Below are 143,321 nucleotides of genomic sequence, written 5' to 3' on the forward strand. Positions count from 1 at the left end.
TTTATTTTTTTCTGGACAAATTTATGTTAAGTGGCCACAGCCAATTTCTCAAGTTTACATTAATTTGTCATGTGAATGGAGTGTGATATTGCTGACTGCATCAGGAATCTTCAAGCACTGTTAGTCAAATAACCATATGCTGCTCCCTGCATTAACTTTCGGGGGATGAAGGGTAAAAACGTGACCTGGAAGGCTAAAATATCAATTTAGTGAACCTATTAAGAGGATGGAGAGTCATTTGTGGCAGGGAAGGGGGGGAGGGGCAGGGTTCATCGGTCACCTGTAATAGAGGAACGATTAAGGAATTGTAATATCTCTACATATGAATACTTTAAGATTTGAAAAAAACAAAACAATCGCTTCCTTCGGTGCATAAAACTTAACTCTTATCTTCTGTTCGGTTGAAAATAAATAGCATTCCGAGCTGCTTAGTAAAACACTGCAGTGGCTATATGGAGAAATGCATTTTAATATTTTTTTTGCACATAGACTGTATGCACCGGTATTTCTGCATCACTCTGAAATTAGAGAGGATGAATTTGTTTTTACTCTCTTTTACCTTCTTGTACCGAGTGTAACTCAAGATTTCAAGCTTGTTCTGCTTTTTCTATCGCTGTAAGCAATCCTGGATAAGAGAATCGGGTAAATAACACCCAAGTAAGCACTGAATTCTCATTCCTGCCACAGAATCCTGGGCGGACCGCTCCCCTCTCCACGACGCCGCCTGTCAGGGCCGCCTCCTGGCCCTCAGGACCCTCATTTTACAGGTGAAGCGAACACAAACCCCCTGCAGGGTAATGTGCATCACCTCATCTGCACACAAGAAGGAGTCCGTTGTAACAATCTCTTGTGCCATTAAATGTGGTTCAGTACCTTTGTGGATTTCCAGTCAGATAAAGAGATGGAGGTGTGGATAAGACTCGGGGTGTTCCTGGGAAGTTATCTGGATTATTATTTTTTATTTTTTTGCGGGAGCACGCACCTGCAGAGTATTTATGACCAGATTTATAAAAAAAAAACAAATTAAAATTACTTTGCGGGTCGAAGCAACAATACAGCATACATGCTTGATGTCGTGTAGCAAGAATATCTTTCACCATGAATCACACAGTATACCCCTGGCACATTAATTATTTATCACATTGTGGATGCTTGATGTTGCACATTGTACTGAAGTGTTCAGCTACTTTTTGGCCATCGTAAATTGCTTAATGGTTGTGATCCAACTGGCAAAACACTGTTTCACAGTGTCTTGTATTTATACGTATAAATATAAATATATAAATTGACAAATTCATGATTATTCTCCTGCCTGGTGTCTTAAGATTTACATAGACCTACACTGCGACTTCAAACAGACAAGAGGGCTGGCAACATTTTTAAAACATAAAATGTAAATACTCAACCTCTGATCATTTTCCAGTGAAGGAAAATGCCATTTTTGTGTCTTCCAGCACCCACACACACGTTTTTTTCTTATGTAAATTCATGTTTTTTGATGCCACATAGCACACAACTAAAACCCACTATATGAAGTACCACATGGCCAGTATGTGCAGTATGTGAACGGTCTCTGAAGAGCTGCTGATGGCATCTACTAAGAAATGATTTTTCCAAAGTGAAACCGACAGCGAACACATTAAAAGTGAAATCTCCACCTGCTTCTTCAGCTGCTCATAGACTACAACAGAAAACTGCCATTAAAGCCACGAAGCCTACAAACGCCGCACTCAAGTCAGGCAGACTCAAAGCAAAGCAGTGGGATAATTACAGGATTTCACATGCTGGTTTATTAGCGTCTTTACCAGCCTTCAGCTGGAGCTGCACTTTAATTAGCAGCCTTAATAATCTGTATTGCTGAAATGCGACTTTACAGTTGCAGTTTGTCAATTACTGACATCCATAACTGAAGAGCAATGGGTGTGTTTTAAAAGAGGAGATAAGCTTTAATGATGCTCTTGCAATTCCTGATGTTCGCCAACAGAGGATGACAAAGGTCACGGTTTGCTTGATGCCCCGTTAAAAAGCAGGCGTCCACTAACTATCTGCGTCTGTTTGATTGTCTTTCCAGGGTCACAATGTGAATGTTTCGACTATAGACCATGTCACACCCCTTCACGAAGCCTGTATCGGGCACCATGTCGCTTGCGCCAGAGCTCTCATCGACGCAGGAGCAAATGTGAGTCATATACTGGCCCGCTGACTTTTCTAATGTTGCCATGCTGCACGGGGTCAAATATAATTTCCATGGCTGGGAAAATCCGGATGGGAATAACAAATGAGCAATGCGCTGCTCACCGTCTACAAATCACTGTAGAGCTATTAAGTTGTTATTCCCCTTCAACTGTCCCCTTCCCCCCTGCCCCCCGCCCCAAGGCTTTCGCTATTAGTCAACTGGCATGCTTAAACAAGGGCCTAAAAATAACAATAAAGAGAAAATGTGTTTACAGGTCAATGCTTCTACAATTGATGGAGTCACCCCTCTGTTCAATGCCTGTACAGTGGGCAGTGTGGCATGCACTGAGATTCTGCTGGAAAATGGAGCAAAGCCCCAGAGTCTCGTGTACCATCCTTCGCCGATACACGAAGCGACCAGCAAAGGTAGATCGCGGCAAAACACTCTGCGTGTACGACAAAATGCTTCGACTAAAAAAAGCTTTCAACTGATTTTTTTTTTTTTTTTTTTTTTTTTTAAGACATGTCTCACAACTGTACAGTGTTGTGTTAGTTTTGCTTGTGTGTCATTGAAACACACACACACACACAAACACACACACAAAATGGACTTCTGGCCAATGGTAGTGGGTCAGAAATAGTCATTAGAAAGTCAGAGGTCCATCTTAAAACAATTCACTTCTGGGGTTCAGCCAGAAGACAGGTTCAGTCAATAATATTCACTATTTTGACAATATTACAACTCAATATCTTATTTAAAGTGGAGCAATATCATCCTAACTTTCCTAATTAGAGGTTATGCCTGATCTTGTGTTTCAACCTGTATTTGTGTCCTTTCCTGTGCTACTCTGTGTGAGAACAAAAAAACCAAAAAAAACAACAAAAAAAACCAGCCTCAAAAATAAATCCCTACATGACCCGAGTAGACAGCTTGGAGACCTGTCTGGTATTGTCACTTACTGATTACTCTCTGCACGCTTCATTACTTCCAGGTCATCACGGTTGTGTGGAGGCTCTGGTGAGTTGGGGGGCTGATGTGGACATGGACATTCCTCACCTGGGCACAGCGCTCTATACGGCCTGCATCTGCCGGGAGCTCGAGTGTGCCAGGAAACTCCTGAGGGAAGGTCAGCTCGCAGCGCTGTGTCGATCTTTACGTCTCCACACAGACAAGCACAAGTCCCGCATGAAACGCACGACCACACAGACACACACGTATTATAAGCTCAAAAAGGGTATAAATACAACGTGCGTAAAGTGTTAGGCATGCTGACAGGATTTTAAAAGCATCTGGAAGAAGAAGAAAAAAAAATGTAGATCTTGATGTTATAAAGAGTATTAAAAAAAAAGTCATAAAATGTTCTTTTTCTAGAGATGTGTAACATATCGTGAGAAATCCATCACAAAAGAAACAGATAACTCAAACATGTGTTCTTCTGGTATTAATTAGGCTCCGACCAATTAATAAATTAGCAAAAGGAGCAGCACAATCCTCTGTACTCCGCTGACTGTTCACATTTTCAAACCATTTGTATTTCCAGGTATGCTTGCTACCTTTGATTCAAGGTAATAAGTTCATATTTGTTTTGGGTTTTTGTTGCTCCTTTTTATTTTTGTTTGAAAGTCATTTCTGGAAAATTGTAAGAAAGTTGTGAGGCAGACAAGCACAACTGAGGGATGGCAGGCATATAAATTCAAAAAATAACAGTTAAAACTATCTGACTGGACTGTGTCTGACATAAATGATCAAATTGTGTTCTTTATAGGTGCGAATGTACAGAAAGGTAAATCCCTGGATTCACCCTTACACGCAGCGGCAGAAAAAGACTGCACAGCTGTAGTGAACCTGCTGCTGGACTTCGGTGCCGACATCAATGCCAGGAACACCGAGTTTCAGAGGCCAGTAGACGTGGCTCCACCCAGCAGTCTAACAGAAGGCTTCCTGCTGCTCTACGAAGGTATAAGTTGACCCGGAGCTTGGTTTCGTGTGCTCTTTTTCTGACATTTGTTTGATGAACTGTGTTTTCATTGTCTTTCACAGCCACACCGCGGCTGCTGAGCCAGTTGTGTCGCCAGTGCGTCAGAAACTGCGTCGGCCGCGACAGACTCCACCTTCTCGCTCACCTTCCTCTGCCCAACAGGGTCAAGAGCTACCTGCAGCACCAATGACAGGCAGACCGAACCGAACCGTCTGCCCGAACACGACTTCCATAACCAGGCCTTTGACACCAACAGCAAACTCAAACTCCATGAACTCCACCTAATTTTTTTAAATTGTATTTTATTTTCTGTTCTGCGGTGTTTAGAAGATTCCTTAATAGTTGCAACAACTGGCAGAGAGTGAAGCACTTTAAAAACTTTACATAAGATGAGAATGTCAATGCACATTATATATATATATATATAAAAATGAGTATTTATGGTTTTGCATTTCACACCAAAAGCATTGCACTCTACTAGTTCATTAAAATTTGTTTTGAAACGTGGTGCATTCAAACGTTTGTTTTTGTAATGTAACATGGTGGCTGTGTTACTCATGTTTGCCATAGATGTGGTAGAATTAAATATTTGAAAATCTGAAAACAAAAACAGTTATTCTGAGAACTGTGGACGCTAATGGAAGTCTCACATGGATAATACGAGGAGGTGGAGGACTTAATGTTTATTTCTATTGCTGAGACAATAGATTATATAAGGCTCCTAAACCATTATGGATTGGATTAAAACCTCATTAAAGAATAAAAATAAGTCCCAGTTTGAAATATTATTACATAATATTGTGCAGAGTTAAAATATTCATATGAAATAATTTCAGTTTCATGGTTATATAACAAGTCTGTATTGATCAAATTGCATATTTGTTTTGAGCTTAATTATTTACCAACACTTTAATTTCCCTTTTTTTCCCCCCCCCCATTTATAAGCAATATACAAGCCTTTAATAGTTTATATAATTTTAATATAGTTGTGAGTGGCTATAGGAACATATGAAAAGTTGTTATGAAAAGCAATCACAACTTCTGCTATGAAAACATATCCCATGTTATTACAACTGCATATTCTAACACTGACCTTCTTGATATGGTTGCGGGTGCCTTATATAAACACCTAATAGGGGGGATTAAAAGTGTCACAAATTAATTTACTGTATTTGGTCACTTAACATTTTCTATTGTTGTTGCATCCTCTAGAGGGCAGCAAAGCGCTGTGGCTGTGCGCGTGCTGCCACAGGACCAGGACGAGGAAGTGTTGTCGTTGTCATGGAAATATCAACAAAAAAAACGGCCCAGCGCGTCTCGTTGAAGTTGCCTTGGAGGAAATTGAAGGAGTTACTAATATATATATATGTATATATATATATATTTATATACATATATATGTATATATATATATATATATGTTGGCCTGATTTCGTGAACTGACTCGTTATACGACATCGGTACAAACATGTATTACGCACCGTGTCCCAAAAGGACAGGACTGCCGAGAGAAGTCGTGAAGTGGCTGCAAACCCTCGACCTGTCGTTTTATCCGAGGAACGTGCGCAGGTGAATTTAAACTTTTGTCGACGAGCTAAGATACGTTCAAAACGTTCAAATGTTTTTGCAATTCAACGTGCGGAAACCAGAAAAAAAAAAAAAAAAAAGGTGTGTTATTTTTGAAAGCGTTTCCTTCAGCGTTATCGTTGGACCCGAGTACGAAGCCGGCTCGGTCGTTTAATGGTCTCACTTGTTGAAGCAGATGGATGTTGAAAATTCAATGTTATTTCAAACCAAATTCAACAAAACACACGACTTGATCATTTCCTCGCCCGCCTGTGGACGGACACGTTTAGTCTCGTCAAATGCCTCAAGTGAGATGAAGACCCTCAATTACAGAGAGGACATCACACACAATACATACAGCCAGGATGTAAATGTAGGAAGAGAATAATCCAGATTACACACACACACACACACAAAATAAATAAATAAATAACCACAACAATAAATATGCTTTGACAAGGATACAAGTGCTTTCCAGTGCCGCCCTGTTTAAATTCAACTCCACCGGTAGAGTACTCATCCCTAATTTTTTTCATTTCCAGAGATTTTTCTAACGGTTACCTCGTGGCGGAGGTATTGTCTCATTATTACCCCGAAGACTTTTCATCACACTCGTATGACAAAGGAACATCGCTTTCTACCAAGCAGAGGAACTGGAGCCAGATAGAGCGGGTGAGAGATGGGACAACATCCCCCCCCCCCCCCACTCATAAAATGAGTCTTTTATTCAGTTGGCGTGAGGGCGGTGTTTTTGATACCGTTTAATATTCTCGAGCTTGTTCTTTGAATGAGAAATACCAGAAATGATCCTACCTTTACCGCCAGGTGTTTGGTTTTTTTTTTTGTTCCAGTCTTTGCAAAAACAGAACCTGCACTTGATGAAGGAGGTCATCGATGGAGTGGTCCATTGTAAACCAGGAGCAGCTGAGCTGTTGGTGCAGGAGGTTTACGCTATTTTAACTAACCGAGGGTGAGGTTAAATACGTTTATATTCACATTTAAGTTGACAACATACGCGTTATGTTACTGTCGCACCGCCGAAGGTTGTTGCATATTCAAATTTCACTCTAGAAACTGACGATGCTGAAAAGATCAGGGACAAAATGGAAATTGACCACGACATAAAAGACTCCTGTAGGTCTACTCATTTTTTATTCTGTCTCTCCCCTCGCAGCATCGGTGATGCTGAGGGCCCAGAGGCAGACTTCACAGACCAAGAGTACCAGGCGCAGCTGCCCGCATTGGCTCGCTCCACAGCCACGAGGGCCATCAAGAACAATCTGACAATAACAGAGATCATGGCCAAGCCCGACATAAACACGAACCAGAGTAAGGCGGAAGTCATCCTCCGCAGACACCTGGAGCGCAAAGCTGCCGAGAGGGTCCTCAGCCTGGGTGGGTCATCCAACGGGTGACCGAGACTTCATCTGCAATGTACTATGCACTTTGCTTTTTTTATTTTTTTTATTATTGTTATTATTATTATTATTATCTGTTTTTAATGACAGAATAGTTTTAAACATGAGCCACGTGGACTGACAGATTACTGGCATGTTAAAAAGAACTGCACAGTCTGCAGCAAGGCCACTTCATAGTTTAAAAAAAAAAAAAGTAATTTCTGTTGTGACAGAATTTGGCCAATTTTGACAATTTCCTTTTGGTTTGGACGCAGGACGTTTTAAAGTGAAGCCGAAACGGAATCAGCTGGCGGCCAAAAATCGCGTGCCACCCGTCCAGGGTGACGGGTGCTTTGTCAGCCCTTCATCAGGAGGCACCGCGTCAAGTAAGAACCCAACTCTCGTATTTTCCTCCCAAACAGTCACCAGCAGAGAATACTGATTCTGTAAATGAGCTCCAGCGTGTCATTTGCATGCAGCAGATTTTTGGGATAAATAGTTGACGGCGAACATGATGAAACTGCGAGAAGTACATTTTTGGTGAACTGCTGTTTTATTCTCTGAGGGATCAACTATTCAGATCCAGAGGCAGAAAAAGCTCAGTTGTGAAACTTGCCAGCGTAGCAGGTGCCTCTTAAAAACATGCAAATTTGTAAACACCGATTCACCACAAATTGCCGACACGGATTCATATTGCAAGTTATTTAAAAAAAATTGTGGTTACTTTTTTTTTTTTTTTTTTTACCTTTCATACTGGAGAACTTATGTGATTTAAAGCTGCATTTAACCCATCTGTTTTCCAATTTCTGCTCTACCAGAGTTGTGCTCCTTGTCAGGATGGAGCGAAGCTTTCATTCCCTTGAAGGAGATAAAGGTGCATCAGCCCACCAGATGTTTGCTGGTTAACTATTAAAGGACCTGAACGGTGCTCTGGGACTGCGCTACTACCCGTGTGTTACCTGGTGTATTGATATTACATTTACAAATTTCATTTAGCTGACGCTTTTATCCAAAAGCGACTTACAATAAGTGCATTTCAACCCGTGAGGGTACAAAACCCAGAACAACAGGAACGCTGATGTGTTTTTTTTTTCCACAGTTACTCAAACCGCACTGTTACATATCGACAAGATGATAATTAGTTTTGAAAAACAGATGATGTCACTTGTTTGTTCTGGCTTATGTAATGGTACAAGAAACCCTCCGCCTTCACGTTTGGGGGGTGGGGTGGGGGGGGGGGGGCGCCCGTGTGCGTTTGTACCAGCAGGTGGCAGCATTGTGTCGTAGCTCCACTCAAAGCTCGCAGGTGACAAAAAGGGCAACTAAATCAGCAGTACGCGGCTTGTTCATCTGTCGGTGTTGTGCTCAAACGATGGACAGATTTCCTACGCGAGTTAAACAGCTGAACGGTCGTGATTGAGGGTAGAAAGAAACCCGACACCTGATATAATGAGTGCGGAGCCGCGGACCAGAGTTCACCGGCTGTGGAGGCATTTTAAGAAACGCCGTTCTCACCCTAATGTCTGCGCGTCCCAAGCGTCCATTGACCACACGCCTGTTTTCACCACTAGTTTTAATATAGACGTGTTAACCAGGAAAGCTACGGTTGCGCTCATGACTGCAGATATTTCCGTCCTGACGTTTTCAATCTTTTTCGTTACAGCAGAGTGAATCTGCTGGCTGCAACAACAGGTTCTTCATGGAGGCAGAGATCCATTATGTTAATGCGGTGGACATTACTACTTTATCAATATTGACTTTAAAATTAAATATTTTCACACCAACAAACCAGCCTTCGACTGGACAGACTTCCCTTTATGTTATTGAGCTTTCACCCGTAAGCAACGACACACGAATCTCGCCCCCCCACCCCAAAAAAAAAATAACGTCCTTTTCCATTTTTGTGTTTATTTTTTTTGCATACTTCTCGGAAGACATTATCTAAGGTTTATCTGTTGCCAAACTGCATTCAGATTCGCTCAGATCGAGACCACTCAGTTGGCCCCAACTCTCACGGCCGCTCAGGGTACGGCGCGATGGAGCTTGTGAAGCTCGTGCAAAAAAAAAAACGGATGACAGGACGATAAGTGTTTCTTGGCTGACTGCCTCAGCTTCTCATGTGGTCTGAGAGCCCGGGCTTTCAGCGTAGAGAGCTGGGACAATGCTGCAACGATAAGATCTCAATAGACTATTAGCCGCAGATGACTGTGAGATTTATTTGCTGCCGCAGCAATTTAAATGAAAGTGTCGAGCAGCTCGGGTCAACTGCACAAAAAAAAAAAAAAAAAATCAAACACAACGGCTGATGATAAACTGTGAAGAAAAATGTTGAAACGTTACACGTGACTATAAAAGAAATCTATCAACTGCTTAGTGAGGATAAATGTCAAATTCTGACATTTGAACAAATCGGCATGCGGCCTTGTAATAAATCTGGTGGTCTCTGTGATAGCAGCCCGCCCGGTTTCCATAGCAGTCAATGTTTGCTGAAGCCTCTTTTTCCCTCCACTCCCTCGGTGGAGCTGAAAACCTGACCTCCTTAATCTTTCAGTGTCTTTTGATTCCCCCTCAGCTTGACCGGGCGTGAACACACATCAGCACTAAAAAAAAAAAACCGAGCCGACCGTCGCCTGTTGATTCCCGCAGACGGCTCGGTGGCCGGCGTCGAAATTTGGATTTCTTTTTTTTTTTTTTCTTGGTGTCGTGCTTCGCATTCAGATGCATTTCTACAGAAACTGGTGACAATAGCATCAGCGGCAAATGACATCCTATAAATGCCTCTTGCGATTGGGTCTTTATCGTTTTTATAATACAAAATAAATCACATTGTAAACGCTAATAAATAAGAAGGGAAATAAGCTGCTTAACTAAAAAAAAGCACGGGCCGGGTTTTACAGGGGTGATATATGATGCATATTCATTGTGCATCAACACGCCTCTCCTACGGAACAATATCTAAGTCCCGGTTGCCATGGCAACTAGCAAGCCCATACTGGAGAGCGTCCAGGACACATTAATAAGCTTACCGTGAGGTTCTCTGGCTCCTTCTGTCGGTCATATAAGCACAGACAGTGACTGCGGGATTTCAAGCTGCATTAAAAAAAACCATCCGATCACGTTACGTAAGTCGATCAACGCGCACCTTTTCGTATTGACGCACGTCAACACCTTTGGTGAAAATGGAAGATGCCGGACAAATGATGTCAGAGACCAACAGTGTCTGAAATGCCCTAAGAAAGTGTCCCGCCATCTGCTGATTTATTTCCTATCAGCCAGTGTGAAGGAATCTGTAGCGGTGGAGGGATGCTGCGGGAGGAGAAGGAGGTTGGAGGTTGGAGGGGAGTGGGGGGGGGGGGGGGTTGACGCCTTGTTGGAAGCACAGACAGGAGCATGACTAGCCAGGGGGATATTGTGAAGCTTTCTAAGCTAAGGATTCCCTGAGAAAAAAAACAAATAATAAAAAAAAGCCCCCCCCCACCCTCCCCATTTCACCCACAGCAAATCTCTCACCCCTATTAACAAAGCTACGGTAAGCTAGTGTGTGGTCATGTTATCCAGGCCAAGGGTGCGGCACTTTGTGTGTGTGTGTGTGTGTGTGTGTGTGTGTGTGTGTGTGTGTGTGTGAAGAGTCACGCGCATGTCAGATTCTACTATTTACTGTATTTGCATGTATTCATTATCAGCAAATAAAACTGTTTCTATTTATTATTATTTATTAAGCTGCTGGCTCGAGTTGTTCATTTTCACAACCTCAGGAGACAAAAAAAGCTCATTAAGTGCAAATTTGTATTTAAAAAAAAACAAAAAAAAAACGTATAGCAATATATGCAAACAATAGCTTTTAAATATTAAAACGTTATTCGTGCGGTTGGAACGCAATTCAGCCTTCGTTTTTTTTTTTTTTTTTTTATCCTGTTTGGTAATAGATGGTGATTGTCAAGTGAAAAATAAACAAACGATCTGCAACCTGACTTCGCCAAGCCACTAAGAGGATAACGGCGGGGCTTAAAGGCTGCACGGTGAAAGCAACCAGACTCATTACAGAAAGGAAAATAGCAGCAGGAAAACACGTCAGAGCGACAATACGACGCGCGAAAGGGAATACGTGCTTCGGGTCAAACGAACCGCTCGGCGTCTGCTCGTTTCTGCGTCGACAGCTCGACAGTAAACCCGCAGCACGGTGGAGTAACTAACACTTGGCAACGTTTGAACGCTCGCGCGCATTTGGAGTTTTATTAAATGGTCGTAAATTGTCTTTAAAAAAAAAAAAAAAAAAAAAAAAACGTGTCAGATCTTCATGTTATTTAAATTAGGACCAAATACAATCTATTTGAACAAATAACACACGAGTCGGAAAACTTCGGCCGTTGTCGACGACAACGGCCGAGCGGAGTCAGGAGTGAGCGAAGCTGGGACTGTAGTTCAGAAATGATCTCATCCTGAGTCTTAAAGTTTCAAACTAAAAGTTTCCCCCCCTGAAGATCTACAAACAAACCCAAGACGTGCTTTTTTTTTTTATTTATTTTTTTTTTATTTATAAAGACCTGAGATAACTCCTGAGCTCGGAGAAAGCGCGTTCGACGCCGTTGCTACGCGCGACGTCGTGTTTGACGAATTAAACTACGACGTCTGCGGCGATTGGTCGGCAGGTGGGACGCAGTCGAAGTTCTTGAGTCCCCTCGTGTCTTTTAAATTTACTCGACAAACTCTGCTCCGGTCGTTTGTCGTCGTTGGTTGTTCGCAGCTCGGTGACTCCCAGCGCCACGGCGTCGCGTCGCACGGCGGGTCGATGCCGGTTGGTTTAACGCCGGTGTGATAGTTTCGGTTTTTCAGTTCGGACCAAGGCGGTGGACCGTCCCCGCTGACATCACCGTCCGGCGAGCCGTCCCGCTGGAACGGCTAAATGAAACTACGGAGAGGTGCTCGGTGGACACGGGAGAGGCTGGACCGTTTAAGGTAGGACGATGAGCAACAGCAGGCTAATTGAATTATTAATTGAATATGTTCAATTAAGTAATTAAAGATGAATAAAAAAAAAAAAAAAGACATTTTGAAACAACACTATTTTCAATCGAAGTCCGTTTGTTTACTTCCTCAGCACTCTTCACTTGCCTCCTTCTCCGCTCCTTATAGACGCCACGTTCCATATTGTGAATTAGCCGTCTGTTGTTTTGCAAGTTCTTTTTAAAAAAAACAAACAAAAAAACAAACCTTGGAGACACGTGAGGAAAAGATAGAACTTTATGTGCCTAAGATTGCTCAAAAGTACTTCATGTAATAATTGGAGATGGTAGACATATTTGTCTATTCAGACATTCAGTTTACCGACGGACGACAGAACGTGTCCCGAAATGTAATTTGTGGGACAAGTTGGAAAACATCAACTCATCAGGTAATCCTTCAATTTTGAATCTTAAGACTCACCAGAGGTGGAAAACAACTCGCCTCTCGCCGTGTCTGTCTCCACACGCTGCTGTGTGCGCTTACATTAAAAAAAAAAAAAAAAAGGAATCCAATGACACCTTCTTGGTGATTGTAATTGAATCTGTATGACTAATACGATTAGGAGAATCCCATTTCGAAAATCAGATGCCCCCCCCCCCCTAAACCCCCCCCCCCCCCCCCCAGTCCTCCTCCCTCCCTTATTCGAGGAGGTTGAGTTAATGCAGTGGAGCCCGGAGGTGGGGGGGTGGGGGGGGGGTGGGTGGGGGAGGATATAACGGGCTTAAACCATTCCGTCTGAGAGCCAGAGGGGTGTTCGGGGTGGGCGCGGCCGGGAACGGTGACCCACAGTCGGCAGCGCGGCTGTCGACGCGACACCCTGAAGAGGTCCAGACTCCGGCTCGGCCTGCTTTCAAGTGCTTTTTAATTCCACATTTTACACACACACACACACACACACACACACACACACACACACACACACACACACCTGCCTTCTTCAACTGCATACACCCCCACACTCCCCTCCGCCTCCCTCCTCCTCCCTCCCCCCTCCTCTTTATCACACATGCGCTTTCCTGCCTACCGTAGAGACCACCCTCGGCTCCATCCAGCACCACCACCACCCCCCCCCCCCCACTCTCTCTCTCTCTCCTCCCCACCACCACCACCACCACCCCTTCCCCTCCTCCTTCTCCAGCAGGGACCGAGGAGGTTTTCAGCACTTTGCCACGGCAGCTCGCAATGGACAGTACCACAAAGAGTCAGTGATCCTTCGCACAGCACAAGACACTTGACAGAAACCACAGCTGACAGGCAATCTGAGCGCTCAGCATCCAGAGAGAGTGGAGAAAGTGAGGCGAGAGAGGGAGAAAGAAAGAAAGAAAGAAAGAAAGAAAGAGGAAGGTCCTTTGCGGATTACTCCTAAAATACTTTTTTTTTTTTTTTTTTTTTAACCTGCAACCAGAACAGGCCCTTTTTTTGTTTTGTTTTGTTTCATATCGCTAGTTGCTCTAAAATAAACAACAACAACAACAACATTGTTAGCAGAATGGAAGAAGACATGGATGAGGGGCAGACCCAGAAAGGTAAGGAAAGTATTTGTCAGCATGTTTGGGGTTTTTTTTTTTTTTTTTTTTGGCTGGATGTGTTCAAAGTAAATTTGACATGTGCTTTTTGTCTCAGCGGCGTCTGAGGCAGGAAAAAAAAAAAAAAAAAAAAAAAACAATCGCACAAAATGTTGGCCATTCCCTGCCTGAATAAGAGAGCAGCTGTTTTGGGGGTAATTCCTTTGTCCATTGAGTATCAGCACTCCGCTGAAAAGTGCACGTCCGTGTATGTGTGTGTGTGTGTGTGTGTGGAGCTGTTTTGGGTTTGTCGGAGGGGTGTGAACCCCCGCTCCGGCGAAAAGGGGGCAGGACCGCCGCCTTTGTTTGCTGAGGAGAAGGCTTTCAATGCTTGTCGTGACGGCTGAGCGAGACAGAAAACGCGAAGCGTGGAGATCCGAAACCGAGATCCGATCCGACACTCGATTGATCCGTCAGCGCTCAGGTTCTGCTCCTTTGTGTCCCGGACGGCCAGACGTTGTGTTTTGCAGCAGCAGCAGCAGCAGCAGCAGCAGGGGCTTTGCGACATTTCATTGTGGATTTGATGCAGGAGCAGGTTTTGTTTTGCCCCCCCCCCCCCCCCCCCCCCCCCCCCCAAAAAAAAACAAAAAAAAAAACTCCCGTTCATTTAAGAGGGGTCAGTGTTTGCTTTGTGCAAAAAGTAGAATTGCAATTCATACCCCCCCCCCCCACCACTTTATTTATTTATGTATTTATTTATTTTGGTTCATCTCTGCATGAGCGATTCGGTAGATGGTTTGGGACCCTCTGAAAGCAAAGGGGTGTATTTTTTTGTTTTGTTTTGTTTTTGTTTCTAAATGGACTGCAGCATTATTCATAAAGAAACCCTGCACGTGAACAAAAGGTGGTCAAGGATGCTGTTAGGGAGCAGGAGACACCTTTTGTTTCTCCCTCCTTCCCTCCCTCCTTCCCTCCCTCCCTCTCGGTCGCACTTCGTGTGACTGACATGGCTTCACACATGTTTGTGTTTTCCTCCCCTGCTGCGTCTCCTCCCTTTACGAACCACCTCTACCCCACAAGGCGCACGCACGCACGCACGCACACACGCACACGCACACACGCGAGCTGAAACGGTTGCCATGGCACTGGCCAACTGTAGTCATTACCCACTCTCCCTTTTCTCACCCACTCCTGTTTGATGACATTTCACCAACACGGGAATAGTTTACTGTGAGAGAGAGAGAGAGAGAGAGACAAAACCTCTTGGTGGCCACGACCACGCATGTACACGGGCGCCTCCGGTTAGAAAGCAAATCTCGTCAGCCGCGGGCCTCGTGCACGTGCACGTGCACGTTGCGCGCCCCTCGCGAGTCCACATTTGGATAATTGGTTCGCTATTTTTATGAACGTCTAAAAAAAAAAAAATCAAATCACAGAAAAGCCAGAGCTGCGGGTTCATTTTGTTTTATAATGCAGTCGCAGTTGGTCATCACAAGCGGTTTCAAAGATACAGGAGATTTTTGTTTTGTTTTGTTTGTTTTGTTTGTTTGTTTGTTTGTTTGTTTTGCAGATGACGTAATTGTTTTTCCGCGTCTCCTGTTTAAAACTTTGACGGTTTGAATGTAGAGCTAGGAGCTCCTAACTCAAGCAGGTGAAAATCGAGTCGGGATAAAATATTCCCAGCTTTAGATGCACACTGTAAATATACACAAACACTATTTATATATATATATTTATGTGTATATATGGGTTATGTGTGTCGGGCATCCTATGTGCTTTTTTTGTTTTCGAATATGGACATAATAACGACGAGATGCGGATGTATACGGAGAGGTGTTTGTCGGGATGGTTTATCATTGTGGGATGTGCTAAAAAAAAACAAAAAAAAACTTAACCGGCGAGCGAAGATGGAATCGGTTCAAAGTTTTTGACCCGGGTCACCCTAAAAGTTGAGATACTAGTCAGACTCGAAAGGTTAAACTGGCAAAATCATATTGTTATTTAACCACAAAAACAACAACAACAACAATACGACCCACCGCTCCAACAAAATGCTGTTAGGTTTGGAGGGTTGAGTATTTTGTGACATCAGTAGATTGAAAAAAAAAACAACAGCTTCCCAGTTTTTTTGGGGAGATTCACTGCTTTGATCAAGTGTGACACAATCTAATTAATATAGATATACGAGCAAGGCCTGGTGCATCTTCTTTTTTTATTATTTTTATTAAATAAACTCTGACAGCTCCTCTACTGGAGATGATTGGAAGGACTGCTCCGATGAGGCACGGCGGACGTTACAGTCCACCCCCCCCCCCGTCGGGTTTTGTTCCGTCTCACTTCGATTTCGCGCCTATCTTTCTGTAAAATCCTGTAATCGGGTGTAAGAATCACCGCTCATTTTCAGGCTAAAGGTTAGGTTAGGTTAGGTTAGGTAGTTACTTTATTACTTTATTAATCCCCGAGGGGAAATTTTTTTTTGCTACAGCAGCATACAGGAACCAATAGATAATAATAGAATAATAGAAAGCAATAAAATAGCAGTAAAACAGCAGTAAAAATATAAAATATAAAATGCACAGTATATACAGTACAGTATATATATATCTATATATATATATATAGATATATATATAAAGCTGCAACCGCCGAGCCGCTGCCCCACCTCTACAGTCCCACCTGATAATAAACAGGGTGACGATCAATACAGAAGAATTGAAATCCACAAATTGTAAATAAAAAAAATTTAAAAAAAAAAAGAAGTTCCACGACGCGACTGTTTTTAAGTCGATAACTCCGTTTGGAGATTTCCGGTTCTCCCCATCGTCTACCGGCCGTATGAAATTTACGCCGCCGTTCAATTTCGAGGGGGTCGCTTTGCGGATCGCCGACGTCGTCCACGCGCACGGACACGTCGCAAGTAAAGACGCGCTTCGGGCGTCGCCGAGTGCGCTCGCAAGCACGCCAACGCCCCCCCCCCCCCCCCTTCTGTCTTCAAATCGCCGGATCATGAGTCGGATGCACCGGGTTGGGCCCCCCCGCCACCCCCCCTCCGCTCACTTCAGCGCTGCGGGCCCAAATGCAGGAGCGCACTCAGCGTACCGCGGCCGGCCCGTCGGCCACGGGGAGCCCGACGGTCCAACGAGCGGGGTTTTCCGCTCGCGCGAACGCGGAGATGAAATGCGGTTTAAGTCTCGAGATAGCTGGCGCTCGGGTGTTGTTAACCGTCGCCCCCCCAACGGGGGAAAAAAAAAAAAAAAAAAAACGGTAGAAAGGCACACCTGTTAGCGCTTCTCCGAGCCAAGAATCCTCTCTGCGAGGAACCCCGCTCGTCCTTCTGTTTGATGGGTTCGATCGGGCGACCGGCTTGGCATGTGGATCACACGTTGAGCATCTCCATTGATTTTTTTTGTTGTTGTTTTGCAAACGCAAAAAGACATGTTTGAGTCGTCATTCGATGTCCGAGAGCACCCGGCGGCGTTGGCTATTTGACCCTTAAAGAGCCGCAAACCCCGAGGGGGTTGAATTAGCGAGGTCTGAAATCGAGTTTGCGTGCAGCGGCGGCCCGGGCGCCGCTCCGGTGACCATCGTCGCCTCAACTCCGAGCACAGCGTCGGTGCTCTGGTCCCGCTCCGGTCGTGCTACAGCATCTAACCTTTCTGTTTCTACGCCTCCCCTCCCTTCATCCTCATTGTTCTGCATCCTAACCTGCCCCCCGGCCCGGAAGAAGTCGAGGGAGTTCCACCAATTGTTCCTCTGACATTCGTTCAGGCTATTAGTGGAGAACATCTGAAGGTTGTTGTTTTTTTGTTTTTTTTTTATGATTGTTCTCAGAGGAACGAGTCCTCAGTATAGCTTTTTAGATATGGGTTAACAGGTGATCAAAATATAATGACAATAAAGACTTTTTAGAATCGTAACACGATGCTGTCGTTCGACATGGAAGCGGGTTTGGTTATTTTTCTAACACGTAGACCATCATTTTCATACCTATTAATATGTTGAAAGTGTTTTACAATGGCGAAGCCTCTGGAGAGTTTCGTAATTGTTCAGCCTCATTTCAAAGCGAGAGAGAATGAACTATATTTAACTATGTTTCAAGTAAGTTATTAAGTCAAATTCAATATTTTGTTGTTGTTTTTTTTCCCAGTGTATTCAAAGTGTATTTGGAAACTGTAATCAATTAAAAAAAATTAAAGGGCAACTGCCCCGGTGGCTGTCACGTGCAATTGCATAAGACAGGCTACGGTTACGATCTATTGTTTGGGAACTGTGACTCCAATCGTTCATTCTTTGGTGTTCGGCTGCCGCTGGCTGGTGTTGGCGATCAAAACATGTCAGCTCACATCACCCTGGAAGAAGGAATTACCTACACGGTTCAATTCCAGAAATGGAAAGCAAAACATCCCCCCCCCCCCCCCCCCCGTCGTCGTTTCTGCCGAGTTTCCGTGCACTTGCACCCTCAGTTCCTGGAGTGATAGTGGCAGAGACAAAAGACAAGTCCGTCCTCTGCAGTCACTTTCTCTGCGATAAAAGGAAAAGAGAGGAAATCAGCGGATGAGCTTTCGGACCTGGCCCTGTAACGTCCTTTTTTTGGTTTTTGGTTTTTTGGCCCGGAGGCGCTCTGTGTGTGTGTGTGTGTGTGTGTGTGTGCGCGTGTGTGTGTGTGTGTGTGTGTGTATAATGTCTCTCATTCACTATTGTCCCACTGAATTTGTTGACGTACAGTAAGTGGGTCACGGCTTCGAAGTACCCCCGGTCTATTCTCAGATTTTTTTGCGCTGCGTTTTTTGCGCTGCGGTTGACATGGCAACCATACTGGTTGATTAAACATGCGCAGAGGAGACGTGTGGAGGGGAGGGGGTTGAGTGGAGTTGGGAGGGGGGGGGGGGGGTTTGCATGCATGCAGGAGCTGAAAAAAACCTGCTCTCTACAGGGGAAGGCAAAGGAGGATGGGGGGGTTGCATTAAAAGGAACAAGGAAAGAAGACACATATGAGCCCTTTACCCTCAGACTGACACAGACTCACCATCCCCCCCACTGAGATCCCCCCCCCCCCCTCTCTCCCCTCCCTCCCTCCCTCCCCCTCTCTCTCTCTCTGGCCGGGCTCACTGCCACCCCCACCCTCATTGCAAAACCTCCTCCGCTAACAAGGAACTAATAACTGTTAGCTGTGTGCACTAAAATGACGGTCTTATTGGATATCTCGCTGTGCGAGCGAAGTCAACGCGCGCCCAGACATAAAATTAGATTATCCTCCTCTTTTTCCGTCTTCTTTAATGAATTTTGTTTAATTTTTCCTCCTCCAATACCGCATCGCATTTATTTTCTCCGAGGCTAAAGCCGCAGCAGAAGCAAAGCCTCATGTTCATTATATGACTTCAAAAAGAATTGATCCATTTTAATTGGGGATGCACCAACAAAGACAATCATCACGAGCCAGAATCATCTCGAAAAAGAAAGTGTTTGAAATGTGGCCAATATTATTTTCACGACTTATTCGGCTGACGCTGGGGCTTCTGTATTTTGAATAGGAGGAGGATAAAATGTCTTTAATATCAGAAAGTCATCTATATTTAAAGATGAAGAATTGGAAGGACAAGAAGGGAAGTATCAGGTAGCTCTATTGGCTTTTGACGTCAGTGTGTTCCTAACTTTAAAGGGACGATTTTTTTTTCTTTCTTTTTGGACATAAACTCCAATCTGTCGAAAATAGATAAAGCAGATTATTGTTCTCCTGGGAAGGCAGGTGTTTACAGCCCATATGATACAAGTGTAAATATTGCCTTCCTGTTTCATTTTGTTCCGACGTATTTACCCAAATGATTGTGGAAAAAAGGATTAAGGTGATTTTGCTCATTTGTCTTTTGTCACAAATACGTAATTAAGCGCTCAGTTAAGGCTTCAACAAATACTGTGAGGCGACGAAGTTTTTCCTTCAACGTGGCTTTCTACATTTAGCAGCGTAATTAGCGATGCTGACAGTTACAATCGCATTTGAATTGAGGTGCACTGAAGAATTAACATTGGAAAAATGATGCTTACAGTTTAATAAACGTGTCAGTAAGTGAAATACAATTGTAATTAATTCAAGCAAATCTTAAGTTGGTGATCTTTTTTCACTTTTAAATATGTCCGAGTCAATTTCATATCGTGTTGATCTAAAAATCTGGCGAACAAATTGAGAAGGATTGGACCTATTGCAGTCTAGGTGGGGAAAAAAACAGATGAAATCTTTGCATTAGGCAACTGAGGAATTTCATCATATTGAAAATAGTTGATTCACAATCTAATACTGTAATTTTTAAATGTAAATAATCACGATGTAACTAATTAGCGCAGTAAATAGGAGATCTAATCAATCATAAACTGACCCCATCTGTCCCCGAGAACCATGTTGTCTTTGAAGGACGTCATTTAGCTCTGAGCATTATTTAAAGATAAACTCATCCCTCATGTGAACAGTTGACTCGCTCTCTGAGAATCAAAGTGTGTGTGTGTGTGTGTGTGTGTGTGTGTGTGCGTGTGCGTGTGCGTGTGCGTGTGTGTCCGTCCATGTGTGTCCCTTTTGCCTGTCGGATATGACACTGACAGATGGAGGAGAAGTGGGGAGGTGGGAGGGGGCCGTGAGGAGGGGGGTCAATCTTTCTCTTTGTATTAGGGGAGACGCCTTCTGTTGATTGGACCGCGGTGTTTGGGGTCACGTAGGCTTCACTATTTTTTTTTTTTTTTTAAGACATGCTTTGTTGTGTGCAGGATAAAATATTTAAAACCCCAATCTTCTGAAATCCCATGTCTCTTTGTTCAAAATTGAATCAAATTAATCCTTGCGTTGCCAGATTTTCAATTTTGGTGAGTGAAGTTTATTGAATTAACGATCAGCGGGAAGAAAATCCCTTCATGTTTTCCTCCCTGTCGGGGCGACATACTGTGCACCGTCATTAACATGTAAGTGTGCGTTATTTAATTATTTTTTTTTTGAAAGAAAGATTTTTAAGCTCCAAAAACCCACCAATGCTTCGGGATGGCTTCCAGATTGTGATAAAGTAAAGAAATATCAATTTAAGTGGACAAATTCTGCCCAAAAAAACGACAACTCACAACATCCAAATACCAAAGCAGCTCCAAAGCACCTCCTGTTTGACCTATATGAACATAGAAATCCTTTGTCACTGCTGCTACCGGGTCCATTTAAAAACAGCTCGGTTCGGAATACATCCCCGACTTGACTGTCAGTTAGCACTTCAAACGACGAGTGGCACGACACCACGCAAGATCAATTCATACATACCTGCAAGCCTTTCATCAAGCGCAGGATCTTTTATTTTCATCGCAGGTAACGTCGGCCTAAGCAGAAAGCATGAATCATGAATGCGAGCGGCTCGTGCGCCGCTGCAACGTGCCACTTCTAAATTATGGATCAAGTATCCGGAAGCTCTCAGAGGCAGCGCAACGCCGCCAACCAACCACCAACCAACCACCACTCGCCATCTTTCACCGGCTCAATCTTGAAGTCAGTTAAGATCAATGAAGAGTTGCAGAGAGGGAACGAGAGCGTGTGCAGGCATCAGAGGACGTTTGGCTGAATGCAGCGATATCATATCAGGAATACGGAAAGAAATCGGAGCTAATCAGTTGCTGTTGCTGAAGAAACGCCGGGTGACGGACAGGAACGGCCAAATGAAGAGAAGATGTTACTGTAAGCTCTCAATGGTGCTCTGATAAAAATCCTACTGTAAATTAGTCATCTGCATCTGACGTGTTCACTTAATCTGTCCCTTCAACACGCCACTCATTACTGGGAGATTCCCTTCCGCAAAATGAAGAGCAGACAATCAAATAAAACATCACTCTTGTTACAGACACTCACTAATACTCTCATCCGACCCGGTAACTTCATCTCCAGCGGTTTCCATGGAAACAACACTTCCTTTCAGTCAAGTCACGTAGACGTAGTTTTTTTTTTTTTATTTTTTTTTTTTTTTTGTAGCTCACGTACGGTAATAATGCAAACAAGTGGACAGCTCTGTTATCTGAAGTAGATACGACACCTTAAATGTTGATTCGATCGGCGCCGTTGCATGACGGGTAAAATGTAAAACGACGAGCGGCGAGAGTTCGACTGCGGCTGGTTTTTAATCTGTGTGCAGAAATGTAAATAATGCAACGGTAATAAACCTTGATTGAGGCCACGGCATGAATCATTTATACCGGCGCTCGTCTCGCTGCGTGTTAAGCGGCGGCTCCACGCAGCTACGGCACCAAAACGCACCAGCGCGTCTCAGCGGGGGGGGTGGGGGGGGGGGGTAAAAGAAAAGACGGCAGGAATTCGCTCAAACAAGATATTCAAAAAAAAGATAACAGCTTTAACCTCGGGTGGCTTCCGGAAGTTCTTGGTTAAGCGTACAAGGATGAATTGTGTTTTTTTTTTTCGTTTTTTTTTTTCTGAAGTGTGAAAGTGCTCTAAATGTTTGTCTTTTTTCGGTGTGTACTTTCGACGACTGGCTTAAACAGGCACACTGACCCAGAGCACGGAGGATAAACGTGACCGGCCTCTCTCGCTCGCTCTCTCTCTCTCTCTCTCTCTCTCTCTCTCTCTCACTTTTATCTCCTCAGCAAACACCACCGCATCAATAAATCCTGTCACTGCCTGCGTCCTGAGACGATAAGGCAACTCGAGATAATGAGTCTGAGGGAATAGACTGTGACAGAATCACTTTCTGTCTTGGAGGGCATTCAAAACAAAAACAAAAGGAGAGCTGAATTTTGGTGGCGGTGGAGTTGAGTAGGTGAATAATACCATCTAAGAAGTCCTGTTTAAGCAACAATTCCATGACATCAAAACACAAAGACAATGGTTTATGATCTTCTAAAAAAAAAAAAAAAAAATGATCTCGTAGCATTTATTATACCTTTTTTTTTTTTTTTTTTTTTTTCTTCGCGGAAAGGTGAACAGTAAAAACAGGAAGTTCATATTGCAAAGTAACCAGAAAATAGTGCTCGCATGGAGTTTATTGGCCAATGCAGCACCTTGTCTGGTGTCGCCTCGCAGTCCAGCAAAACTTGCGCCTGCTTCTTTCTTCTTTGTTTTTGCTGACTAAGCTGCAGTTTTATGTCAGAGCCCTGCCCTTTCACTGGAAAAACGTCCATGCATAAGTGGCAAAAAAACAACAACACATCCTGTGGTAAAAACAACAGTCGATTCTAATATCCAAAACATCATAGCTTCAACAGGTGAAAATACTTTGTATCTGCAGCAGATATTGCATTATGAGGAAAGGCAGTTATTTATGCGCCTAAGCCATGATCTTAATTGCATGCAATGTATATAAATCGACCTTTGATTAAAAGCACTCAATTCACATCCTTTCCATGGGAGCCCTAACAGAAAAATGGAGGGGGAAAAAAAAAAACTTGGCAGAGGACTCAAGTTGAGGGTAAGTGGAGACATCACAATTGATGATAAGAGAACATCGCAATGCCTTGTCTGACATAAATCTTCTTAATAGGGAGATTGTTCTTTCCGTTTTAACTTGTGACGGAAAAAAACTGCACAATCCATTTAAAAAAAAAAAAAAAAAAAAAAAATAGTAGAATTTCAGTTGTTTTACCTCTTATGTCAGAGGCAGCGTCAGTTTTAGTGGCAGATACGGAGTCCAAGCCATTTAAACCGACGGCAGGTTGTCAAGATTCACATGGACTGAGGTGTGAATTGGCGTGAAAACCACCTGGGAGAGGTTGTCAGGTGGCACCGCGAGTACCTGATCGCCTAAAAGGCACCAAAGGTGAGGTGTTTCCTGAATTCGATGTTTCCTCTCAGGTGCGCCCGTGGGGGGTGTTCGGGGGGGGGGGGGGGGAAATACCAAGGAAGTGGTGTTGAAGGAACGTTGCAGACAGACGACCTCAAAGTCCCACCGCTCGATTTCAATGGAGGGGGGAATCTCTCGAGTTTGACAGTGAAGAGTGAAATCCTGCGTAATCTGGAATCCGTTCAGTTCAGTCACGTACCACCTCTTTAAATCATAGACTGGAGAGCAAACAGAGGCTAAAATCAGGCGACAGCAGCACATCGACAAGCATGAAAAGCCAAGCTCTTATCTATTTCAACTGAGTCATCGATTTTTTTCTTTTTTTTTTTTCTTCTTTTTCATAACTGTAGCCGACACGGGTCGATCGAAGTGCCAAAAGCCGCACAGGTTATTGGGAAACAGTGTACATTCTCACTTTTTTTTTTTTTTTTTTTTTTTACTGTACAATAGAGGTTAGAAAATAAAACAGCACTGGATTACATCAGCGAGGATGCAGATAATCTAGGCAAGCCTGGGCGAGGGTCGGAGCTGCACCAAGCGTCTGAGAGCTCGGCGCAGCCCAGCAGGCGGACCAGCTACTTGGTATTCAGCTCAGGTCTGGATCAGAGTCAGAAGCAGGGAGTTGAGGAGCAGAGGGGGGGGGGGGAGGAAGAGGAAGAGGAGGAGGAGGAGGGACGTTGCTCTGAGTCCTGCTCTGTAACACGAGCGAAAGCAACGAGATAACCATGAAAGAATGGAGGTGGAAACAACCCGAAATCTTTTTTATCAGCTCTACAACCGACAATGAAAACGAACCGAAGAGTCACGGAGTCTCTTTTCTGAATGAGGACAACAGCGACGGCGCAGATGCATTTAATCATGATTATCTTGTAACTGATCATAAGGAACTTTTTTTTTTTTTTTTTATGAGCGCTGAAATAGAACGCAACTCCATTTTATTACACCTTCAGATGAGGATTCACCAACTGATTAAGAACAGGCTGCTTGCTGTCTTGTGTGGGCTGTATACTGCAGTGATTTGCAAGACTGGATTTGTTCTGCGCTAACAAAGGAAATAAACTCCATTTCTTGTCGTTGTTACTCTGAGAAATTACTAACTCAGTGGTCCAACAAAACACACACACACACACACACACACACACACACACACACACACACACACACACACACACACACACACACAAAAAGATGCAGACTTATAAATCTAAGCAATTCATACAGACACACTCGCATACACTTATATTTACAGACTCAGCTGCTCTGTGGGCAATCTGCGCAACAGGGTATTGCAGTTTGGAAGCCAAGCAGTGATTAGTCACCTTAAGGGCCCCTTGGGACAGGAAGCTGGGCAAAGAGGAATGGGGTTAAAGGTCAGGATCACTATGTAAAGCTCAGGCTGAGTTTTTTTTTTCAGGCTGAACATAAATGTCAGCATCCTCTGTAGGGCTGAACAAACTGACAGAACAAATACAGCGCATGAATCCAAGCTACGGGGAGAATGTGATGCCACATAACTGCATGGAGGAAGTGGAAGTGGAAGTGGACATTAAATATCCCCCTCCCCCCTTTATGAGTTTGGGTACTCTGACACTTAATAAAGAAGTCAGTCGCCCATTTATCAAGGGGAACAGTGCTGCAGTCCAGCATACTCAAGTTGTTGTATTTTGTTCCACCATGCGTGCGAACCTGCCCCCCCCCACCCTCCCTCCCAGCTGTGGTTTGAATGTTGGAGGTTCTCAAAAAAAGTTAATGGAAGTACAGTGTAGAGCATGCATGCAAATGCATTTGCCCAGAGGCAACGTTTAGCTGAATAATTTAAAATTCAGCAAAGTCGAGAGAATCCTGTCTTTCTCTCATGTCATCGCATGCCAAAACAGAAATGTCCGCTCGATTTTACTTTGAGAAGTTTCACCGTCTGTGTTGACTGTTGTATTGATGTCTTTTGTGCCTTCAGGATGCCTTGAGTGCTGCATCAAATGCCTGGGTGGAATTCCATACCCATCCCTCATAGCCACCATCTTGCTGTACGCGGGCGTGGCCCTGTTCTGCGGCTGCGGACACGAAGCCCTGTCCGGCACCGTCACCATCCTCCAGAACTACTTTGAGGTGGTGAGGAGCCCTGTGGATGCACTGGATGTCTTCACCATGTGAGTAGGAAAGGTTCAGACTGGCTTTAAGAGTGGATTAGTTGTTCAAGAAAACACTCGTAAACCTTTTATGAGGGGAAAAAAAAAAAAAACTTAATAGAAGGTGCAATCAAAAGGTTCCGAGAGCGTCTATTAACAACCGAAAACCGTACCTGATGTAAATCTGGCCACCTTTAAATTAGTCTCCTTGTGCAGTGATGTACCGCGCCAAGCAACCCCGCCACGTTTGGAACACCACCTGGAAACCCTGTTTTGTAAGCGTGTCAAACACCATCTGTGACTCCACAGTGTCAAAAACGGCGCCCCTTCAGCTTGAACCTTATTTCGGGGGAACAAAAAGGAAGTTACGGGGAGCCGAATCCGGCAAGTAGGTGAGGAGAAGAGCAAGAATGATGTTGTTGTGGGCGAGAAACTCGAAGAACACAAGTGCCATTGGGCCTCAGTTCAGGTCGTTTTCCCTCCAAATGCCACAGAACGTCACAGAAGAACTCCGCGTTGACGGTCTAGCCTTAAGGGGCGAATTCACGTTACACAACTCCACAAATGTCAAAGAAAACCATTAGCATGCTCTTGGTTGCACTCCTGACCTGATATTTCTCCTTTGGTCTCGGATAGCGATGCTCTGCCCCTCGAAATGCGAATGCCGTCGTTGCCGTAGGCTTTCTGAGGCATTTAAAGAAGTCTCCATTGCCCATTTCCAGACATTGAAACAAAAATTTATGTGCGCTCTCCGTTGAAGTTTCAGGTCCATGGTAAAATTACAAATGCGCAGGTACCAGCGGTCCCAACCGCACATTCAGCAAAGGTGCTGATGTTGATCAAGTGACGTAACTTGGAGCATTTACTTATGGCTTCACTGCCCGTGCTTCATGTGCATCACCGTGCGCAACAGAAACAGTCTTGGAACTTTTTAATTGCACACCACATTAATTATTATCGCTTGCAACGTTAAAGAATAACTTAACTTGACCCACGATAACATATCTTTTTCCTGTGTGGTTATTTTTTTTTTGCATTCCTACCTCACCTTAAAGGCTTGAAAATATTTCAAGAACAAAGTGAAACTTCCTGTTGTTGTGGGTGTTTTTCAGTGGATTTCTATTCATTCTCCAGGATTGACATTATCAAGTATGTGATCTACGGCATTGCTTCGGCTTTCTTCGTCTACGGCATCCTGCTGATGGTGGAGGGATTCTTCACCAGCGGAGCCATTAAAGACCTGTACGGAGATTTCAAGATCACCACCTGCGGACGCTGTGTCAGCGCTTGGGTAGGGGTCACCCCCCCCCCCCCCCCCCCCCCCCCCCCTATTTACTCCATATGAACACTAAATTGCCGCTTAGACTTTGGTTTGGTTATATCGACCTGTCTGGGAGAATTTTCATATCTCCTACCGTCTACCAGCGTCCCCTGCTGCTGCATTTTTCAGGAGTCACTTGGTAATCACAGTCTAAATGTCAGGTCATTTTCCATGGAGTTCCCCTTGAAGGTTGAGTGGGCGAGGGTTTCAGTAGTGGACTTTTGAGCAGGTCTCAGGCTGTATCAAGCTCTACTTTCTTTGTTGGAATTTGAAAGGAAGCAGGGCAAAATACTAGCTCGGTTCCACTTGCCAATCGCTCAGAAGTTTACTTTTTACCGCGATTATAGTCTTGAAACCCTGTTCAGGCGACGGTTGTCTCTCTGAAGACGCACCAGTCAGCCAGCAGTGGGGGTGGCAGTGTAATAGTGTTTAAGGTGTTAGAACTAGATAAAAAAAAAAAAAAAAAAAAGAGACAAACATTGCAAATATTGAGGAATTAAAGCCAGAGCAAGAACAATGCCTAAAATCAAAAAGGAAAAGAAATGTCATTTACCTACGTGGCATTGCTTTCTTGTGAAAATGGGGAAGGGTTAAATTTGTTAAATTGCGTCTGTTTATGTAGATTATCATAAAGAGTAAAATCTTAATGGCAATTTATGTCACAACTGAACTGCTCTGCAAAAAAATGGTCAGTTGAAATAATCCTATCAACAAAAATAAAATAATTAGGAGCTCTCTCATATCGCATAGCCTGCACCAATCCTGACATGATGATCTCTGGGATTTAATTGCTATGAAAATGTGAAAACTCCACAGGGGAAAAAAAAAAAAAGGAAACAAGATATGTTTTGGTATGTGTGGTCAAGGAAAGGTTCAAAAACAAAATAAGAGTAGTTGGCAGGAATGGGGAGGGGGTTGGCGGGGCTATGGAGCACCATGTAACCTGAAGGTTCACAGGTTAACAGGTTCATACCAGTCAGATCGCATTTTTTCAAGACAATTGTGTCCTTCCACAATGCCCTGGAACAAAAAAAAACAAAAAAAAGAACTAGAGCTGCGCCAGGATACAGAAAACATGAATCTAATTTGTAATCCTCAAATTTAATCTTACACACGTTGCTTTAAAACTGTTATCTGACACGCTGCCTAAATGATCTGCTGTCCTCTGTTCTTCTTTCAGTTCATCATGCTGACATACATCTTCATGCTGGCTTGGCTCGGAGTGACCGCTTTTACCTCCCTCCCAGTCTTCATATATTTCAACATCTGGAATATTTGCCAAAATACGACTGTGCTGGAGGGGGCAACACTCTGCCTGGACCCACGCCAGTATGGTGAGGATGGATAGTCTCCATTTCTTCATCCATCTGTTTTGCCTGCTGCTCAGATCTCTGTGGCAGCTGAACAGTCTGCTCACATCTATGCCTAGGCTACCTAAAATGCTTCTTTAAAAAGGTCAAGTGTTGTTTAAACTTAGATTCCCATTTCATGTTTAACTATAAAGCAGGTCTAGGTTCTATATCAAAAACTGTAATATAAGTGTAAAAACGCTCGGTCCACAGAGAAATCCGCAACAGCGTGTACTCAGCAACTGCGCCGTTGGGACTTCTGTAAGTTTGTGACGTCACAACACGAGCCACTGTCCAACCTTTTACGTGGAAGAAAAACACTGAGCGGTCGTTTCATCGCAGAGCTACAAAACCAAAGAAAACCTGCGATTGGTCTCGACGTACGTCACTCAGAAAAGAGACAGCCAATCAGAGGGTCATCGATATCAATGCGCCTTAAAGACACGCACATAAAACAGACAAGCTTTACGAGGAGATGTAACACTACACTGCGGTGGTTTTTGATATTTAAAACTACACAAATGAAAATTCTTATGGATGTGAAGACTGCAAATCAAACACAGAACAAGTGTAAAATATGGAACCTTTAATTTTGTGTTGATCTTTCCACCCGTTTGTTTCGGTAAAAATCTCTTGAATGGATAGTGCAACTCTTTCAGGGTGTGTGTATAAAATTAGATTTTGGCATATAGCCGAGTGCATCTCAAGACTCTGCAGGAATCGAATCACCTCTGATAAATTTCACACTTAATTTACGCGTATGAGGAAATTAATTTGTGAAAACACAAGTTTTAAAATTTACAATACATTCAACCGAGAGGTTCTTTCTCAGATGACTTTAATGATCCAGAATAACAATATGTTAAGCTAGAATTAAGGTCCATCATATCAGCAGCATACATGCCTGGCTCATAATTTTCAATTAGTGCCACCTCTTTCAGTCCATTAGACACCGACAGCCAATAATACTGCCACTGTGTCAACTACCGTTTGTGTCGTCACGGTGACATTATAGACCCGTGTGTCGCCCGTGTGACTACGTGTAGTAAAACTGTATTACAATGATATGTTGCAATTTTTTTCTACTTTTCTTTGTTTTCTGTGCTCTGTCTGTAACAATAATAATAATAATAATAATAATAATAATAATAATAATAATATTGCATATCAGTCCAAACTTGTATTTACACACGTTTTATAAATGTGCTAACTTATTTCAGGTATCGTGCCAATCAATGAGGCCAAAACTGTGTGTGCTGGATCAGAGAAGTTCTACAAGATGTGCGAATCTAATGAGGTATGGTAAAAGTCTTTTTTTTTTTTTTGGGGGGGGGGGGTATCAGACAATGCGAATATTCACTACGGACGACAGATATGTATTATGTTTGCGAGGACTGAAAATGAATTGTTGATGGGTTTCTAACTTCAGCCAAATCCTTAATCAATACACCACACACACACACACACACACACACACACACACACACATACACATACACCCACACATTATTTCAAGAATGAAATCCTTGCCTAGGTGCCCTTGAACAAAGCACATGAATCATCTCTCGAGGTGTAGCTATTCGAATGAACGCAGCAGAAGCCTACAGATGCACCAGATTGCTATAAATGATCCGTTTGCTTGCTTGCCACCTTGCAAGCGTGAATAAACACAGGGCGGTAATTGACATTAACACATGCGTGTAGAGTGGTCTCGTGGACCGGTAATACATGCCGAAGTGAAAAGGCACCTTAAAATATGACTCTGCGTCACGCGGGCAAAATAAACAAGTGGGACCTATAGAAAAAGAACAGATCAAATCTCTCACATTCCTTAACTGTCAGTTTTATTTCTCATATCAGCAGCGGTGCCAATTTGCGACATTTGCAGTATGCGAGGACAGATTCGCACGAGCTCGTTCTTCTGAAAAAAACATATATAGATTCAACATCGTCCAGTGATGAAAGATCTCGGCCTGCTTACTCCCAAACTCTACTACATCCAATGTCAAACTCCGTAAACTTCTCACTATCCTGACAGCCTGGTTGTTTGCTGATGGTGTCCCACATTTTGTCTTTGAGATCATCGTCTTTGTAAAAGGTTTTTTTTTTTTTTTTTCATACGACACCGGATGTCTCGAGACGAAAATAATCAACAGGTTCGCCACCGTCATTGTGACGCGAAGTCCGATGCCTTTGTCCGCTGCGCGAAAGCTCAGAAAAATTGAGCTCCTTTCCAGAAAACTGTACGCTGCTTTTTTTTTTTGGCACGTAATACTCACATTGTGTGAAAGTACTTAAGAAAACAAAAGTTGGGAAAAAAAAGTTTTTATCGACGTGCAAATTAAGTGCAAAGAGAAAAGATTCGCCTTCGGTGCGTCAAGACTTTGCAGCAGTGAAGTTTTATTCCAATTCTTTCTTCTAATATTTGGAAAAGTTTGACAAAGAACCTCCGACTCCAAACCGAGACATCAACAGTATTTTTGAACGTGAATGACAGCAAATAATTGACACTTGTTTCACAGATATTAAATTAACTGCTAATTATAGCTGTTCCTAATCATTTCCATATATATATATATATATATATATATAAAATAGAGTGTACTAAGTGTTTACTCTGTATTTCCGGGTTGTTGTTTTTTGTGATTGTTAAAGATGTGCAGTGATTCCTGCAGACTAATATGTGCTGTGATTTGTTTTGATGCAGCTGGACATGACGTTCCACCTGTTCATCTGCGCCCTCGCTGGAGCAGGAGCTGCCGTCATCGCTATGGTGAGCCCATCACCCGATGGACACCTCAGAGCCTCTTCAAACTAAACATTTTGAAATGTTAAAAAAAAAAAAATAATAATAATAAAAAAATAAATAATAAATAAAATAAATTAATAAATTAAAAAAAATAAAATAATGCAGTGTCCCATTTCCTCCATCAAAAAAAAAAAAGAAAAAAAAAAAAGCTTGTTTGAAAAAAAAAAAAAAAGGAAAGGAAAGAATCTGCAGCAGTAAGATTATTATTATTATTTTTTTTATTATTTTTTTTCGCAAACGAGAATAAATACTGTACGTGTGGGGGAACTAGGTGCATTTGGTTGTGTGAGAGAATAGCCGGAGATAGGAGAGAGGGCTTTTTTTTTTTTTTTTTTTTGGCGCAGTGAAGAAGACAGGGTTTTGTCTCCCTCCCTCTTTCGGAGGCGCCAGGCAATGTCATGCCGTTGTCATGGAAACAGGGAGAAGAAAGGCGAGGAGATTGTTGCAAACATCACTCGGTAATTTGCGAGGAGCCATTTTCTGAGAAAACAGAGAGTGGTGGGTTTGCGAGTCAAGAGATGATGGTGCAAATTGTGCACGTTGTGCATTTTTTTTTTTCTTTCTCAGTTGCCTCCTTGTTCTTTCTGCGTATATATCGCGGCCGAGGAGCAGTGCGGCTATTAAAAATGTCAGCCCTTGTGAAAAGAGACACTGTGCTACAACCTCAGTCATTAAAACACAATACGTTCATTTATAACCTTTGCTGCCATGGCAACGCAAGCCGAAGACCGGCGCTTGGCGTTATGCTGCCACCTGCCGGATCTTCGAAGAAACGTCGTTTGTAATTTTAAAGGCTCGGTCCACACAAACTTCACTGCGTTATAAACAACATCATGGGACTAATAAAACTGACAAATCAATAGCAGCGTGTACATGATAAAAAGCCCATTTCCATGCCGTGGTTTCACGGCCACGTGACTTTCATGGGCTTTTTTTTATATTATCGTCCCACAGATCCACTACTTGATGGTCCTGTCTGCCAACTGGGCCTACGTGAAGGACGCCTGCCGGATGCAGAAGTACGAGGACATCAAGTCGAAGGAGGAGCAGGAGCTCCACGACATCCACTCCACTCGCTCCAAGGAACGTCTCAACGCCTACACATAAAGCCCAGCGGGAGGCCTGGCCCTGCCACTCCGGCCTCTCCGGTCCCCCCCCCGCCCCAAAACCCCAACCCCAACCCCCTCCCTCTCTTCCTAGTTTCTATCTGTCTCTCTCTAACCATCCCCTCCCGAGGGGGGGTGGTGGTGGTGGTGGTGGTGGTGGGGGGTGGGAGTGGCGCCATAGGGTCCTCGCCACTGCTGATGTCACTGGTGCGTCATATGACAATGTGGTCTGGGAGGGGGTGGGGGCGTGGGGGGGGGGGGGCGTGTGTCACACAAACCTCGTCAGTCACAAACAGCATTTCAGATGAAAAAGAAAAATGAAAAAAAAAAAAAAAAAAAAAAAAAAAGCCCCTTTACCTCTCTCATGGATGGTGTTATGATTATCATTATGGCAGTCGTATTATTCTTGAATAAGAGTTGTTTAGTGCTGATTAGTAGTTTTAGTGTAGTTTGTAGAATCAGAAGCAGCAGTAGTATTTTCTGCTTTTTTTTTTTTTTTTTTTACTTCATATAATTTGTGTATAATTGTTTTATTTTTGTTACATTTAATTTGATACTAAGTGTCATTTTGCTCTCATGCATAATTTATTTTGTTTTTGCTGATTCTGAGGGGGTCAACAGGGGCTTCGAAGGGTTTTCAAGCACATTTCTCATGTCGTGTGTCTGGGAAATTTCATGTGTCAAGAACTTATGTACTGTATGTGAGTGGGTGGTTAGTTTTGAAAATATTTTAAATCTCACAACACAAACTATGAAGCATCATGAGCCTTTGCCATACCAGTATTCCCAGGGATTAGAACCACTTTAACGTGAAAGCGATTCAATCTGTTTTTCTATTTGAATATGATGAATACCAAATCAGATTAAAAACCAATATTTAGCTAGATGTGCCAAGCCTGTTAGACAGGAAACACAGACTTTGATAGATTTCAGAGATGGGATTGGACAATTAAAGATAAATTGTGGGTTATTTTATGATAATCTTTCCCTTTAAAAATGTATTTTAGGACTTTGAATTATTCCATTGTCTTTGAATCACAAGCCACTGAAGCACATGCAAACTCATAATCCCTTTTTTAATTTCATAAAAGTTGAACTTTATAAATACTAAACTCCTGGTTTTTTTTGCAGAACTCTGCACTGTATATACCGATATATCAAAGCATACCTATATGTTAAGCACTGACATTTAAGGACAATTCACGCGAGAATAAGAGGAAATCAGTCCCAAACCTGCATCGATCCGTCCTGACCGAAAAGAAGGCCTGACCGAAAAGAAGTCGGTTTTGTGTTGGCATTCCTTGGTGGCATTATCAGATGTGAGAAAAGTGTGTGTCACAGTAATGTTGTTCATATTGCCTACACATTCCCGATGCCATACGACTACAGAGGCAGCCTGTCAGTTCATTGCTTGGCAAATGAATTTTTTTGTTTGTTTTTTTTTGTCAGTATTTCTCAGAGCTAGTTTCATGCACTTATTTGACCATTTCTGTGCTCTCTCTCTCTCTCTCTCTCTCTCTCTCTCTCTCTCTCTCTCTCTCTCTCTCTCTAGATGTAAGCGCATTGGTGTTCAACTCCAAGTTGGATAACTGTACTGTTAGTAAAGACTGTGAATTTAGATGTTTTTCGTGGCATGGACATGCATTAATATAGTCTTATTGACTCAAAAGTTACTTTATTTCACTTCTTTTATTTTTTACACTTTTGACTGTCTTGCTGGATCAACCCTTTGTTTATATGTGCAGTACTGAATCTCCCATGCTTACCGCGTTATGCTACTGATATTAGAGACTGTAGTCTTTGAGTTGTGTCCATTTAGTTTGTGATGAGCTTTCAACCATGTCTTAATGCTAATACTTGTACCAACATTGCTTACTCTGTAATGATCGAAAAAAGAAAAAAAAAAAATGCTCTCAGCTTTCTCCTCGTATTAGTCTTTTGTACTTTCACTACGGATGCTTAGTAGCAGGCTTTAAATCAAATCTGTTTTGTACATTCATGTGCCAACAGCTTAAAGTGGCTTATTTGACCTGTATGATCAAATTTGCTTGCATAAATAAAAATCACTTGTGAACTTGTTAATAAATACCAGAGGTCTCTTTCCTCCATTTCCTTTTTTTTTTTTCTTTTTTTTTTTTTATGTCAAATAATCCTGATGCTGCTTTTATAGGAATTGAAGAAGTTACCATATGATGTGATGAACCAAACTGGTAGGTGAATTCTACTGATTATAGAAAGAAGGACTGCCATTTCTTTTTTTTTTTTAAGTAAGGAAATGTAACTATCAGTAACTACATCATACCACTAGATGTCTCCCTTCCATCTTATAAAAACACCTGTGAGCCAGAAATTGATATAATAAGTGTGTAAACACATCAGGGTACAATATGTTTGCTTTAATCCGTTATAATAACTACATTAATGAGATTATTAAGTACAACAGCCCATTATCAATATTAGGTATAGGTAATATTAGGTACATTATTATAATACACTATTTAACAACTGTTTAGAGAGGAGGTTCCAAATTGGTAATGTATAATAAAAGCATAAGGACCAATACAAGTCCAATTGTAATTCTTATATTAACACTTATCTTGACATAACACTCCCTTATTTTACATTTTTATGTCCACGAGGTAATATTCATTCTAGCTCTGTCCTTCGAACACCAATTTAAGTCAAAAATCAATTCAATAAATTCTATAAAATGTTGTTTACTAATTAAGAATGTCATTGAATAGTTGACTTCGATTATGATGTAAATAAACAAGTTCTAAAAATCAACAAAAAAAAAAGCAAAACAAAAACAAATGAAAATGGATGTCAAATGCCATAGTATTTGCAAAGTTTCAACATTAATTTAAGATAAAATATAAATTATGGCAATGGGGCAGTGGGTTGCGAGCACCTGTCCTCTACTTTCTTTTTTGGTCTACATACATTTAATACCATAATTGCATGTAATTTTAGCAGTTCTTTAACACTGATGTATTAATGCAGTTGTCTTTTTAATTTGAACAACTTCTTAATCGAATTTTTTTACTCGAACATACATACTGTATGTTCTGGTCTTTGTATTGTTCGTAATTGTAAGGTGGAGTGGGACCATGTTATGTTGCGTGGGGATTTTGCACTGTAAATAAATTGATTGATTGACATCAAGATGAAGATTGAGTAAGGTTGAACCGCTTTTACTTTGCATGTACATTTAAGCTTTACCTGTGGACAACTTTTGCTGTAATTGGCAATAGGTATATTAACAAATAACAAGAAAATCCTCATGTATTACGACAGCATACATTGAAATTGAAGTCGGTCTTTCAAACAAAAAAAAAGGTCCAGTAGCAAATACTGTGCAGAATATATGAAAGATTTTACGCTTCTGTGGGCCTGTCATCGGTAGGCAGGTTTAGTTTGGCCCCCTACCCGAAGCCACTGATCCACCGAGTCAGGTAATAAATCATTTCCAAGATTATATTTTGCACCCTGGTGCCAGACAGAGCTCCCTCACACATCTTGAATATGGCCTTGAGCTCAATAATACATTTACATTTCAGGAATTTCTTGGGACTCACAGGGGCTTGCATCAGAATTAGAGAGGGGAAAAAAAATAAAAAATCTGTAGTTGTCCTATTTTGGAAACAGGCTGGATCTAATTGGACAAACTACATCTCCTGGTATATAACTAAAGAGGCCAGGTTGTCCTGGCTATATAAAGTGTGCACTTAAAAAAAAAAAAAAAAAAAAAAAAAAAAAAAAAAATGTGCGAACTGATTGGATTAACGAAGGTGTGGCCTGCTCACGTGAGGGGAAACCTCTCCAGGACCAGCTAAATGGCGAAAAGACTGGTCATGTCCCGCTGGCGAACTTGCGTGTCAGACCCATGAAATCTCTCACTAATCCTGCCCTCCTCCCCCCCCCAACCCCCACCCCTCCCCCACATGGTCAATCTGACAGATCACCTGTTCTGTAATTAGGTCTTCAGCCTGTGTACCGTTGCCTCTTATGGACTTTGAAAGCTCTTTTCTCTCCTTTTCTTGGACATTTTGGAAGAATAATTCTTCTGGCTCTCAATGAATCCGGATGTCTTTTCTCCCGATATCTCCTCCATGTGAGCGTCTTGGCTGCATTCGGTGACATCATGCGTCGACTGCTCTGTGTGCATGTACTCCTGTGCTGCCTCAGTGTGGCTCATCCCTTCTGTCCGTCACAGTGTACCTGTGTCGTGCATGGACGTACCGAAGGAACCGCAGCCAGGTAAATTTGACTTTAATAGTCTGCGCACAAACTGCACTTGGTACACGTTGTGAAACTTTGAAAGTGGATGACAATTTCAGGACATATATTAAGACTCTCGTACGAGTTTTGTCTAATGAGGTCATCTTCTCTGTAGCGTCGCTACGAACACCACCCTACCACATGTTGACCGCAAAGAACTCATAAACTGTGATTGCGAAACAGCTTTTAAAAACAAAAAAAAAGTTCTTCAGACTGACATCAGAGACAATCGTGACCCATTTAACTGAGCACAGGACCGCCTGGTGAGTGATCTCTGTTAAAGAATATGGACTTAGCAAATTCTATTTAAATCTTAAGTTAGGAAAATTTACATATATCTCCATTGGTGTGTATTAAAAAAAAAAAGTGAGAGTGACCTAATTTGGATGATTACTACAACGCAGAGCCACGAGTACCATTAATTTAAAAAAATAAATAAAGAAGAGGCAACAGTAATACCATGGAAATCAAAATAATCAGCTTTCATTTGGCTATTGGACCACTGTGCCATTTTTACATAGTGTACTGACCCGTATTGACATAATGTATGTTCCGTGGCATGGTACCAATCCATTTATATCCGAGATAGAGCTAATTCCTCCTCCATAATTAGTCTTTCTAGCGCTGACCCCTGGTCTACAATGCATCTAAAGACAACATAGGGATGTCTGATGGTGATAGTACATTGTCAAACGGGGGAGGAAATCAAAGTACAGCAGTAGTGACACTACTAAAGTTGACATTAAATAGGTAATCAGATCTGGTACAAGATGTTGGCACTCCAACAGACAAGGCTAAAAAGCTACAAAAAAAAAAATAGCATAGATATTTTAATGCTAGTCGTTAAATAAATGTTTAGAATATACATTCATGACTGTAATTGAGGTCAGTTATTCCATCTCCTGCAGTCCACATGATCACTTGCTATTTATAATGACTGTGATTAGCTCTGACCTTGCTACCCAGGAAGTGTCCTCTAGGTGTACTACAGTACGACAGACTGTCTGAATGAACGTGTGGCTGTACGGATGGCTGAACCAATGAATGGACAGATATGCTGTACATGTTACACCTCAGCAATAATTTCTTAAACTCATGGAAACATCTGCTTCATCGATGGAGAATGGGTTCAAGTTTTAGAGTTAGGATTTGTAAAACAGTTCTGTTAGCTGGCAACGGTATATTTTCACAATAACTTATTTTGTCTTTGACTTTCAGGTCTGTACTCTGCAACGACCCCGACATGTCTGACATCCCTGTCAACGTCCCGGTGGATACGGTTAAACTGCGGATTGAGAGAACTGCAATTCGGCGACTCCCGACAGAATCTTTTTACTACTTGGTGGAGCTACGGTACCTCTGGCTTACTTACAATTCCATAACCTCCGTGGACACCGGAAGTTTTTACAACCTAAAAGTGCTCCACGAGCTGAGGCTGGATGGAAATATGATCTCCATGTTCCCTTGGGAGTCTCTCAAAGAGATGCCCAAGCTGAGGACACTGGATCTTCACAACAACAGGCTCACGAACGTTCCCACCGAGGCGATACCTTACCTCTTCAACATTACCTACTTGGATCTATCCAGCAACAAATTTGCGACCCTGCCGTCTGACCTCATGGATATCTGGCCACCCTTTAATAGAGCACCCGTGTCTACTAATGCCTCCCAGAAATTTGTGTTAGGTAAGGAAAAGTAATGCTTTCCGTCTGGCTTGGTTTTACAGGATGTTTGCACCGGGGCAGGAACTTTGGGGTTTATTTGTAATTACCTTCGGAACGTAATACTACCTCCTTGTAATCTAGCCAGACTTGCTCGGACAGACCAGCAGTAACAGCCAGGACACAGATTATCTTATTCTAAGTAGTGTCAGAGTGAACACTTAATGTACTTTATTGATTTATTCTACAGATTAACCTTAGAATAATCAACACAATACCCCCTTGGTGGTTTAAACCAGCGCTAAGTTCAATAGAAGTTAAATTTGCATTTTGAAACACTCCAACAATCATAGTTCTCTCTAGCAGGAGACAATTACCATGACAACATTCCACATTTTACTCATTAACCTTTTAAAAACCATTGTTATTACAATATCCACAGTATGACTGAGTAAAATGTGCTTATATGGCTTGAGGCTGCAAGATATATAGGAAATATTTCTGCCTCTGAGGAATAGGACTTGCTCTTTAGTTATGAAGCAATGATTTGAGCGTACACAAACAAAAATATATGAGCTAAGGCTTAGTGCATAGTTTACAGTATTGGTCAGCTTATCAGTCAATAATTGCTGAAATTTATTGGGTTAATTAGGGCCAAAATTGCAGTGCATTTACATTTTTAATTCATTAAGTTAACTTCATGTGCCTCCTGTGATGGTTGAAAGGAGCAGATTTCTTTCCTTTTTGTCATTAAATGTAAACAATACAATGAAAATCTGCTGTCAAAAAAAAAAGAAAAAAAATCCAAGAAGTATGTGTTTAAAGGTTTCATCCAAAACAAATGTTGCAGGGCTTCTGTATTTTAGTTGAATTGACTTTTTGGTTTTAATCTTGCGAAGGGATTGGAGGCGTTTGAAAATGGAGCAGTGTTTCCTACATTTGTGCATCTAAAGAAGAAAGGCAGGAAAAATGCCCGGGGATTTTTGAGTTTTTGTTTCAAAGCTGATAGTAGATGGGTTTGAAAACGGGTAGTGCCAAGGGCAAAAAAAATAAAACAAAAACGCACAGAATCATTAACTCCTGTTTCTTATAGTTCTAAGTATGATATTTAATATGAAAGCGGTATAAAGTTGTCAAAGTGGGAATGAAGCCAGAACACTTGCTGTTTCTCTGCCATTAGGAGAACTTCTGTTTTTTTGTTTACAACTTGTGATTTGTCTGGTTCGGAGTCTGGGCTCCCGATTAATTCCACCCCATTGCTGTATTCTCAGAGGCTGTGGTTCAAACTGTGGTTTCGTTGAAACCCTGCGTCCTGTACAAAACACCTTTTTGTGTCAGAGGTTTAACTTGGACCTGCCGCACAGTTTAACTTCACAATAATTACACTATTCAGATTCTTTATGTCGATTTCAAAATTGATTTTCAAAACAAATCACCTGCATGCGCTCCAATACAAACTACAGTCGCGGATAGACATCAGAGACACGTTCTGCATATGTGCACTGGAAATATGACTTCCTTTCAGAATGAAGCTCGCTCGAAGTATGGGCTGATGTCCGCGGACGGGTCAGCGCCGACTCTTGCATACGTGGGCGAATGACGAAACTGACATCACGCAGAAATGGAAACCAACGAACTGGTGTGTCCGCTATGAACGGTGCAATCACAAGTATAGGTGTTACTTCATCCTCAATTAACAAAATGAATGATTAACTATAACGGTTAATGTGATTTATTGGTGGATCTAATGGAACATCGGTAGTGTATTCATCGTACAACATCATACTCTATGTAATGAACCACAAATATTGACCAACTGTACAACAATGAGGAAATATTAGCAACGCTGGAAATATGGTAGAGCGTGAGGTAGTGCACGGCACAGCAACACAGATTAAATGAGGATCACCATAATTCAATTGCACCAGTGCGTTGCTGGTTAGTCATCGGACACACCTACTCCCCCCGCCCTACTTTACCGTGAAACCTGGTTTAGCAACAGTTTAGCCAAAACTGTGCATTCGCAGTAGTTTTAAAGGCCCGCGAGTTCTAGTTTAGTCGGACGTGTTGTACACTGCAATTAGGTCAGATGCCAGTCAAATGCCATGTGACAGAACAACAGTCACATAATGGATATAATTTTAGTCAACGGGCGTCAATATTTCTTGTTAAATTTAGCTTAATCAGTAAGTAAGTCCATTGTCACTGTATCTGTGTAGCATGGACAGTTGGAGGGATATTATTAATAGGCTGTATGAGGGAAAACTATTTTCTCCGTGCCAAAAAAGCTGTCCGTTTGCTCTGATGAATCTGAAAGAGAAACAGTATTAGGTGCTCGGAAAAAACAAAACAACCCAGGCGCAAAGGGATCGACAGTTCCTTCAGCGCATCCTAAAAGCCGTCGAGAAGTCAGTTCAATTTCAAATTCACGGCTAACGTGACAAAATTATGAATGAATTTATAAAAATAGAGAAACAAACGTGAAAATAAGTTTTGCACTCATCAAAAATGTCAACAATTTGCAACAAACCGCACAAATACGCCCTCGTGTTTTAAACTCGACACATATTTTACAAAGTTTTTACACCGTAACTGGTCTATTGATGTTGATGCTCGAAGCAACACCAATGGAAAGAGTATGTTACACAAAGTGGAGTAAGCTCGAGGCAGCTTAGGCACCTGCATTGTTAAGACAAACTAATCTGGTTAATGGGCTTTAGTATGCACTGGGACATGTGCTCACCCATTGTGTGCACCAGGTGTTCACGGCAAGTTGTAAAGGATCTCCATTACTCCCTTGTGATGGTTTCCCCTCAATAGCCATTGAAAACCATTATTATGACTAAAATGATGTGAAATTTCAAAACAAAAGCTCAATGGCTATAATGCCTGTACCATGCAATGAAATGCCAGCCATTGTTTGAGGTGGAAATTAATTTAGAATACATCAATAGATGTGAAAGGGTTTTTGTTGCTTTGGATTTTTGTATGTCTAGTTTGCTGGTTTTCTTTGCTTCCCTTAAGAAACATATTCAGTCTGAATCTTTTTCTCCAATATGATTTTATAGGCTCATAATCATTCAATCATTGCACTTTTTTTTTTCTTTACGGCTAAAATTCCATCTCAGTAACCTCTATTACTACACCTGTTTAACAAAAATGTCTGATAGTAATACAGCTTTTAAGTATGTCTTGTTTGGCAATGCAAAATAGCTATCAATAATTTGAATTCATTTCATCTTTTTGTCTTCAGGCCTTCAAGACAATCCCTGGTTCTGCGACTGTAAGATCTCCAAGCTGATTGAGATTTCCAAAATGACCAACACACCAGTGGTCTTGATGGATTTATTCTTGATCTGCGCTGGGCCAGAGAACCTGGCGGGTGTCCCTTTTCAGCGTGCTGAACTTGACAACTGTGTAAAACCGTCGGTGATGACATCAGCAACCATGATCACGTCTCCTTTGGGCAGTAATGTTATCCTGCGATGTGACGCCACGGGGTTTCCGACGCCAAGTATGTACTGGGCAAAGTCTGATGGTTCGCAAGTCAACAACACAGGTATAATATGAAGGCTTTATAAAGACGTACCATTTTAGAAAGCAAAATCGACGCCGTTTTAAAGTTTACTACGATTTATACTTTTAGTAACCTCCATATTGTTTGAAGATTTCCGTTGCTTGATGATACATTAAGGTGTAGTACTCGTGCTACATAATCCATATTGACTTTTGTGTTCTTGTTTTACTCTACAGTCCAAGAGTCACCGGGGGATGGCACTAGGTGGTCCATCATGAGTCTGCATGGAATAGTGTACAAAGATGCTGGGGACTACAGGTGCAAAGCCAAGAATGTTGCCGGCGACGCAGAAGCCATCATCTCTCTCTCCATTGCCGGTACCGTGAGCACCACCGTCCCCCCGCTAAGGACGTCCGTCGGAACTGAACCAACCATCCGAGGGACAACATTTGTTCCACAAACGGACATTCCCAACTCGCCCTCCACCGCCCCGACAGTCCCCCCGAGGATATCAACAACTCTTCCTGCTGTCCCCAGGAAGCCAAAAACAACCCCGAGCAATGGTTTACAGAAAGGCTCATTTAAGCAAACAAAAAGCCAGCAGGGAGGTAACGGCAGAAAGCTCGCAGCAGACGAAAAGAGCAAGAAAATGGACGCGTCGCAGTCTGTGAAACACCTAAAGATTGTGGAGGAAACAATTGACAGTGCAGTGTTGCTCTGGGCCACAGATGGGGTACCAAACGATGCCCCACTCACAGTCGTGTATTCGCCCTACGGAGAGGACGACACAAAAAGGACATTGGAGACTAATGCCGGCAGTGGAAAAGTGCTCTTGGATGGACTGTCGTCTGGGATGAGATACTCCGTTTGCCTCGTAGCGAAAGGCGGTGCCGCCGGAAAAGATCCTTGCATCGACTTCTACACGCTGGACAACGTAGAGGACGGTGGGCAGAACCAGCTTTTCATGATCATAAGCGGTATCGCCTGCGCCTTGGTGTTGCCTCTTATTGCCGTGCTGCTCTATAAGATTCTTGCTCTGTCCTGCAAGGCACAAAGCCCTGCTTCGGATGAAGAGGAGCTTGAAAAAGATAGCTATGTCAAGTTTGAGACCGTTTCAATGAAACGGAGAGCTTTAAACACTTGCCCGACGGAGCTTTGGGCAAGGAGAGCGACTCACGACTCGGAGCGAATGCTCCTGTGCTCCAGGTCAAGCATCGACTCCCAGATGACGTACAAGAGTGACAGTTCCCGTTGTGAATATCTGTGCTGATGCAAGAACCCACGGCCGATGCCCCAACACCATGCTAGTACCATAGTATATGAAATACTCTATATGCCTTTCATGACACTGATAGAAAGTGATGAACTATGAAATCATCTATAAATCTTAATAAATGTATATTCTTTTTTTTTTTTATGGGATCCGTGGGCTGTCAAGATTTACAGTGCTGTACTGAACGGTGTAAACCCACCGACTTGGCACTTTCCATCAACTTTCCATTTACAAAGATTTATATAATGGTTTAGCAAAGTGTAGTTGACGTGAAAACCTTCCCTGATTCATATTCTTATTAATGTCCTTACGTTTTGGAGCCTTATATTTGATAAAGGAACATAAATGGTTGTCAGTGCAGCACCGTTGTGGGACTTACTCATAAACGGTACCATACAAAGAGCCTGTCAGTTAAGTGTGTATGGTGTTTGACGTTATCCTCATTGCCAAAGTTGCAAAGTGTCAGATCTGAATATATTGTGGTGGTATCAGACAAGACGTATAATACTCCCCATCACAAGAGCATCGTCATTTTGCTTTAAGCATCAAGCCGATCATTGCCTTACTGGAAGAGAAAGTACTGTTGGTGTGTTTGATAGAACTCAGTAAGTGTCCCATCTGATAAATATTGCCACTTTATATATGATGTATATAATTGTCTATAAATGGAGTTGTACACTTGTTTTTAATAAATTGAATAACTGTTGAATTATACGCGTTACGTACCCCAATATTGTTATTCGAGTAAATGCATCATCCCCACGTAAAAATGATCTCCCACATTCAGTTTTCCGAAAACCTTACAAAATGTATTTATGTTTGTTTTAAATGGGCCTTTTTTTTGTGTGTGTGATATTAAATAGAAAGTCACATAAACTCACATACATATACTGCCTCTCTAACTATTTACCGGCAATCTTCTAATAACACCAAATATATAAATTTGGCATTTGTATGACACATTTCAGTACACATTTCGATGCCAAAAGCACAACTAGAAACTTACACCTCCCTCCTTAGCACCAAACAACTTATACATGGACACTTTTATATTATAAGTAGGTGTAATTTTAGATTCTCTCAATCAACAACAGATGAGGTGCTCTTTCTGGGCTTCAACATGTGAAACTAAACCCTAGTTTTAAAATGCACACTGTGCTCTGTGCACTTTTTTTTTGCACGTATTGTACTCTCTCTCTGTCCACACATGCGATGCAGGTGTTTGGACGTTGCATGCTGACACGAAGACCCGTACGTGTACAACCTGCGCTACAAATCAAAATACGGAGGTTCTTCCTGCTATTGGATGATGAATGCCATCCGTGAACGTAAGTGAGTGTAAAAATGAACACAGATGTATCACATGTGCTCGCTCGGTTATCGACAAGAGCGGCGCTGATCCGGAAAAATCAATGGGTCACAGTTGTCACGCTCCCTGAACATCTGGGCAGGTACCGCAGTAAATCTAGATAAGATGATGATGGGTGGACCTGGAAAACTGTTTCCATGGATACCTCTGCGCCACCAGCTATAAGAAGCTGTGCACAGCACTGAGTAACCCCTAAAGCCAGCTGCGGCGTTATCATGGCAACAGCCGGGCTGTTTTAACAAACAAACTGGACGTACCGGCTCGGGTGTTAATGAAAGATAAAGTGTGAACGGACACTCGGATATATTGACAGCTGGGTAGGATAGATAAGCTCTTAGGGGCAAGAGGAGGATGCAGCGTGGAAAACAGACAATACAATACAGAGATCTATCAAAAGATTGATGTAGAAATACACCGTGGACAACATCAATTCTGCTACAGCTGCCACTGCAAAATCCAGACAAGGCAACTGGAAGCCTCACTTCCCCACAGGCTTTAAAAGTTGCGTCACAAATCTCCTGGCAACCGTGACCAGCGCCCATTACAGCGGTCCAGTGGAAAATTGGCCACATGTAAGTAGTGGCAGAATACAGAACAACAAGGCCAGATAAAGAGAACGCCTCACAACTGCTCGTTAACGTCGAGCCGCTTCACAACACATGAAATGAAGTGTCGTGTAATTGGGCGGCTTTGTCTCCAAGTTGAGGTTAATGGGAATCCGTAGCCCTTCGTCCTTTACATCCTTGGGGTCAGTACAGTCAATCTGAAGCGATCCATTAACTTCACACTCACCCAAATTTAAACAACTTTTATGGAGCATCTAATGTATTTGTAAGTTGTTGGTTTTTTTTTTTTTTTTTAAATAAAGCACATTAAATTATAAAATAAATATTTATATCAGTGTTTTTCCAGAATTTAGGAGTCTAAAGTGAATACACTGTTTCACCACACGACAATACTGTATATCGCAATGATACCTTTTTAAGACTACAGATTTTCAGCAGTAGCAGTTAGTATAACCGAGGTTTTTGCTGGGATTAAGTGTCAGCATGACATCATCCAATAGTTTAAGTAGTCCCAAATGCTTTCTGATGGAGCTGATTTAAAGTGACTCACTCAGCTTGAATACAAAACGGGAAGCATTTGTCTTAAAATACCAATGACGTGAGGTGGCATTTAATCCAGCCGCAGCATCCGCACACTCTCTCTCTCCGTATCCTAGATACGCTCTCTACCTGATGATTCAAACCCAATGCGTGAGCGTCGTCCAACACGCTGGTCACCTGAAGGGTAATTGCAGCCGTTAACTTTTCGTTGTCGTCTGCCAGGGGTGAAATCGTGGGGGGGAAAAAAAAAAAAAAAAAAAAAAGGTCAGCGGCCCTTCAGCCAGCTAACATTAGTCTGGAGACAAGGCAACTTTCTCAGCAGTGTAAATCTTCCGCGGCTCCTCTTACGGGGTTACTGGTGACGCTCTTCCTCACAATATCCTAGTCATGGAGGGTATGAATAGAGGTCGTGGTTCCTGGCCTCTGTTGGTTGTTCTCGTGGGTAAAAAAAGAGGACAAACAATTTAGGGATGATCTGCTGCACTCCTCCGTCGTTCTCTATAAATTACTCATTCGACCAATTCCCGGTGGGAGCCAGACGTACTTCCACAGGAGACGCTCTGACACACTGACTTCTCTTTCACACACACCGGACGCAAAACAGAGTGTCTATTGTGTGTGTGTGTGTGTGTGTGTGTGTGTGGCATGTGTAAATTACACTTGTACTGTAAGTATGCCATTTATGAATGGTTTCATAGACTTCCTCAATTTTGTTCCTCAATGAATAAGTAAATATTGCAGGATTTGTATCTTGACTTCCTTCCAGGCGGTGACCATCTCCCTGTCTCTCTCTCTCTCTCCCACAGACACAAAAACTGCCATCTCAGACAGACACATCCATCTACATTCACAAAGGACACAGGTCAGTGGGTGGGGAGGGAGGGTAATATGTTGTTATTATGTGGGACTTTTTTTTTTTTTTTTTTTCAGCCCCGCCTCATTTCTTGCATATTCCACATTCTGCTTGAGAAAGTGACTGCAGCTTGAAGAAGATCTTGCTCTAATGCCGGACTAGCATGTGCAAAATTTACCACGGAGGTGTCAGGAATTTCAATCTTTGCTCCCAAAACAGACTGGCAGCCTCGGGGCCCAAAGTGAGGAGTGAGCAGTATCCCACTTGGAATTTCTTTTTTTTTTTTTTCTTCTTCTTCTTTTTTTTTTTGGACTGAGAGTATTTACTTACTCGAAAAGTCCTCCATCTTCTAGTGGAGTTTGGATCTCCCTTAGCGTGCCATCTCCTGGTGTGTAAAGCTCCACTGTCTCATTAGGTTTAAGCCTCAGACAAGGATGCCAAGAGTCCACGAGCAAACGTTGCTAAATTTTGGGGGAATTCTTGTGTGCCAGCGCCGATACCGGGAATGCCCTGAGGTAAAGTGAACAAGTGCGGCGAGGACGAAGCGCAGGATTATGTTGGCTGCAACGATCACAACAGGACTTATCTACTTCATGGTGCAAAGCGCTGGAGCCTTGGCGCTCAGTGCAGCCTGTTGGGATGAGCGCCTATCACGAGCAGCGAGAAACAGCAGCTGTATGGGTGAGTTTGACATCTCGAGTGCTCCCACTTCAAGGTAGTGACAGAAATTATGCCGAGGGTACTGTCGATCAGATAACTATCTTAAACCACACTCGTAACAATTTATTCCACATCTATCGTCCTTGGCAAAGAAAACGGTTTTCGATTTTAACAGCTAAATGCGACTGAATGGTAGATGATCTCGGTATCATTTGCACTCGTGATGACGTTGTAAATATCGCAGGGCAGGTTGGACAAGGAGCCACAACCACTTTCATAAATGGCACCCACAAATAACAATGATTAATACACGACTAAATAATGACATGCTGTCAGATGGAAATAACTGGGAGACACAGTAATTGGGGTGTCAGACCAGAGAGAGATACAGGATTACTTCCTTGAATCCTTACTATAGATCATTGTATTATTTGATTCGCGTCAAGACAAAAAGAGTCGGAGGAACCCGTGTTTTTCACAATTCAATTTCAATGACAAAAGCTGACCCTCTCAACGATACGATGCTGCTACAATCGCTGTTCTGTTCTGGGTTGATGCTCAGTAATAAAAAAAAAATAATAATAATAATAATCTGCAATCAAGTAAAATCGTACAAAAGATGTCGCTCGCACCAAACGCTCTACACACTGAAGTGTGTACCAAAGGTAGAGGGTGAAACCAGACTGTGCCTGTGTGGGTGTATCCCAGGTTGAGCCCAAGTTCTTTGTGGGCTGCCACAGGGACGTCACTTGATGCTTACAGATGGCGATGTCCAAAAGGTCAGATGCATCTCAACAAGGGCATAACGTCTTTATGATCAACAGAGAAACTTCTACTCGCTGATCTGAGTCAGCGACGGAGATAAAAGGTCAGCGACAGAACAGTTTTCTTACTTGGTTTAGTTTGTTAAGCACACGAAAGTGTCCTGGAACATGAACTATCAGGTGAAAGGCAGTGGCACAGTTATTAAGAATAATTTTTAATAAAAGTTATTCCCTCCGCTCCGTGCAGATTACTGTGCTGCTGTCTGTTCCGGTGCAACAGGAACTGAACTTTCTGATCGCACCACGTATACGACAAAATCTCTCTGAACAAATTTTGCCTCCCGTCATATATCATGATATTGCCCAACCTTTACGATCAATATAAAGTGTCGCGTGTCGCGGGGTTTAACGGTTAATCCACAGTTCTAAATATCCAAGCGGTTAGTTGTTTTGATGGGTCACTGACTTGCCTTGGTCGACCCGGTGAACGGACTTTATCATCTAATACGGCCATTCAAAGTGCCCCAAACATATTCTGTGCCGATGTAAGATGGCAAATCACAGCCCATAATGATCGGCTACCCCTGAATTAAAGATGCGCGTTTTGTGCCACTTCGCTGTCAGAATCATGAATCTCGAATCCCGTTGACCAGCCTGTGAACCTGCCCAATCGATGATTCATCAGCACGTATCCTAGCAACTCGACCATCTTGGGGATCTCATGCCGGACATTTCATTATGTTGTTTGTCTGGTGTTGCTCATTGTTTTCTTCATTCCACAGAGTTAAGAGCGGTGGCTATGGTTGCACATGACAGTGATATTACCGTGACAGACCGGAGGACTTTCCTCTCGTTGACAACTTTGGAGAGCAAAACACACCTCACAGCCCAGTTTGTGACGGGATCTTCGAGCAAACCGCCCGTCTAGTAATGGACATGTCGGGATGGACGAGCACCTATTCCATTCACACGAGTAGAAAATGACCACGTTGTTGCTGCTTTTTAACCGTTTGGCAGAATCTCAAGTCAGGTGCGGTGACCTAAAGCGTAAACCTGTGAGAGAAACGAAACACTAACCTTGCGGCCTTTCAATTCATTCACTGCAGAGTATTGTCGGAGTCAAAGGATGGCACGGGAGCCGTTCGTTGCCAAGTGACGATGTTTCATCCAGAAGCAGCTGTGGCTGCCTTGAACTTCACCCCGTTAGAGCCATGAAAAGGCTTCTTGAGCGTACAATTTGACAAATTAAACGACAACGGCAGAGTGACACAAAAAGAGAGGGGGCAACTGAATCAATTGGCGGCTATTGAGATGTTAACGCTGCTATAGTTCCCTTCCTGTCCCCGGGATTTATTAAGTTAAACTGAGAACGTGCATAAAGGACAACAGCTTTCACATGCATCCAAACCTTGCATCTATTCATTTGTCTGCCTTTGCATTGGCACAGTGTTTAAATACAATTTTTAAATTGACAACGTAGGAGTGAAGCAGTCAGGAAACGATTGGTTAAAATATGTCATAGCACCAACTACATTCCTTCATATTAATATGGAACAATTTTGCACGTAAACTGCAGGACAAATCCTGGTACAACACGACTCAAAGGCAGGTCTGAATAGTTACTGATAGTCAAAAAAATAAATAAATAAATAATTGCACCTTTTTTGGCAATTATTTCTTAAAGTCCTGTAATGTCTGACATTTTTGGACTTTAATCCACTCAATAAGTATAAGTATTGTTGAGCAGTTTGCACGACTGACTAAGAATACTGTGTTTTAGGGCTTTAAAATTCCAAAAAGAAATGTAAAAAAAAAGATACGAGAATGACGTGTGAAATGTTTGATTTCGTAAAGCCCCGCAGCCTTTCCTGATATTCGGCCACGGTAAAGCCATTCATCGGATGGGCCTCGATGGCAGGAACCACAGAAGGCTCGTGGCTGGCGCGGGAAGCTCCATCCTGCTCGACTTTCACTTCAAAGAGGAGCGAGTTTACTGGGCTGACAAACAGTCCGGGGTCATCTACAAAGCATCAGCGAGAGGAGCGCACAGACAGGTGATTATGTAACTTCTCCACAGCTGCAGAGAACCCGGTGGGTTGCAAATGGCCTCCATAAGTCTCTGGTACGAAATGTGTTCACTTTTTTAGTTTTTTTATGCCGCTAACGCATCAGTACAGCGGTTCAATTATCAACAAACAAAAAAAAAAGTATGTTTTTATGTTTACTTTCCTTTTCATTAAAAGATTATTTCATTTAAATGTTTGCTTTACAGAAACTGTACTCATCTGACAGAAATGTCTCGGGCCTCGCGGTGGACTGGATTTGGAACAGCGTATATTGGACGAGCGGAGAAAAGGGGGAAATAAGGAGAATTGATATAAATGGCAAAAACGAGAGGACCGTTTTAAGGCACCTGACCCAGCCAAGCTCTATAACCGTCGACCCCGCCGACAGGTAATCTATTCGCTTTTACAGTTACACGCATATTATGGACGGTGCTTCTTTTCATACGAACAGATTAAAAATGATCAAATTGTGTCGTATGAATATAATTCACAGTTCTTGATTCTCGCTATGCCGTTTGCGTGTTACGACTGTAGAAATGCTTCATCTCCTTCCATCGAGCACGGCTGGCACACAGCTGCAAAATGACAGGCTGACTCCACACATGCCACGAGTTTCTCTGATCAAACACAGGAGTAGTTCTTTTTACCAGACCAACACTTTATTGTAATTTGGTCCAGCGGATAAGAAACGGTGAAAAAAAAATACATTTTAGAATATTTGTCCTTGATTTTTATTTAAATGCTAAGGGCATGTTTTTCCAACTTTAATTATTATCATATACTTCAGGTTGGCTTCAATTGAACTGAGCCACAAGCTTTATTAAACATAACTAAAATATGACCGAGGCAAAAATATTATGAGGCACCTCATTTGTGTGAAAATTTTGGAAAAAGTGACAACTTAAACTGGACAACTCTAAATGTTAAAATACAAATATTTGGGAATACTTTTTATTTTTTTTCTTCAAAAAAACCCTTTCCTCAGTTCAAAACTAATATTTCGCAGGCTTTTGTTTTGGCTTTCCGATGGGACGACCCCGAGTATCCAACGCTCTCATGTGACGGGACAGATGAAGATTACACTAATCAAGATAGCAGAACAACTGACAGCACTGTCGATTGACCGAGAGGACAAAAGACTGTTCTGGGTTCAGTTCGGTCTGCAAGGAGAAAGTGCCATTGCCTCTTGTGATTACAACGGGAATGTCCTGCACATCATGGATCAACCACTTCGGTGAGCATGCGGTTGAGTCACTCATCCTTTTACTTTTTCTTTTTTTTTAACTGAACCTCCCAAAGGCAAATAGGTATAAAACATGATGTAACACTATTTCTGACAATAAGTGCGCTGTCCAAAGCGCTCGGTGCAAGTGCATTTATGACGTGTCAACATCCATTAGTTTAATGGTGGGTAATCTCAGCAAAAAGTAAAAAGCATTGTTCAAACGGGTTGTACTTAGTCTCTTATTTAGTCGGGGGTCTGTTTTGGGTGTAAAATGAACTAAAATATAGTGTACTCTCCCTTTCCCTTTTAAAAGCCAGTTGCCTTTGCGCCTCGTCAGATTGATATTGTAACAGTGGATTCGCTAAGCAGTCGGAAAGAACCGTCCTCTGCAGAGGAATTCGACCGGAGCAGATTGATTTCCAAAATAACAATCTTTCACACTGCAATTTTGATTTTTTTTTTAAATTTTTTTTACATGTTTGTGCTTTGCTGCATCTCCCTATGTGTGAAACAAGTCGAGTGCACGAACATTGTGCGTTAAAATGCTGCACCGTCGACTGAGGATCCAGGTTTCCGTTGGTCAGTTTCAGTTGCCTCCAGATTACAACATGTCAACGGGCGCTCAGATAGACGCAAATACATTTGCTGCTCAAACAAAGTGGACGCTGGATGAGAAAATAACAACTGCATTGGTTTGAGACTAGCAAAGACGCTCGCGTTGCACGTGGTGTCATTTTGTGCCGGGTGTAAGGGAGAGTCTTAAGCACGAAAGATGCCAACACCTTGTCATTTTTTCTATAACTTCTTTTTTTTCCCTCTTTTTATCAGGTCCCAGTCACTTGGAATATCCGTTTTTCTGGAGCGCCTGTACTTCACCGATGCCGCGTCTCGGGTTGTAAAACAAGTAAACAAATACACCGGTGGAGTCCCACAGAGTGTCAACAAAAAACAAATGGCAAAACCTCCCGTGGATATCAAGGTGGTACATCCCCTCAACCAGCCAACGGGAGACCCTCTATCATCATTTCCAGGTCCCAGCTGAACTTTAACATTGAAAATGTCTCTAGAACTTATTTGCGTTCACATTTTAGATACAATTCAGCAACAATGTTTCAGTACAACAATATTCATCCTCGCCCAACAGGTTGTGATGAACAAAGCGGCAACTGTGTGAACGTGTGCTCCAGTCTAGCGGAGCAGGGGGTCTGCCGGTGCAGTGACGGCTTTGCTCTCAGTAAGGAAGGCCCTTATTGCGAAGGTGGGTGTATAATCTATAACGTAAACTCAAGAAATAATTTTTTCTTTTAAATATATTTTTTTCATGCGCAAGACTAGTTCTTTAGTTTACAACTCAGGAACATACAGAAAAGAAAAGGCCTCGTTTGATTGACTACTTGTGACAAAAGTTTGACTTATTTACCTGCTACAAATACGCAATATAGTCATACTGGGGCCAAACGTACAAGAACATATGAAGTATGGCGAAACATTTCAATAAGAGCATCTACTTAAATGAAAACAGTTGAGGGTTTTATCACTGTATTTGTCTGTGTGTGTAATAGACGTGAACGAATGCGCCCATTGGAACCATGGCTGCTCTCTCGGTTGTGAAAACATGCCCGGCTCCTATTTCTGCACATGTCCTAAAGGATATGCGCTCCTACCGGACAGGAAGACGTGCAGAGGTACAGTACAAACACACTCTTATTCTTCTGCTGGTCATTTAACTCATTTATTTTCTAGTCGTGGTTTTATTAGGCACGCAGGACGCAGAAATTCAATTCGGAGATGAAAGTTTTACAGCATTAAAGACAAAGTAGATACTCGTCGCCTTTTGAAGATTGGAAACACACGAGATGATGTTGACGTGAATAAAACTGTCTGAATCCTTTGCAAACAAATTTTCAACAAACTGAAAAATATAATAATAATAATAATAATAAAGTATAATAAAAATTCCAGAGTGTAAACACTCTGGTCCTCGTTGCACAGAATCCTAATTTTGCTCGGCGTGATGAATGTAGCTCCGGTCTCACATTAGAGCGTCTTTGTGGTGCTGTGAAAGGTGGCATTTGTCCACCAGACACTACTTTGACCCTCGGAGAACCTATAAAAAGGCTGGGTCACAGGCGTCCAGACAGACGAGACACATGGGAGCTGCCAATTGTGTGTTAGGTTACTTGGGTCTAAACACAGAGACTTTGTCACACTCCCGAAGGTCTGACAGGACCGAGACCCGGCAGGCTGCGTGCGATTCACGCTGGACGGAAAGCAGGGATACGACATTCAATTCAAAAAGATATTTCGAAGATATTTTAGAAGTAGAACAGACGATTCGTTTGCTGGCCTGCAAACCAGTTTCCTTGCAAATATCGATCAACAGACTTCGACTAAAACACGTAGACTTGTTCTACTTATGCAGGTATTCCATATAGCTTCTCTACTTCTTCTACCTCTTATGTTTGGCCGTTCCTATCGGCCACAGTGCAGTTCTGTTGTCTGCCAGCATAACAATAGATACGTCTTCAGTGAACAGATACCGCAGACAATCGAATTTCATGACATATGCATTTGCACTGCAGTCATGAGGGAATGTATAGAAAGTCTTCGTTTAGTTAAATAAACCAGTAAAACCAATTGATTTTGCGATTTTTGTTTTGGGGAGGGGAGTTTTTGTTTACGATTTACAGCTATTTTTGCGGCCACATGTCTACGCAGTGATTACGCTCATATTAAAACACTCTACAGACACATCCTAATCTCTTCTCTTCTAATCTCACGGCTGTGAGGCGAAGACAACAGGAAAGGTTTGCAGACACAATGAGATTAGATGATGAGGTGACATTTGCGATAGGGAACATATTCGGTCAGCAGCTTTGTCCGCCTAAGCCGGTTAGCAGACAACCTTTGCCAAGGTCCAGTAGGAAACAAACACGCAGCCAAGTAGCAGGCTCGACAATGGAGATGACAACAGAGATGACATGAAGGGAGGGATATAAATGGGCTGCTTTTTCGTTAAAAAAAAACAACAACATTTAAAATAAAAAAATATTTTACAATGCATAAAAAAAAAAAAAAATAGAAACAGCAGTTTTACCAATTTGGGATTAATGTTGAGTTTTCAAATTCAAAGCAGAATATTGTTTTTGCCACATTCATCCGATACAACTTCACATTGTTTAGAGTTTTAACCGTAAAGTATTTTTCAATTGTTGCTCAAAATGCATATATAGTATATAGAGTTGAAAGATTACAAAAAAAAACGCTATCTGAAGAAGTGAACCGTCAGAGGCCGAGCAACTATTTCACATCTGACCGGCCCGCCTCTCTACACCTGGGCCACATTCACAGGTACACGAGATACCAAACTCGTGTGCGCTAACATGACATCATCGTCACTGTGTGGGCTTTGACTGCATGCTCATCACACTTTCAACTATTTTGATGGGATTAAGGCGGACTTCATAAAGGGATTTTAACCAGAGCAGGCCCAGCTAAGAAGCTTGTTGTCCATCTGGCTCGTCTGCTACCTGCAGCGCCCCAAAATAACCTGGAAAAGTCTTGAACGTGAAGCATCACTCTGACTTTGTTAATGAAGGCACTTCGTGAACAATGGTGGAATATGACATTCATTGACTTGCATCACTTTGCCTTGCAGCTCCTTTAAACTTTCACATGTTTAAATGTCTTCAACGACAGTCTTTTAAAGATATATATATATATTTCTACAGAGATCATCCCATGTGAAGGCAATGTGACAAAGTGCGGTCATGGATGCCTGTTGACAGAAAACGGTGCCGTCTGCGTTTGCCCCGAGGGATCTGTACTGCGGGAGGATGGACAAGCTTGCACTGGTATGAACAACATGTTACAGCATTCAGCTCTATTTTCTCAAACTAAAAACTACTTATTAGTCAACATTGTACCGAGTTATTCAGTCGAAAAAGAATGCACCATTCATTTCACATTACCAGTTGAAATGAAAGGTTGTCAGCAGAGGGTGTATCGTGAGTAAAAGGCCAAAACACTTGATGACGCTGAGGTACACAACTCAGGGTGTGTCCCAAATAACTTGTGCCGGTGGTTGGCAAAAGCAACATCATGTCATGTTTGTAGGGCGTTCAAACATATTAGGGTTTATGATATCATATCCTATGTTTTGAAATTATTGTTACAAGTTTTGATTCTAGGGCTGGGAGATATGGAAAAAAGCAACAAAAAAAAAAATCACAGTTTTTGACCAACTACCTCGATATGGATATTGCAACAACAAAACATGAACACAATGAGAACTTTGGTAAATAATCATTAGTAATTTAGATATAATAAATAAGTGGGTAAAGGCTAAAATGGTCTGGTAAAGTAAAAAAAAAAAAAAAAAAAAAAATATTACATCACTTTACTAAACCGCAGCCTTTGAATCCAGGACAAAAAAAAAACACTTATGCCATCTGAAAATATTACGATATTCAAAATATAGGACAACATCTGGTCTCATATCATGATAACAATATAACATTGTCTAGCTCTTTTTGAGACCAGTTAAAAGAGTGTTTTTCTCTTGTGTTTATATGCTGACACTTAATGTAAAGAACATGTACCCCCCCCCCCCCCCAATGAAAGTGGATATCTTTTTTTAATACTGCAAACGTCCAATAAACATGGGATTATTATTGGAACAACACCATTAAGAACATTAAGCTTTACTCTGAATGACAATCTACGACGGACTGACTTCACTGCATCGAAAAGCTGGATAAACTGAGCCACTCGTTATCGGAGCTACTCCGTCATTTCAAGTCAATATTACACGAATATGTTGTGAGAAAAGTCTGGATCGAAGTGGTCAAACTGATGGGATGAAAACCCCGATAGTACAACAGTGTAGTAACCAGGAGGCTTTGCATTACTGGCTACAAGGTGGTGGTCACTTGATACCAGAGCAAAAACAAGAACATTGCTTTTTAAAAAAAAAATATTTTGCCACATTTTAACAAAAGAAACTTCAGTTTTAAGGCCCCCGAAATGAGAATGAAGTGAAATTAGGGGATATGAAACGTCTAAATGTCAGTGTCTATCAGTAATAGAAGACGGGAAAGTTCATGAAATTGCAATAAAAAAATTGAGTTTGTGTCACAATCATGAAATATTATTTCATCAGTGCGTGTCAGTGTCAGGGCAGAGTCACGCTTGAAAGTCGAGTCTGTTTCCAACGACCTGAAGCTCATCTGTGTCAAGACTGTTTTTGGGCGGTTGCAGGCTGCTCGTCTGCAGACGGAGGGGGTTGCAGTCAGCTCTGCACTCCCGTCACTCCTAGCAGGTGGCAGTGTGGCTGTCTGCCGGGCTACCAGCTCCACCAGGACGGCAAACGCTGCATTGCAACTGGTGAGTCATACTATGGCAACGCAGGCAGCGGATCCCACGCAGATAAACACGCTTCCTGTCGGCCTTAATCTCACTGCCCGTTTTAAACTGTTTAAAAATATATATATACACACACACACACTGCACGTACAATCATGAAATACTTTATTTTTCTTCTTCAGGACCTCCACCCTATCTACTGGTTGCTAATATAGTAGACGTGCGAAGAATTAACCCTGACGGCACTGAGGGTCAGACCTTGGTGGAGGAGCCCAGAGGAACAATCTTAGCTTTGGATTATGACCCCGTTCAGAACAAAGTAAGATGAAACACTCGTTCATGTCGTGTTGCCGTTTTCAGTTCTTTCTTTTCTTTTTAACTAGTAGTCGAGTACCAGTACGCGCTGATGTACTTTTCTATTCGAAAATCAAATGAACAGACTTGAGAACAGAAAAGGTTTTTAATGCAGACCTGCAGTGACACCTAGTGGACAGAGTCTGCTATTTCATGGCCTTCCTTTTTTCTTTTTTTTTTCTTAGCAAGTTTCTGGTTTACACAATGAGCTCTATGTTTTACTACCAAATATTTCCTATATTAAAAGTATTTCCTTCCATATATTTTTGTATTCATTTTGAAGGTGTACTTTGCGAGTACGAGCCAGAAGACAATTGAGCGAGTTGATTTAAACGGTGGATCGAGAGACGTGCTCGTCTCCGATGGTTTGGGCTCTCCAGAAGGACTGGCAGTCGACTGGATCCATCGCAAGATGTACTGGACAGATAAAAGGTGGGCGGTGTTTTCACCAAGTAAATATTGAGGACTGCGCCCGGTTCCATTCAGCGCTCCGTGTAGTTTGTAATACTTAAGTGTATTTGAAGCTTTATCAATATCTTCTGTTTTCATTAAACCTGAATCAAATCAGTTCAGACAATTCAACTGACATTTTCAGAGTCTGCTTTTGGAGATGGGTTTTGAAAGTAAAATAAATACACTTTTTTTTTTTTCTTTTTTTTTTTTTACACTTCTGTATACGTATACTTTTGTCCTGCAGCCAGTCAAGTGTTGACTGCAGTACTTTAGCTGGACTGCACAAAGAAACTATCGTGAGCGAAGGGCTGGAAAAACCGAGAGGAATCGCCGTTCATCCTCTGGCAAAGTGAGTGCGATCATTTGCCCGAGTTCTTTTCTCCACAAACAAACTACTGACGGCAAACTGCAACTTTGCACATTTCAAATTCCAGAAGTATCTTAAACTGAAATCTATAAATGGCATAGAGCCCGATTGTAGTTACGAAGCAGTTTGATTAACTTTGATTACAAAAAGCTATCTATGTGACAACATAGGTTTAATCGAGCAGAACAAATCTCAGTGTCTCAGCGTCTCTTGTCTGTGATTTACTCTGAAAAGTATATTTTTATGTATTATATCTTACTGCGCGTTTAACCTTTTGAATATTGCCCCCCTTACGTTTCCATTCGGCAGTTTCAAATAAGTAATATCACCACCGAGATGTTTTAACTAATGCAAACGTTACTGTACGTTTTACTTACCGTACGTTTGCATTTCAGTATCAAATATATTGCATCGAGGGAAAACGTGCTTAAGTACAATTTCAACAAATAAATGTTCAAAATGAATTAAAAAAAAAGAGGTCAAACTGTGTGACACCGGAAGATGTGGCTGATGTATTTGTTTTTCTTGTTTTCCTCTTGGAGGAAGTTATTCTGGACCGACATCGGGGCCCGGCCTGCGGTGGAATGCGCCTCGTTGGAAGGGAGGGACCGCGCTGTGATTGCGAGCACCGACCTGGTGTCGCCGACGGGCCTCGCCGTCGACTTCACGGAGGATCGTCTGTTCTGGTGCGACCAGCGGAGGGGCCGGATAGAGAGCGCTGCCCTGGACGGCTCGGATCGACGGGTCCTGTTAGAGAACCAAGTAGGTGAGGTTTGTGTGAATCATACACGTGCAAACATAGAGAGCTTCCCCGCACAGGAAAAAAAAATAAAAAAAAATAAGACAGTATTGTAATGTTTGATATCTTAAGTTATATTTACATTAAGCTAAAAAAAAAAAAAAAACCTGAAACGTACAGGTGAAATTCAAGACCCGTGTTTAAATGATCTCCTTCCTTCACTGACTTTTCCATTTCACTTTCTTAAAGCCATCATCCGCAGTTAAAAATGTGCTCCAAATCCCTCTTTAACGCGTGTCACCGCCTCCACAGTTGAACACAGGCATCTCTCACCTGATATTGCCGCGCTCTGATTGCTCCAGGTCGACCTTTTGACCTCGCCGTATTTGAAGACGGCCTCTGGGTCTCTGACGGGGAGCGCCAGCAGCTCAGGAGTGTACACAAGCGGACTGGGAAGAAACTGCAGCGCATCCACGGCAACATGGTCCAACCGGCATCCATCGCGGTGGTTCATCCTCTCGCTAAACCAGGTACAGACGGAAAAAAAAGAATTATATTCTGATGTTAGTACACTTAAATAAAACAAATTTAAAAAAAAAAAAAAAAAAAAAAAAGAGGAATGGCAGGCTATAATGATCTCTATGCTGAATACTGAATGTTGTATTCATTCATTCACCCTCCCCCCTCCCCACCCGTCTTCAGGGGCGGACGTCTGCCTCCACCTGAACGGAGGCTGCGTCCAGGTGTGTGAAAGCAAACTGGGATTGGCCCACTGCTCCTGTCCGTCACGCTACATCCTGTCAGCCGACGGAAAAAGCTGCTCGCCTGCCGATGCCGCATACGGCACCACAGGTGACGCGTCCCCCTTCAGGTGCAGACACTTCGACATGCGCTGCGCAGTAAAGGTTACTGACGATAAATGTTAACCTTTGTGTAGAACCTGGAGACAGCGAGTCCACCGATTTAACGTCCTTAAAAAACCAAACCTTTAACGACGGGAGCACACCCGGCCTGTCACCCGACGAAGGGGAGGCGGGCTTCCACTCAGATTCCAGCAGCGAGCCGAACCTCTTCGCAGGTGAGACGCTTTCGGGTAACGACGCACCTTTAAAAAAAAAAAAAAAGCAAACGCTTTATTCGTCTCGGCGTTCGGTATCTTACCCCTAACTAAAAAGTTATGTTTCTATACGCGCCCTTCTCTGTCAGACCAGAATGAGTGCTACTCGCTCCGCTGCGATGTGAACGCCCTGTGCCTGCTGAGCGACGGAAACCCGAACTGTCTATGTCTCGAAGGTTTCACGGGTGATGGACGGTTGTGTGTGGGTGAGTATTCCTTCTACTGTCCTGTGACTGTGCTTTAGAAGGATGAAGTAACATAGCCTGAAGTAAGCTTATGGGATTACCTTTGGTACAGAGGACCTTCTTTTTTTTTATATATATATCTCGCTGCAGCAGGGGTTTAAACCTGGTGTTTTAACAGAGGTGAGAGCACGGGGGAACGGAGCAGAGTTGAGTTTTAGATGTAGAAACAGTTCTCGGAGGCACAGCTGCTCTGAGAGCAAAGGTAATATTTCAGATAAGCATTAATGAGGAAAAGCGAAAGCCCAAATGTTGAAAAAGGAAAGTCACTCATCTAATAGTTGCCATTATCATTTCCCTGCAGACCACTTGAAGTGTTGGCTAAGTTTGCCTGTGGAGTAAGGGGCACTTAAGTGGATGGATGAAAATATAGTTTTGAAAATATATATAAAAAATTAAAAATTAAAAATTAAATGCAGGCCTCGTTAAAGCTAAATAGTTAAATATCTTTGTTCAACAGTAATGCTACTTTATTTAGCCGGTAAATGTTGACACATAAATCTGTGATTCTCTCAGTTCTGTAAAATGTTTGGTCCCCGTTTGACGTCGTCTTCTTCTTCTTTTGTCCTAGACATCGATGAGTGTAAAGTGGGAATGCACAACTGTGACAAAAACGCAGAATGTCAAAACACTGCGGGGAAATATCTCTGCAAGTGCCGGGCTGGTTACAACGGAACTGGGCAGGCGTGTCGAGGTGAGTCTTGATTATTTACGGTAAAGACCATTTTCATCACCACGTTGATCCCTGTTGTTTTTTTTTAATTTGTTTTATCTTAGAGGCCCGAACCCCATCTTTCATAAAAACAGATAGATTACAGTGTTCACGCGATTTTCCAATACTATGATTAAAGATATGCAACAGTAGCAGACTTTAATGTAATTTGTCTAATTAACAAAAATGGGATCCTCTCAAGACTCGGACGCCACATCGCCCTGGGTGACGCCTGGCAGCCCTGTTGATGTTACCACCGAGCGCCACAACAGTAACGCGGTGCAGAGCTGTCCCTCCACCCACGAGACCTACTGTCTGTACCAGGGCGTCTGCTTCTACTTTCCTGAAATGGAGTCGTACGCCTGCAAGTAAATAAACCCTCTCCTCCAGCGTTTCCGTCGGACCCGTCGGCTCCACCTTCGTATTGTGTCCGGACGGTGACGTGGGGGCATCCATGTCACTGTAAAATGGGCAGCAATTCAAATAAAGATGATCATATTTAAAAAATGATCTCCGGGGAAGCATTTCCACTTTTAAACAGTATTAGACCAAAAAAAAAAAAAAAATTTGAATGAAATCTGACATTAACTTCAGCTCCTCATCTCTGGTGTGATTTATCACAGCTGACAGGCAGCAGGTGTCACTATTGTTCCACAGTTAAAGCGTTTACCTCGTGACAAAGCTGCAGAAGAGGAGATTCAGAAATCTGCCCACACACACACACACACACACACACACCAGATGTACATTTCATTATCATCCGATTAGGATCAGTGAATTGTGAATGACATCTTAAATTGTAATAAGCACAGCACTAATGCATGCAGAAAAATTAAGACCCACTTTATAGTTCGAGTACATATTTCGAGTTCACGCGAAATCTTTTTTCCTCCCATGTCCAAAAATCTTCCGTTTGGTATTTAATAGTCCACGTACACACAAGTTCAGACACGCCCAGGCAAATGCCAGATTCTGTTGGCTTTTAAAGTGAAAAGAATTTTTTTTTTTAAATAGCCCTATAAACATTCGAGCTAATTATTGGACGACCCGAAGGGAAGACTTTGATGAACTCCTGAGCCCGACCCACGTGTTTGTGTGTGGAGGGGGTAGAGTTTGAAGACCTCGGGGAAGCATCACACTGGCGGAGGTCATAGAAGGTAGTTTGAAAAGCTGGTGTGGATAAGATTCTCGCCGAGGCGCTAAAGGCTCTGGACATATTTTGGGCTGGCTTGGCCGACCTCTACAACGAGGTGGGCTTTTAAAAAGGTCCGTTGAAAAAGCATTTGTTTCCCTGTTGTTGAAGCTGGCCCCCTTCTCAGTTTCAGCTCCTTTACTGACATGTGTACAAACATATATACATACAAAACATATTTGCATCCAGAATTTGCAGATATTTAGTTAAATCCATCCTTCATTTGATCTCAGAAAAGTTTCCTGCACTGCTTTATCTTTTGAATCCGTCTGCTCTGTTGACTTTTCACTCAAAAATTAGATAACACATTTGCCCATTTTGGTGGCCAAACTTTAACATACAACTTAATGCGCTTTGATGGTCAATGGTTGCCTCTGATTATTAAGTAATCAGCTGTATGTCCTTTCCCGAGTACGTCTCTAGAAAATAAATAGCTGGCGATGAACCAAAAAATATCCTCTTGGACTAAACTTTAGCATCACAGTTAAAGTATATATTTCTTATTTCATTCTGTGTATTAAATAATCTTTAGCCGTTTTTTTTTTGTTGTTTTTTTTTTTTGCCTGACCTGTTGCAGTTGTGTATCAGGCTACATGGGGGAGCGTTGTCAGTTCAGCGACCTGGAGTGGTTGGAGCTTCAGCAGGCCGAGAAGGAGAAGAGGAGGAACGTGGTCATCGCTGCCTGCATGGTGGTCCTCGTTTCCCTGCTCTCCGTCACCGCCTGTGTCACCTACTGCTACGGGTAAGAGGTCAGGAGAAGGAGGAAGGAGCGGTACATGCAAAACATATAAAACTGATAAGGCAACGTGAGGAAAGTAAGAAAAAAAAAATAGACAGGAAATACAAAGGAGATGTTTGAGGAAATAACAGCGAAGGAAGGAAGCAAAAGAGAAACAGGGGAAGAAAAAAATTAGGACGTACAATGTACAAAAACAATCAAATCAAACAATACTATGATGTCCTATTTAGAGTTAGAGGCTCAGGGCAGGTGTTAAGTAAAGGATGAAAATCCCGCTTTTCACTGCCAGCACTGGCTCAGCTTGCCTCTACTCGCTTTTTGTGTTTTTCATATGGGAACATATGCGAGTAGCACCTGGTACCTGGTACTATTTCTGGTATAGAGATTCGAGTTCAACCCACGACATCCTGCACAAACCCACCATTGTCTACTAGCCGGGCTATTACAGTGGCCGAATTGACTACTCGATTAGTAGCAAATCTTTCCCCTGCAAAGATCCATAAAAATCTGGTAAATTGGTCATCCATGCAAACTAGTATCGGCTCAATCAGGAAAAACTTAACATTCTTTGGATATAATGAGACAAAAATGCACCCAAATGAATTCTATTCATATAGATTTTCATTAAAAGGGTAAATGTGACAGTCATGCTTTGGTCTTAAAGGGGTTTCAAAGGGCTTTTCCACCCTGATGGTTTAAAAAAAAAAAAAAAAAAAAAAAAAAAAAACCAGGGGCTAAGTTCGCTCATGTATATTATCCAGACGTATTTGCCTGTGTGTGCTGGTGGATGCGCTGCGGTAATGATGCGTGATGTCTACGCAGTCTTGTGAATACTGGAAGCGTTGAGCAGCCCAGACAGCCAGAAGGAGAACCTCGCTCCGGTAATGAATGAGCTGACGGCATTTAGCGGTGTCTATCAAAGCCGAGGTGGCATGAGCCGTGTAATGCAGGTGTCTCGGCACGACAGCAGGGGGTCGCAAAGCAGATATCATGTGGAACAAACGACAGCATGGTTAGCTGAGTGAAGCGTGTCCCCCACCTGAAAAGTGTCTTAAGTAGCTGATTTGTTTTACGGGTTGTTTCGTCGGCTTCTGGACAAGGCTGCCGGTATTCTTCACTCTTTTGACTCACAAAGCACACCCCTCCCCTCAGCCCGCTACAACCTTACGTTTGCACTCTCGGCTCCCCTGTGGAAGTGGCACGCTTTCAATTACATGGTTGGTTTAGCTTGTTCTACAGCAATTACACATAAAAATAGGTCATTTCTCAGCTACAAAATGGAGCCGCTGAGGTATGACCCCAGTGGAAACGCTACAAGACCGCCAATAGCTCTGCCTCAAATTGCCTTCTGCACTTGAGTGCAAGTGCACTTGTGCAGTTCTGGAGTTTGGTGGTTTAGTTTCCACTGCAGCATACACACCGGGTAAAGAATCATACAGTGCGGTGTTACTGGCAGAAAAAACACAACTCGTTTCTCACGCTCTGTCTGGAAAATATAAGCATATAAAGTAAACGCACACAAGCAATATGCAGCCTCCAGGCCAATGTATCACCAAATCTAGATGTATTATCGTTGTTTAACAAACGGGTTGAAGGGAGTCAAATACGCAGGAAGCTAAAACATTCATTGTATCTGCAATGGTGACACTTCTTTTTTTTTTACAGATTTTTTTTTTGGTCCGTGTGTGTAGACAGTGCCGTGAAAATTCCACTGTGGGCACGTGATTCAAAGCAAACAACCATTTCATAATGTTTGATTAGTGATTCATTTCAATGTATACCCTCTCTTATAATCGTACAAATGCTGTGTGGGTCCTTGAACCGTACGTCATCAATTTCTAAGACTGTAACCCTCCACGTTGTTGCTCTAATTTGTGTTGGTTTATATGAACTCCGCAGAGCCAGAAGACTCTTCCGCAAACAGTCCTCAGAGGACAACGTGAGTGAGACCAGCGTGACGGACGACAGCATGTCCGAGACCATCTCGGCCAGCGTTCCTCGGGGAAGACCGTCATCGCCAGGCTGGGTCATAAATACACAAGAAAGGGATTTATCCAATGAACCAGAGATTGAAGTACGGTCTTAGTTTAGAACGCAGTCTTTCTATAATGCAAAGCCTGCACAACCTGAATTTGTTTAGGCCGTAACCTTTTTCCTAAGAACTTCGACACAACTCAGAAATGGTCAAAGCAGCCTGTAGTATGAAGACTCGAGACTTGGTTGTTTCAAGACACCGTGACAACATTTAACGCAATAAGAGTTATACAAACGTTTAAGACAATTCATACACTTCTAAATGAATTACTGTATAAATTTGCAGTTCTACATGATGGTGGAAAGTGGTGTGGAAGGAAAGGTCCTCCCTGCCACGGGTTGTCCAAGGAGAGCTGTCTGTCCGTCCTGCTCTTCAGAAACAGGTCTCTAAAACTTACTTTATTTCTTCTATCTGTACAACAACAACAACAACAAAAATGCAGTTCTACTAACTACTAAATTATGATATTTTTCAGGCAACAACTCCGTGTCTGAAGAGTCCGAGACGTTGTCTAAACACAACAGAGGGTACGAGTGTTCCATGGTGTCAGCTGTCGCCATAGAGACAACCCAACCCGACATCCATCCCGCCGATCCATCACAGTCATACTCAGAGACTCGAACGTCTTTTAAGCCAACGCCGCTCCCCGAGCCTGCGAGCCCGGAGTCGCTTCCTTCCTAGCTCGAGAGGAAGACCGAAACAGCTGTGCAGTTAGCTGTAACATCTGGCATCGAGCTTTCGTAAACGCAGGTATTTAGTTTAAAAAAAAAAAGGAAAGCATAATCAATATGTGGGCTTAAGTGCATTGTAAAAACATAAACAGCAATTTGTGCTCTTTCCCAAAAAGAAATTTAAATTGCAGCTTACCAATACGCATATGCCACCCCAGCTTGGCACGATGGAGCTAACTACATAAAAGTGCATATTGGATATTGGTTTTTCCTGCCATCTATACCCTATTAAAAATACAGCATGTCGGAGAAAAATTCTTTATACTGATTAATATAAACAGCTCGGTATGAACCTCAATTCTGGAGCAGTGGTTCAGTATGTTTTTGGTACAGAAGAGAAACAAAAGACAAGCATGAAATAACATTTTTGTCAATTATATTCAGAAATTAAAACATTATAGAGTTTACTTGTCAATAATTATGACTGTAAAAATGAAAACCCTCAAATGCTGTATTTAATTAACATGAAAAGACTTCTTTTACTCAGAAGGATAAAATAAAAAAAAAAAAGGAAATATTATCATTAAGACAAGTGCAACATGAATCTATCCATCTACTTGGGCATACTCAAGAATGGAAGACTGACAGCTGACAATAAATTCTTTACACATGTACAGTATGTCTTTCCTACAAACTTCTAGAGTAGATCTATATGATCATATTTTGCATTATTGCAGCTCTTGTATGCACAAACAGACCGACAGAGTACACAAAGTAAAGTAAAAAAAAAAAAAAAACTACTCCTGTTTGCCCAAATACCCAATTTGTGTTTGGACTTAACACTTTAAATTTAGCCTTGATATCTGGCCCTTAATTCACATTTCTTTTCTAGAATTTGCTTATATCATGATGTGGTTACAGACTAAAGAATTCCACAGTTGTTGTTGTTTTTTTATATGAATTTTATTTGTATTTGTTTTTAATGTGTTTATTTCACCTACTACTGAATAATAGAGGCCAGCCACCCTCCCTTAAATATGTCTTTACATTAGCTTACTCTTGCAATATAATTATCAAATACACGAACTTTCTAATTAAAAGTTCAGCAAACAGCTTGCCGTCCATATTTCCAATCAAGTCAAACTAACACAGTAAATACAGTATTAAAGTAAAACACAGAAAAGGCACCATAGCACACAGTATATTACGATGGTTAGATTTAACCAAGCACAACTGCCATTTTCTGACATTATAAAAACAAGAAACGTATTGATTGTTCAATACAATTATAATAATGATTTAAAAAAATAATAATGCCGATTTACAGCCCTAGTCAGCGCGTTCCTAAACAACCCAGAAACTGTGATCAGTTGGCAAAGTTGATGCTTTATTTATTATTTTTTTACAAAAATCTATGTTTACCTTTGCAAGAGTTCTACTGAGATTTATGCTTCGAGAAATAAGATGAGGATAAACTGAACCTGGTTGCTGGCCGATTACTGATGAACTGATTTGGGATCCTCGCTGGTTTGGAAAGGGAAGGTATCTTACAATGGATTTCCATCCAACTTCTTTGCAGTCAGAATGTTTATATGGACAAAATGAGCACAACGGTGGCAACATTTACGTATTTTGACGGCGCAAGCATTTTTATTCACACTCAGATCTGATATTGTTTTATTTTCAGCACCTCTGGGCTATAACTGGAATTACAAATTAGCAAGATGAAGCTTGTTTTTATTTTCATCAATAAAATTATATTTACAAAAAAAAAAAAACAGGTTGTGTTAATAACTTTTTTGTTTTTTTGTTGCATCAACCAGACATAAAAATATCACCGTTACCAAAGTTTTCAGAGTTCTTCTTTCCCGTCCACTTTTCTTAGCAAAACGCACCTTTCTAATGACGTCACTTTTTTTTTATATATAATTGAAAGATTATTTTGGCCATTCATAGACTGTCTCTGTCTTGTTACACCCCATCACACTCTTCTTTGAAGGTCGCCTGTGCTCCACTGAAGATGCTTTTCTATCCTCCACCAAATCTAACGCTCTAGTGATGTTGGTACCAACGCTGCCACCCTCCACCACCACTCCATCTGTCTATTTCTATTTCTACCTCTATCTGCGACTCTCTCTCAAGGTTGACTGGGAATTGTTAATAGAAGGACCCGTGGCCTCTTTGTTTCGAGGCAATGGCGGAAAACAAAGCACTTTAACTCGAAAACCATCAGGGGCCACATCGATATTGATTTTCGTGGCAAGACACACTTATCTATATATTGGGCTCCATTAGGGCTAACAGATAGGTTAGGGCACCTCTCTAAACAGCAGCAGATCAGCAGCTTCAAGTAAAGATGAAATTGGGCCCAGTGTCAATTTATCTTGTATTACTTCTCAATTGGGGCAACAGGGGGCAATAGAGTCACTGACACTGTAAGTAATAAGGGACTCAAGGGGCCTTACTTACTTTTGTATCACTTTCAGAGGTGCCATTGTTTTAAATATTATAAATATTTTGCTTTTGCGTTGTAATTTTTGCCCCCTGTCTAGAATATAAATGTTTTTTTTTTTTTAAGTTGTACATGGGTCACACGAGCGGTTTTGCCTCCCGCTACCAAGAAAAAGAAGACTACAGCATCGGCATTGAGAGGCAATCTCGAACCTACAGGGGCAACTTTCGTAGGCTCCTATGTTTGGGCTGCAACTTGACTGCCTCCTCATGAAAAGAACTACATGTCGGGACTATGGCATCAACAACAATACCACATGGGGACTTCAAGAAGTGTGACTGCTTGTGCTTCGCATTGCATGTTTTTGATGCTAGCGGAGTATGGAGGAGGGGGGGGAGGAACTACTCATAAAAATTACAAAGTAATAAGAGAAAATTGGGACAAAAACAGTACAAAAAACAAACACAAGAAACAACACTATTTTCACTCATTCTCTTTTAGCAAATTTTGTATTTTTCTGACAGATGGGTCTGGCTTTGTCTTATCGCTCACGTCTCCATCCCAGCCCAGAGGACAGCTGATAAGGGCTAAAGAGGGAATTAGCTACCCACTCAAAGGCTTTGCTCTGATCCTTCAGGCCAGTATTTGGATCCCTCCAGCTCTCGAGGAGGACAGAGTAACACTGGTTTGTGAGGATTTGGGTAGACTTAAAACAAAAAGTAGGGGCGGGGGGGGCGGGGCGGGGTGGGGGTAATGTATGTATTGGACATAGACACATGAGCCAGAATCTATGGGGGCACCAGAGGAGGGAAAGGCCGAAACCTCAGGGGCTCCTTTTGGTAGTTTCGTCTCCAGAGAGGCAGTTGATGAGAACACAGAGTACAACGATATAAAGACTGAAATCTGCATTCACAAATACATCATTTTAAAAATGTTGGTTTTGAAAATGTTCCATTAGACTAAAGATGTTATTAAGGTAAATCTGGGTCATAATCTTCACTTCAAATACTGTCTATTTTTTTTGTCATCTAATAATTGTTCTATAGTTTCCATAATCGGGGTAAAAGGTATATTGCTTATTTTGAGTAAATGAACATATAACAACCAAAGAGGAATGAAGGTTGGATTTTTATAGTGCTACCAGAGTGAATGCCATTATACAATAAGAGTAGAAGACCTCATTAGCCCTCGAATACTTAAGAAAAGGCGGATAAATAAAGTTGGTCTTGATGTTTACAGCCAGGGCAAACACGTACAAAGAGAAGTCAAATATTAGGTTATATAAGCAGCTCATGAGAGTGATTGGATTCCTGGATTTCACCAGGAATGCTCAAATAAAATAAAAACTTAAAAGAAAGCCCATGTGTTAATTTGCCATGCCCATTTTGTGGCCTCTTGTACACAAGATGAAAGATCTTCTAATTTTTAGCTCTGAGGTTTGAGGATTCTGTTTGTTCCACCAGATGGCGATAGTGTATTGACTAAAACAAACCCTGTATTTGGTGAACCTTGAAATAAAATGTCATAGGAAAAGGTACATTTCAATAGTAGCATCACAAATGATTAGTGAGTAATTCTTAGGAAAATACCTTTCTTATGGAACAAATTCTTCATATTATCAAATCCTAGCGTACATAATACCGGTGTGCTGCAGTGATCTTTTACACGCAATCAGGTCGCCTCTGACAGGAGGGAACTTGTTGCATTTAGGCTGATGAAACAACGATGGCGGTATTAGATCAATCAATTCACACTTGGATTTAGTCAAGATGAAGAATACGCAGCACAGTAAAGCACCTCTTGGCACTGCTGCACATCAGCACACTAAAGTACGATACAGCCCTTTTATGGGATACCTCAGATAATATGAAGTCAACAAAAATGTGAAAAACGAATTATATGCAACTTAAATTTAGACCACTGTAACAAAAAAATTTAACAAATAATTTCAGGAAATCAGTCTGACGTTCTAATTTTAGTCATTTTTGTTTGTTCAAATGAAGTGTTTCTAAGAGTGTGTTAGTACGAGAAAAAAAATAAGTGGGCAAGATGTAAGTGTCTGTCAACATGTCCCACGCGTCCCTTCATATAAATTATATTACAAAGAGAACGCTATTATTAGTTATTGTACGAACAAGAACAAATTCTCAGTTCTACATCCTTTTTAGAGGAGATTAAAATTATTAAACTGCATCCTGCACTTAATGAGACACTTGTGATGCAAACTGTGCAAAAGCTGCCACAGATCAACATCTGAATTATGTCACCAACAGTTCAAGCGACCCCTTACGAAAATCAATATCTGTCACATGTAATAATTCCCCTTCAGACTGACTAATGTCATTTCACATCACTCCAATTACTCAAATCTGCACACTGAGAACAACCATCTCCAGTTCTCAGGAATGTGAAATTAGCTGTCACATCCATGAAACCCTGAATGACAGTAAATTGCAACGATTATGCCTGTATTTGTAGTTTAGTAAAAGCTACCATCATCTTAAACATACGAGAACAATTTTTAATAAACAATCAAAATTAATTGAAAATTTTAAAATCACCCTTAGTTATTGAACCAAAACACATGGCTCAATTATTGTTATCAGAAATTGTATAAATAACGACATGGACTTACACAGACATATTATTGACTGCCAGAACTTTTCTAGTTCTTACATTTTTCCATAAAAACACAAGAAAGCACATCACACATCCAATTCAAACTAAAGGGCTACCCGTGCATATAGTGTGAACATAAAGTACAGGCACGAGGTTGTAGGCATTTCAGACGTTTAGGTCATTATCCATAACAGAACATAATCAGGAAAGAATTTTATCAATCCCAAATTCATTCTTGCAGCATAACACAACACAACACACCCACATTTACATTTCATGAAGAATTACCTTCATCAATACGAACAGGGAGACCTGCAACAGATGGTCCGGTCTGGTCTGGTCTGGTCTGGTCCGGCTCCTACTGAGGCCTGAGCTCAATATCATCCAAGTCAGTCTGGGATTACATGGAGAGACGCAAGTAACTGAGACAGCCCAACTCCACACACAAACAGTGGACCAATCCTCCAAAATGTTTGGAACAACCATCTGGTACCTTGGAGAATCTGCGCACAAACGCACAGGTACTGTTTGACCAATTTCCTGGTCGTAAAGTTGATGCTAAAATCAGTGGAGTAGAAGATGGAGGCACCTGGTAATTAAGTTACTTAAAACGCAAATTTAACAATGAGAGGCACTACTATCCTGAATCACTTGTAATTATAATTATATGGAGCTCCTCTCCTGTCCCCCCTCCCCCCCCCGTTTAGTTCGTACATTTTGCAGTCACAGGTGGCACGAACGAAAAACTTGCAGCTGTTTGACAACGCTTACCGCAATTGTTCCCTTTTGAGATTCTTCATAGACTCCGATATCAAGTTGGAACAAAAGATCATATTTGCATTAAAGAATATTTTTTTAACTTTCTTCCACAACCGCACTTTCGGTTTTTTTTTTTTTTTTTTGGAGGGGGGGGGGGGGGGGTCAAACTAAGATGGTAGTCGGAAGTGACGACATTTTGTAGTTTAACCACAAAAAGACCAAATCTGATGTCACTTTCGGCTTAAGTGTTTTATTTTTTCACTTTTTTTTTTTTTTTTTTGCTTCAAAAAGGGAAAACTGGACCATTTGTGTATGCTTTCTGCAATATATACTACATTAAAACCATTTTAATATATTTATGTATTTACTATGGGTAATAAACTTAAAGTAGGTGGCAATAGGTAGATGAATCTGGCAAAGATGAAACATGACCATCTCAAGCAATTTACTTCACTGGCTTTTGCTTTTAAATTGTATGTTACCGTTTTCTTAATTTATGAACTCTTCCTTGCAAAGAACAATTCTGCCACATCCACGGGGACAATATGGAGCGGAATTGACTACGTGAATAATATATATATTTTTTTTTTCTATAAAGGAAAACCTTCATTTTGATTTACGGTGTGCTAATGTTTCACTACAACAACGAATCGCACACAATTTTATCAAATGACTAAAGAACCGAAATAATCAACAAATGAAAGCAAAGAACCACATTTTTAAACTGTTTGTACTCAAAGTGAAAGATCTGTCCTTTTAAGAGTTGCACGAATGCAGCCTCAATATTGAAGCTTTATTGTACAATAGCACCACTAGGGGGAGACCAGCACAGTGAATGTGAACACTTTAGAATGCAAGTCCAATAGCACTTTATTTTTTTTCATTTTTTTTTTAGATCACCCCATTATTAAATGTAATTATTCAAATCATGTATGCCGTTTATACCCGATTCCAGGCGATACGCATTGACTTAAGTCACTCCGGTGAAACCAGAAGAGCAACCGCCTGAGGTGCTGGAGGTCGGATATGCAAAATCACTGGTTCAATACTGCAAGACTGAAACCATGTTTTGCATGCCTGCAATCATACTGTCTGCTCATTAAATACAGTTGAAGAAATATATTTGATATGTGGAAGTGATAATCAACCTTCTGGCCCTTTTAGATGCCGTCACTTGTGAAACTGCCAGGTAGCTCTAAAAATGGCTTTCCAGGTTCAGTACCAAAAATAGGATTATGCGTGTGCAATGCCAAGATGCCGCAGCTGACACAAATAAAAATAAAACACCACAAACAAGTCCCATTTTTGCACTCTTTGTTCATACGTTGTTTTTTCATCAACATGTTTTTTTGTTTTTTTTTACATTGATACAGTGCAAATGCACAATAGCACAACAGACACCATTAAGGATACATACTATTTTTTTTCAATACAGCAGATTTCGACAATTTGCATGTTTGATTTTTCTTTTGCTAAACACAAATATGTTTGTCCTCCATTTTAAAGCCTTCAATGTCCAACAGACTGGTTTTTCCTCCCTGGTAGGGACCCATTAACACAGAGAAGTGTTTGGAAATCAATGGCAAGTCATTTTCCAAGTGTGGTCGGCAACTTCTGTGAGGTCGTGACAAGTGGTGAAGCAGGGCACTGTCAGCATCTGTTTCCCATCGTGACCAGGAGCAAGTGTGATCATCTCGGTCCGTCAAATCGACCTCATTCATACTTCTTTTTCAGCTATGCAGCCATTCCGGATGAAATTCAGCCATACTGTAAACTGGTGCAGATGTTAAACATGTCTACGTTGTCTTGATATGCATATTATATTAAGAAAGAGATAACCTAAGACCTGAGAAAAATATCGCATTTTTGCAATGTAAGACACAGACGATACAGTGCCGTTCACCCCCATCAGTTCCCATCCACCACTGACACTTCGGCTTCGCGACCCTCACCAGTGTTTCAAACGTTTCCTTTGACGAATCGGGAAAAAAAAAAAAAAAAAAAAGAAAAAGAAAGAAAAAACACTGATAACAGACAGACACAAACGTACTCAGATGGCTCCCATTAATGCTGACTCCACACATCTTCATATGTACCTTTTTTTTTTTAATTTATTTTTTTTACGTATTAAGTAAACTTATGCTTGTGGCAAATGTATTTGCTTGTTTTTTTTTATCTGAGGATTTGATCCTTTTGTTATCTTTTGGGGTTTTAAAAACATTTGAATGTAAATTCAAACAAAATGGAGGGGGCTTTTAAACCACAGGTGGACAACTCGTGATGGCTTTTTGATCTTGGTGGCGCTGCTATCTCGGCACCCCGCACCGGAGACGTCACCTCCGATGAGGTTTTTTTTTATAAGATCTGCACATTAGTAGTAATGCTCAAGCACAAACACCGACCATTTCAGGACCCTCCCACACCCCCCCGACTAAAGCCCCACTACCCCGACCTCTCATTCCACTTCTCTGTCATCCAAGTCCATTCGTCTCCCTCAAGCCGCTGGTCCCCGCTCTCCGCTCCCTTGTTTTTTCCATTATCTCCCTTCTTCCCAAATTTATGGCAATTTTTTTACATTTTTGTATTTATTCTTTTTTTTTTTTTTTTTTTTTTTTTACTCTCTTTTCTTGGTGACAGCCGCAGCCTTTAATTTGGACTTGCCGATGTAGGCTTCAAAGAAGAACTGGACAAAGAGCACAAAGTAGCTGAGGTACATGAGGGACGACCACACAATGTTCTGCATGTGGGATGGACACTCCTGGCCCTGCTGCATCCACGAGTACACCAGGTAGTTGACCACGCAGCCCATCAGCATCTGGGTGATCTGGGTCAGTGTGATGAACATGGCGAACTTGCGCGACACCTTGAAGCCGGCCGCCCGCAAGGCGTAGTACGAGTACATGACGGCGTGGACCAAGTAGTTCATGGTCATGAACCATCCGCCGCCCGCCACCATGTCTTTGTAGGAATACCAGGAGTAGAGCAGCACGGTGATGTGGTGGTACCAGTGGAGGAAGATGAGCTTCTGTTTCCTCAGGACGATGAACAGAGTGTCGCCTGCAGGTAGGATAGTGGAAGACGAACAGCGGAGCAGTGGAAAAGGGAATGTAGTTATTATTTAACCATTTGAAAAGAAACGGGCTGTGATTCAAGTCACTCTAATTTATGCAGAAAATATGAGCTAAATGATGTAAAGCCACAAAGCTGTTGGCACACACAGAGCAGCACTGAAATGTTTGACAACATAGCCTGCTGCCTAATAAATAATAAATAGAAACACGAACGGCAGCGAACGCTGTATTTATTGCACCACTTATTAACCATAATGATACTGACACTGATCAGTTCTCAACAATAAACCACAAGAGTTCATGTCAATGCAGATAGAACAGAAAAGCTGCCGTATCGGAAAAATAAAAGTCTACCGTACCTTTGAAATTAACTCCAGTATTTAAAAAGTGTATTTCTTTTCATCTACTACAAATACAACTCCTATTATATCAATGATTTTTTTTTTTTTTTTTTATATCAGTTGTTTTAAAATGGCATGCATTTCCTTTTTTTTTGATCGATGAAGAAAACTGCTTAAGGAACTCAGGAACTTTTAATTACCGTATCAGCATTATGTCAGATGAGCTAATGTTTCCCTTTTAAATCCATGTACAGATGAGTACTTTTTCAAATTCGCCTATTGTTTTTTATTGTATTCCTGAGTGTAATGCATGACCAAGTGTATATGTGCATGGCAGATAGTTAGCCTGAGCCATCTGCAATAAAGTAAAGAACTACACTAGAAGTCTGCATGTATGCTTTTCTACCCGATGTGCATGTATTTAGTGTGAAGTTACTGAAAATTTGTGAGTCTGAGCTTGATGGTTTCAACGTGACTGTCCAGTCTCTAGTTTCCAGCCTTCACGTACTGGTTTGGACACCTGCTAAGATAGATCGAATAGTGGCAATGAGCTACTGCAAGCATTAAAACGATGATTAATATAACTCTAACTAGGTTTCAGAGTTTGAGCTTTAGTTAGACAAACATGGGCCAAAAAAGAAAACTGATCCTCAGAACCAGTCGTTTCACGGAAACGTACTCGTATTCATTGGGTTATTAGGTTTCATTTTAACAGCGAAGATTAACAAATACCGAGTTGTTTGGACGTTTTTTGTTTTTTTTTAACTTGAAAACCTTGGGAGATTAAATATTACTGATGAGTTATTAGGATTTTACAAAAGAAAACTGCTAAAATCAGCATATCAAAGTATTTAAAACGCAGTCCGTAAAGAGCACACGCACAAAATGAAGACATCAAAGTGAATACGATTCAAAACCTTACTTGGTCATCTAGTAATTCAGTTTAGCAAAATGCTTTATAGTAGACTACACAATATTTCATACCCATTACACAGATTTTTTTTTTTTTTTTTTTTTTAATTTTTGGACACGCCATAAGGAGGTTTTGACTTACCCAGTTCTGGTGCTTTACTAAGTACAAAGGCGTATGCCCAGAACTTGCTGACAGGCCCGTTGTAGAAGCTCTGGTCACAAACTGACTGTTTAAGCCCTTTCGTCATCAGGATGTTCATCATGTAATTCCCAGTACGGATGGCACCAAATATACTATATGAACAGAGACAACAGAAAATCATTGTATAGTGTGTAAAGTGTGACGGTACTCGTTGCGTCGTTGTCTGTTTTTGTATCTTGCACCTCTTCCACTGAGGTTTTGTGGATGGACACACGACTGCTGTATACTGTAGTCATATATATATATATATATATATATATATGAAGTGTATGCCAGGTGTGTCGGTATCAACTGCAGCTTCATGATGTGTTAAAACATGCAAAACGTTTTGCATACGTGACACGAATTACCCATTTATTTTTAGTCCCCAAAAACACTGCATTTTTTTTTAGTCAGTTTGTAATAAGCCATGACTCATTTTCTTTCAGATCACCTGCCAAGAGATTAATTTAGTATCACACACTGTGTACTTAATGTGAAAAGACATGCCGGGGATTCATAACAACACATCACCTGCTTCCCTCTGCTGCTGGTTGCCTAACGTGATAAATTCACTTTGCACTATGGGAGAGAAATGGCAAGCTATACAGAAATGAAAACAAAATGAAACTCAAGATAAACGCATGAAAAAAAAAAAAAAAGTCTGAAATAAAGTGGATGAAAAGCAAATTTGGACGACTATAGGTGTCAAATTTGTGGAAAGTAAAGCGAGATAGCTGGAGTTTTACTGATAACGTCATTAATTAGACTACTAACGTATCAAACTGCTGGCTCTTTATATCAAATGATCTGACTTACTTTGCGTTTTTGAGGGGGAAAAAAAAAAAAAAAAAAATTTACACAGCTCATTTATTGTCTGCTTAACCTTCTCACCTGAATGCAGCGAGGGTGAGAGACCACAGCACCAGCGGCTTCCTCAACTCAAACTTCTCCCTCTGTTTCATGACATGGCGGCCGCCCAGGATGCAGGCAGCGTAGAGTGCAGAGAAGAGAAAGGACTTCTTCCTGGAAACGCAAAACAAGAAGAGACATAGCGTTACGATTTTGGGACTTTTCATTGCCTTACCTACTCGGGTAAACGTGACGGTTATGTTTTGTCTTTTCTGCGGAACACGGTGCAAAATGTTCAATGCAGCAAATGTGGGAGGGGGTGGGGGGGGGGGGGGGACAGTTAAATGTGACAGAAATGGGTTCAACGCCGACACGAAAACAATATACCAGAACAACTTGATAGGTGACCTTCATTCTAAAACGACAAGCAACTATTTGCCTTGAATGTGATGCGCATGAATCACGTAGCTATGTGCAGCCAGAAACGCAGCAAACACAGTGACAGTGTCAGAGCATACTGCAACCAGTTATTCAACCAGTCTGCTTGTGTAACTGCTCCCCTTTCAGCCGCACCAGTTTATGAGCAACATACTGTTTCCAAAACCTGAACAAATATTTGCACCGACTTCACAAGCGAATTCTTGAAGTTGCGATTTAATGACCGGACTCCAGCGCCACCTGTCACCAAACGCTTCGCTTTCAAATTTACAGCTCTTGCCTTCCATTCAGTTACAGCTCCCACCATCCATGTGATGTCCGTGTGCCTTAATTGACTTGTTAGAGATCACCGCCGCGCCACATGAAGTAGTGAAACACCACCTGGCCCAACTGAAGCTAGAGAAAAGCGTTTTTCCCAGAGCTCAGCACAATGACAAAAGCGCCGGTGGTCTGACTTGACAGAGTGGACGCTGAGCAGGGCCAACAGAAAGACTGGGGAATGCTGCCTAGAACGAGACCGGGTTTGTACAAAGACAAAAAAAAAAAAAAAAAAAAACTATCTGGTCCATTGGACCGAGAGCAGAGTAACCTGTGTGGAGCAGAAAAAGCTCCCCCCCCCTCCCAAGAAAGTTATGGGGAAATAAAGTTATGACGGTAAAGTTGCAGGTTCCAAACAGTTAAGCATTAGACCTGCAGTAAAGGAAAAAAAAAAAAAAAAGCATGAACAGCAACATCCGTGGGAAAAAAAAAAAATGAATATATAAAACGACAAAAAAAACATTGCTCTCAAGAGACGACACAGATTAGGAATTACACCTCCGGGACAAACAGTGCTGGTGATAATGAGTTGAGCAAAACTCGCCCGACGAGTGACATTCCAGTTCAGGGACACAGTTTTTGTGTTGCTGTTTGGAGGTTCTATAAAAACATTATGCTTCAACATAATGTTGAAATGAATCCCTAAATCAAGACGCCATTGAAAAATGGTTGGATTTAATTATTCTATTTCAAATTTTTAGGTGTGCAGTATCGCGTTACAGGATTTAAGGTCCTACGGTGGTCGTTGGGACGTACAGTGTGCAAGCACAGCAGTGCACTGGTGCAGCGGTTCATGCACTCGCACCCAAATACACTGCAAAACATTTCTCACAGTACCACGGTTCCGTTTCGCAGCCTCAGCAGAGAACAACAACAGCACTAAGTTTTGCTGATCAGGTGTGGAGCTCGGCAAAAAAAAACAAAAAAAACAACCAAAAAAAACCAAAACGTTCTCTTATCTTCTCGGTCACTTCAAATAAACTGATGGCTGCGATACTCGGGAAGTTGACAATATACGGTATGAAGCAAATGCAGTTCTGTCTCTGTCCCCTATTTGACACAAAAACATTCATTCAACTTGGGTCATTTTTAAGATCCTTCTTTGTAATGTTGTTCTGCAGCCACGCGTTTCAACCAATACCAGATAATCAAAACAATGTAAGCTCTGAGTGATATAAATATCGCAGACGTTAACTCTTATTTTAAAAGAAATAAGACATCACATAGCGTATCGACTATTTTTTTTTCCCTCTCCACCCTCCCGCCGTTGAGAAGAAATTAAATGCCAAGAATGTGACACTTAAACTATTTCTATCGCAAAAGAAACCAAGCGGGCGAGTACAAAAGTATGCGCAGCAACATTGCCGGCGGCTCAGAATGAAGGACATCATTGTGTGTTCAGCATTCGTGGCTGAAGGGTGCCACCTCCGTGTTCTCGCTAAGGAAACCCACAAACTGGCGGAGGACAAAGCAGTCCAGACAAAGTCAAGAGGAGCTGCATTTCACAGGATGACAACAGGGTTGGACTGCAGAATGATGTCACTGTTTCTCAACCGCACGGGAAGGAGGGGAGAACAGAGCAACGCACAACAACTGGGGTCTACATGCTGTCGCGAGGCTGGAAGGGCTGCGATCGCAGAGGGGGAAACAACCTCAGCAACCCTTTCCCCCCCCCCTCTTCTACTGTACTACTGTGCGAGGTCAAAGGTCATGTATGCGATTATATGGACTGAGTTGGGATTCTCCGGGGTGTGTGAAGTCTCGCAAAGACACAACGCGAGTGGGACAGTTTGCCCGTCATCAAAACGCAATCATGATGACTTTTGCAGGTGTATTTTTATTATTATTTTTTTTTTTTACAGTGCAGCCCAAGCACAAGCTACCCGTCTGGCTTTCTCAAATGATTGATCATCGTCGCGCGCGAGTCGACTCCGAGCCGAAGCGCAAGACGTGCGGGGCCTTCTGTGGTATATTTAGAAGATGGATGACAATGCTGTCAGGAAAATAATAAAAGGATAAAGAAACCCAAGGGCACGGTCAACACGACGAGTCGGTAGAGGTGGAGGGGGGGGGGGGGGGGGGGAAGGGGAGGTGGTGCTGCTCCTGCTGCTGATGTCTTTGCAGAAGGCCCTGAAGCAGCAGCCAAGATGTCGGTAATAAATGTAACATCTCAACCTTCAACTTTTACGCACAAAATCAGATTAATAAAACAAACAAACGCTGTGAAAGGGGCCGCAATAAAAGAAGAGTTGAAGAGATTCTTCTCAGATCAGATCCTTTATTGTAAAAAAAAAAAAAAAAAAAAAAAAAGGAAAATAATGATCTGACTTAGTCTATCCATGTATTCCCAATGTTCATTCATGACAAATCCGTGTATTAATAAATGATCGTCCAGTTAAATGCTTCACACGAGTCACGTGAGAAAATTCCAATTAAACGAAATAGCTTGTTTTTCCAATGCTGGTGCATTCAGATCTATTAAAAAAAACAACAAAAAAAACACAGGCAGAAGATTTTTCTATTAAATAGCATTAAATTATGAAGAACAGAATGGTTCCACTGTAACAAGTGGTGGCTTGCGTCCCCCAAAATAAGTTTTTCAATTAGTAACGCGGCAATGGAGAAGAACAATGTTCTTCCTCCGATATCATAACTCCCTGCTTCTTACTCTCTCTTTCGGTTCTCAGCTCCCTCTCATGCAACAGGTGACAAATGTTGCACCAGCGTGCGGCTTCTGTAAATGACCTGCCATGAGGACGGCTTGACAAAGCCATGTCTGAACATGTCTTATTTGAGACGCCGGTGTGAATTTAAATCCCCCCCCCCCTCCCCCCTTTTACGCTCTCATCCGTCTCCACAGGCAACGCACGAGCGACGTATTTCTCTAACGATTCGCGATGAACCGTCTGTAAGGCACAATACCACGTCGTTTTATCAACAGTATCAATTTAAGCGTTTAAGAAACTGCTTCAGCATCTGCACAGGTTACTGCCTTTTATGAACCCACCTGTCGCGAGATGAACGATTAAGACGCGACGACATCCGGTCGTCACGTCTCGCGCCGTTCAAGAGAGCTGCGCTCAAAGTATCCGGATCTCCGCACGTCCCCCGTGTTTGTCGCTCCCTCGGTTTTCCCGTCTTCTCCCCCCGTTTTTTTTTTTTTGTCTGTCGCGTGTCCTTTGTTTTGGTCTGCGTCTGGAGGGCGTGGATTCATTCCACTGCCCGCCTCCGGTCACCTCCCGCTACCGCAGCTCATTCAGCCGGTTCTCATTCCAGTAATTAACACCATTACACTCCGCCCGCCGTCCTGCGTCGGTCCACGGGAAACCACACAGTCTGCCCGGGCCTCCCGCCCGCCCCGCCCCGCCCCGCCCCGCCCCGCCCGCCCTGCCACCGCGGTCCCGCCCAAACCCGCGCTGCCCGGTGTGGAGCGCAGGGACGCGTTCTCGGGCCAAGCTTGGACTCTCCTGCCTCAGCCCCGGTGAGAAATACGGGGACGCCCCTCACCTCCCTACACTGGTCTCGTTGACTCTCTCCCTTTCGGCGCTGGTTCGAGTGCCTGCCCCGACCCGGGGGGGATCCCGGGTCGTGAGAGAGGCGATTATTGCCTTCCAGCCGTTCCGGACTTTGTCCGTGTTTACGCACGTTCAGTTTTATTTCCAAGTTACCCGCTGTGTGTTTGCGTTTGGGTCCGTTTGCCAACGCCACCACATAACACAAAGTACGGTGGGTATCGTAATAGTCCAATTTGTGAAAATTGACCGAGTTGCCATCTACAGAAATGACAAGCCACACTTAAGGACAGTCGAGGGTAGGTGACGCACAAGAGACATATGAGGAGATCACTTCTGTCACTGGTGCTTCGTTGTTCCTCTGGTAGAGGGTTGAACAGAATCTGAGTCATTTTCCTCTGATCTCATTTAGAGACTAAAAAAATCCGACGTTTTAATAATATGGACGATACGGGAGATTAATCCTTTGATTAATAGCTAAAAAAAAAAGAAAAGAAAAAAAAAAAAAAAAAGGCCAAGAAACACGAGACAGAAGAAGCTGATGAATTTCAGAATGCAAACCCTAGAGCCAGCTCTTTTGATTCTGCTTTATGTCTGCATAGGACAGTATATTAGAGGGTTGTGGCAGTAGGCTCGACTCTGCTGTTTGTCGAAGTGGGCCGAGGCAGCGCAAATGAAAAACTACAACGTCAGATTTCTTTTGGGAAGGATCAGCATGGAGTGGGGACAGAATCAGCAGGGCATTTTCTTGCTTGCTGCAAGGTTAAAAATAAAAAAAAAACAGCTTCTTTTCTCCAAATAAGAAGGAAGCAGCGGCGGCAGCGGCGGCTTCCTTGTAAAAATATTCAAATCAACTGAAATTTTAACATTTCTGCTGAGCAGGTTTTGTTTGTTTTGTTAAAACTGATATCGTAGTCGATAAGAAGCAGCGACTTAAGAGATCACGACCAACGCGCACAACCATCCCGGTTGTGCGCAGCAACCGAGACCTGCTCGGTTAAGTAGATAAGGCATCTCTGGCATCTCTTTCTGTCGTGTGTGATTGTTATCGCAGGGTGAGATGCTGGGCGTTGGTCCAGTTTGCACCGCTGCTGCCAAATCAGGCCGAATATCTGCCATCTTAAAAAAAAAAAAAAAAAAAAAAAAAAGAAGAAAGGTGTTGGTATCCGAACAGAGTAAAGAACGTAAAAGCCAAACCACCCGGAACTCTTGAGGTGCCCCGTTTTTGGTGGCTTTTGGTGTTAACTTGCACGTAACCCGTCCCCCCCCCCCCACCACCACCACCGCCACGTAAAGCTGCTGGCTAACCTGCTGTGGAACTTGGGATCTCAGTATTAGCTGGTCCAGGAGATTTTCGCCCGTTAAGTAATCCTGCAGCCCGAGGATGAGTCGGCACGCTCGTGACAGTGAACTGGCGTCTACCTGTCCCGCCGAAGCCAGTGTTTACAGCGCGCACGTACGCAACTGCTACGTGCGTCGGTTCAGTTCAGCTCAGGTTCACGACAGCGCTGTGTACATCCTGAACAGTGGAAAGGCTTTGTGCCAAAGTGTGGGATGAGCAGGAAAAAAAAAAAACACACAACAAGCTGTAAATAAGACCGAGCTATTACAGGGAAGCACCTGGATATAGTACAGTTAGTTGCATGCGCAACAGTCCTAGTTACTATATACAGTATCTACCGATGATCACGCTGGACAACTCCTACCACCGGTTGGTTCCCTTCTGCATTTGGTGGCCCACATCAAAGGACAATTTATCTATTCAGGAAATAGAGGAGCACTTCTTTTGAGTGGTAATTATTTTAGCCTGTTAAGTGCTTAAGAACGTATCGAGTCATGCTCAATCTAAGAATCAAGACCAAATGGCTTCCAGGAATCTTGTATTGCACAGCACTTAAAACGGCAACGTGCACATTTATTTGACCAAATCCATGAACCTTAATCACGCCTCTGTACTGTCGGGGTCGAGGGGGGTCGCAGGTTGGTTGCGTGAAGAGTGTTGAAATAAGTCACGAAGAAATTAAATCTCGTGGAGCATGCAGAAGACTAATAAAGTCACTTAAAACACGGTTCCAAGAGACGAGTTTTACAGGTTTCTCCTCTCCGTTCCCATTACCCATGGGCAACGAAAGGTTTTCATTCTCAAAAAGGGGTCACATTGCGAAGATGGGTTTTGTATACTTGTATTCAACATAAAAAATAAGCTTACAAAGGCAGATATACAATAATAGAAGCCTTTATAGTCTGTCAATCAAATATGAATCAAGATATTTTTACACCCAACATGTACTGATGGCCGAGATGACGTTGGGGAGGCTTGGACGGGGGAAGAACAGCATTTTTGGTGTGATGGGAACCTTGTGACTCGGATTTTGGGAGGAATGATAGCTCTGTATTGCAAAATTCAACATGACAACAGGTCTACAGCCATACCAGCAGCCTTTCGAAACTGTAAGCGTCCTTTCATGCTGGAAAACAGAAATTTTAGATGTATAATAGCAAATCAGACCTTTTTTTCCCCCCAGCATTATTGGTATAAGGAATGAAAAGTTTGGCTTGAAGATGGTATGAATGGGAAGGCCATGTTGTCTAATCAAAAGGGGGTTATGCTCCGAACAGTTAAAAGTAGACTTCAGGTATTTTTTTTTTTTACCATTGTTGGTGCTGTGGACAAAGATTATGATGAACAGGGGCCAAATTTCTTTGTTTGCAATTATACAATTATAATTGCTAATTATAGCAAAAGCATTTTGCAAACAATGTATTGAAATTAAATGCTGCACACGAGCCACATTTCCCTGATTTCAAGTTGAAGTAGATGACACGTCGAGAAAGGCTGCAAGGCTGCTGGGAAAGACGAAGACCACTAACAAATGACGACTGTCAATGCAGGTTTCAGAACGCGTTTCTTTTTTTCTTTTATTAAATCACGGCCTTCGTTTGGCACTTTGTGCATGTACACTTTTTTAATCTTAGATTTACTTCTTAACTGTACATCTATTGAACTTTAAGATACATATATCCAAGGGATCTATATAGTCAAAGTTACTGATTAGACCTTTAAAGATAGAAGAAGCTGGGTCATTGGGTGGATCACACTCATGTCAGTGTTCGATCTAAAGTGCTTTGCATCGCACGCGTCTCGTGTATCAAAACAAGTATTATTTTTACACCGTTCATACACCGAAGACTAATGAAAAAATCTGCAACTACAAAATGATGCATTTACTCCCTCGATGAATACGATCTGCCTCGCTTCCTACTTCCCCAGTAAATACAAAATCAGTGTAAAATGAAGTGCTCTCTCCTTTGTTTGCAATCTAAGCATTTCCTTAACAGCCTGATGAAATCTGAAAGTCAAACGAGAGTGCAGCGTCACTTCAGGCAATTCCTGACGAGCCGGCCCGCATCTCTATCTCTGGCCTCACCAGCCGAGAGAGGGTGAGCAGCTCCGCAAACATCAAGCCGCGGGTGGATTCTGGGTTAACATGGTCAGGATTGATCAGCATCAACATGTGCTGCTCTTATTAAAACGGCAGCAACATGCAGCACCAAGACTTTGTACATTCAGCCGTATGACCATCAAGGGGAACCTCTGGAATTGCACTGGGTATCTAATAGCAGAGCGTTAGAAATAGTGATGTCTTAGTTGGGCTGTTGTTACATTTGATTTAGTGCAAAACAAATCTCAAGTAATTTGTTTTTGCATGCTATGCCTTCATTTCTAGCTTGGCACGCAATTCAGGACACAGGAAATGATACAAGATATAAACAGATGGCACTTCACTGTGACTGTAAAATACAACACAATCCTTACTACCCCAGGCTGACAACTGAAAATAATTTCTTCAATAAACACGTTGAAATAGAATTTTTTTTTTTTCCCCTCAACATCGACCGTGTCCTCCGCATCTTCTGCACTGTAGCTTTAAATTATGGAAAACTTGCTAGTTGCTTTCCTGTATAATGCCGGCATCTATAAATGTATTATCCCATTGTTTCAGTTCAACGCGAGTCACTATGGAGAGGAACGGGAGCTCGAGTTCACAACGAGCACAAACTGCAATAATTATTTCAAGAGAAAAATGGCAGCATGTAATTACCGCTGAAAATGATATCCGGATGCCAACTTTAAGCCGGGCTCACCTATCCACCAGCGGGGCTCGAGAACCCTGAAACAATCAGCTGGACTGCTTTGGGATTGAATAAGTAACATGAGACTCGGAGGGAAGAGGGTTATCTCCTCAACTTATCAAGTCCCCGAAACCTGACCCTTACGACGAGTCGGAGAGCGATGACACTTCTGAATTAAAAGACGAACGGATGATCCGAGTCAAGCTGAACGAAACGACAGAACGAAGCGCTGCTCAACTTCTCTGCAAAAACCTGCGAAGCCCATCATCGGTGTTATTTTTCCCCCAACAATTCCAGCTCCAATGCAACGGTGAATATAGAAGAGCAGCCGAGTCACATAAAACGGCGGAGAGCAACATTTAGAGTCAGGCCACGGCAAAGATCTCATTATTCATTCTCACTGCAGCAGTCGAGGACTCTGCATCCCTTGTTATCGGTCCACAGCAGAAACCACCGGAGATCCATCCGAAGTGCAGAGACCCGTGCGGATGCTGTCTACACCGGAGGCTTTTCAAACACAGAGAACACAGATCGCAAGCAACCGGCGCCGTAATGAGGTTCGGCGTCGTCTGTGGGAGCACAGAGCGAGTCAGCAAGACGAAGGTGCGTTTACAGCAGCGGGTAACGTCTGTCTTATGAACAGCGAGGTAACGCCGCAGAACATGGCGACCTTAAATTACGCATCAGGCAATTTTGGAAATGCACGCTGGGTCACATCGATTGCATCAATATAGGGGGGAAAAAAAACAAAACAACAAAAATCACACACACACACACACACAAATCCCAATGCACTTACACAATGTCAGTGCATACTGTGATGCATATAAAACGCTCAACAGCGTATTGCACACTGGCCAGATATTAAATCATTTATTTTTTCCCGCTACATCGTGCTGCTCGGTTGCGCCTGCTTTTGCAAAGTTAACTGATGTGCTGGTAATATACCGATGGCCCCAGCGAGGCAAAAAAAAAACAAACAAAAACAAAAACAGCGCTACAGCGAAGCAGCTGTGGTTTTGATGGAGGTGCAGGGTTTTCATTTGAAGCGCTGTCGAGCAACGCGCCAGATACGACAACTAGATTACGGTCCACATATTACCACATTCGTAGGCCGGATTCACGGCCATCTCTTCAAACTGTCAAACTTACGATAGAGCTCAAACAGCCAAATCTGAAGTGAAACGACACGTACGTGTATTTGTTTGAACACGGTTTATTTAGGTAGACGACGGTATTTCAGAAGAAAATCAGATATTTATATAAAACTAGTAAAAGCGTAACACCTGCGACTGTCCCTGATCGGCAGATGTACGGGAGTTGAACAAGGGGACTGCCCGGGGTTTTTGAGAGTGTGACAGTAAAGGTTGACCCATATTAATATCATCTAGCTGAGACTGCAATTAACGCAAAAAAAAAAAATAAAAAAAAAATCTCAGGTCTCAGATGACGCTGACGCTCCAGAAATGAAAGGAAAGCAGGGACGAGTGCAACATCCGAGGTAAAGGATGGCCTTTTTTTCATCCCTCACACTTTTCTGACTTTGCATTTGATCAGCTCCGTCGGTTTTTCCAGAATGTTGATTGGTCTGGGTCGGTGGACCACAGTTTCACAAGTAGGGAGGGGACACGAGGCTGATCGCGCACACACACACACACACACACACACACACGTCTCTACGTCCGTGTCCTCTTCCTCGTCTTCCCACAAAAACATCCTTCGTCGCCCGTGCGTTGCAACGCTGAGCCGTCTGCTGCCGGTCTCCGGGGGAACACATCAGATCAGTGTACCAGTCTCCATTCATCCCTGCAACACAATGACACGCACACAGTATTCTGTACCACACAACGTCCACAAGATGTCTTGAGGTTTTGAAACGCGGGGTTTTACGCGAGCCGGGACTCGAGGCCGGACGGAAAATTCCTCCGCAAGACGCGCGTCACCCCTTTGAATGATGAAAAGTGAAACAGGCTGCGCTAAGAATACTAAATTCAGGTGACTCATCAGCGTAACAGCGCGGAGTGGCCACGAAGCACGAGTATTGACTCGGTTAACCGTTTCACATTATGTTTGAAATGTGAAAGATAATTAAGAGCAAAGCTGAAAGTTTGTCCTTTAAATCGACAACGACAAATGCAACACTCTTATTTGGCCATTGCTAACTGTGCTAACAGCGCTTACAGCCCGCAGCTCTGATAATCATGGCCGGCATGGATAATTGACCCAAATCAGCCTGTAATTGGATTCTGTTACTGCCAGGGCTGAACAATGTATCGTTTCATTATCAACACTATAACATAAGCGTGCGCATTAGTGACACTGCAAAGGGTGTTATGCACTCTAGCACAAAATGTCATGCCGTTTCAACGACTCCTCGCACGCGCGGTTATACGCTCAACTGATGCGTCTACTCTCTGGCGAATTCAAAGTTAAGATTTCAGACAAAAAAAAAAAAAGAACATCGACTGTGAAATCCAAACTTCCAACACATCATAAATCGTTTGCCTTACCCTTTGGGGTCCGTTCGACGTCCTGATCGATAGTCATCCGTCAACGAGGATCTTCCTCCTCTTGGGGTTCCCTCCGACTCCGGCAGTGACAAATAAATAATCCAAACTCTTACGCAAGCTTTCTGTATTACGGGTAAATTCGAGTTGTTCGCGTCGGCCAACGACGTGACGGACAGGCGCGAGCGGAAGTGTGTGATAAACCGCCTGCTGCATCATTAAGTGTTGGAGCTCGACTTATTAAGCAACTGAGCTGTTGCATAATCAGTTATTAGCATACGACAGATATCATATATTGTAAATGTAAAATAGTTTCCTTCCAGCTGTTGCTCACGTGGGAATTGTTAAACTGTTTTAAGAGTCTGTTTTAAGGACTTTGCTGTCTTAAATGCCTCGAGATGACTTGTGTTGTGATTTGGCACCATGTAAATACAATTATTTGGTACATATGAACAAATTGCAGTGCAGATATGCATTTTACAGGCAAGAGGTTGGTTTAAAAAAAAAAATGACCAATGGCCAATCAATCAGTTTTTGAAATTATATATTTATATTTTAAGTTAAATTGCTCTTTGACTTTTAAAATGTTCAAATATGAACAGTTGCGGTTCTAATGACTTGGCAAAAAAAAACAATTAAAATTCATACATCTAATACTTGGGCAATATTGTCGTTTATTGCTAAAGACTGTTAATGACAGTCTAAATCTGCTGAAAATTAACATGAATTCACTTTTCAGTGTATTTGTTTCTTATTTAATATGCCAAAAACTGAAGAAAAAAAAATAATAAACAGAGGAAAAATCTATGCTATCTTCACACTCAAGCTCGGTGCTGAAAGAAAATGTATTTGCTAAACACAATTATTTCAAATAATATTTGCAGATGTTAATTTTGAAGACTAAGTTTCTGGACTATATGCCACTGATAAAATTCATAAAAATGGTAGTGTGCAAGTTTGATTCGAATATGGCATAAACGTGTCAGTTTAAAGCGTCGCATTGAACTAACCGCTAAACAGCTTGTATTTATATACTCTGCATTCAAACTACTGTCTAACTCCTTCCCTGCATTTCACCCTATTTCCCCCTGGTTGTAGCCCCCCCATCGGCCCACTCTGACCTCCTCCACGACATGAACAGCAGAGGGGAGGTCAGCACAGATCAGCTGCGACACGATTGGCTAACGCTCTGTCAGCAGACATCAGAAGATGAACGTTATTGGTCGGTTGTCAGTACCAGGGTATGGACAGCTCCTACACATTGCTACCACCCATGTGTCCCTTGCTCTCTCTCTCTCTCTCTCTCTCGCTCGCTCTCACACACACACACACACACACACACACACACACACACACACACACATACACACACACACCCGTTTCAATGAATAAGAAGGAAGCTGTTCTGAGACCTAGAGCTCTCTATTCAGGGGTAAATTTGAGTTAAAAATAATCTGCTAAGTGCGAGTCTTTTTCTACAGGCACATCAAACAGATGACAGAAGAAGTCAGATGAACGCCTCTTGCTCGCAGTGTGCTGCTTATATTTTTTTTTTTTACAAACCCAGTGCCACCGAATGCTTAATGAAGCTTATGCTAACTTTACGCATGACTTATTTTGTTTTGCCAGAACCGTTTCTTGCTCAACCTGGCGTGGACCCGAACGATAATGACCCTTCAGTGGCTTCACGCAAAGGATGGTCGGATGAACCCGTGCATGACCTACACGCGAGATGCATCACTGCACAGCAATATTTACTTAACCCCGGTAGCAATAGTGAAATATCGGACTCAAATCGTGTTTGCGGTTTACACGAAGCCCGACAAGACAGCTTCCTGGTCATGTTTAATTTGTTTTCATCTTAAACCAAGCTCCTCGGTTATTCCGAAAAGGTTTCGCGAAATACGCCACAACTGTTTGAGCTTGTTCGGCGTATTGCGTGCCACGTCTTTATCATTTTAGAGCTGAAAACGATTAGTATATTAATCGATCACTTAATCAATAGAACATTAAGGGGCAAACCGTTTCGACAGATGATTATAGGTTTCAGTCATTTTTCAAGATAAAAACTTCAAATATTCTCATGTTACTTGTCTGGATTTTCTATTTGTCCTTGTTTTACATCACTGTAAACAGAAAGCGTTTGGGCTGAACCAAGCAAGCTGTTTGAAGAAGTGCCCTTGAACTCTGTGGCCACTTCTTATGGTGATATTTTTAAATACATTTAAAAAAAAAAAATAATCGACAGATTAATCAATAGTAGATTTGGTAAATTTAAATATCTTTTACGATCTAGACCCTCTGGGTAATCTTTAAAGAAAAGAAAAAAAAAATGCAAAAGTTTCAAGACGTGTTTAAAGACCAAACAGCTCATCGACTCATCAAGAAAGTAATAAAACAGATTGAATAGATGGTTCAGGTATTTTACTCGCAACCCTACTCCAATCCAGATCATTTCAATCCCAATCCAAATCTAGAATACGCAAGAGTTCTGAATAACCGCAATAACGCGATTATGTCGTCTTTTCCATTCTCCTATAACAAAACAATACAAATTTAGCGCGGTATCCGGTTGTCTTTAAAAAAAAAAAAATGCCTACGTCCACAGTCAACCTACGTGTCTTTTGTCTTCAATCTCGTGTTAAAAAAAAAAAAAAAAAAAAAAGGGGGGACAAACCACGGGATGACCGACGGGCACGTAGTTTGTCAGCCTATGGCGGGCTCGGCTCGGTAAACTACTGGCCCAGTGACTGGATGGAGGAATGGCAGCTGGAGGATCGCGTGACCTTTTTTTTTTTTTTTTACGATACCGCCGCGGCGCGAGATGCCCGGGGAGACTAAAATCACAGGAAATCAAGGCCAAATCCATCCCGAGAAAACACGCACGACGCGCGGGGAGGAGGAGGGGGAGGTCGCCCGTGTTAAGTCTGCGAGTCCAGACGGGATGAAGAGTGCCGGAGCCCCCCCCCAAAAAAAAAGTATCCGCACGCGGCCGGAGGCCTGCGCGAATTTGTTCATTTCGCGAAGCGCGAGCTGTAATTTGCGGATGATGACAAGAGAGAGAGAGAGAGAGAGAGAGAGAGAGAGAGAGAGAGCCTGATATAATAGGATACTGCGAGGTTTAATCCCGGTGAGCGAGGCTGATGCATGCGCGTCCTAATAGCCTCCGGTTCACGTTTAGCACGCGCACACCCGAGTTAAAAAAAAAAAAAAAAATTAAAAAAAATTAAAAAAAAAAATTGCAGTAGAAACCCCGTCCGCTGTTATATGGGATTAAAAAAAATAAAAAAAATAATAATAAAAAAAAAAAAAACCGAGGCGCTAACGCGTTACAATGTAGCCTTACCAGTTCTCCTGCATCCATCGGATGGCTTCGTCCTCGTTGAACTGTCTCTCGAATTCGTACTCTTGCAGGGCCAGCACCGACATGCTCGCTGCGCTTTGCGTTTCCGTTCACGCCGCTGAATCAAGACGATACTCGGGCCCGAAGGTGTTTCTGTTTTAGTCGGTTTCCTCGCAGCCCTCGACTCGCATCGCTCGCGCTGCTCGTCAGGACCTCGCGGTTAGTGCGCGAAGCAGCTCGGCGGTAGCTGCACCTTCCTCCTCCACCGGCTGGGTAGAACCTACGCCCTCTTCCTGAGGAGGAGGAAGAGGGAGGAGGAGGAGGAGGAGGGAGGAGGGAGGCGCCCCCGGGGTCCTAACGCCGTCGGGTTTCGCAACCTAACGTCATCGCGGCGCTTTTTGAATTCGGTTGATTCTCAGTTGATTCACTTCCAAGTTTTGAAAATTCATTTAAAAAAAAAAAAAAAAAAAAGTATCGTGATACAAATAGGAGCCCCCGAAACGAGACTATCCGTTGATAAATCCAGCTGCAAAATGATAATTCCGATCAAATGACTTGAGGATTTGAGCAGAGCACAATTGATCAAATACACATTTTCAAACAATAGTCTCGGTGTGATTACTTGGTTTCAGATCATGTAACTAAAGCAAAGAGTATTTAGTGGAATGCTTCCTTGTATCTGTTTTGTGTTACTGTCATATCGGTCTCAGTATAAAGTCACTAATGCCACTCAAATGCACAATTTAACACGTCTAGAAATACACAAGACAGGAGGAGTGCATCACACAGTCGGTAAATGCTGGATCCCTTTCTTGCACAGTCATTGGCGATTTCCTAACATGTGATGATCGATCTATCGGTCTGACCAGGGTGGAAGCAATTTCGTCATCAGGAAGAAGGGTAAACAGGTGAGCTGTTGTGACACCACCTGATTGAACTGCAGGTTGTGTCCCTTCCCCACTGATACACAGACTGTGGCAGACTTCGGATGGTGAGCTGATGATATTGCATTTGACTTTTGGCAGGTTTACTCGTGACGCCATCCACAAACACTTGCAAAAATCAAACATGGCAAAATTGTGTTGCATGTATCTGATGAACAGATTCATCGTCCGCTGCGTAAACTACCTGTATAAAACGCGACTACACCTTGAGCACTTTTCCAAAGGGTGGAAGACCAGACCTATGACGCATGTGGAGAGCAAGGGTTGCCAGACGAACCCGGCGAGTTAAAATGTACTATATTTGCTTTTCAGAAAAGCGCATCATCACCCTCAAATGCTCTTTGCACTCGCATATAAAGGTTATACAACCGTATTTGCTCCTAATAGTGAACGATATAACACGCGGTGGAAGGACGACTGACACGATCCGAGAAAGATTGCAGAAATGTATATTAACTGGAACTGGTGTCCTAAAACCTGTTGCTTTGGAACATGCCGGAAGGCTTTCTACAAGATGTTTAGTTGTAATCCAGAAGTTCGGCAATTCGCATCTGACTGATGGTGTCGATAATTTGAATCATTATTTATTTTTCATTTATCTGAATTTTATGATTATAGTAATTGCTAAAAGAGATGGTGGTGATCAGCTGATTGGAGTAAAAGTGACTGAAATGTGATTTTAAAAATTCAGAATTGTGCCTTTAAACTATTTAGGAGTTACATCGCACTGAAACTGCACAGCAGGGCCCCCCTTTCGCAGAAACATTGGCCCACTGAACCTGAAAAACCTGCGTGAAGGTGAAGGGCGTATTTTTGTTTTGTTTTCAAAGCTTTACATACATAAAGACCGCAGACAATCTTTTAAGGAAAAGCTAATTGTGTGAGAGAATTATTTAGCAAAATACGCTTGATTTATTTTACTTTACGGGTTATATTTAGTCAGCTTATTTGGAAATCACCGGCCAAACTGAAAATGCCATGCCCATTCCTGGATCTTTTGTGAACAGTAGAGGAATTTATGAATAATTTCTCTTTTAATTTAAGCGACTTCTCCCATCCGCTTATTGTAACACTTAGGTGCTGCACCCAAACAGTTTTTCGCCACACCCAAGCTACCATAACTTCACTCCAGGCTTTGTTTTAACGATTTTGGGTGATTTTTTTTAATTTTTTTTTTTTATAGCAGACTGCGTTTAAATAAATGTTGTAATGATTATAGTTGAAAATGTAGTGAAAATGCAGTTTTTAGTGAAATCACTGCCCACCACCTTCCACTCCTACCACAGCACCCACGCCCTCCAGAAACTGGCAAAAATCCTGCCACCTAACTTGTTGGGCAAGCTGAGTGTGCTGCTGTTACGTAATGTGACGTGCTTCACCTGACAGCGCATAATGCGTCACCCTCCGATAAACCACGCGTCACCCTCCGATAAACCACGCCCACCGGAAGAGGAAATAATTGGCGCCAACATTCAAACAAAATGCGTGCAGCTGGCGGAAACATTCGTTTTCAGCGTGTCAAATGATTATTTCGGCACCCTACGTCTGCCAGAGAGGAAAGAGCTATTGTGTTGGCAAAGATACTGTGAGCTGGTGAGCAACGGCAGTCAAACGGGCCACAGAGGTATCCTGGTCTTTCTAAAACTTAATTAAAAACACGTACTGTTGTTCTGGAGGCCTCCCCGAAATCCCAAAAGACTCTACTACCGATGTGAATGAATAAAAATTTTAAAAAAATCCTGTCCAGGGAATGCCAAAAAAGATTTTAAACACTTTGCCCAAGTTGGGCCTCCGTCTGAATCCAAAGATGACAGCCAGTCTGCCACCTCCCCTCTCTCCATTTTACTGGCGACTGCAGAGGGAACAACTTCTCCTGCTACCTGAAGCAGAGTGGACCTGCTGGAACCAGCTGCTGCTCCTGAGGCTTTCCATCTTTTCAGATCTGTGAGCCGTTTTATCCTGCTGACTCCCCCGTGGTGGACGCCTGACGTCCCCCTGTCCTCCTGCTGAGCTGGGACCATCTCTGAAGTTTCAATGTGAGACACCAAGTAAGTTTTTTTTTTTTTTTTTTTTTTTTTTTTTTTTTTTTTTTTTTTTTCTTCTGCTTGTGTATTTACCCACACTGTCAGGTGATGTTTTGTCCCGTGAGCCGCGGAGTTTGTGATGCACCTCCTTGTGGTGACTGCCAGCTTTGAACTTATTCACTGCTTTGATGGACAAAATAGTAGAAACACCTGTTGGTACAATGCCGCGCACTTCAATTGCACCACAATTGGCAGCCTCCAGAACGACCATACAGTTAAATCAACCTATCTATAGCAAATGATGGAACATTATCACTTTAATGGAGATGGAGATTTTATTTGGAGGACTGTATTAAACTACAACTGTGCCTTTTTTTTTTTTATATATATATATATATATATATATGAGTGTTACCTCTGGAACACGCTGCCCTTTCACATGTGTCTGTCATTTTTTGGCTTCGTGGCTTGTCTGACATACAGTGCAGGCTGTCGTGCTCACATTTTCCACATTCGCTCAACACAAATGTTCAGCTGAGCATTGGAGAGAAATGTTTTCCACTCAAAAGTGAATGGGAGTTATGTTGTCTGCTTGTTTGTTGTCACGTTCACCGCAGACCTCCAGCTCAAACATTTGATTGCGGTTATTTGCTGTTGACCACCGGCTACATTTTGTGTTGGTCCTGATGCTGCCCGTGATGTGCGCTGCCGAGTTTTAATGTATTTATGTCGGTTCATATGTTTTCTGCAGAGATTTGAGATGCTTTGTTGGTGAATTGCCAGTCAGCAATAGGTAGCGTCGGCTCACAAACTGTATGAATCCTCACGGCTGGCACCGGACTCTGTGTACATAACCTACTTTTCTTTTGTGCAAAGTTGGACAAAGGCTTGTGGGGAGTGATGAGGCGCGATGCCAAATATCTCCGTCGTTGTATAAATAAATCTCCCCCCCCCCCCCTCCCTCCCTCCGCCGCCGCCGAGCCGGCTGACTGAACTGCACTTATGCTCCCGCACCTTTTCACTTGTGCTCTTTTTTTTTTTTTTTCTTTTCCTGACACCTAATTACACGTCCTAAAATATCCAGCGTTTTGATTTCATCATTAGTTTCTCACGGGGTCTCCGGAGTGTAATTCAGCTGCAGAAGTGGAAGGTGTGACCTCTCGCCTGTCTGTCTAAACATATCTTCGAGTCTCCCAGTAGACCATCTGCCGCCGGGGGGAGGGGAGGGGGGGGGGGGGTGCACGCACGACAACATCAGTGGGTATTTCATCATCTCGGTGCATCCGCGGTGTTGTTGTTGGAGGGGGGGGGGGGGCACATACGTGCTGTGTGCATGTGTTTGTGTGTCTTTGCACGTGCTTACCTGTGCGTGCCTGTTGTGTTTTGGGAGGTTAGGGAGTGCACCTGTGCGGTTGGTGCGCCCTCGGGGAGGTGGGGTGGAGGGGGGGGGGGAATGTTTGGCAGGAACATCAAGCATCTGGAGTGTAGCTCATTACAGCTGGACTACAGAGAGTTCATGCATTCACGAGTTGTGTCCTTTTGTAGTCTGGAAGGTCTCTCAGTTGAATAAGGAACAGAGGGAGTGTGTGTGTGTGCGTGTGTGTGTGTGTGTGTGTGTGTGTAGGGACTGCAAAGGTATTATCTGCACCAGTGTTGACATTTCAAGAAGAGAGGCGTTGAGGCAGAAAATCTCTGGTCTTTAGTTGTTATAATGATGTAAATATGCTTTTGTTTTGAAGGGAAATCAATTAGGTAGCCAAAGGAAAGTGTTTCGCCTTTATTGATTTCTTGTTTCAAGCTGGTACAATTCATCCATAATCTGTTATTTGGCTCTAGTTTCTGCAATGTTCGCATTTACACCTTTTCTTTATTGTCTTTTCTTCCGTTTACATCATTGTACGTTACATCATTTTTATTTCGGGACTTATGGCCACGCTAAAAAAAAGAGATTGCAACACATTCGGGCTCTTTAAAAGAAATACTAAACAAAACATCAATGATTTGAATTATTCAGACTGAGAGTTAAGATGAAAACTTCTTTTCATAAGGATAAGAATGAATTTTAACACACAAAAATCTTTATTTAGAGCTCTGCTGCTGTTATAATTTTACAGGCAATTAAATAATGCTTTAATTTTTCCTTCTGTAGGTAATAATTTAATGCCTGTAATGTATATATTATATTCGTGACGGAAAGTGTGATTAAGAGACAAAACAGAGGCCGCAGCTCCTCTTTTGGGATTTAAAGCCTGACAAATGTTCACGTATGCTATGAAGGATTCTCCACACTTTCCCACTGTTATTTTTCCAACTCTCACTCCCTCCATGTTACACAAACAGAGTGATAAAGGGTGGACTTTATCAGTTAAGAGTCACTCTGCTCCACAATATAATCCAGATTCACAAAGAACCGAAAACATGCTTTTGTTTGCCGATACATTTTTCAGAATCTTGTGGTAACTGATAGTAAATTCATTTGTTCTCCACCAATTTCCATACTTTTAACTCAGTGTATGCTCGATAACTAGCACCGCTCTATGGTCTAACATATAGTATATGAATATTAGGGCCATTAAAATGAACTAGCAATTGCTGTGGCACTAAAAACATGGTGGCCTGCGATGACTGAATGAATAAAACCGGGAGCAGAAACACTGAACTTTGTGGTGATTCTGATGTAGACAATGTATCTAATGTGTTTATTGGTCACTTCTGGATGATAACACAGTGCGTGTTGTACTGAGGTGTTATTATTTGATTAACTGGAATTAAGTGGCTTGATTATTTTACTTTGTGATTAATCAAAACTATGACCTTTGACCTAATTGCACGTCTCGGACAAAGCCCTTTGAACTTAATCTAACATTTAAACTGCCTAATCCTTACCTTGCTATAAAATATTCATCAAATTGACCCAAGACTTCACTTATTTTACAAAAAAACACTGTTTTCCCTCATCGTTAGTTTCTTTTGTGTATCATCCTTTTTTTTTTATTAGAAAATGATGTCCTTATTTCATCAACAGTTTGGTTTCAGTCTCAGCGAATCAGAGAGCAAGGAGCATCAATTGTTCGCCGCCGCCTCAGATCAGGGGAGAGAACATCCTGGACGAGCAGAGATTCCAGTTACTGTAATCTCACTAGATAACTGTGACCACGAAGTGACCTCTCGACTGCTCCGAACATCGTACTCCCAACTGCTGACGTTTATCCGTGAAGAAATGTATGGTTACAGACGTGGATTTCCCCCCCCCCCCCCATTTCTAATGTTGTGTGTTATGCAGTGCTTTTCCCATGACTCCTACACGTTGTGTCGTACATCAATATGTCACACGCTCCCTCGTTATATACTCAACCGGTGCCGTTGTAGATTCGGCATTTTCCTTGCCTTGCTGTTTTGCTTTATATAAACTGTGTCCTTGAGGATAAAAAAAAAAAAATCGGTCCTGAAAAAAAGTCTCAGCACTTGTATTTATTTTATTTATGTTAGTATTATCATATTCTGTACTACTGCTATAACAATCTGCTGATCTTTTTTTTATTTTATTTTTTTTATCCAAACATTAAAACAAAAAGGATTGCTGTATCAAACTAGTTTTTAATAGTAGACTAACATACAGTGAACTTCATAACATTATAGAAATAAAATATATTCTCTCTTTATTTTAATGGGAATATCTTTCCTTTCATAACCCATAATCTCTAATCTGAATATTCTTATTTTTGATGGTTTAAGAAGTGATGGTGTCATAGTTACTTGTTGCAGTTTTGATATGGATGCCATATTTCTGGGGAAACACATTCAGTCTTACCTTAGTGGTAATAGGATTTATATTTACCAGCATACTGCCATCTAGCGGTGAGAGTGTGTGCGTGATTTTTCAGCCCTGCAGATCTATTTTGCACTCCAAATACCTGATCTCACCCAAACAAATTGGATTCATAATGTATGGCTTACATTACACGCCATTTATATCACATCTGAGGCTGTAGGCAAGCCCTCGCAGTAAATCTATTCTGTAATATCTCCCGGCCCCTCCGGGTGACATTGCCAATAAGATGGAGAATTGGTGATATGATGTATGAGTGGCCAAGGTGAAGGTATTGTTTTAACCAAAAGGGCACCAGCTGCAGTCACAGCGTCGTGGCGTGGAAAGTGGAAATCCTGACCTATTGGTTTAGTGCAGATAAAAACACATTCCCCTGACCTTTCCGCTTCATTACCTGACACGATACCTCACAAATTGAGGAGAATACAGTGCTGTTGTCACGTCAGGAGAAACGATAGTCCTGTTTTTTTTTTTTTTTTTTTTTTTCTTCTCTCCTTTTTCTTTGTTGTGAAAGTCCGACAGAAAGGCTGACTTTATTTGAATGTGTTTATTAACTTACTGTATATAATTACCATGTTGTCTAAAAACACATGGGCAGTAATCATCCACTTATAAATACAAATAAAGACTTTAATTATGTGTACTCTACACCTGTAAATCCTGTAGTTGATACAAAATCTTTGAAGATTATTTTATTGTAGAAGATTAGAAATCGGCATTAAATTTAAACGAATCAATATTGATTGAGATAATTCACATACTTGTGAATAAATGAGTGTTATTTTTCATAAGTGTTGCAAAAATGCAGTTCACTGTACTGGCTATTGAAATTATGAACAAAATGGCATTTCAAAAATCAACCAAATCTAAATTATATTCATTAAAAGAAATACTATTAAGAAGAATAATTGCTGTCGTGATAGATTGAATTATCTTCGGCGACCTCTGCTGGTTTATGGTGTAAACTACAAGAATAAAAAAACAGACCTTGTTGGTGGAGCATGTACAAAAATAAAACATACAGCCTTGGAAAATCACAAGTTCAAACTTTATTAAAAATATTTTGAAGTCTTGTCACTATGTTCTGGAAAAACAGCTACATAAATAACCCATTTTTAATTGTATAATATTCTGAATGAAACAAAATACCCCCGTAAAATCTTAATCCAGAACCCTTCAGATAAATCTGACATGGATAACAGAACAGGAGGGCAACAACAACACGTTTCTACACTTGCCAATGTTTACAGTCTTCGACATCCTTTTGATTTTAATCTTTTCCCATGAAAAACTTGTAAATTTTGCCTTGACAGGCCCCAAAGCAATATTAAAGCAAAAAAAAAAAAAAAAAATGAATAAGGAAGATTCACTCGTTAGTTTAACTACTCACAACCTGTGAGCATTTATAGTCTCACACTTAGTCTTAACCTTAGCTTTGTTTTAGGGAGTCACCAGCCACCGAGTTCGGCTTCAAAAGTCCCTCCTAAAAAAAAAAAAAAGAAGAAAAAAAAGCAACCCCAGAGGATTTTTTTTTTTTTAAAGAAGCAATATTTTCGGAGATGCTGAGCAGATCACAGCATTACGCGGAAACAAAGCTCACAGCAGTATCACGCGTTGCACGTCACGCAGTATATATGACATCAACAACAACAAATGGGAACAGCCGCATGCCTATAATTTACTACACAGGATAAATCTAAGCCAGCATAACATCTCCTGCGGAGATATATAAACCTTTAGCTATAGTCTACAGTGTGCTGCTGCTGCAACCATTCATTTCTCAGCTATAGTCATGGCCCTAGAAGTGCACACGGTTGCGTGTGTGCGTGTGCGTGTGCGTGTGTGTGTGTGTGGCTGGCTTCCGTTTCAGTAATGACAGTATGGTGACGCCTTCCAGCAGGGATTACCACACCGTGTGCTCTAGCTCACCCACCGTGCGCGGTAATGAAGGAGAGCTGTGGAGACTGGAGGCGCAGGCGGCAGGTCGCTTTCCACCATGAGTTTACACGGCAGACGACAATTCTGAACGTGACTGTATTACCAGAGATTAAAACTGTCTGAGAGAGAAGGAGGGGAGGGGAGGGAGGGGGTCTGGACTGCTTGGCTTTTTATGCACTTGTTTCTTCAACCTGCTGGCTAACAGTCCAGAAAAATCAAAGGAAAGCGAAGACAAAAAAAAAAAACAGGGTTGTTTTCAAGTGTCACTTCTTCTGTGTGGTGCGTTGGAGGGCACCCAAAGGTGAAGTCAAGGAAATTGTTTTACCTGCAAATATAGACCCTCAAAACTCATCTTTGTCATATAGGATGGGGAATGTAAGAGTTGGATGGAGGCAGCAGGTTTGTCTGTCAACCACCCCCACCCCCCTCCACCATCACACACACACACACACACACACACACTCCACCATTTAGGATTTAACACTTTGTAACAAGGCCATGTTTTGGGTTCAGTCATCATGGGATCTGATCAAAACTTAAATTCCAATTATCATTAAGACCCCTGTCTCGTCTGAGTCTTGTCCCTTTAGCAGCTACTTGGCAAACACTTATGATAGGTGTTGACTCTCATAGCAAGTCAAGAAGACCGTGTGGGGTGTCGCTTTTCACTGCAAATGCTCCAAATTTGCACGTCGGCATTTTGTTCTTTGAGGTGATTGTTTTTTTTGTCCGGTTGCCAAAAAGAAAATCCCAGTTTGGTCATTACCTTCGAGGGGTAATCTGCAAGGTCATTGTTTTTCATAGTCGGAGAGAAGATCTTTGACGCAAACCGATTATTACTGCATGTGGTTTTGGACTTAATCTACCTGGAGATCAGTTGTCAAGCAAACAGTGAGTCAACAGTGAGTTTCCTTGGTATTTCTGTGGCAGCAGTTTGAGCTGCTTGTAGGTGTCATTCTTTACTTTAGTCTGTTCAGACAATGCTGCCAGTCCCACAAACCGCCTGGTTCTACTTCAGATTATTCAGAACCAAACACACCATGAATCATTTCCTGCTTTTTCAGGATGACTTAACAGACACTGACTTGTTTCAAATCGTTTAATAGATGGCTCTCGGTCGAGTCATGGCTATGCGACGACACAGCGATTCTGGTGACTTTTGTGTCTGTAACATTTTTTTTCTTCTTCTGTGAAACAGTTGCACAGCATTATCTCAGCTTTAGCTGTTGAAAAGGGGAGGTGAGATTCCTGCAGGTCGGCTCCCCTTCTCGGTCTCCGCGGATGTTCAGATCCTGTGGAGATCAGGCAGAGGGAGAGCAGATCTTATAGAAAGATCAATACTCCTTAGTGGATTTCCTATATCAACCACACCGAAATCCTACCATCTGTGACATATAGGTTGAGCGTATAAGTCACTGCTGGGTGGGATCCAATCCAATAAATCGCTCTCCACGCCGTCTGTTCTCGGTGGGCTTGAAACGCTGTAGGCTGGTGGAGGTAGATGAGATGACACCAGGTACACCTGGTGGAGCGTTCACTTTCTTTCTCTTATTCACCGTTTATGTTGCCTCTCAGTTTGTATAGATTGATCTTTTTTTTTTATTTTATTTGTTATCTTATTTGACAAATGCCCACAAGAGGAAGGAAAAAAAAAAAATCATGAACGTGCTTTAACATCAGAGGTTAGTCTTGCTGTCTGTATATATGCATGCGTGTGGTTATGTGAAAGTTATAGGAAATGTATTCTATAGATATACTGTCAGTGTTCGGGCGATACACGCCATCGGCTAGAAATCAAATGAAGGCAAGTTGTTCTGTAGATTGTGCAGTGGACATTATTCAGAGTTGTCACCATATTTTAAATAGCTGATGATGTCACTGTCAAACCTCACAATAGCATGAAGCTAAACCCAGCAGCTGTTAGCTTAGCATAAAGACTGGAAACAGGAGTAACGCCAGAACCTCCGAAGCTCACTAATTTCCTGTTTATATCTTGTTTGATATCAAGTCTTGTCATTCCCATGAGGTTTTCGGGCCTCAGGAAGTTACTTCATCTGAGGAAAATGTGTATTTGTTTAACTCTATCACTTGCTGGCACTTAAAGTGTGTCCTGCTAAAGATTAAAGGTCTATTTTTTCCAATTTTTTTTTTTTTTAAAGCGCAGTCATCTATAGTAATGTGTATATATATTTTTTTTGTAATGGGTTTTGGATTACACAATGCGTGAATATATTAAAGGTTGAGTCTGTAGGAATGAATACGATATACATAAATACGTTTTCATTAGTGTATAATCACCTGACGCTAAGAATTCTTGTGTTTACATTACCTTACAATGAGGCTTTCATATTTACATAAGGAGAGGGTCCTGTTCCTCGGACCCTGCCATGTTTCTACGGTAGCTCAGAAGGGACAAACCAAACACTGGTTCTAGAGAGGGACCTTTTGAGAGCTTTACAGCCACTGTACATTTTCCTACAAACTGAGAAACCAACAGAACAAAGAGTGTTCTGTTGGTTGCAATCTGCAATCTCGGCGCTAGATGTTACTAAATCCAACACACTGCTTAAAAAAAAAAAAGTCAAAAAATAAAATGTTTATCTTTGCAAATGAGTTCACGCACAACAATTCCAATAAAAACAATAATTCCAGTCATTTACGATATCAGACACAAAACTGAAACTCAAAAATGGGTGCCAAAGAGAATAAATCAGCTCTAACAGTGGTAATAATGAAGAAAACAGGCGATGTTTATAGCAAATACTTCAAACAGTGGTTGTGGAGACATTTCATATTTGTGTGGTTTACATTGGTCTTTATAGTGTTGTTGCTTGTTTCAATCAGGCTGCTCATCAATGGGAGAATAAACTTATGCTGGACTGTTAACCTTTGTTTTGTGTAAAGAGAGGAAAGTTAGTGCCAGAAAGAGGAAAAAAAAAAAAAATTACATAATCACACCAGAGAAAACTGGAACTTGCAACATCTGGCTTTAATAAAAGAGTAAATAAGCCAACAGCCACAGTGTCTCACAGTAACTTCTTTGTGAGAGCTTCTATGTTTTGCTGTCGGTTGATGTACTAGTTGTTGTGAGTTATAGGCTGGTCTCTGTGACCACAAGCTGCTGCTGGCAGGATGGTCACAAACGGCAACAGGACCTGAAAACAGAAGACAAAAAAAAAGACACGTTTATAGGACATAAGTACTAAAACAAAAACGGTGAATTACGTCATTTATAAAAGTGAGAAATTTACTGTCTCGTGGAGATGAAAACAAAGACAGGTGTTTGTTTATTTGAAGTATGGTTACATTTTCCCCTCTTAATGCAGCTGTGAAGGCTGCTTACACGGGTAGATCGAGACTGTTCACTAAAAAAAAACCAACAAAAAAAAAACATTAGGTCTCTTGTGCAGCAACTTTTTACAACCCACACATTGTACAGTTAAGCGACCCCTAGCGGTCGTATAAATAATGACAATCTGGTGTCTTGGGTGTTCAATTCAGTTTTATTAATAGAGGGCCAAATCACAACACAAGTTATTTCAGGGCACTTTACATGGTAAAGACCTTACAACAGAACTTCACAACATTGTACAAAGGAACCCAACACTTCAACAATTCCCAATGAGCAACAGCTGGGAGGAAAAAAAAACTCCCCTTTAACAGGAAGACGGTCGTCAAATGACATTTGACCTTCCATGAAATGACACGACGTCTTAACACCCCATTAATTGGTGGCCCGTTATGTCCGAATCCTGTGCTGTTACCATGGAAACAATGCCAATGGAAAGACGGTTTATAATTCAGCAAAAATGCCTTTTTGCGAGACACAAGCCTCATCCTCATCCCAGGCTGTTGCGATACGTGCGCTGCTGTCGTGTCGCATCGTATTATTAGATATTAAAAATTAAATCAGAATTTGAATTCTTTTGTCAAGCTTGTAACTCAAAACCTCAAACAAACAAAAGTTACAATTAGACAGAGCCCTATAGGTTAAGATTTATCGTGAGATAAGTGCAGATAAAGCTGCGGCGGTCAGGTGCGGGGACATCCCCAAGTCTGGAAACACACAAGTTCTTTTGTGATCATCATAGAGAACAGCAACGTACATCTAAACAGGCTGTGTGTACCGTAGACAGACATTTATACACACATTGACTTTACATAAACTACCTGTATTCACACAAGTAACTTATTAAGCCATTACAAAATTCAACCTGAACGTATTGAAACCCTGTTCAGTTTACACAAACAATTTAACCTGCATTTTTAATGTTGGTCCATGGATTTTAGTTTGTAATTGTACTTTGGATCTGCCGTTTTTGTTTGTGAAGCACTTTGTGAACTTATTTTATAAATATTATCATTATTATTATTATTATTACGTCTACGTGTTTCCTGCTGATGCCTGAGGTCCATGAGGAAAATACAAGCAAAGACTATGGAGTGATGGTGGGGATCCACCTGGGCAAGCTACTGCCACCCAACAACCAGATGAAAGCTGGTGTCTGAAGAATGAGGGGGGCTAACGAAGTGTTGTTTGTCTGGTCCTGTGGTGAATAAAAGCCGATGTAAGATGTGTTTTAGTATGGTTAGTGAAATGGTTAGTGAAATGATAATACCACCTGGCAGATTTGGTTACCACTTTATTGATATTTTTGTACAACTCAACACTTAAAATGTAATTTAGCTAACCAAAAAAAAAGTAAGTTACATGCAGAATGTAAACTGATGAGTTAATTTTTTTTTTTTTGATTTGGATAAAATAAAATAAAATAAAAAAAAAACAAGGTGAATGACTAACACATCTTATTAATTTAGAGAAGAAAATTGGATGTGAATCCTTCTGCCCTTTGTCCTCACATCATAACTCACATTAGCAGAAGCTGCATTGTTTCAGACTTTTATTCACTATAATATAGGTCAATAGGAAATATAAGAAACTGCTATTAATGATGACAACTTGAGTGGTCTTGGCTAGCCATTACAAACAGCACATATGTGTTGAGATGTGAGGAACAGATTTTTTTTTTTATGACTTTTTCAGAGTGGCAGAGAGTCACAGACTTTAAATTCCTTTACCGAAAACAAGATACAGCCGCATTATCATCAGAGTGTAGAAGCTGAACCTTTAATATTTTTCAAATAAATACATTTTAGTTCAATAGTTGACCTTCCACAAGAAAAACCTGTGTGGTAAGCACTTAAAACATAAAAGGCAAGTTAGCAAAGAGTAAAGTTAATCACCAAATGTTTATGAAGTCACGTTGAAGCGTAATATAAGAGACACAGTTCTTCTTTGTATAATTTAAATCATGTGGGTGTCCATATTTCTCCCCATATTGCCCTCATAACTGTAGCACATGAAAGCCCAGAGGTTTTTATTCAGGAAACGCTCGCGTCTGACCTCCGGCTTTGATCTGAACGTGGCATTAGATGAATAAATGATGATGTAAAGCTTCTCCCTAAGTAAGCCTCTCAATAATATTGTCCGTTTTATGCCCAAAGATGCCATGTTTATACAGCTGGAAAGTCGACTCGGCCCGTAGAGTGTGACATTAACTCTGCAGGCATTCTGGCTTTTGTTTCCACTCCAATGTGTTGCATGTACAATAGTTTTCCACAGTTTTTGTGTGATTTTTAACTGTTTGGAAACAGACTGAATACATTTCTCAACTAACAGAGGCAGTTTAGCTGTTAAAAAAAAAAGAAGCCTGTAGTCGAGATTTTAGTGAAAAACTTTTCCATAGTTTGCTTCTGTAAAGTTAAAATATTTTGTGATACCAATTCTTCTTTTTTTTTTTTTATGTGTACATATACAATAAATCGAAGCACTAAAACTCACATTTACCGATGAGCGAATGAGGCTAGACGTTACACACTTTTCCACAACTTCCACAGCATTTTTTTTTTTTTTTTTTTTTTTTTGCATGTGAAGATTGTATGACACAAAGTGGAAAAAACCCAAAACACTAAAACAAACAAAAGTGCTCAGGTGTAATTTTCTATCTGAAGTTGGAGCCTGGGAAAGGACTCCAGCGGGCCTGCTCCTCAGACACAGACTCCCGGTGGCTGACAGGGGCGAACAGAGGTAAACGTCAATTAAGACGTTACAGTAGATGACAGGCCCAAAGAAAACAGTGCTGAGACATGCCATCTGGGCCAGACTGTGTAAACTGAAGGTGTCTGAACATGATGCTTCAGATAAGGCTAAAATGTTAGCAGCTTTAGACTTGTCAGGTTAACATGAAGAGGCATGAGGAAGACTTTAGGTATAGTTGTTGTGCCTGCGGGCTCTCTCCTGTTTATGAATTTCCGTGCTTTTATTATTTTTATTCGACACATCCAAATGGTCTTTTAGTTTTAAAGTGCTGACTTTATTCCTGATGTGTTTTTCATGTGGCCAACATATCGCATAATACAGGCTTTAGTGGTGTTTCGTGCAGCTTGTTAGGTCGACTACACTAGCTTTGATGCTCATGCGCTTTGTGTGCAGAGGAGTTCGAGCTGGCGTGCTTTAATTCTGCAGTAGACTCGCACAAACACATCAGAGAGCACCAGCTTTACTGAAGCGATACGCAGTGAAATGTTAGTTATTTATTTTGTCCGGTGAAAGCAAAATGCCTTACAGATACCTAAATGGCCGAAGTTAGAGTTCAGTCTGTCGCTCCTGTGGTGCCAATCGAGCTTCTGACTTTTACATTATTCATGTAACACAGCTGCTTATACTGTACGTGGCAGAATATACAGAAATACTGCAGGTAAACCACCTTCTTAAAGATTTTGGTTTTTTTTTTAACCAATATGGGCTCATCTACTCTGTCGGATAAATTCACGAGTGTCTCTCCTGATGGATCATTTTCTCCTCCGCCATTTCAAGGTCCATGAGAGCGGCGCTACTGATCTTTCCAGCATGCTTAATGTGTAGAAATTGATTTGGAGAGAAAACATCTCGGATGTGTGTTTTTGTTTTCATCCTTCTTTAATAGAACTTCAGAGAGCAGGAAGTGTGTGCGTCATGAAATTCGCCCTGGTTATCTGCTTTCACACGCTCTGGCCAGCCGCCTGCCCTCAAACTGCACCAAGCCCCCACTGTGAGGGGGAGGTGGGGTGCTGATACACAACTCGTGTAGGTCCACACACAAGATGCACATATATATACACCTAACAAACATGCTGCACACACCAAGCACTGAGCTACGTATGAGCGCCACTACTCTCGAGCACGCAAACATAAATATAATGTTTTCACACACTTTTAAATCAAAGCCCCGGGGGGGGGGAGGGAGAATGTGTTGCGGTGTGTAAACAAACGCGAGTGTGGCAGTGAATCGAAATCAAATGCGACGATACCATTTTGCGTGAGTTTGCTCAAAAAAAGTCCACTCGGGTGGATTTGTTGATACTTTTCAAGAGTTCCAGAGATGGACTGCAATGCATCTTGTTACGGAGAACTTCTCCTCGGGCCTTAGGTGAGGGTGAGAATGTGTGAGGTCACACCATGTGACCTTTAGCTGAGGCCGCTGGCCAGCCATTGGTTCAGAGCCAGAAGCTCAACCACTCACCTCCCCCAGACACACAGCAGCCCTCTCTGCTGCCACGACGGCTGGACTTCTGGGGAAAAGTGCAGAAACTCATTGTGTGTTGGTACTCTGTATCTCCTGTGCAGCCATTATCCTACAAGTCCTCATATGAGTGTCGTCTCGCTGAAAACTACACGTGAGAACACACATCGGCAAGTACATGTTTGGATACATGAAAGGTGTATTGTCTCTTTCTTTTTTTTTTTAAATTTATTTAACGTGCAGTTTCTACAATTATGACTATCTTCCCTAACCTGTGGACAAATTTGGCTTTAACAACCTGAGTATTGCTCTCCATTTAGAGGCCTGCTGTGATTTAATTTGGCTCTGTTGCCTCATTGCCCACTTCAAAAAAATAAACTATTGATCATAACCAGCCTGCATGCACTGATACATCCGGAATCTGTATTACTTATTTTAACACACACCCCACTGCTCCAATGTAATGCAGTAAATGCTTGATTAGCCTCATTAAATGCATTATAAAACATCACTGCATTGCTTAAAACAGAAAATGATATCACCTCTAAAATATATAGGCTATTCAGATATAATAATATAATAATATAGCTATTAAAAAATTTCCCCTCGGGGATTAATAAAGTAAATACCTACCTACCTACCTATTCATTTGAGGCATATATTTTATGCTAAAATTGAGTGTGTCCCTCTTAAATATTGTTGTAATTTTCTCTGAATTAGTCTGTTAAAATTGGAAATAGCTCTGAAATCCTCTCGGTTTAAAAAGCATATTATATCAGGCAACTTCCAGGAAAAAAAAAAAATTAATTAAAAACTGTTTCATAGCTGTGCACTAAACTGAAGAACCTGCCTCGTTACTGCGTAATTAGGAAACATGCTTCCCTGGTATACAGCATTATTAACCATGTCATGTCTCTTCCAAACCCGCCGCCGCATGAATATTGAGAACTTGTTAATTATTTAGATTGGAGGTGTAACGATACATGTTTGGTTATTTGCACTTCTTCGCTTTTTATTTGAATTCCCAGTGGATTTGGAGGTGAAAGCTGTCGAGTCGTTGAGTCTCATCACGTTGAATCTTTTTTTTTTTTTTTAATCAGCTGGCGGAACAAATCTCACATCAACATGTACTCGTGTGTTTTAGCCGTCCCTAAAAAAAAAAATAAAAAAAAAAAAAACCGAGGCAGGAGACGTTTGAATTTGTTTTAAACCGAGATTTAGAATTACAACTTTGTCGGAACATGAACTACATGCTAATAAATATTATCACGTATATTTCTCGGGTAATGTTGCGCCTGGAAAGCATGTCTTTTTTTTTTTTTTTTTTTTTTTTTTTTCCACTTTAAAATGACGCATGTTTGACGCATAAATGACTCCGCAGTGTGTGAATTTAGAATATTAATTCTAGAGATGAAACGTGAGCAGAATATAAGCAACCATGGTGCACACAAAAGCCGTGTTTTGTGAAATTTCTCAGCACGAACTAGTGAATAAAACCTGTGTGTGTGTGCGGATGCAGCCACAGCAGCTTAACGTTGTTGTTATCCATTACATTTTTTAATAAGGTCTTACCTTGAAGAAGTGGAGAGGCACCAAAAAAAAAAAAAGAAAAGAAATAGAAGAGCGCAGACCTGACCGCCGTGTCAGCCCAGAGAACACTTCCCCACTGAAGTCTCCTCTCTTCAGGTCACCCACTGTTCCCATGTTGATTGTGTGGATGTGTATTGAAGCTGCAGACTTGCTTATTCGCTCGGGTTTGCCCCCCCCCCCCCGCCAGTCATCTGATTATCGCTCCGCTTTACCAAACTCCATCTAAAAGGTGACACTTGTGCTCCAAACCAAAAAAAAATAAAAAGAGAAAGATCTAATTGGAGGAGTTCAGGCCGCTTGGATGCGCACTGCAGCTCACAGGGAGGGACATAGAAGAATTCTTCTCTTGTGTTTGTTTTGAAAAAACAACATTTGGACTAACTGTGATTTATTTCTCCTCATAATAATCCCCCCCTTGAGAGTTGACCTAAGGCCTCATCTAGCGTGACATCAGATCCTAAATCAGCTCAATCGCCAAGCAGCCCACTTTATTCTTTTAACATAATATTCTGGTTAAGTTTGATGGTCGGTAGATGTTTTAAAACAGAACATAAACACACACACACAATTTTCATGAGGGAACCTGCATACTGCACCCAGGTCAGCCTCCGAAGACAGATTATTTATGTCTCTTTCTGCGGGGAAGTTTTCCGGTGTTTTCCTCCCCCCCCCCCCTCCCCCCGGTGTCTCCGATCTGCCTGCGGCCGATGAAGCTGCACTCATCCCCCCCCCCTCTAGCTTCCTCCAGCCGTGCAGCACCGGGCCCACATACCTCTGTATCTCCCGTGTGCGCTTGTTTGCTTAAGCTTACGAATCATAGTTTGTTTTGCTTCGTCGCGTTTGCGGACCGTGAAGCATGACTTGAAAAGTGCAACGTTACGAAAGAAAACAATGGAAAGGCAAACAGATGCTCCTATATGAATCGGGATTGGCTGCATAATTAGACGAGATCATTTAGATTTAAAGGAGCAAGGATAGCTTTTTAAATGTGCACATTAAGAGCTCCCAGTTGCAGTTTATAAATCATGCTGATATATTCAAACACGTCTTTATAATAGAGCAAATTTGCAGTTGTGGATTCTTTTTCTACTAATCCACTTCGGAAAAATACTTTCTCTTCTGAGATCAAACACAGGCAGGAAAAAAAAAACAAAAAAACAAAAAAACACCTAATGGACTGCTGTCATTGTTGTGTGGTCCAACTCCTTCTTTTCTTTTCTTTTTTTGTTGATTCCTGTGTTATTTCAAGCACCAGTGACCAAGCCGAGGGTCTTGGCTGGGCAGGCAGACATGTATTCAGCAGTTAATCTGACGGAGCATCTCGGTGCTATGTGTATTGGAGCGGCCCATTGTTTTCCTCTATAGATTAGCCGCACAAGTACCTCACATAATCGAAAGGCTATAGACAGACTGTCATTGCTTTCCACTCCACTAACAGACTACAAGCACAAAGATTCAATAAAAGTCCCCCAGTAGAATGTTTTTGAACAATATATTTACTTCCATTAAATAAAACACAATAGTTTTTTTGGATGTTGGAAAAAAAAACCAAAAACATAATTCCGTACCAAATAGTATACACAGAGCAAAAACCAAATAATTTGTCGCAGGAACATTTTTGATGCGTCTTTTTTTTTTTTTTTTTTTTTTTTTTTTAATCCAGAATTGCTATTCTAAATCGATATTCACACAGACATTAATAATAAATTTATAATATGTTAGAAACACACAACTGGTGCGTTTGAGTATGTACATTCCCTTTTGTTTGCAAGCAAAACATGATTCCTTTTTAGGTTTTTTTTTTTTTTTTTTTGTTTTTTTTTCTTCCACATGCGTTGATAAATTGAACCTGGAGAGGACTGGAGGGGTTATAGCGCGCATTCGCCTCGACAAACAGGAGATGATGATTCAAATATATATACAACCTTTTCAGTCAACAATTAACGTCCAAAATCCACCATGAAAACCCTTCACGACGAGCTATGAAAAAAAAAAAAAAAAAATGAAAACAGGCCTTTTTATTTTAAACTGAGGCGCAGTGTGAAGCAGGCCTGGATTCATCAAAAGGGGAATAAACCTAAAAACTCCCGTTTCAGTTTGACTCCGAGCTGAAGCTCAGCTTGTTTCAGTGGTTCAGTCTTCTAGTGCCCTTTTTTGAAAAATGAAAAGAAAAAAAAAAAAAAAGTAGTTGTAGTAGTCTCTTGTTCCTGTGGCCGGCTGTTTGTGATTACCCACCCACACACACACACACTGCAAAAAATGACCACCATAACAAGCCATTTGGTGTTGTAATCACCCTCAAAATCACACTTTCCCCTCTAAAAAGAACTGAAAATGAATGCACCAACAAAATGTGGAGGGACAATCTCACGTGTTTCTTAATATATTTTGGATTTTTTTTTATGGAACAAGTGCCATTGTTATGAGGGGGAAAAAAAAGTCTGAATAAAGGAAATTAAATCCCTACTCGTATAAAGAATTTGCCAGATGACCAAGAAATTTCCTGAAAAAAGGTTAAAATGGTCTCACCGCCGGGTTTCCTCACTTCGCTTGAGAGAAAAAAAATATCACTTTAAGCGTCACTACAAGCCTCTAATATCTTGCTAAAATGGTTATTTTTTGCAGTGCAGGTAGGTATTAGACTGGTCTGTCCACGGCGTATTGGCAGGCGCTCAGATTAGCGGCCGGATTCTGCACAGTGGCGTATCCAAAACTCGAGTGCTGCTTGGCTTTCAGTCTCAGGCTGGCCAGGCTGGAGTTACAAGTGTCCCTGTACACATAAGGAGGGGTCGGAGGCGCGTAGGGACACGTCGGCGTGGGCACCCCCGAGTTAAGAGACGGGTTACTGAGGTTGTTCAAGTTATTGAGGCTGTTGAGGCTGGATCCCGGCACACCGGTGACCGCCGATGGCACCATGCTGGAAGTCATGGAGGATATGGAGTTGGGCGGTGAGAACATGGTCTGCGAGGACAAGGGGTTGACATTCATGGAGTTGAAGAAGGGGAAGCTTTTGGTGGATAAAGAGGCGGATGTGAGGCCCTTGGCGGCCCAGTTGTTGTACGTGTAGCTGGGGTACATGTCTTCGTAGGGCTGCATGAGTCCATTGAACTGTGGGCCGAAGCCGTTTTTGCAAAGCTCGGCTTGCTGGTTTCTTTCCCGTTTCCTCCACTTGGCTCGCCGGTTCTTGAACCAGACCTGAAGAGACAAAGGAAATATAAAAGTTTAGAAATTTCATATTTTATTATCATCCTTATTTTTTTTTTTTTTTTGCAATTGCTTCTAAATTTAATGCTAAAAGAACTCTTATTTCCTAACAAATTCCACCTTTTAACCGTTTCTGTGCTGACATCTCCTCCTTGATTGCGTCTTTATCGGAGCAGAATACACGCTGTGGTCTCACTGGACCTTCTTAATGCGGGAGAGGATGTGTATTCCTCTGCGAGCTCCCACAAACACGCTGACCTTAATCACACAACGCCAGGGCGACAATCGCAAAATACAAGCTTTGCACCTCTTTCACACGAACAGGAGAACACGACTGGTATCTGTCACCGACTAATGTCAATCTACTCAACTGTTAACAACTTTATTAGTGTTTAATTGCATTTAATTGGTAAGCATGACTCCTACTCATTTTGTCCCTTTTTTTTTTTATTAGAAAAATACAATTGCAGAAAAGATTAAAAAAAAATTCCCAGAACTACAACTTGAGCTAAAGTTAATTATTTTGCACTGCGTGCAAGAGATTCTATATTTAGCCTAATTGATAAACATAAAGGCCAACAGAATTAAATAGAATTTACACCAGCAGTTTATTTTAACAATACTTTCCTTATTTATTTTTCATTTAAAAATTGTGTCTTACATTTTTTCTTTTTTTTAAAGACATTTCAGCCGTGCGTAAAGTTGTCCGTTCGTGCGTAAATTATGGTGAAATATAATATATAAATAGGATAACTGGACAATTGGCACAAATTACTCGGAATTGTACACGCCAATTGTTTTTGTTTACACCCAAGAGAATACTCACCCTGACTCTGGCCTCTGTGAGGTTGGTCCACACGGCTATCTCCTCCCTCGTGCTCATGTCCGGGTAGCGATTCCGCTGGAAAGTGGCTTCCAGTTCCTGCAACTGCTGGCTGGTGAAGTGAGTCCTCTGCCGCCGCTGCCGCTTCTTTTTGGAAGGGTCATCTGAGGAGTCGTCGTTTTTATTTTGGCTCTTTTCTTTTTCTGTTCGGAAGGAAAGGAGGGTACTTAAATCAGGGTTTGGCGGATTAAGGCCCGCACAGCGTGAGCAGAATCAAATCCGGATCCATGACTCTCGTGGGAAATTAAACTAAATTGCTGTTTTATAGAATAAATCCAGTTACTTATTTCTTGTTGTGGGTTTTGTATTTTCCTCGGTTTTATGAGATTTTACTGAACCTCTTCATCTACTCTCCATACTGGGAATATAAGTGAAGGTTTGACTAATTTTAGTTGACACAAGACGAGGTCTGTCATTTACAAAACACAGAAACTTTCCCCGACAACAACCACACACAGGCCAAACAAATTGTCTGCTGCTAAAGTGACAGCTGTAATCGCTTATTTGCATGCATGTAAAACTCCCTCTACGGTGATTGATGGGAGCCGTCTAATTGTTTGATATCAGGATGACATCTGCGGTGCCTCGCAGAGCACATCTGTACCCCAGGCGGTTCTTACCGACAGACTCCGGACTGGATGTGTCCGACACAGTGTGCACCTCAAGCCGGTGTTTAGAGTCCACAGACCGCTGCAGCGGCTGTAAACTAGAGGCCATAGCCAGAGCCGTGTGGTGTGTGGAGGCGAGTTTATTCCCTGTTTGGTGGTGATGGTCTATGTTTAATGGATCCCTCATAGAGTTCATCGGTAAAAAAAAAAAAAAAAAAAAAAAAAAAAAAAAAAATCGCACAACCTTTAGAGCAGGAAGGATACGCGGAAAGTCCGACTGCGGAATGTGTTCAGCTCTCCAAAAAACGCACAGCAGCGCGGTTCCTCTGGCGCTCGAGAGAAAGCCCTCTTTCTGTTAAAGCTGGAAAAGGCTTTAAAATAGGCCATTGAGTTTTGCCATGGCATCGGTGGAAAACAGCGGCTACCTCGGCTGACTATCAGAGTGACAAGGACAGGTAGGTGATATTAGATCCAGAGGCACACACACTCTACACCGCTCACTGTTCATTTCAGCTGTTGCCTGCGCACTGCCTATCCAACTGCGCCTCTATCCAGACCTCCACGTCACCATGTTGCGCCCGCCCATATTCTCACTGACAGGCACATCCATGTGGATGTGACGGTGTGCCCAACCAACCGGAGCTTGCAGAAACGAGATATGTCTACCAGTGTGTTTATGCGGGCTGGCGCTTATTTTTCTCTTCCAAATAAAAGCATGTAAAGAGAGATGGGACGCACGGTGTACCCGCGGTGCTCAGAGGTGCCGTTGCGCAGCAGCCCAAGACCAAATAAAAATGAAAATAACACAGTTTGGCCTCATTTTATGAGATGGGTCCAGTGGCCCAGTAAAACGATGTAGTTCTATTGATACCCACACTGAGCTTGCATGCACACAGGCTCTGTCACTGCAGTTTACTCTGGGACTCGGTGTGGATAAAGCCAGCCACCGAGCGGATTGTATTGAAAGCACAAAGAAAATAAATGCACACCGAATATCAAACACAACCACTGACTGCACCACAAAGACCCCGTGAAAAGGACAAACAAATGTAAGTTCAAAAGGAAAAGGCTGCGCCAAGCCTGCTCCGAGCTGTCTGTGCGCACTTGACGAGTGACGCTAACTGCCAGACACGCACACTATGTTAAAAAAAGAGCACATGTGCGGCTCGTGCAGTTCGTACAGGCGTGGCGGTGCTGAATTGTCATGCGAATAATTCATTCAGAGGGAATGATGATACTACAAGTAACAAGGGTGGCGAAATGACTTAAACTACCTCCAACAAACCGGATTTAATTAAAGTTTCGATAATTAAGAATATGTCCAGTGTGCGTTTTGTCTCGGTTTACTGGTGGTTTACTATCCGCTACATCCCCGTATTCACGCCACGTGCAGGAAAAAGCATTATCAGTCATAGTTGTCAAATGAGACGGTCCTCTTGACCTGAAGGTTCATATATCCGTTAAATCAGCCTCAGCGGAGCCCCGCAGTTACCCACGCAGACTCGGTATGTTGACGACGGATTCCGTTATCCGGGTGCTTAACTGGATCTCGTCTCACTTTGGACCACAGAGTCCTTTCCAGCGAACACTCCTGTGCTTTTTTTTTTTTTTTTTTTTTTTTTAATGTGATAATAATCTCATTTGCGGAATAATTTTTGAAGGAGAATTTTTTTTTTTTTTAATAAATTTGAGCTGATATCTGAGCCATTAAAAAAAACAAAACTAAATTCGAATTGCCAAAAGATTGTGACGCATTAAGGCAAAGTAAACAGTTCCAATCAAACAAACGCCTCTTCAGTTTTCGAGGTGAGAGGGTGGAGGAGTGTCAACGGGCTAACAGGTGATTGAAGTGGCGGACAGATCGTAAAGAAACGAGCAACAACTACGCCGATTACCAAAGCAAGTGAAAACTTTCAAATATAGAGATCATCATCATTATCATCATCATAATCACCTACATCATCATCATCATCATCATCATCAAAAAGCACACTTCCAACCTCCACGTGGCCAGGCGGACGCCCATTCAACCAGCGCATTTGGATTTGGCGCTGTTTAGAAGTTACTGGGCTAATCCCGTGAAAGCCCCAGATATATAAATACCAGCAGACCATAGACTGTAAGCAACACACACACACACACACACACACACACACACACACACACACACACACACACACACGCACGCACGCGCACGCACACACAGCAATGGCCTCTCGTGCAGAGCAATAAAACCACCTTTCGATCATAATTTAATCCAACATCAGTAGATTTATTAGCACGCTTTTGTTATTACAGGTGTAAATAATGCAATAATAAATAAACACACTTCCGATTTAAAAACGTTCAATGTAAAGAATGTGGAAACAAAATTATTATTACTAGGCCTTACTTGAATGTGTTATAATAAAATAATATGCACTATAAACCAGACTCAGGCTTTTATTTTGTTATAATAAAATAATATTTTAAAATAGCGAACCGTTACTCCTTTTTTTTTTTTTTTTTTTTTTTTTCAGGCGTTTTCTAATACTGAATTTGAAGTGGATTATCGGTTTCCTCTTCATTTCTACCTTCTGAATGCTTCATCTCTCTTCAGCGGATTACTGCGTGCAATAGGCCTCCGCCATAGAGGGCCATTAATTAGCAATTCAGTCAATATAGAGGGGGGGAGGGGGGACGACGACGACGACAAGGCTTTTTACATAGGATTAAGGAGACATCAGATTCCTCCATTAGTATATTCCTCCTCACGAATGGGCTTTCATTATACATTTAGTTTTCCCCGGAGTCAATCCCACGAGCGCTGCATATATTAGAGCAGCACAACAGTTGACGCTGGCGTGTCTATATTTGCAGCCATCGCTTTTGCTCACCGGTTGTTGTTGTTGTTGTTTTTTTTTTTTTTTTCATATTTTTTGTATTTAAATGATCTTATTATTGTTAATCAACGGTCGTTCACAGCTATGAAGCTATTGCACGCGGCACTCTGTCACGCGCACCCATCAATGTCGACTGTAATGAAACGGAATGAGTGTTATTGGTTATTCATTTACGACCCTAAACAAGACCTGATGTAATTCCCCCCCCCCCCCCCCCCCACCCCACCCCCAGCACATCAGAGAATAATTAACGAGTCCCGGGCCGTGTCGCGCGGGATTGCAGCTTTGCTATAGTCTGATATCGGTTTTCAGGGACGCTATTCCTACATTTTGGTGAAAAGCTATACATATACATATTTTTTTTAAGGAGTATTGGCGTGAAAATATGTTTGTTTTCTGACAGTTTTCTCGCTCTGCCAAATACCCGTAAATGTAAAATTTCAAGAACAAGTTGTCATACGTGGCCATCTTTTAATTGGACCCATTAACTTTGGCTGTGCGGAGCGGTCATCCTTATAAGTCAAATTATTGGACGATGCTCAGTGCGGTCTGCCTGCTCCTTCTTGCCGCACTTTGGAGCTGTTGCTGATCCACACGTGACCACCAGGTGTCGCTCTAAGACAGCGAACAAATCGGCTCCACCGACACACTTCAAGCGCACTGACCAACGAACAGGCCAAAAATATCTCCACCGTTTAAGGCAAACCAGTGAAATTCACTGTAAAGTATAAACACACAGCATCTTTTTTTAGACTGTACAACTTATAAAGTCAATTCTAGTGGAGTTTAATTGTGAAGAAAAGGCAGATTATTTATATCATCATCATAAAAACAACTGATTTATATTTTTTTGTAGAACGCTTCTTCTTTTTTTTTTATTTTTTTTTTTATTACTGTAATTAAAGATGTTGGGCTTCTCTTATGAAGTTGGCCACACTGCTAGAATCGCTTAATTAATTATAATAAAGTGACATTTTAATATTAAGATATTAGTGTCCCTATAATCTGTGCCACTGGCAAAGGTGCAATAATAGCTATATTATTAATCATTTTAATTGCCGGAGGATGCCAAAGAGCCTCATTTTCTTAAATTGTAGTGTTTCAACTTTGGATTAATGTTTTCAAAATGATAACAATCGTTTCAATTCATCTTCAAATACACTAATAATAAAATAATAAAATAATAATAATAAAAATAATTTTAAAAAGCTAAAATCTCTCTATTTTAATAGATTCAGCTAATTAATGGTACATCTTACGTTTGGAAAGTAACACACTTGGAAATCTTTATTTGTAAACTGTTTTACTAATAGTTTCTGTTAAGAATTGACGTGATAAAACACGTGATATCAAGCTGTGTTTCTAAAACTTCAGTTTTGATCGTTTCTGCTCCATCATAGCGATGCGTGTTGCTGTTGATACTCACCTATTTGCGCGCAGGTGGTGGCCAGTTTGCGACAGTGGGAGTCCATTATGACAATTTGAGAAAAACCGCTTCTGTAAAAACAGACAAAAGGAGTCATAATTAGTCTTTCAGACGGGTAAATAACCTCCTGCGTGCTTCACTGTCACACACTTCTACCTGTGCAGCCAGTCATTACGGACTCAACATCAGAATACGAGGGACTTGTGTGCACAAAGCAGAGTATTAGATTGCAAATAAAGATGCCGGTAAAGAAAATATCTGAAATCAAAAATCGATTAAAAGTCAGATATTCCACGTTGTAAAGAGCAGGAAGAATTGACAATGTCAGGGTCAAAATAAAAGTATAAAAACTCAAGAGGAGAAAGTTGGGATGTCAGCGGTGCGCACTGATGGCAACCGGTTGCAAAACGTGCGTCCTAACGAGTCTCTTTCTGGTTTGAAAGTGTCATTTTTTTGGGGGGGGAGGGGGGGAGAAATTCGTGTCACGGTCTCGGCGATCGATTTAACTCCAGTTTAACTTCACATGTGTCAGGAAACAGTTGTTCACAAACACTGAGCTCAAGAAAGAAGAAGAAAGAAAAAAAAACAACAACACGTTTTTAAGAAAACCTCACTTGATTTATAAGAAATAATCTCCTCATTTTTACGCTGTTTTTCCATTTGATTTTTAGACAAATTAGACTTCCTACCACACTCTGTATTGTTCTGTATTTCGGTGATTTATTTTTTTGTCCAGTCTGTAAAATCCGTGGTGTTTCGCATGAGCCGGATTCTGTGTTTTTTGGTGCAGCCTGCAGCAGTTGGAAGTGGAATGATTCCGTAGTAAAATCACGGGATTAGAGTCTGATTGAGATGTCTGTCGGTGGGATATTACAAAATTCATTATCGCAGCCCTCATACTACCTCGATATGAAGTTACACAGATGGGGTTTTATTAGTCCAGGCTCACACTGTTTGCTTATGATAATTCAAGTCGGGGGGAATTTGCATGCAGTCATGCTGTTAACCATTTTCCTCAGTTCTTCTCTTCACCTGCTCTACATCATCTGCGAGGCTTCTTTTTTTTTCTTCTTTCATTCAAAAGATGCAGATATTGGAGGTTAAGTTTTACACGGTGTGTACCTGCACAACCTTTTTTTTTTTTCCCTCATCCCTCCTCTATATCCCCGCTGCAAAATGAAATAGTGGGGGTCAGGCTGTAAGGTGGAAGGTTATTGCAGGATGCTGTGTTATCTAATCAGTCAGATTTAATGAGAGGAACCCCTCCAATGTTTCAGCCTGCCAGGCTGCTTCGCGGCCTCCGCGATTTATTCATTTTTCATTTTACTGGAAAAAATGTGAGCACAATTTCTGCATTGAAAAAAATTATTACTTTTTTTTCTATTATTATTATGCTCTCTTTTTTTTTTTTTTTTTTTTTTTTTTTACTGGAGACTTCAAATTAAAGGCATGTATTTGTCCTTAAAGGTTCAGGTTAAAAAGCATTTATTTTTTAAAAATCTGAAATGAACCATTTAACATGAGCAAATAGGTTAAGGTGTGTAAATTAGGCCTATACGTGATCCATTACGTTAAAGAAAATGTATCCTACTGTGGTTGTTTTAAAATACACATGTCAGAACAAATGTCACATGTTTACGTAATCATTTTCTTCAAACGCAGTAATGATAATCATAACAATTCTTATTTTATAATAAGAATATAGGCATACGTTTCTCACGTTAAATGGTGGTTCAGCGGGAAATTAAGCTTGACGACGCACATTCATTTCTATTTTAACTCCACAGGAGCGGTTTAAAAATAGCTCTATTGGTATTTTGATTACTTATATTAATCTCGTTCATCCATTCATTCTCACTTCATGGACTCGCCGTGCTCTCACAACCGACAGTCGATATGAGTCAGTGACTCACATGGCACCGGGCCCAGTGCAGACAGAAAGCTGGCATTGCCTCACACTGGCTTTACTTCTGAAATTAACACAGTAGAGCATGAGACTGCAGCCTTTACCGGGAGATGAATCGACTAACCTCCACCATATGGTGCCGTATTAATTAAAGGCGTGAGACCGTGAACGTCGCCTCTTTTTCTATCCCATTTCTTTTTTGTTTTGTTTTGTTCTTTCAATGTTGAAAAAGGACGCAGAGGAGGGTAAAACTCACTTTACTCTCTCTAAGACTTATTTGCAAGGTGATTAATTAAAATAAAATCCCCCTCTCCCACCCCCATATTATCTTTGGGTTAGTTTTTGAGACTTTAAATGCGATTTTACGCCAATTCGTTCCAAACTAACAGGACAAAACGATGTCAAAATGCGCAAACATCCATGTTTTCCTACATATTAGTCGATATTTTACAATCACCACCTACTTCAGGACAATACTGTCTCTTTTACCGCCCACGTATTTATTTGTATTTCCCCACACTCCATCACTGCTAACGATACATCATTATCATCCGCCGACCTGTAAAACGAACCGTACCCTGACATCACTCCACGCTCCTTTACGTTACAGCCACGGCTTTGAAATTCACATCAGAGACCCAAAGAGCAGACACCCCCCCCCCCCCCCCCCCAAAAAAAAAAAAAAAAAAAACACGAGGTGGAACAAATTCCTTCACTTGCATAAACTCACATCTCACGTTTTTTTCTTTCCTCTTTTAAAGTGTCCGTAACTGCACTTACCAAGTTGTCGACACCGGTGGTGGTGGTGGCGGGGGCGGCGGGAGAGGGGGGGGGGACGACGACGACGGGACTGACTTTTCCCAGCCGCAGGCGCTTTTTATTCTGAAGTGAACAGATAAATTCCACCGTCCAAACTCACTCGGACACCAGTAGTTGCGTTTACAGCGACGACAACAAAAAAAAAAAAAAAAAAAAAAAAAAAAAAAATCGGGCAAACTCGAGGTCCAGTGTACGCCGAAGTCTTTTAAGTTTTCTGAGCGTTGCGTGGATCTTGCTCCCCCCGCTACGGATCCAAGAAAAGCGAGACGCAGCGCTACCTTTTAGGATTGTTTCATTTATGCGCATAAATAACCATCTATTTACAGTGCGAGGAGAGGCAGCGAAGGAGGCGCTTTCATCCGAGTCTCCCCTTGGTTCGTCCTCTTCTGTCTTCCTCAACTTTTTTTTTTTTTTTTTTTCTTCTCCCCCCCCCCCTTGAAAGACGCTCCAAGAGTGGCGCAATTTTCCCTGCTTTTGAGCTCAGAGAGGGACCCGAGCGTGTGTGTGTGTGTGTGTGTGTGTGTCTGCGGATGTGTGTGTGTGTGTGTGCGCGCGCGCCTTTAAAAGGGGTGTGTTTGTGTCTGCGCCTCTGCAGACGAGCAGAGGGCAACATCGGAGCCTCTCAACTTTCAACAATCAAACCAAAAGATTTTTTTTTTTTTTTTTCGGGGGCATCTTTTAAAAAGCACGTTTAAAAAAAAAAAAAAAAAAAAAATAAAACTGATAGTTAACCCGCCCTCCTCCCCCACTTGTATACTCTTAAGACTGCAGGCATGCAAAAAAACGTATAATTGTTCAATTTGTCTCAACTCAAGCTGTATTTACGACAAGCAAACCCATTATCTAAACTGTGCACGCGCCTGCAAAACCTCAAAGTCCTTACTCTGCCCACTTACCGTTTATTTAAATGAATGCATTTAATAACAGACACTGATTTTTATTTATTTTTTTATTTTTTTTATTCCATCTTATTTTGTAATCGGTCAAATTTGTCCAATTAATGCTCACTTAAAATGTCTGTTTGGCCATTGCTCGACTACAAAACACAGTATTTCGACTCTTAAGGTGGGTAGAAAACAGAAAAAGTATTTAAATTGATGCATTAGGCTCCTTCAGAGCCAGACAGAGCGCTATCGTGTTGCGGATTTATGTGCAGATGAAGTGAACAGCTGGCTCGGATGCAAATGTTCTTTATGGATCCGTTTCGTTAGATACAGACTTGATTTTTCCATTCGCATCTTAAGTGAGGCGAGCAGACCGGACTTATAGGGCCCGCATTCCCCGCGCCTAATCCTTCTTTTACATTTTTAGTCATACTCCCATTAAAGCAGTAATTAATGCGCCCATCCACACGGGAATTTCCAGGCAAAAAAAAAAAAAAAAAAAAAGGGGGACACTGAAGCAAAACGTGCGCATCATCTCGCCTCCACCTCACACCTCCCCCCCTCCAACCCCCCCCCCCCCCCCCGACCGAAATTTGGTGAAAGAGGGATGGTTTGAATCCTGATATGCCCAAACACTTGTGCAATAAATGCTTACTGAAGCCTCATACAGCCGTATAAAGGAATAATAATAATAAAAAGCGAGTGTAATTTTGAACAGCTGCTTGGGTCTGCTCTATTTATTTAAGAGCGAAGACGTTAAATTAAGACAGGTTTTTAGCAAAAAGAAAAATCCCTCTTAGTCCTCCACAAAGGCCCAAAGAAAACCATGTTTTATTAATTTTCCTCTCGTCTAAAAACACATGCAAGACCGAGTGTTACGGGTCAAATGCAAACCAATATGGGGAAAAAAATAAATAAAATGAGAATATTTGCCCCAAAACAGCCTCCCTTGCCTTCATTTAAAATTTGACCTGTAATATCAGATGTTGTGATATGGCAAAACGCACGCGCGAACACAACGTGCACATGCACCACATCAAATGCGAGTAAACGGAGCCACGGAGCCGGTGCAGTAAAAAAAAAAAAAAAAAAAAATGCATCATGTACATCTTCACATCACGCCCCGCCTGATGCGCGCTGGAGAGAAAGAAAAGGGTGTCTTGGAGAGGCGTGATGGTTCGGCTGTATTCTCCTCTTACCTTCTTATACAAAGAGAGAGGGGGGGGGGGGGGGACACACAAAAAAAAAAACCCAGTCGAGAGCCTCCTCTTTCTCACGCAGAAAGGTGCGGAGGAATGCCTGAAGTTCAGAGAAGGCTGGTGGGTATGAAATCTTTCGCCTCGGGGGCAAACCGGCGGCTTCTTTTCATTTCAAGCGCTTATCGATTCGCCGTTGTCATCTTTGGCGACGCAGAAGGACACTTGAAAGAATTTCTGATGGGGCTGTGATGTGAGAAACAGGGGTGACCCGCTCCGCTTGATGCTCTCTCCTGATTCTTAACGAGCACATCAGCCCCGCCGGTGTCAGTGCAGTTGGACATTTCAACTTTTCCTCCTCCTACATACTGCAGAGGATTTTTTTTTTTAAAGCACTCTTTCCGGCTTTTATGTATATCAGCGCGCATCCAAGACTCCACTTTAAAAAAGAGGAGAGAGATGATAGACTGCCCCGCCGGGCAGCCACAGCAGCCACAAACACAAGCTTGAAACTGCATTGGGCCATAGTACTTTGGCTCCATATAAAGCAGGCTACAAGAACTTTTTTTTTTTTTTTTTTAATGTTTTAAAGTTTTATTTTGTAGGAATTATCTGGTGTTTTTGCTCAGGATTTTTCACCAGGATTGATTGCAGGTCTGACGTTTTTTTTATATTGCATCCCCGCACAACGATATGATGCACAAAACACACTATATTTCCCCATTTGATCCACTGTTGATCTGCTTGGCCTGACGAGCACTTGATGACCTGAAGAGGCTAAATTTTCTGATTTATAATGTATGTCAGTATTTTGAAAACATGCACAAACATCTTAGCCATGAATGCAATTTCTGCAGAAACAGCCCTTTCTCCTGTTTAGCCATTGTCAAATTGCACTTTGAGTCTTATTTTGAAATTAGGCTCAGCTTTATTCCCACACAGAATAATAAATGTTTTGGTGTAACAAATGCCTTCTCCCATCCTGCTTATGTCACAAGGAATAAATTAAATACTGTCAAATCAGAAAGGAACAACATCTGCATAAAAGAGCTCATCTCTGTTTTCTTTCCTGACCTCAACCCCTGATGTTTGAATTCATTTCTATGTGCCACCGTTCGAAGTGAATCGGAACTATTTTCCCACAGCATTCGCTGATAATATATGAGCAGTTCCATAATACACTGTCATCGCAGCATCGGGAAGCTTGAGTAATGCAGATGTGAAGTGGTTCCATTATTCAGGGGTTTCTATTTGCCTGAGAAACCAGCCTAATTTTCTTTTTTTTCAAATTTAGCCTCAAACCACACGTGATTGTCGCCTAGCTTTCTGTCTGGCCAACACTCTGTGGCCATGTAATAAAAGTTTTTAAGTCAAACTGGTGTTTCCAAAGCCACAAATCTTTAAACAAATCAGTTTATGCGCTGCTAATATGTTAAGAAATAAAGTAATGGCCTGGAATTTAGTTTTATTGAAGGGGTTTTGTGACTTCTCTGCAATTGAAAGGGGGGGGTAAACAGAAAGGGGGGGGGGGAGGGGCAGAAGAGGAAAGACCAAAAGCAACGGATGAGACTTTCTCCTCCGAGACAGAAATATCCTGTGTGTATTTCCATTTTGTCAAGTATCACTCCAAGAACGTTATTAGCGAAAAAGCTGCCTGTAAATTAACCAAATTAAAAGGGTGGCTCTTTGATAGCTCTTGAGCTTGTTGAGCGGCTTTATGCCTGATCCTTACTACTCCGGCTCTGTCACAGTACCAAAGGGAGATGAGCTACACCAACGCTAAGCACTCCAACTCAGCAACATGGCTTGTGGTTTAGAACGTAATGCTGCAAGGCCAGTGAATGACTTACATGTTAGGCTACCCTCACTTCTCCCCGACATGCCCGGCGAACATGGTGTATATTTAAAAAGTACTCAGCTCTTCGTCTTTGTCTTCTTCTGTAATTATCCTATCCTCGGGCTTCCAAAGAAAATGCTTAGCTGATGTCATTGTGGTTTTGGCCCCCCGACTGCTCTAATATTAATCCCATGCATGAGGCAGCTTCAAATGAACCGGGATTACTTTGAATTAAACTCTGCTCCGTGTTTTTATGTGAACACATTAGCTCCTGTCACTGCCGGTCAGTCAGACGAGGCCGTCTTTCCCCTTCCTCTTGACTTTGGACATGACGTGCCTTTGGTCAAGCATGATTAAGAATGTCCCCGAGAGCGGGACGACATTCATTACGCTGACAGTCGTCAAGGCAGGGCGCGGCGCGGCGCGGCACGGCACGGCACGGCACGGCAGCTCCTCGTGGCACGCGGCTGATCTCGGGGAAAGTAATAGTCGGTGCATGCATAAACACATGTGGCCTCAGCCTTAATCACAGGTGCGAGCGGGCCAATAAATTGCTCAAGCAGGTCTCTGATCAATTACATGAAAAATCAATGGGAAGCTGCCACTAACCTGCCTAAGGGGAAATCGGCCAAGAATGAAATTGGTGTGATAAAATGACTATGATGCCTCCCGGCCAGTCGATAACATGTAAAACAGCTCGGCTACATGCTAACTCTCCTGTCAGCAGACCTGACGCGGACCCCGAAAGGTCACAACTGGAATCAGCTTAGTCCTAATTGGTCTACTGCGGCAGAGAGACCGGGCCCGAGGAGAGGGAAGCAAAAGAGCTGGGAGCGATTGAAGCGGATTTCAGACGGTGGAGAGGATGAAAAAAAAAAAAAAAGTGCAACAAAAAAAAAACAACAAAATAAAACCGCTTGAAATATATAAACAAATAGATACAGTGTGGTACGTGTAGATTCAGGGTATTAATTAATTCAACACAGGGTAGACGACCCTGGCCATGTTCTCGCAGATTCAGATGACTTCAAGGCTGTTTAATGTCTCTTGAGTAAAGATGCTTGATACACGCTGATGTTCATGTTCACAACCTTGTTCTGGCATGTTAGCTAATTAGTACTCGCGCAGGTCAGCGCGGGCTGATGGGCATGCCATTAATTTTGCCCGATTTTAGTCTAAAAAAAAAAAAAATTCTACAAATTAAACTATGAAAAAACAAATAATGGTGCTGAACAAAAGGTGAAAGGTTATTTAAAGATGCAACGATTCAAAAGAGGAACACGGACGTCCACGCTGAATTTCACGCCAATGTTTTCGATAGTCGTAGGGGACATCTCAAAGCCAAACCAAAGACCAGCTGACCGATCAACTGACATTACCGTCTCCAGTGGCGTCCCATTAGCATGATAACGCTGATGCTTATTCACGATTTCCACGTAATCCCAGAAACCTGAGTATCACGGCATCTATTTTTGATTCTTGACTTGCTGACTCGCTTAACCACAAAACAATACTTGATAAAGTTGCTCAGTTTTCATGAAGTTTGCGTGAAGAAGCCTGATTCAGATCTTCAAATCTCTGATTCACCGATGAGAAAGAACTGAGTCAACGGAAGCCCTGTAGGCCAATTCAAGAACGGAGCAATCGTCCTGCTGTGGCATAGCCAGAAGAATGTGAGCAAAAATGGCCGCAAAACACAGCTTTACGAGTTGCTGTGGGTTGATTTCGAGATATAGCAAATGCTAAATGGCCATTAACCACAACTCAATGGACGAAAACATCCTCTATCGAAACTGGAAATTGGGGATATTTACAACGTGAGACTGAATAATAAAATGAAAAGGAAGTGGCAATTCAATTTAACGATCAGGTTAGTAAAACCAGGCACCTTGCATTGCAGTGTGTAGAGTTTAAAACCCCCCCAAAAAGATCATCGCGGCAGTTTTGATACCTTAAAAAGCGTTTCAGGTAGATTCGAGAAAAGCAAACAGGAGGTAGTAATGAGAAGAAAAAAAGATAGATATATTAGAGGATTGAAGGAGAGCGTCAAATAAAGGCGAGAAGATAACGGATTGTTTTGATTTTTTTTTTTTTAAACGGCTTGAAACAAATCAAAGGGAGCATTTCCAAATGGTAGATGGACAAAGATAAAAGAATATAGACAGGGAAAAGAAGTAAAGGGATGGAGGGGGGGGGGTGGATACGATGTGGCTAATCTGAAATCAGGATGCTCGTCTCATGCCGCGTGTTCTGATTAGTTCCAGTGTTTCATGCCCATCGCTGCTTTTCGTGGAGACCGCATCGCCCGGCTGCGCCGTGTGTTTGCACCGCAGCGCAACGACCGACCCCACCGTCTGCAACCGCTCGCGCCGCGAGTGACGCGAGAGAGAACCGCAAAGGTGACGCCGGGTCAACGCCCGCGTCTCCCCGCTGTCGCGTCGGAGACGTCGTCGACTGGGACTGTGGCCGATTTTTTTTTTTTTAAGAAACAGCGCTGCAGCTGTTAATCAGTGGAAGACCTCAACAGAGCTCTCTGGCCTTTTCCTTTTCAAATCTGCACTTCAGATTCACTAATCCGTTGTGGGGAAACATCCCGGAAAAGGTGACGGGAGGGAGGTAGACGTGTGTGTATACTCATAACCCCTTCATGCTAGATTTGCTGTGTGTCTCTTAGTCTGTGTGTGTGTGTGTGTGTGTGTGCGTGCAGGGGTTTCTGTGCAAGTGGCGTGGAGGAGAGAAGGGAAGGGGGTGTGGGGGGGGGGGGGGGGGAGCGAGGCCGTGTGTGAATGAGGAGGGTGAGGTGGGGGTGTCTAATCCAGTCCCAGTGTGAAACTGTTGACATTTGTTCTTTTTTTCCCTTCATTATGTGACTGGGGCTGTTTTGCGCTGGATTAGCTACAAATCTCCCATGCAGCACATTCAGCATGCCACTAGTAGTTTAACTTCATTAATAATGGATGAAGAGATTGTAATCCAGGAGTAAGAGAGCATGCAGGAATACCATACAGACAGACAGACAGACAGACAGGGAGAGAGGAGAGTGGGCACCCCTTTAAAAATAAAAAAAAATAAAATAGGGCTTTTCTTCTTTTTTTCATGACGGTCCCGTGATGCTGATAACATCCTCCCTGATTCCCGTCACCCGCGTGTCATGTTGCATCAGAAACCGTTGTCTCGGCTTGTAGTTGGACTGAAAACCTGCAAAGGTAAGGGATGTGTAATCGAATAGGGATGGATAAATTAAAAAAAAAAAAAAAAGGGTGGGGGGGAAATTCGAAAGTCTCTGTGGTGCATATGCTAGTATCTTCCATTGATTGTGTTTACTCAAGCTTCTCATTGCAGACTATTATAGAAGACCAGGGGACACACCCTGGCCTAACAGCAGGATAAGGGGGGGATTAAAGGTATACATATTCACTATTTCATGTCGCTGCTGCCCGCCTTTGATTTCTGTCAACACAATGAAAATATGAGCACAATAAGGGCCGGCGGTGTGAAGAGATTTAGGTTTTAGTCCAGTTTATATTCAGAGAAGGTAAAAAAAACAACAACCTGTTGCACAAAGGTGATGGGTCATATGCCATGTAGGTCAAAAATAATCCCGTTTATATTGATAGATAGATAATTAAATATATTAATTATTGTATTGAATATGTTTTTCCATCATTACGTCTTTAATTATTTTTTTTTTCAAGTAAAATGCTCAAACCCGAGCGTGTAGAGATCAGTTTATATTTGTAACTACAACTATTTAAAAAAATTTTTTTTTTATTAAAATGTTTCAGAATAAATGGAAGAACAATTAAACTGTGATATGTCGCTCCTATCACAGAAAACAGCACAACAACTTTCACAGCAAACCAACAAACAGATCTAGAAAGCCACAGGTACACATCACTCCTCTTCGCCCAGCAATAGATCAGAGACCATTAACCATCAGACCTCTGGTTATTAGACAGAAGCTTGTAATCCTCACGACTGCCAGTTTGGTAATTATGTGACACTGCTGTAGTAGAATTATTCATGTCAAAGATAAAAGGAAAGAAGAATAAAATAGTAAAGAGTGAGCCTTTGATCTTGCTGCTGTGTTTCTCAGGCAGATTGAAAGCTTCTGTGACTGTCTGGCATCAGTGTTGGTTGTAGCTTGTTCTACACTGTAGTATTTCTTTTGTTAAGTTAGAAACCAGCATCATTTATATTAATTGAATCCCCACAGTGATGGTTGTGAGACTTTCACGCTTGTTGCCCTCTTGCCCACCAGTGGCATCTTATTATGTTCAATCCAGGCTCCTGCACACACACACACACACACACACACAAATTAAAAACGGCAGATAATAGTAACGAATGGAATCTTATCGCGGGCTTTTGGTCCAAAGGAACTGAACAGTAACCGGATAGATGCAGGTTTGATAATCAAAGGACTGTTTGATAATTGAACAGTTAAATTGGTTTGAAGTCCGAACCGCTTCCTCTCTGGAATCCCTTTAAATAAGATTGCCAGTGTGTTGAGCATTTCCAAGTGAAAATGCTCGTCCATATTTGCCCGGGAACTGTTCAGCTACGACGACCGTATTCGAAACGTGACCCGTTCACTCGGCCTCAACAAATGCCATCAAACTTTGAAAACTCTGGCCTTTAACAAATCTCATGAAAAACACGTCTTTAGCTTCATGTTTGAGATGAGCGCCGTTGTTTGCTCTGCACGTCGACCATCAAATTTACTTTGTCGGGTGACAAAGCTAGCCGTTGATTGTTGATTTGCAGATGGACGGTCTGCTTGGAGCTTCACTCTCAAATGACTGTGCATTATAATATGCTAGCTTTTAACTGGCCCGGTTTTGTTTCGTTCGTATTCTTGTCGGAACCTTTGGATGGTTTTAGTCGTCTTTGCATGTTTCTGCTGTTTGCACTGTTAACATCGAACATCTCACACCGCTTTACCAGAGTCTGACTGTGTGCTCTCCTTTTGTCGTTTAATGGCGGTTGGCAAAGAGCTTCTGGCAGTAGTAAGTCATTACTACCAGGTACTATCAAAACAAAGGAAATTAGACGATAGTCACAATAATTTTGATTATTTTTAGTTAAAATAGTAAAAAAAAAAAAAATGATGACCCATCACTAGTGTGTCGTCCTAATCTCACAATCTGTTCTGGATTGCAGAGATTTTCAGAAGATTTTTAGACAGCGCTGTTCACCAAAGGACCTTTGCAAAGAGGTGGATCTTGAATAAAGTCCAACACACCTCTTTTTACCGTGAGCAGGTGTTCTGATACAGAACGACTCTCGCACAAGGCAACGCTTGAATAAAACGAAGGCAACTTCACAATGTCCAATTTAAACCCTTTGAAAAGCAACTTATCCTTTTGTGCTATTATTTCAAATGAACCAGTTCTCATATTATTCAATTGTGTCTCTTCAGCACAACAAAGCCTTATAGCTGCAGGGCTGTCTCTATTAACATTTGTACATTTGCTTTCTTCTCCAGTAAAAAAAAAAAGAAAAAAAGAAAAGAAAAAAAGAACAAGTAATGATCTTACATTTAATTCATGTAATTCATCACGCCCTCCAAACCGACACGATGCGGTGAGAAAAACACACTCGCAGCTCTAACTTCTTTATTGCGACAGGTGGAGGTGGTTTTGGCACGGTAGCGGTGAGTAGTAATAGCCTCCGAACTGCTTCTCAAAGCCACCTGTTTGCGGAACGTCTGGTTTCAGTTGCGCAGAAGTCTTGTTTGTTCTTGTCAGTCTGAAAGGAGCGGCGTCGCTCCAGGTCTGCTTCTTTTCCCACTTGAAAGTGAGATCAACTCGAGGGCAGATTTCAAAACAAGACAACTAATCAAAGCTCTCGCCGACTTGTATTTGAAGATCAAAGTTACACAATAATCAGAAAACTGTATTGATCCCAGAGGGCAAATATGGGTATTGAGTAAAAGTGTGATCGCACTTTGAATGTCCTGAAGGGAAAATAAACTGTATTTATTTGTATCTGTGGTCATCATGGAGCTGAGTGGCAGCGGGAATCTGACACGGGAACAAATCCGGATTGCCCAAAACTCTTTATCGGAGAGTCTGTTTAATGCTTTGAACAAACACGAGACCTTAATCGCGGCAAAGTGATCCTCGATTTTGTTGACATCTACTCAATACACTTTGCTGGCCAATGAGCAGCTACTGGGCTGGTTGTGGGTTTAGCACTTTGCTCAAGGGCACGGCAGCTGCTGTTGCCGCAGAGGTAGCGGCGAGCCATACCTCCACCGACCCGAGCATCCGGCGAGCGATGCATCCACTCCCAGCCCTCCTTGTGTAACTATCAGATCATGTAATTAGCCGCAGGCTGCAGGAGGCGCGGGGAATACGAGGCGGACAGCTTTGATGTGAGAGGTGCCACATTGCTGCGAATAAATGCCTAATGGGCTAAGCTTAGGTGATGTCATAAGTTCATTGTAACGGCAGTTGCCAGCCTCGTAAATAATACTTAAGATTGTTTCCAAGTACGTCTTTTTGACGGACGTGCCGGTTTGCTTCAGGCTGGCGCTGCTGACCCCTGGCATGCTGTGAATGTCACACAACAGTTTCCATTGTAATGAAGCGATGGAACAGACACACAGAGTGTCAGAGATGACTTTCATTGCTAAATGACTTTTCCAACATAAGGGACTCTCACAAATGATCCCAAATTGGAGTAGTGGGTAGTTTGTTCGCTGCGAAAACAAAATCACATCTATAGCTATTCAGATGCTCGCGTATGACTCGAACGCCTCCCGAAGCAGACACGGAACAACGCGTCTCTCAGTCGTGACAGCAGACTCACAGACACACATATGAACTGTTGGGAGAGTAAGCAGAAAGATGGCAGCTTGTCCTAAACCCTCGCAGATGGATACGCAAGGGAAAATAGAGGTTTTTTTTTTTTCTCCAAGTGAAGAAATTTATCTCATATTACAGCAAAGGCTTTTAATTATTTAGTTTTGAAACATTACAATTGGAATCCTAACTGAACACAGATTATGATATAGATAAGCCGCACAATAGCTGGGACAGAAAAGTGAAAATATATTAAGACTGAAATGTCCCTTTTGATCTGCACTGTTTTTGATTATGAATTAATCACCAATTCTGTAAAATCACAAAAGGTAGTGAAAAACGGCCGCTACACGAGTTTGACCGACGACTCAAATCCCAAATATACTAAATTTTCAATGATATAAATAATTAAAAAAAAAAAAAAAAAAGCATCTTATTGTCTCTAAAGACACTGAAATCAGCAAAACATTAGATTTTTTTTTGCTTGCTAAATAACCCGGACTATTAATCTGACATCAGATTTGTCAGAAAAAAAACAATTGTTCACTTCAATTTCAAAATGATCATAAATCCGGTATGTGTTCGGCACATATGTGAATGTTCGCTATGTTTTGAGTGTCCTGAAGGGACACACTATCTGTAGCTGAAAGATCAAACCTCTACTCCATCCTGCCACTCCCTACTTTGTTCCCGCTTTCCGTATCACCCTTTCCTCACATTATATCCAAGCCAGTGAATCATATGAGCACCAGAAACCTAGACGCCTCCATTTCGGGTCTTTTCATCTCTAGTACTTGCAAACCTTTCCAAAATAATACACAACAGAGGGAGTAACCTCGTCACGAAAGGGACGTTTCCGCGGCGGCTGCCTCTACATGATACACGTGCTAATGCTGAGTACAAAGTTACATCTGGTTCCCCCTGACTGTGAGGAAAGCTGGTCTGCTGACACCGAGACTGGGCTAAGCTGCCGCTGGATTGCTCAGGCTTTCCGTGTCTTTTTGCGGGGCTGCAGTGCATGCGACGCGCCAGCCAAGGCCACATGAGCCCAGGAGCATTCCCCTTTCTTCTTTCTAATGTTTCAATTAATTGCAGGGCTGTCACGAACTGTGTTCGGCTAACGGGAAACACATTGGCATTGACGTGAAAGCCCCGATTGTTGATAGATGTAATTAGAAGAGTTAAGTCTCGGTCCAGATTGCTTCACACAGTTACCCCCCCGCCCCCTCACACACACACACACACACACACACACACACACACACACACACACACACACACACACACACACACACTCAAACATGAGCCTAAAAGGTTTTATTTTAAGTATCATACAGAGTTGTAGCTATCATTACAATGTTATTACAAAATATGTATTAGCTGTCCTTTTATTGACACATTTTTACCAAAACAAATCCTCCACAAATAAGAAGTGTAATTGTTTTGTTTTTTATTTTATTTTTTTTATTTTTTATTTCTGTTGGTATTTTGTTTGAAAAACATGTGAAAAATGGTTAAAACTGTCCAAACCAAAGAGGGCTCCATGGCACGCCGATGTTCCCCCATCCAAGTCTTCTTAGCGAATCTGGCAGATTGAGACTGTACTGACCTACCGGTCACATGAAAGCTTCTTTAACCTTCAGGGTATTCAGAATACTTCTGTAATGAAAACGGGATGAGATAGTTTATTATTTGGGGAGAAAAATGTCTGAGGAGTGTGAGAGAGAGAAGAAAGAATGGGAGTGGGACCAAAGCCTTCATTACAGGACTGATAATGCCTGATGTGATGGATCACGCAAACCGCTGTGCATCCCTGGTGGCGCACATGACTTCATTTTGCATGTACGGCGGGACAAACATTCGCTCGAGGCCATCTCAGACTTCTCTCATTGTATTCTCGGACGTAACTTTTAACAAATATGACACAAGGTAAATTTGATTACAAACATGAATCGGTGTGTTATTGGATCACATTCCTGTCGTATGAGATTCAGCTGTGGACGACCCTTTGAACTCGCTCTTGTATCTTGACAGAGTAATCGGAAATTCACAGTCGAGAAAATATAAAGTGTGATTTTTTTCGGCCAAACACAGAGAGGTTACGCAGCTGATGAATAGGACCTGAGAGGTTTCTCAGAAAAATTATTGTGTGAAACGTTGAATGTGCCTGAAACAAACACTGGATATTTAAATGAATCATGTGCTTCTTTATGATATCGTCTATTTTTTAGGAAAGACATTAATCAAAAGAGTGTGATTTGGACTGCACTCCCATTTTTTAGACTGAGTGGAAATGTCCTAATAACTGCCTCCAATGACGCAACAAAACACCTTATTTTATTTTTCCTGTGGCATTTTTCCAACACATAATCAAAGCAATGTTTTCATTTACAATACAAAGATATAAATGTTGTCATCAAGGCACAGCTTTAAGCAACACTCAACAGACATGATTAGAGTCAGTGTTGTGAAATTGGACATGAAGAGTTATATTAGGACATGTAAAACATCACATGACCAGTGATGGAAAGAAAGTAAGTACTTTGTATTTATTGTAGTGATGTCATGTATAATAATATATTGGTCAGACAGACCAAACCAGTAATTGTACTTTAATACCTGAACCACATTTTGCTGTCAGTACTTGTACACTTTTATTTAAGTAAGATTTGCTGCAGGACTTTTACTTATGATGGAGTATTTGTACGTTGTTGTATTTGTACTTAAGAAATTAATCTTAATACTTCTTTTGCTTCTATCACATTTGGACTAACTCAATTGGGAACTGTTGAACTGCCTGTAACTCACCATAATAATGAAATATCTCAAATCCAGATTCATCTGTGATAAGTTAGATGAGACGACTGCAGAGAATGACTTTGCTGTCATTTCCAATAAATTCCATTGTACCAACTTTAAAAAAAAATATTGATGGAAAAGCTTTAAGACGACTGTTTTTAAAGAATGTTTGCCAAGAAGTTAAAATGTTTACCGGATTTGCTGCCATTGAATGGTGGGCTTCAGGTAATGATTGATTCATATTTTCCACCGCCTGCTGCGACATGAATTCAGCAGAGGTTGACAAGTTGTAGGTCCGTGATCCTTGCAAAGATCTGCAGATCCTCGGGTATGTTGAAGGCTTGGCCCTTGTAGACCAACGGAGTCTTAACCCCTTCTATAGTGCTCATGGTTATAACCCAGAGCATTCTGATTACTGGACCTGAAGGGCAGTTCAAATACCGTAGGGTCACTGGGGGGCCCATATTAACAGAACCAAGGCTTTGTCACCAATCCCACTCAACTTCAAGGATCTTTAGGGGAAACAAATCGATCAATTCCTGACTCCATAACTGGTCTATGGCCAAAAGAGAAGAAAAATGCTTTGAAGAGATTTTTATCCTTTGTCGCTCCTGTATTCAGCCTTACCTCAAAGAAAACATCTAAATAAGATTAAATCAGGAAAAACTAAGACGTGCAAACTATGTCATGATTCAAACCTGTTTGAGATTTTATGGTTAATACTCATATTTTAAAGACACTTGACACCAAACAAAAATCACAAAAGAAAGTGTTTCCTTTTTGCTTCTCCGATAAATACACGAAGATTTATGGGGTGAACACCTGCTCCTTTCTCTCCTGACACCCAATTAGGTATCTGTCCAATTACCTCAGCATACAATCCACAGATCCCTTTAGCTTTTGAACCGGAGCAGCCAAATCAAACAATTAGTTGGAATCACACCAGACTTTTCAGCTCCAGTTCAATAATGTCTGCTGGATACACTGCATGAAAGTCATTTTTTCAGCGAGTCTAATATCAATGCCTTTGTTATATATCAGGAATATCTTGCCTCACCTTTTTGCTTTTTACGTGATTTCTAAATGTCTTTGCGCAAGGAACGTCTAATTCTATCTGAATTATACTTTTCCTCCAAATGTCTGCAAATATATTCCACCAAAAAAACAATGCAGACTTCAACCTCCACCTTCCATGATGAGTGTGTTATTGTATCTGAAGGTAAATTGTACAAAAAGAAGCGTTATTGTGATGTTAAGGAAGAAAGGCGAGAGATTTAGGCTTATGCTAGATTAATTTTCAACTTTTACAGCCTCATGATATCGCAGGTATCAATATAACTGGATGTGACAATAAAACATTGAAATACTTATTTTTTTTTCTTTTCTTCTGCACTCATGCAATATATAGGACCATGGCGGTGCAGTATAAAGGGCAGATAGCTATTGGTGTCTCAGAAGGTCACAGATGAGGCTTTTATGTTCTTCCATACTCTTGTTGGCATGCTGTCCTGTTTCCTCCCTGCTGGGACACAAAGCAAGCCTGTCCTGACCACAAAGCAGGAACTCAGAAAGCGAAGGCGTCAGCTATGCGGCTCCCAGCAGGAACAGTGGAGCTCTGGAGTATGGTAGCGGGGTGGAGGAATGAGGGTGCCACCTGTTCACCCCCAGAAACATTTAACCCTTGATGGGGCAATGGAAAGGAGAGAGCAGGTATCGTTGCTTGGCACAGAAACATTTATGTTTTTTACCGTACTGTAGGACCAAAGGGATTTTGTGCTAAATGCTAAGGTTAACATTGATGATGTTTGACAGGGATCGTTATCTTGGTTGATAATTTGGACATGAATGGCTAATGGACTGTACACGGTCAACTGAGTCTATCTGGGGGATGGAAACTTCAAGCAAAATACTGTTTTACATTCGCTCGGACCAAAAAAGAGAGAGCGATTCATTCACGCTGTAAACTCCGTCTCCAAAAATGCCATCAAACTTTGAAATCTCTCGCCTTGGACAAAGCCGATAAGAAGCATGTGGTTATCATCTTTGTGATGAGTGCAGCTGTTTTCTCTTCATATCTAATATCAAACTTCATCTGGTCGAGAAAGCTAGCTATTGATTGCGATCTGGGAATGGGCCGTCTGCTCAGTGCTTCACTCTCAAATGACTGATTTAAGAGTTTATTAATCCCGCAGTGGGTCAATTCGGTAAATTCGGACTGTACATCAGCTGTGGTAGACATGCTAGCTTTACCTGGAAGAGTTTGCGCCGCACCTCATATTCGTTCGTTCATTTTTAAAAAAACAATTTTTTTTTTTTTGAAGGAGTTGCACGTTGAGCTTTTTGACGGTTGTCGTACATCTCAACTCAAAGAAAAGGAAGACATTTATCCCATATGAAACATGGCATCAAACCGACATCCCTGGTATTTACGATTTACGGTGATTTTATTCCTCGTTTAGTGTGTTAGTATGCCAACATTTGCACTTACATTACTTATTGGGCAAAACTATTGAACAGATTTTAGATTTTGATTTGATGATGATGCCGCTTGAAAAGTCAGAGGATCCAAAAAGGTACCTTGCGTGGGATGCGAATGTACTGTACAAAGTTTAATGCCAATCGAAGAGATTGAAGAGATTCCACCTAAAACCATAAATGTCAGCCTTGCGGTGCCGCTAAAGGAAAAGAACGTCAAGGGGGAAGAAAGGGGGTGAAGTTGTGGAGAAGATCTACTGAATACAAAAACATACTTTAGTTTTTAAAGGTTAGAATGATTTTAACTTTCTGAAATAGGAGCAAAATAGAAAATATTATTTAGTGTTGTCATGGAGACAATATTTAACTTTGCTTATATTTCATTATTTGGCTTAGCGTAGCAGCTCCAGTGGTTATGAACTCCCTGATAATATCATAAAAAAAATACACTGCGAGCGTTGCTATCCTACAGCAGCCATTGTGTCTCGGAGGACATCATCATAAGAAAGCGTGCAGTCTTTTCCTTCAAGTTCCACCACTCAACCACTTCTCACACTCCACATCCTCTTCTTCCAGATCCACACTCTCACTCATCCCAAAGCTCTTTTACAAGGCGAGAAGTGCCAGATCCAACAACAATTGAAAGCAGAGCCGGCCCATCAGCTGTAGCCATCAATCATAGTTCGATCAATCACTGTCACCTGGCCCCGCGCCAACCTCACACCCGCCCCTCCGCCACACCCTCAGCATGCAGCCCTCAGGAATGCTGGGTAATGAGGGATGGCAAGGGGGCATCCGATTACAGGCCATGTTGGGAAGAAAGGGAAGATGTGTCGTGTGAGGGTGTGCGAGCTTGTTTACATTATGAGCTCCTGCTTTCATCCAGAGGAACAGTGGGATGAACTTCCTGCCCTGCAAACATTATAAGCAACTCTGTAAGGAGAGGAAAGGTCACGGTGAGGAGGTGATGCTGGGGAAGACGTGTTTGATAGGGAGGAGACCGGGATTATTGTTGACATGGAAGCAGTCGTTGCTCGCTGGTTTATGTTTATGTGCCTGTCAATCAAACACTATCCATTCTCGTACCGGCCTTAACTTGGAATTTTCTGTTAATGATGTTTGGCTTCTTAAGCTTGCATTGAGGGGACGGATAAAGGATACAAATCTCTTTAGATAAAAGGATATTTTTTGAGAATTACACATCATTTACAATCTGCACTTCTTTGGACTTGACTGGAAAGCATTGATATCTCGTCATACAATCCATATTATTAATATGTCTGCACCCTCCACACAATCTTTGGTTTCAAGGTGGGCTTCAGGCTTCTTTCAAAACCCAACTGTAATATGCAAATAACAACCCAGTGGGATTAGGTCAAATTAACCTCAGTTGCTGCTTTATTAAGTCACCTTGGATCAGTTTAACCCAGTGAGTTTCAGTGTGTGCACACATTCAAAATTGCATGTTATTCATGGTTTAAAAGAGAGCCAGAGATTGTTTCCACTGTTGTAGTGCTGATTTGACACCTGACTTTTGGTACCAAGTATTTAACCAAAGAAGCTAATGTTCTTAAATGTTGCGTGTCAATTTAAAAAAAAAATTGGTGCTAGTTTGAAAAACACTGCAAGACTGTCCCAAATATCTCGTGCCCATAAAGTTCACTGATCAAATGGAGCCATCACATCAAACTTGTCAAAAGCTGCATATAAAGAGAGCAACAGCACCTCATTAGCTGCCCCTCGTTATGTAAAAAAGCCTCACTTTCTCTGTCGTAGACACATTTTCCAAGAAAGAGCAACCGGCTACGAGGTGAATAAAACAAACAATCTATATTAATTACGAAATGTAACAAAATAGAAATCTACTTTTGTTGTATGACATGTAATGCCCTTGATAATAACATCTAAATCAGCATCGCATTCTTAATATGTGGTCACAGCAAACACGATACATCATGTGATACTTTAAATTTTGGGGAAAAATTACAAATCGAGAACACGAAGCAATTAAAACTATAAATAGAATACATAATTCATGATTTGACTATCATGGCAAATTATGGTCATATTTTAATGTCCTTGTTGGTCCTTGTATTACTATGAGCAAAGTTAAAGGTACCTCTTCTCAAACCAGGCACACAGACTCGTTGAAGACATCACAAGAATTAGACTTGTAAAGATGTGATATTCGGGTCTAACATGTTTATTTGCGCTGCATTAAAGTTGTGTATTTGTAGATTTGATGCTTTACCAATACTTATTCCAAGGATAACCACTTTAATTCGGCTTGAACAGCAAAGATTTGAGTCCTCACACTAATAAGTATATTTTAAATGGCAGCAAATATCACATCATGGCATGGAAGAGATGGAGATCTCACCATTAATCTGTGCTACAAACAGCAACTGTTGGAGGGGGCACCACAAGGTATTAAGCGTAAATCCTCTTTGCTGAAAATTGTTCACAGCGCAAATGGAAATTCCATCAGAAAATTCAGGCTAATTTATTATTCATTGTCACCCCTTTGCCAATGCCTCGCTGGAGGTGATGAAAAACGATGAGGGATACGCAAGTATATCATGTGGGACTCTGATATATCGCTATCAAAAGCAGTGAACTGGAAAAGACAGGATTTAATGTGGTATCTGGTCCTAAGTCCTTACTAATTCAATAACATTATGCCACAGATTTATTAGGCATCCCATTTCCCATAAACACATATGCTTGCTTGGATTTGATGCTGGCGCTGCTGCAATATGTAAAGTAGTTCAGAGCTGTTTGCTTCAAGACAGTGAAGCAAAGTGTTGTGTATAGACCTTTTAAAGGAGAAAAAAAAAACTAAGGTTTCCCTTTCCTTCCTTTTGACCACCTATGATATATTTTTAATGTTAATAATATTGCAGAAATGCAGCTAAAAACGCACAGCTTTTAAAGTAACCCACGTAAGACATTTAAAAGAATTTATCATTACGATAAGTGAAGCGTACTCTTAGAAAGTGATCACTAAGATTTTCAGTCCCTTGATCCCGTCTGATTTATAGATAGCAAATGATTTTCCCTCCTGAAACGGACACATTATTTTTGAAGTGTGCAGCAGAGTTGAGAGCGATCTGTCAAAAATCTCAGCTGGAACAGTTCCAGTCCAACAAAAAGGGGGCAGATGTTACTGGCTTTCCTTCTAAAAAATAGTTTGTTTTGTTAAATCGTAAATCAGTGTTTCAGGACGTAATTCATTTTGTCAAATCCTGTTTTGAAATCAAACATATCATTTTGGGACTGATGTTGCTGTTACCAGACTCCTGTGGAGACCGTCATATCATCCTCATTCACCTATCAGACCAGAACTAACCTCATTACTGAGGAATGTGTCTTCCACACAGCAGCCTCCTGCTCTCTACAGTTTATCTCAGTGGCAGGATGTGCTACCTTCCTAGACTTGGATTAAGAAAATAATTTTGAATTTTAACATACACATACCTTCTTATACACAGGACTTTAAGAGATGTGTTAGTCAAGGGCCGCACTTCTTTTTTTTTTTTTCTTTTTTTTCTGGAACCCATTAATAAAAGTATAAAATGCCTTCCGAGCAGTTTGATTTGTAGTTGGAGGGGTTAACCCCTTAAATGTCTGTCTGTGGTTCTTGAGAATTTGAAACCCCAGCACTGAGTGATTGTTTCAATGTAAATGGAGCATGAAAGCCCCTCTATAACTTTTCTTCAGGATCTTGTCATGCTCGATTATACATCCCGCAAGCGACTCTTGGGTTTGTTTAAGTGGCCATTTTTTACAATCGTTTATATTCTTCAAATACATTTTCTTGAAAAAGGGGGATAACAAATCTTTAACCAGTGATTGAGGAATATTATACAAACAGTCATAAAGATGAGGGGAGACCCTGTGTGTCAACATGGTATCTGCTTGTTGTGACAGTGGGTCTGCTGCACGCACAAAGACATGGCTGGGTTTGGAGGTATAACTGAAGGCCGGCGTGGTGTTGACACCTCCAGCTGTCTCCAGGGTTGGAATAAAGATCTGACACCCACAGTGGTCCCAGCCTAGACACCAGCTGGGCCTGGAGCCAGAGAAAATGTCTTTCACCTCCTCTATCAACACCACCGTTCTCTGTCTCCCCTTCACAACCACAAGTCTCGCTCTTTCACCTTCTTCCACTCCCTTCGTCTTTTCTTTTATCTCCGTATTTCACTCGATTCGTCCAACATTTATTTTCCCTCGCTCTCTCTCCACAGCATCCCTCTTCCGCTTTAACCAGAGTTCCTCCCTCCCTCCCTCCCACCCTCCCTCTCTCCCTCTCTCTCTCCCTCTAACTCGCTCCCTCCTTTCCTCCCTCCTTCCCTCTCTCCCTCCCTCCCTCCCTCCCTCACTTCCCCTTGTTTTTCCTCCTCCCACTTGCAAATCCTTTCCAGTGACACAACACTGATTTTCTGCCAACTTTTCTTCCCTCCTTGAAGTCTCTGTGGCACAGTAGCTCTTGACTCTTTGTGATGACTTCATACCGCCTCTCTTGGCTTGGGTGGCGGTCAACTCGAGCGGAGAATGAGGACTCTTGAGAGTCACAAGTGCTGTTTGCTACATGGAGTGCGGAAGATGCAACAGTATAAGATATCATTATCAGGCACATTTAAATGTATAGGCTCTGTATTTTAACTCTCCCTCGGCAGAAGTGACTATAATACATGACCGCACAGAGCACATCATGTACACCAGTGATGTGTACATCTTTTTTACTGACAGTGATTAAATGCAAACACGGGGTTTCCTGGCAAGCAAGGGACTGACGATTGCAAACAATATAAAGTTGACTTACAAACGGATATTTGACCCACGTTGTAGAAAATACTGAGATATATACTGTTTATCGCCATTCAGCCTAAAAATACAGATATGATTTTTGGTCAATATTGCCCAGCCTTATCATTGATCGGCTAAACATTTTAAAAGGCTGTCTAATTTGTTTGTTGTATTCTTGCTGACAGCAGTATTTGGGAAGTAAGTAATTTTGAGAAGTCCCCAAATCAACAAGTTTGTAAAGCCACCTATTTTGCAAATAAATTGTTTTTTTTTTTTGTTTCGTAGTTTGTGGTTGCACATGGTCTATCAGCCTGCTTTGACTAGAAACCACCTTAGCTAATGTTACCGTGCTATAGTAAAATGGTAGCCTGGCATACACAGACCCAAATTCACTGTGAATATATGGGTCTGGGAATCTTTTGCAGTCATTCTGTCCTACTGGGCATCGACCTCGTTTTTTTTTTTCCTGAGCACGGAGTATTTTTTAAATTGTTTTAATGGGAGCACTACTGATCGTTCGGTGTTTTTCTTCCCGGGCACCGAGAGTTTAAAAATCTTAAACTTTGGGTAAAACACTTTGGAGGAGGGGCGGACCAAAGCAATTAACCACAGATACTGGTCGCTGATTGGTCTGCGCTTTAAAATGGGTGATGGAACGCTAATATGAGCACCGTGTCCAGACTATAATCACAGCAGAAAACTGAAGCTGTGAGCGATGGTCTGATGGAGAGAAGCTAGTACAATGAACTATACTTGCTTGGATTTAGATGAGAAAGTGGACCATATAGAGTATGCACACCACTGGACAACTTGGACAAAGGCTGGGACTCTAAAATGGGCACCAAACCCTTCTACAGCATTGAGCCTCCTGCCTCAACTTATAGAACAAACTGAGAGTTTGATACTTCAGAAATTGCACGAGTTGCACTTTGAAGACAGCATGAGATGCCTACACCATTATTTAAACTTAATATGTCAATCATTTCAGTCTTGAGTAGTTCTGTGGGAAAAGTTCTGAAACCACAAGATATCAGCCTCTGCCAGTGCACATTTACAGTAAGTTCCTGCTTCGGAATTTCCTCACTGTGTGCAGCACATCTGAAACATCCAAGAACATTTCTGCAGGCGTTGGACACAGTGGGAAATTGCATTAAAATAAAAGGTGGTAATCCTGTAGCGCAGACGGGTAACCGATAAATGACTTCATTTCAACAGTACCAATCTTCTTCTAAAGAATTTAAACAACCATTCAACAGAGAATAATTTATGTGAAAGTAGACTTTGGCTGATGGTGGAGACTACTGACTGTATTCGGTAAAGAAATGGGTTCAAATACAAGTATCAATCTTTGCTTTCTCGTCCAAGTGGTTCAGAGAAAGAAAATAAAAAAAAACAATTGATTGCAGATTTGAATTTGTAGGTCTGTGATCCAAACTTTAATGTTAAACATAAAACTTTTGGTTTCCTAGGTTTGGATGAGTCATGGTTGTGCTTCCAGGTTGTGTTTGAGGTTTTTGGTACTCTTTCCATATCTGAATACAAGACCTGTCAGGCAACACAGAATAACTGCAAGCATTATTGCTCCATTAGATTTCTGTCAAATGTCCGTAAAGGTCTGGACTTTAAAAAAAAAAAAAAAACGTAGCGACAAGTTTTGGTTTGAGATACAGGAAAGCTATAAGATCAGTTAATTGGTAAACCTTTGTTGTAAATTCAATAAATCGTTTGGATTGCCATATAAAGCTTTCTATGCTACGAGTATGTGAAACAACTCTGTCTCTATTTAATTTATTCGTCACTTAATCTGGCCCAGTTATAGAGCACTTCAAACTGAGTGTACAGTAATTGTACAAGATCAGCTGCTGAGGTAGAAAAAAGCCAAATTGGGTTTGAGTCAAGGCTCTGAAAAGGGTGCAGAAAGGGAATAGAAATGCCTTCAGATTTCATTAGGAGCGAAAACGCTGATGCGGTGGTAAACGAATGCAGATGAAAAAGCTGGAGAAAAAGAGTGAAATAATGATCATAGTCCTGACGTGTTTCTCAGACAGATTTTTGTGGTCACCCAGCAGTGTTACAGAGGCAATTCTCAGTTTCGGCTCCTTTCCCCTAATGTTTTCCTTTTGCCGCTCTTACACTTGCGTTTTATAGGGCTCGTAATGTGAGGCACACAGTGGTGTTTAATACCCTTAAATTGGGGCTGATGTAGAAGAAATTACTGTAAGTGACTGGAGCCAGACTGATCAGAAGTAAGAGTACTGCATGGTAGATTTCTCGAGGTGACGATGGTAGCACATCCTTAGCGATGTTATTGAGTGCTGTTGGTGATTCTAAGGGGTGTTTCCTTGCTGCGCTCATTGTAAGAATGGAAAAAGTTGTCAGCTGAGGAAATTAGCCCTCAGAGAGTGTTCGGCCTCAGTCTAAATAGCGGGCTCCGGTCATAAAGTCAGTACCTCACTGGTTATGCAAATCATTTTAGAACCTTTTGACCCGCTTGGCTTTTATACGAATGAGGGGGAAGATTCTTTGGTTTAAGCCTCTTAGTGACAGGAACTCCG

At 41.8% G+C, this 143,321-nt stretch overlaps 7 protein-coding genes across 12 annotated transcripts in view; 5 read left to right on the forward strand and 2 right to left on the reverse strand.

Annotated features, from left to right (window-relative positions):
- asb5a (ankyrin repeat and SOCS box containing 5a) overlaps window positions 1-4,841 on the forward strand; it is a 6,345-nt gene extending 1,504 nt beyond the window's left edge. The window contains exons 2-7 of one of the 2 annotated variants that reach the window (XM_069171107.1): window positions 688-767; window positions 2,072-2,179; window positions 2,451-2,601; window positions 3,168-3,302; window positions 3,942-4,133; window positions 4,217-4,841. In XM_069171107.1, the coding sequence (XP_069027208.1) occupies window positions 688-767; window positions 2,072-2,179; window positions 2,451-2,601; window positions 3,168-3,302; window positions 3,942-4,133; window positions 4,217-4,344 (794 nt within the window). In that variant the 3' untranslated portion in view covers window positions 4,345-4,841. The remainder of the gene's footprint in view (window positions 1-687; window positions 768-2,071; window positions 2,180-2,450; window positions 2,602-3,167; window positions 3,303-3,941; window positions 4,134-4,216) is intronic. The other variant, XM_069171108.1, reaches the window with a different exon arrangement.
- A 500-nt stretch (window positions 4,842-5,341) lies between these two features.
- spata4 (spermatogenesis associated 4) lies at window positions 5,342-8,319 on the forward strand. Its single transcript, XM_069171865.1, has 6 exons — window positions 5,342-5,723; window positions 6,263-6,392; window positions 6,572-6,690; window positions 6,895-7,115; window positions 7,393-7,503; window positions 7,936-8,319. Exons 1-6 carry the CDS (start codon window positions 5,623-5,625, stop codon window positions 8,028-8,030), a joined length of 777 nt encoding a protein of 258 aa, XP_069027966.1. The 5' UTR covers window positions 5,342-5,622; the 3' UTR covers window positions 8,031-8,319.
- Window positions 8,320-13,207: 4,888 nt separating this feature from the next.
- On the forward strand, window positions 13,208-34,229 carry gpm6aa (glycoprotein M6Aa). The gene is made up of 7 exons (XM_069171915.1): window positions 13,208-13,647; window positions 25,387-25,579; window positions 26,693-26,849; window positions 28,060-28,213; window positions 29,449-29,525; window positions 30,936-31,001; window positions 31,992-34,229. Exons 1-7 carry the CDS (start codon window positions 13,611-13,613, stop codon window positions 32,142-32,144), a joined length of 837 nt encoding a protein of 278 aa, XP_069028016.1. The 5' UTR covers window positions 13,208-13,610; the 3' UTR covers window positions 32,145-34,229.
- A 1,978-nt stretch (window positions 34,230-36,207) lies between these two features.
- On the forward strand, window positions 36,208-42,943 carry lrit3a (info leucine-rich repeat, immunoglobulin-like and transmembrane domains 3a). Its single transcript, XM_069171213.1, has 4 exons — window positions 36,208-36,403; window positions 37,643-38,109; window positions 41,339-41,644; window positions 41,839-42,943. The coding sequence occupies exons 1-4, from the start codon at window positions 36,288-36,290 to the stop codon at window positions 42,870-42,872; spliced, it is 1,923 nt and encodes a 640-aa protein (XP_069027314.1). The 5' UTR covers window positions 36,208-36,287; the 3' UTR covers window positions 42,873-42,943.
- Window positions 42,944-46,690: 3,747 nt separating this feature from the next.
- On the forward strand, window positions 46,691-65,019 carry egf (epidermal growth factor). Its single transcript, XM_069171101.1, has 22 exons — window positions 46,691-46,884; window positions 49,482-49,681; window positions 49,900-50,081; window positions 50,700-50,927; window positions 51,747-51,949; window positions 52,063-52,176; window positions 52,481-52,603; window positions 54,650-54,772; window positions 56,178-56,303; window positions 56,465-56,601; window positions 56,920-57,068; window positions 57,334-57,438; window positions 57,999-58,222; window positions 58,558-58,725; window positions 58,898-59,047; window positions 59,133-59,288; window positions 59,402-59,518; window positions 60,469-60,634; window positions 62,036-62,200; window positions 64,097-64,198; window positions 64,502-64,614; window positions 64,708-65,019. The coding sequence occupies exons 1-22, from the start codon at window positions 46,758-46,760 to the stop codon at window positions 64,911-64,913; spliced, it is 3,384 nt and encodes a 1,127-aa protein (XP_069027202.1). The 5' UTR covers window positions 46,691-46,757; the 3' UTR covers window positions 64,914-65,019.
- A 7,011-nt stretch (window positions 65,020-72,030) lies between these two features.
- elovl6 (ELOVL fatty acid elongase 6) lies at window positions 72,031-90,627 on the reverse strand. Of its 3 annotated transcripts, none has more exons than XM_069171109.1 (4): window positions 90,346-90,627; window positions 76,133-76,264; window positions 75,200-75,351; window positions 72,031-73,790 (listed from the first exon to the last, which is right to left on the reverse strand). In XM_069171109.1, the coding sequence occupies exons 1-4, from the start codon at window positions 90,426-90,428 to the stop codon at window positions 73,348-73,350; spliced, it is 810 nt and encodes a 269-aa protein (XP_069027210.1). In that variant the 5' UTR covers window positions 90,429-90,627; the 3' UTR covers window positions 72,031-73,347. The 3 variants fall into 3 exon arrangements, with proteins under 3 accessions (XP_069027210.1, XP_069027212.1, XP_069027211.1); XM_069171111.1 differs by lacking the exon at window positions 90,346-90,627 and adding an exon at window positions 87,003-87,068; XM_069171110.1 differs by lacking the exon at window positions 90,346-90,627 and adding an exon at window positions 86,165-86,524.
- Window positions 90,628-109,707: 19,080 nt separating this feature from the next.
- pitx2 (paired-like homeodomain 2) lies at window positions 109,708-120,084 on the reverse strand. Of its 3 annotated transcripts, none has more exons than XM_069171538.1 (4): window positions 119,919-120,084; window positions 117,233-117,303; window positions 112,260-112,459; window positions 109,708-111,424 (listed from the first exon to the last, which is right to left on the reverse strand). In XM_069171538.1, exons 2-4 carry the CDS (start codon window positions 117,276-117,278, stop codon window positions 110,867-110,869), a joined length of 804 nt encoding a protein of 267 aa, XP_069027639.1. In that variant the 5' UTR covers window positions 117,279-117,303; window positions 119,919-120,084; the 3' UTR covers window positions 109,708-110,866. The 3 variants fall into 3 exon arrangements, with proteins under 3 accessions (XP_069027639.1, XP_069027640.1, XP_069027638.1); XM_069171539.1 differs by lacking the exon at window positions 119,919-120,084 and adding an exon at window positions 117,389-117,614; XM_069171537.1 differs by lacking the exons at window positions 117,233-117,303; window positions 119,919-120,084 and adding an exon at window positions 112,937-113,135.
- Window positions 120,085-143,321: the final 23,237 nt, after the last annotated feature.

This window comes from Embiotoca jacksoni, unplaced genomic scaffold (assembly GCF_022577435.1).
Source record: "Embiotoca jacksoni isolate LCO1_2020_lvr unplaced genomic scaffold, fEmbJac1.0.p SCAF_5, whole genome shotgun sequence".
Lineage (NCBI taxonomy): Eukaryota > Metazoa > Chordata > Actinopteri > Embiotocidae > Embiotoca > Embiotoca jacksoni.

What these genes read in the sequence shown, in the direction of transcription:
- lrit3a (XM_069171213.1), top strand. Translation starts at nt 36,288, where the DNA reads ATGCGTCGACTGCTCTGTGTGCATGTACTCCTGTGCTGCCTCAGTGTG. An exon ending in ACCGAAGGAACCGCAGCCAG is followed by an intron (nt 36,404 to 37,642) that starts GTAAATTTGACT and finishes TTTGACTTTCAG; the next exon opens with GTCTGTACTCTGCAACGACC. An exon ending in TTCGCAAGTCAACAACACAG is followed by an intron (nt 41,645 to 41,838) that starts GTATAATATGAA and finishes TTTACTCTACAG; the next exon opens with TCCAAGAGTCACCGGGGGAT.
- pitx2 (XM_069171537.1), bottom strand. Translation starts at nt 113,120, where the DNA reads ATGAACTCTATGAGGGATCCATTAAACATAGACCATCACCACCAAACA. An exon ending in ATCCAGTCCGGAGTCTGTCG is followed by an intron (nt 112,460 to 112,936) that starts GTAAGAACCGCC and finishes CCTTCCGAACAG; the next exon opens with AAAAAGAAAAGAGCCAAAAT. An exon ending in TCACAGAGGCCAGAGTCAGG is followed by an intron (nt 111,425 to 112,259) that starts GTGAGTATTCTC and finishes TTGTCTCTTCAG; the next exon opens with GTCTGGTTCAAGAACCGGCG.
- egf (XM_069171101.1), top strand. Translation starts at nt 46,758, where the DNA reads ATGTTGGCTGCAACGATCACAACAGGACTTATCTACTTCATGGTGCAA. An exon ending in CAAACGCTGCATTGCAACTG is followed by an intron (nt 56,304 to 56,464) that starts GTGAGTCATACT and finishes TTTCTTCTTCAG; the next exon opens with GACCTCCACCCTATCTACTG. An exon ending in ATGGAGTCGTACGCCTGCAA is followed by an intron (nt 60,635 to 62,035) that starts GTAAATAAACCC and finishes GACCTGTTGCAG; the next exon opens with TTGTGTATCAGGCTACATGG.
- gpm6aa (XM_069171915.1), top strand. Translation starts at nt 13,611, where the DNA reads ATGGAAGAAGACATGGATGAGGGGCAGACCCAGAAAG. An exon ending in AGATGTGCGAATCTAATGAG is followed by an intron (nt 29,526 to 30,935) that starts GTATGGTAAAAG and finishes GTTTTGATGCAG; the next exon opens with CTGGACATGACGTTCCACCT. An exon ending in GAGCTGCCGTCATCGCTATG is followed by an intron (nt 31,002 to 31,991) that starts GTGAGCCCATCA and finishes ATCGTCCCACAG; the next exon opens with ATCCACTACTTGATGGTCCT.
- elovl6 (XM_069171109.1), bottom strand. Translation starts at nt 90,428, where the DNA reads ATGTCGGTGCTGGCCCTGCAAGAGTACGAATTCGAGAGACAGTTCAAC. An exon ending in CGATGGATGCAGGAGAACTG is followed by an intron (nt 76,265 to 90,345) that starts GTAAGGCTACAT and finishes TTGCGTTTCCAG; the next exon opens with GAAGAAGTCCTTTCTCTTCT. An exon ending in CTCACCCTCGCTGCATTCAG is followed by an intron (nt 75,352 to 76,132) that starts GTGAGAAGGTTA and finishes CTGTTCATATAG; the next exon opens with TATATTTGGTGCCATCCGTA.
- spata4 (XM_069171865.1), top strand. Translation starts at nt 5,623, where the DNA reads ATGTATTACGCACCGTGTCCCAAAAGGACAGGACTGCCGAGAGAAGTC. An exon ending in ACTGGAGCCAGATAGAGCGG is followed by an intron (nt 6,393 to 6,571) that starts GTGAGAGATGGG and finishes TTTTTGTTCCAG; the next exon opens with TCTTTGCAAAAACAGAACCT. An exon ending in GCTATTTTAACTAACCGAGG is followed by an intron (nt 6,691 to 6,894) that starts GTGAGGTTAAAT and finishes CTCCCCTCGCAG; the next exon opens with CATCGGTGATGCTGAGGGCC.